General features: G+C 34.5%; 4 protein-coding genes, 1 long non-coding RNA gene and 1 pseudogene across 26 annotated transcripts; 3 read left to right on the top strand and 3 right to left on the bottom strand.

The window, feature by feature from the left end:
* Positions 1 to 32,914: 32,914 nt before the first annotated feature.
* On the bottom strand, positions 32,915 to 39,945 carry LOC112011160 (uncharacterized). 8 transcript variants are annotated; one of them, XM_065778317.1, is made up of 9 exons: positions 39,421 to 39,945; positions 38,495 to 39,307; positions 37,667 to 38,401; positions 36,589 to 37,553; positions 36,347 to 36,407; positions 35,971 to 36,030; positions 35,387 to 35,697; positions 33,928 to 34,469; positions 32,915 to 33,556 (listed from the first exon to the last, which is right to left on the bottom strand). In XM_065778317.1, the coding sequence occupies exons 1-4, from the start codon at positions 39,934 to 39,936 to the stop codon at positions 36,723 to 36,725; spliced, it is 2,895 nt and encodes a 964-aa protein (XP_065634389.1). In that variant the 5' UTR covers positions 39,937 to 39,945; the 3' UTR covers positions 32,915 to 33,556; positions 33,928 to 34,469; positions 35,387 to 35,697; positions 35,971 to 36,030; positions 36,347 to 36,407; positions 36,589 to 36,722. The 8 variants fall into 8 exon arrangements, with proteins under 8 accessions (XP_065634389.1, XP_065634393.1, XP_065634394.1 ...); XM_065778321.1 differs by lacking the exon at positions 35,971 to 36,030 and having other exon boundaries at positions 32,915 to 33,278; positions 33,357 to 33,556; XM_065778322.1 differs by lacking the exon at positions 35,971 to 36,030 and having other exon boundaries at positions 32,915 to 33,270; positions 33,357 to 33,556.
* Positions 39,946 to 40,039: 94 nt separating this feature from the next.
* LOC112011157 (disease resistance protein RUN1) lies at positions 40,040 to 46,893 on the bottom strand. 2 transcript variants are annotated; one of them, XM_065778324.1, is made up of 5 exons: positions 46,719 to 46,893; positions 45,902 to 46,412; positions 40,867 to 42,007; positions 40,378 to 40,650; positions 40,040 to 40,285 (listed from the first exon to the last, which is right to left on the bottom strand). In XM_065778324.1, exons 2-5 carry the CDS (start codon positions 46,405 to 46,407, stop codon positions 40,109 to 40,111), a joined length of 2,097 nt encoding a protein of 698 aa, XP_065634396.1. In that variant the 5' UTR covers positions 46,408 to 46,412; positions 46,719 to 46,893; the 3' UTR covers positions 40,040 to 40,108. The 2 variants fall into 2 exon arrangements, with proteins under 2 accessions (XP_065634396.1, XP_065634395.1); XM_065778323.1 differs by having other exon boundaries at positions 46,621 to 46,719.
* A 12,257-nt stretch (positions 46,894 to 59,150) lies between these two features.
* LOC136069594 (uncharacterized) lies at positions 59,151 to 60,202 on the top strand. Its single transcript, XM_065778299.1, has 3 exons — positions 59,151 to 59,457; positions 59,731 to 59,916; positions 60,057 to 60,202. The coding sequence occupies exons 1-3, from the start codon at positions 59,151 to 59,153 to the stop codon at positions 60,200 to 60,202; spliced, it is 639 nt and encodes a 212-aa protein (XP_065634371.1).
* Positions 60,203 to 60,373: 171 nt separating this feature from the next.
* Positions 60,374 to 73,200, bottom strand: LOC112011171 (uncharacterized). Of its 14 annotated transcripts, XR_010630837.1 has the most exons (10): positions 71,160 to 73,200; positions 70,771 to 70,896; positions 69,895 to 70,035; positions 69,454 to 69,523; positions 68,457 to 68,538; positions 68,203 to 68,339; positions 68,072 to 68,110; positions 66,115 to 66,214; positions 63,523 to 63,777; positions 62,539 to 62,961 (listed from the first exon to the last, which is right to left on the bottom strand). It is a non-coding gene; the product is annotated as an uncharacterized LOC112011171 (long non-coding RNA). The 14 variants fall into 14 exon arrangements; XR_010630836.1 differs by adding an exon at positions 60,374 to 60,736 and having other exon boundaries at positions 62,738 to 62,961; positions 68,457 to 70,035; XR_010630835.1 differs by adding an exon at positions 61,450 to 61,662 and having other exon boundaries at positions 62,738 to 62,961; positions 68,457 to 70,035.
* Positions 73,201 to 78,353: 5,153 nt separating this feature from the next.
* On the top strand, positions 78,354 to 90,696 carry LOC112011152 (probable pre-mRNA-splicing factor ATP-dependent RNA helicase DEAH3; annotated as a pseudogene).
* A 20,371-nt stretch (positions 90,697 to 111,067) lies between these two features.
* LOC136069593 (uncharacterized) lies at positions 111,068 to 115,639 on the top strand. The gene is made up of 4 exons (XM_065778298.1): positions 111,068 to 111,146; positions 113,677 to 114,063; positions 114,236 to 114,449; positions 115,129 to 115,639. The coding sequence occupies exons 1-4, from the start codon at positions 111,068 to 111,070 to the stop codon at positions 115,637 to 115,639; spliced, it is 1,191 nt and encodes a 396-aa protein (XP_065634370.1).
* The last annotated feature ends 2,111 nt before the right edge of the window (positions 115,640 to 117,750 follow it).

Genomic DNA, 117,750 nt, shown 5'->3' with positions numbered 1-117,750 from the left:
CATACTATCCTAGTTTTAACACTCAGTTATCATGTTTTTCTCACAACCGTTGCATTTCGTAACACATACCCTAAGCAACCCTATACCACACACATGCCCTACACGCCCTCTCTTGGCTCAAATGGGCCTTACAGTCAGGTTTTAGGAATTCACTTTACACCTAGGGTGGCACCAACGACGGTAAGAAGGGGACACAACAACGGAGCACCAAAGGTTCAGGTAAGCACAGATAAGATACAAAGACACAACAACACTACCACCGGCCAGAAAAGAATGGCTCTGATACCATAAAGGGGGGAAGGGGACGCACAGCTAAAGAGAAGAGAGAGAGAGAGAGAGACGGAAGTACAGTATTATATATGTTGAAAGTAATGTAAGCAAAGTAAATGAAAGCAATAATAAGGCGGTAGAACCAGCCAAGCAGTATATAACAAAATAATTCAAAGTAAATGATTCAAAGTAAATGAAAACAATTTAGAACCGTCCGGTATGGCGGTAATCCGTCCAAGGTGGCGGTAGCAACAAGTAGTATAATGACCATAAAACTTAACTGAAAATACTTGTTTATTGAAAGTAGAGTTAAACACTTACAGTAGTAGTAGTGAATACAAGATCTCAGAACAGATTAACAGTTACAAAGCTTGAACTAGTCCTAGTTACAAAGTTTGTAGGAACAAGGTAGTAGTAGGAACAAAGTAATAAACAAGGTAGTAATAGAAACAAGGAATTCTCTCAAAGAAAGCTTCTAAGGAGGCAAACTCTCTCTAGAAGGGAATTCTAATAAGAAAATTCTGAGAATCCTAAAGAAAATTTTGATTTTAACTTAAGGGACAACCCCCCTTATATAGGCAAAATTCGGAGTGAACAGTGTCATGAACAGTAACAGGTGAATAGTATAGATGAATAGTGACAGGTGAATAGTGAAATTCTCATTATTGTCTTCCAAACTTCCGTAGCATGGAGCTTGTCCTTTGCTTGTCCAAATCATGCAGAAAATAGCTTTGAAACACTTTAAACTTTAGTCCAAAATAGTCTTGGAACACTTGAAACTTTAGTCCAAAAAGGTACATAAAGAATCCTCCAAGAATATTGTGAAGATTTTTAGAGAGTAGACATTGTCGGAAGGAGCATGGCAAGATAAAATATAAAAGAGAATATAGTACACATGGGGCTTTACCGCAGGAGCATGGGAACACACAGTGATTTCTCAGCAGGCGCACTTGAATATTGTAACATTTAATTTTCAATCAACAGTATGAGAGAATATCTTGATGAGACTGATAAGAATCTTAGAATAGTAGAGCAATATTGCAACATTTTTAGCCATTGTGCAGGCTAGACAAATAGAGAAATCAATCATCTTGTGAAGAATCTTCAACATATTCATGCTCATGGTAGATAACATACTGGTTACAAAATCCACAGTATAGAAGTGGCTCGAAAACAGGATTTGTTCTTGGAGTAAAGAACCTTCTTGGATCAACATGACTAGTTCTTTCTAAATGACAGACAACAGAGACATAAGGTTTAATACCAAAAACATGAATTCTATTTGTATTTCCTATGAAATGGTAATCTTTCCATAATTCTTGGATAACATCAAAAATTTGATTATTGAAATCATTTCTCCAGCATGTTGCAAGAGCAATAGGATTTTCGAATGAAAGGAAAGAATTTCCTTCATACCATTGCCCTTAATGAGTGAAACCATTAATGAGAATGAGATGTTTTGAGGGTTAGACTTCCATCCAATTATCTCGGACCCAGTTTGGTAAAGTACTCCAGCATCTGATGGAAACAAAAGGGCTAGCAAGTTTTTTAACAGCTTCTTGAATTATTTGTTGGACCTGGCTAATTTGATTATGACTTGTTAACATGATGAACCTGATAAAACCAAATTCAAACATCTGAGATAGCCAATCAGGGTCTCTGTCATCATCATCATCTCCTGTTCCATCCCCATAGTTAACAAGAAGTCCTGGAAATGGATGCATTTGCTCATGCACTCTGAGACTATTCCCAAAGTGTTCTTTCCATTCTAGCTGAATAAGGACATTATCATTTTCATCATCAGAATCAGGAATAGTGGCAGTAACAAGTTTCTCGAAGTATTTCAACCATAGGTCAAAAGACCCAAACATTGCCTTGCTTTCCAGAATACGAGATTGTATATCTGTTGGCAAGTTGGCAACAACACCTCTTAATTGAGATTGGGTTATAAGACTCAATCTAGCATAATCAGTGCCCATTAAAGTTATTTTATCCTTTGAATAAGATATCCTCTTTGCCAAAGAGTTGACTAATGTAGGCTTCAAGGCGAATCCTAAAAGCCTTATTTTCTGAAACAGGAATATTTTCTTTAATAAGGTCAGTTTCTGAAATAGGGTCATTTTCTGAAATAGGGTTGGCATGGTATCTCACACAAGCCTCATTTTGGACAGCAAGGTTAACAAGGTGAATTTCGAGGGCTTGAAGGGTTCTTTTAAAATGGTTACGGTGGTTTCCGATAAAAGAGGCTTGAAGATTATCAAGAATAAATTTAATAGGCTCAGGAAGTCCTGAATAGATACCATTGTGGAATTGTAATCTTTTAGATAAAACTTCCTACAAAGCAATTATTATATCACCACTGGAATATGTCACCGTTGCCAGGACAAATCCCTGAAGGGATGTTGTTTTGTTGGGTTCTACCCCAGAAGATGCACCTTCATGCATTTTAAAAGGTTGTCCCGCTGGGAGCCTTTTACTTTGGGAATAGTCCTGTATAGGAGCTTTTCCCTTGTTTTTTCTCTTGGAGGAGGAGGGCGCCATAATAATCCACTTACTAGTGGTATAAATATGAATATTATTATTATCCCACTTATTAGTGGTATTTATCCACGCATCATTGCCTGATTCCTGCAATGAGTCATTAAGAATATTAGGGTGATTGGCAATAGTTGATAATTTGGCACTATTAACATTATCTTGAAAATTTTCTATGGAATACAAACTCATCCGTGGTTCATGAACAGATGTATTAGTAGGAAAATCATAAGACGGGTCTAGAGCATTATTAATATCAATTTCAAGCTTTGAAGCAAATTCAAATTTTACTTTCTGTCCAAAAGGATCAGTAGTAATTCCATCATGTTCAACAAGAAAAGGATACAGAGCATTTATAAAGGGCAGACCAAGAATCACTCTGTCAGTCATATTTTTGACAAGAACAGAAGGAATTTTGAAACAGGCATTATCATGATAAATATGAGCATCATTCAGTTCATATTTTATCTTCATTTGAGAACCATTAGCAGAAACCATTCTTTCAGTTGATTTTTCAAAATATTTTGGAGGAATTAATCATTCCTGAATACAATTCTTATTAGCACTAGAATCAATCATAGCAATAACAGTGAAACAATAATCATTGGAAACAACAATTTTCACTTTTGTGAACCATTTTGGAGAAAGTATGTCATTAACAAGAGCAAGTTGAGAATCATCAATATTACCTTTATCAGAAAGAAGAGTCTGTTGATTGGATTCATCTCCATCTATGTGCTCATCTTGTTCATTATCAGATTTATTTTGATCAATTTTTAACATTAACAATTCTTGTTTAAGATTATGGTTATCACTTTTCATATTTTTAAAGTCATTTTTTAATTCACTTATCTCTTGTTTAACAATATTAATTTCATGTTGAAGATCATTAACAGTTAAATCTTTGGATTTCTTTGTATTAAATCTTTCCAAAGTTTCTTCAAAACTTATAGTTGATTTAAATTTTTTACCAGTTTCTTCCTTTAACAAGTTTTTCTTAAATTTATCCAAATATTCTTTTTGTAAATCAGAGTTTTCAATTTGACTTATCAATTTAATCAACAAATTTTCATTTTCTTCACTTTTAGTGAGAGTATTAACAGAGTTAATAACATTGCAACAAGAATCTCTACAACCAATTTTAATATTAGGTGAACCGGAAGAATCATCAGCAGATTGATAGCAAGAATCAGTTGAAGAAGAAAAATCATCTTCCAAAGAATCAGACGAATTGTTTGATTCAAGGATTCTGAATAATTCTTCTTGATCATTATCATCAATATTTAACATGTTAAACTTATTTTTTAACTTACCAGGTTTTTGTGTACAATCTTTACTAAAATGACCAAGTTTTCCACAGTTGAAACATTTACCTTTACCTGATTTTTGGTTAACATGTTTATTAGAAACATTTTTCTTTTTAGCATAGAAATTATTGAAATTAGTTTTGTATTTTTTATATTTTTTGTGACTTTTATAATGTTTTTTTACCCTTTTGCCGAGAATGAGCAATCGGGGGCAAACCATATTATTCACAAAAATTACCCATTTCATATTTAGCTTTTCTTTTATTTTTTAATTGGTATTTTAACAGTTTTTTTTATCATTGCACATATTCATACCAAGTTTTTTAATAGTGCTTAAAATATCACCATAGGTTAAATTATCATAATCAATAGAATCATTTTTACCAATTAATTCTTGTTTTACCTTATGAGCAAAGATAGGAGGCAGATCGTCAATAAACTTTTCTTTCCAATAAGGTTTGTAACAGTCTTTCCGCTGCATTACTCTGGAAAGGAAAACATCTTGATACCATCTATAATCAGACATAGTAGGACATCTCAAATTATTCAGCAAATCAGAAATTCGAGATGAAACATTAGATGGAGCATCAACAAAATGTTTGATAATAGTATAAATCAAGGTATTAACACCATCAGGAATATCTCGACCAATACGATCATCAAAAATAGGCAAACCTTCATCATTCTTTTTAACAACATGTTTAATAGAGTCTCTGGAATCTTCTGTAAGATATGAATCCCACCATCCACGAAGAGTACCAGAAAAACCAGTAGCAAGTAAGTCAACAATTTCAGGTTGATCAAAATCATGATTATTTTGGTAAGCAATACCAACCATGGACATATGTCCCATTTTGTTAATAATTACTTGTTTAGAAAAACCATCAATATTCCATTCATAAATTTTGTCAGCAGAAACAGAAAACTGAGTTTGAAAAGTTCTTTCTTCAAACTGAATATCAGGAGGAGTAGGTTTTGAATACCAATTTTTTGTAAGAAACATGGGCTTGGAAGAACTTTCAACAAATCTTTTAATTTCTGGGAAATCATTGTCAAAAACCTTTTTGGCAGAAACAGAAGAAACAATATCAGAATCTGTATTTTCATCAGAAACAATTTCTTTTTCATTTCTTGAAATAGTGCAAGTAGCATGAGTACTTGTAGAAGTACTCTTAGTTTTAACTTTTAAATCAGCAAGCATTTTTTCAACAGTGTCCAGAGTTTTGGATTGAGAAGTTTTAAACTTGAATTTGTTATCATAACTGGGTAAGTTAATCAAAGGTTTCTCAGTTTTAACAGAAATAGGTTTTTCAAAAGTAGACTTTTCAACAGTTTTTTCAACATTTTTTCTTCAATACGGTCAAGCTATTGACCAATAACAAGCAAAGATTCATTAATAAAATTGTTTGTTCAATAAGACTAACAATAGGACTTTGATTATCAGTAATTTTGAAAGGAGAAGCTTTAACATCAGTTTTGCCAGTGTTTATTAAAATAGTCTCAAGAGGAGGATGACTAGATTTAACAATGGTTTTGTCACTTTTAACAAAATTTGATTTCTTTATCACATTCAAGTGATTTTTTGAAACTTCATCTTTTAAAACATAATAATTTTCAAGAAAAGTAAAGAACAAAATATGTTTTTTCAATTGAAGCATCTTTTCTTTCCATTTTCTTTTAACACGGACTTTTTCAGACTGAGCAAAATTATTTTGGAAATATTTTCTTTTTGGTCTATTTTTAGAAAGCATGAACTCATTAAACAAAGAAACCATATCAATTTCAAAATTTTCATTTAAAACAGTGAAAACTCTTAGTTGGTTAATATTATTTTCAGTAGGAGGAAAATCAGAATTAGATGGATAGACAGATTTAGCTTCATCTTCTTCGTCATTAGCAGTTCTGCTATATGGAGAAGAAGGTTCGGCTTTAGCAGAATAGAAACTAGCACTAATTTGAGATTTATCACTAGAAACACCTTTTAATTTGTAATCAGTGGGTTTTTTAAAACTCTTTTGCAAAAATTCATTGAGATCTTGATCTCTTTTTGAAATGCTTTCAGATCCAGCAAAGGAATGTCTTCCTTCGTTGATCCTCAAGGGTGGTTGAATATTTTGAAAACTTATTTTAACAGTACCATCAAGATATTGTTGAATATTTGTGAGATCTAGCTCATCAAAAACAGGTTTAGAAATAGGGGATTCTTGTTCCAACAACCATTCAGTGGGAAGCTTGACATCTTGCCATTGAATCATTTTTGGAACTTGAACTTTAGCATCAAGAGTTGAACATTGAATTAACATAGTTTTACCAGAAGGTTCTCTGTGATTTAAACAACCAGGATTTAACTGAGTACCTAACAATCTGTAATAAATGCGGTAGATCAAAGCAAAAGGTTTGCTACCTTCGTCCATAATATAACCAGATGAAGCAATATCTAAGGTTAAAGCTTTAACAATATTAGGATCATTCAAAGCAAGAGTAAGATCAGGATAACAATTGAAATAAATAGGACCATCAAACAAAGAAGCAGTAATCATACCAAGAATGCTATCTTTAAAGTGCTTAAATCTAGCATCACGTAAACACATGAGAACAGAAGCATTGATACCCTTTCTGGTGAGTGGTTTAATAGCAACTTGAACCATACCAATATGCAAATAACTTTGTTTTTTAGCAATAAAATCATTAATATTTCTTTTGGAAAAAAAGCAACATTTTTCATGAATTTTTGAAATGGAAAATATTTGTTCAACAGTTCTCACTTTGTAAATGGGATGAAAGGTGGTTTCAGCCCAACTAGTTTTGTAAACAATTTTAGTATCAACTTTGGGAATGTTCCATTTTTGGAAATCAGGAAGCTCATTATCTTCAACAATGTGATCTTTTTCATTTACAATATCAGGAGGACAACCAGTCCTGGAGCTGATAAAGGAGCTGGATCTCCACAACTTATCCATACTATCCTAGTTTTAACACTCAGTTATCATGTTTTCTCACAACCGTTGTATTTCGTAACACATACCCTAAGCAACCCTATACCACACACATGCCCTACACGCCCTCTCTTGGCTCAAACGGGCCTTACAGTCAGGTTCTGGGAATTCACTTTACACTTAGGGTGGCGCCAATGACGGTAAGAAGGGGACACAACAACGGAGCACCAAAGGTTCGGACAAGCACAGACAAGATACAAAGACACAACAACACTACCATTGGCCAGAAAAGAATGGCTCTGATACCATAAAGGGGGGAAGGGGATGAACAGCTAAAGAGAAGAGAGAGAGAGAGAGAGAGGGAGAGAGAGACGGAAGCACAGTATTGTATATGTTGAAAGAAATGTAAGCAAAGTAAATGAAAGCAATAATAAGGCGGTAGAACTAGCCAAGCAGTATATAACAAAATGAATCAGAAGGACAAGCAGATCCAGTATCTTCTTCTTCTTCATTGGCATTTTTGCCATATGGGGAGGAAGGTTTAGGTTTAGTAGAATAGTAAACAAAGCTAATTTGAGATTTATCATTAGAAACTCCTTTTAATTTTAGATCTGTGGGTTTTTCAAAATTCTTTTGTAAAAAATCATTGAGATCTTGATCTCTTTTTGAAATATTTTCAGATCCAGCAAAAGAGTGTCTTCCTTCGTTGATCCTCAAGGGTGGTTGAATATTTTGAAAACTTATTTTAACAGTACCATCAAGATATTGTTGAATATTTGTGAGATCTAGCTCATCAAAAACAGGTTTAGAAATAGGGGATTCTTGTTCCAACAACCATTCTATGGGAAGCTTGACATCTTGCCATTGAATTATTTTTGGAACTTGAACTTTAGCATCAAGAGTTGAACATTGAATTAACATAGTTTTACCAGAAGATACTGGATCTGCTTGTCCTTCTGATTTTGATTTTCCTCCTATTGAAAATAATATTAACCAATTAAGAGTTTTGACTGTTTTGGATGAAAATTTTGAAATTGATATGGTTTCACTGTAAAATGAATTTATGCTTTCAAAAAATAGACCTAAAAGGAAATATTTCCAAAATAATTTTGCCCAGTCTGAAAAAGACCGTGTTAAAAGAAAATGGAGAGAAAAGATGCATCAATTGAAAAAACATATTTTGTTCTTTGATTTCCTTGAAAATTACTATGTTTCAAAAGATGAAGTTTCAAAGAATCATTTGAATGTGATAAAGAAATCAAATTTTGTTAAAGGTGACAAAACCATTGTCAGGTCTAGTCATCCACCTCCGGAGACTATTTTGATAACTACTGGTAACACTAATGTTAAAGCTTCTCCTTTCAAAATTGCTGATGATCAAACTCCTATTGTTAGTCTTATTGAACAAAACAATTTTACTAATGAATCTTTGCATGTTATTGGTCAACAACTTGACCGTATTGAAGAAAAAATTGTTGAAAAAACAATTTCTGTTGAAAAGTCTGCTTCTATTGAAAAACCTATTTCTGTAAAAACTGAAAAACCCTTGATTAATTTACCCAGCTATGATAACAAATTCAAGTTTAAAACTTCCCAATCCAAAACTCTTGACATTGTTGAAAAAATGCTTGCTGATTTAAAAGTTAAAACTGAGGGTACTTCTATAAGTACTCATGCTGCTTGCATTATTTCAAGAAATGAAAAAGAAATTGTTTCTGATGAAAATACAGATTCTGATACTGTTTCTTCTATTTCTACTAAAAAGGTTTTTGATAATGATTTCCCCAAAATTAAAAGATTTGTTTGGAAGAACAGGTGAATAGTGACAGATGAATAGTGACAGGTGAATAGTGAAATTCTCATTATTGTCTTCCAAACTTCCGTAGCATGGAGCTTGTCCTTTGCTTGTCCAAATCATGCAGAAAATAGCTTTGAAACACTTCAAACTTTAGTCCAAAATAGTCTTGGAACACTTGAAACTTTAGTCCAAAAAGGTACATAAAGAATCCTCCAAGAATATTGTGAAGATTTTTAGAGAGTAGACATTGTCGGAAGGAGCATGGCAAGACAAAATATAAAAGAGAATATGGTACACATGGGGCTTTACCGCAGGCGCATGGGAACACACAATGATTTCTCAGCAGGCGCACTTGAATATTGTAACATTTAATTTTCAATCAACAGTATGAGAGAATATCTTGATGAGACTGACAAGAATCTTAGAATAGTAGAGCAATATTGCAACATTTTTAGCCATTGTGCAGGCTAGACAAATAGAGAAATCAATCATCTTGTGAAGAATCTTCAACATATTCATGCTCATGGTAGATAGCATACTGGTTACAAAATCCACAGTATAGAAGTGGCTCGAAAACAGGATTTGTTCTTGGAGTAAGGAACCTTCTTGAATCAACATGACCAGCTCTTTCTAAATGACGGACAGCAGAGACATAAGGTTTAATACCAAAAACATGAATTTTATTTGTATTTCCTATGAAATGGTAATCTTTCCATAATTCTTGGATAACATCAAGAATTTGATGTTCTCAATCTAGCATAATCAGTGCCCATTAAAGTCATTTTATCCTTTGAATGGATATCCTCTTTGCCAAAGAGTTGACTAATGTAGTTATCAAGGTGAACCCTAAGAGCCGCATTTTCCGGAACAAGATCATTTTCTGAAATAGGGTTAGTTTCAGAAATAAGGTTGGCATGGTTAGCATAGTGGTTCATATAAGCCTCATTTTGAGCAGTAAGGTTAACTAGGTGGATTTCGAGAGCTTGGAGGGTTTTTTCAAACAGGGAATAGTGGTCTTTAGTAAAAGCAGCATAAAGATTATCAAGAATGAATTTAATGGAATTTGGCAATTCACTACAGACTCCATTATGAAACTGTAATGAATTTCCAGAACCTGACTGTAAGGCCTATTTGAGCCAAGAGAGGGCGTGTAGGGCATGTGTGTGGTATAGGGTTGCTTAGGGTATGTGTTACAAAATGCAACGGTTGTGAGAAAAAACATGATAACTGAGTGTTAAAACTAGGATAGTATGGATAAGTTGTGGAGATCCAACTCCTCTATCAGCTCCGGGACTGGTTGTCCTCCTGATATTGTAAATGAAGAAGATCACACTGTTGAAGATAATGAGCTTCTAGATTTCCGAAAATGGAACATTCCCAAAGTTTATACTAAAATCATTTACAAAACTAGTTGGGCTGAAACCACCTTTCATCCCATTTACAAAGTGAGAACTGTTGAACAAATATTTTCTATTTAATCTTACTCTTGCTTTGGATGATCCTAAAATTGTTAAAGCTTTAACCTTGAATATTGCTTCATCTGGTTATATTATGGACGAAGGTAGCAAACCTTTTGCTTTGATCTACCGCATTTATTACAGATTGTTAGGTACTCTGTTAAATCCTGGTTGTTTAAATCACAGAGAACCTTTTGGTAAAACTATGTTAATTCAATGTTCAACTCCTGATGCTAAAGTTCAAGTTCCAAAAATGATTCAATGGCAAGATGTCAAGCTTCCCACTGAATGGTTGTTGGAACAAGAATCCCTTATTTCTAAACCTGTTTTTGATGAGCTAGATCTCACAAATATTGAACAATATCTTGATGGTACTGTTAAAATAAGTTTTCAAAATATTCAACCACCTTTGAGGATCAACGAAGGAATACATTCCTTTGCTGGATCTGAAAGTATTTCGAAAAGAGATCAAGATCTCAATGATTTTTTGCAAAAGAGTTTTGAAAAACCCTCTGATTTAAAATTAAAAGGTGTTTCAAGTGATAAATCTCAAATCAGCTCTGTTTACTATTCTACTAAACCTGAACAAATTGCTTTCATTTACTCTGAATTATTTTGTTATATACTGCTTGGCTGGTTCTACCGCCTTATTATTACTTTCATTTACTTTGCTTACATTACTTTGAACATATATAATACTGTGCTTCCGTCTCTCTCTCTCTCTCTTCTATTTAGATGATTCTCAACTTGCTCTTGTTAATGACATACTTCCTCCAAAATGGTTTACAAAAGTGAAAATTGTTGTTTCCAATGATTATTGTTTCACTGTTATTGCTATGATTGATTTTGGTGCTAATAAGAATTGTATTCAGGAAGGATTGATTCCTCCAAAATATTTTAAAAAATCAACTGAAAGAATGGTTTCTGCTAATGGTTCTCAAATGAAGATTAAATATGAATTGAATGATGCTCATATTTGTCATAACAATGTCTGTTTCAAAATACCTTCTATTCTTGTCAAAAATATGACTGATAAAGTAATTCTTGGTCTGCCTTTTATAAATGCTTTGTATCCTTTTCTTGTTGAACATGATGGAATTACTACTGATCCTTTTAGACAGAAAATAAAATTTGAATTTGCTTCAAAGCTTGAAATTGATATTAACAATGATTTAGATCTGTCTTATGATTTTATTACTAATAATTTTGTTCACGAACCACGGATGAGTTTGTATTTAACAGACAATTTTCAAGGTAATGATAACGATGCCAAATTATCAACTATTGCCAATTACCCTAATATTCTTCATGATTCTTTGCAGGAATCAGGCGATGATGCAAGGACAAATACACTAATAAGTGGGATAATAATTATATTTATATTCATACCACTAGTAAGTGGATTATTATGGCTCCTTCTTCCTCTGAAAGGAAAAACAAGGGAAAATCTCATGTACAGGACTATTCTCAAAATGAAAGGCTCCCAGCGGGAAGACCTTTTAAAATGCATGAAGGCGCATCTTCTGGGGTTGGAAGTATGTCATTAACAAGAGCAAGTTGAGAATCATCAATATTACCTTTATCAGAAAGAAGAGCCTGTTGACTGGATTCATCTCCATCCATGTGCTCATCTTGTTCATTATCAGGTTTATTTTGATCAATATTTTGATCAATTTTTAACATTAACAATTCTTGTTTAAGATTATGGCTACCACTTTTCATAATTTTAAAGTCATTTTTTTAATTCACTTATCTCTTGTTTAACAATATTAATTTCATGTTGAAGATCATTAACATTTAAATCTTTGGATTTCTTTGTATTAAATCTTTCCAAAGTTTCTTCAAAACTTATAGTTGATTTAAGTTTTTTACTAGTTTCTTCCTTTAACAAGTTTTTCTTAAATTTATCCAAATATTCTTTTTGTAAATCAGGGTTTTCAATTTCATTTATCAATTTAATCAACAAATTTTCATTTTCTTTACTTTTAGTGAAAGCATTAACAGAGTTAATAACATTGCAACAAGAATCTCTACAACCAATTTTAATATTAGGTGAACCGGAAGAATCATCAGCAGATTGATAGCAAGAATCAGTTGAAGAAGAAAAATCATCTTCCAAAGATTTAGATGAATTGTTTGATTCAAGGATTCTGAATAATTCTTCTTGATCATTTTCATCAATATTTAACATGTTAAACTTATTTTTTAACTTACCAGGTTTTTATTTACAATCTTTACTAGAATGGCCAGGTTTTCCACAATTGAAACATTTACCTTTTCCTGATTTTTGGTTAACATATTTTTTAGAAACATTATTCTTTTTAGCATGGAAATTATTGAAATTAGTTTTGTATTTTTTATATTTTTTGTGACTTTTATCATGTTTTTTATCCTTTTGCCGAGAAGGAGCAATCGGGGGCAAACCATATTGTTCACAAAAATTACCTATTTCATATTTAGCTTTTCTTTTATTTTTTAATTGGTATTTTAACAGCTTTTCATCATTGCACATATTAATACCAAGTTTTTTAATTGTACTTAAAATATCACCATAAGTTAAATTATCATAATCAATGGAATCATTTTTATCAATTAATTCTTGCTTTACCTTATGAGCAAAGATAGGAGACAGACCGTCAATAAACTTTTCTTTCCAATAAGGTTTGTAACAGTCTTTCCGCTGCATCACTCTGGAAAGGAAAACATCTTGATACCATCTATAATCAGACATAGTAGGACAGTATTATGGCTCTGATACCATAAAGGGGGGAAGGGGACGCACAACTAAAGAGAAGAGAGAGAGACGGAAGCACAGTATTATATATGTTGAAAGTAATGTAAATAAAGTAAATGAAAGTAATAATAAGGCGGTAGAACCAGCCAAGCAGTATATAACAAAATAATTCAAAGTAATAATTCAAAGTAAATGAAAGCAATTTAGAACCGTGTGGTATGGCGGTAATCCATCCAAGGTGGCGGTAGCAACAAGTAATATAATGAAAATAAAACTGAAAATGCTTCTTATTGAAAGTAGTACAAAACACTTACAGTAGTAGTAGTGAATACAAGATCTCAGAACAGATTAACAGTTACAAAGCTTGAACTAGTCCTAATTACAAGGTTTGTAGGAACAGGATAATAGTAGGAACAAAGTAATAATCAAGGTAGTAATAGAAACAAGGAATTCTCTCACAGAAAGCTTCTAAGGAGGAAAACTCTCTCTAGAAGGGAATTCTAATAAGGAAATTCTAAGAATCCTAAAGAAAATTATGATCTTAACTTAAGGGACATCCCCCTTTAAATAAGCAATATTTAGAACAGTAAAAGTAACATAATAGTAAAAAGTACATGAACAATAAAAGTACATGAATAGTAAAATCTTTGATGAAAGCATGCCAAAGGCGAACTTGGAATGCTTGAAAGCAGTCTTGGGAACACGAGGAATCTTCATTATTGTAGCATGGGAAGCAACAGTAGCATCTTGGCCATTGTGCAGGCCAGACAAATAGGGTGATGTAATATTGTAGCATGGGAAGCAACAGCATCTTGGCCATTGTGTAGGCCAGAAAAATAGAGTGGATTAATCAATTTTGAGCTAGATCAGCATCGTCTTCATCATGTCCAAACCACTCCTCATTGTAGGGGTAGTAAGGATCTTTTGTAACAGAGGCTCCGGAGGATCGTTCCTCTTTTGAACCGACTCTTTCTTCATTTAACATTTTGATGAGAGCATTGAGAGCTTTAGGGTCCTTGCGAATTTCATCCAAAGGAGAACCCTTTTTCTTAGGTTTAACAGATTTTGTAGAGGAAGTAGGTGCATTAGCCAGTTCAACTTTTTGCACAAGAGTAGTGATTCGTAGAGCTGGAGAGGCTCCTGGTGAAGGGAAATCTCTAGAAACATTGTTAATAACAGAATGAGTGTGGGGAAATTTATCCCACCACTTAACATACCAGCAGCATGTGAGAATATCACCTTCCTTAGCATATTGCCATTTCAGAATCCAAGGAACCTTATCTTTCTTAATAAAATGGAGTAGGGGAGTGAACTTAGCTCCATGAGCATCAGGTTTGAATCTTATTGAAAAGTTTTTGAAGGAATCCTTCAATGGAGTAGGGAATAAGTCAATAGTTGAACCAAACTGGGACCACCAACGGATAAACTAGAGTGGGAAATCAGAATTGAAGTCTTTGTCAAAATTAACAAACCATGAATGAGACATGTTTTCATTTTGGTGAAGCATGAACCTGAACCAGGCAGTAATATAATCATAATAAGAATAGGGAATGGGAGAGTTTGGAAGTCTCTTTGTAGCAGCAGGGTTAAGGCCCCACATTTCTTCAGAAACAATATTGTTTAGATAAAGACTATGATAAATTATCTTAGAATTATTGGACTTATCAGTTATGGGTTTAATAGTGATTGAATTTTCAGCGCGCAGGATGTCAGCGTAATATTGAATAGTTTTCCCATTATGTTCTGGGATCCAATGAAATTCTGGGGGAAAATAGCCAATAGCAAGGGAAAATGGATCAGTAATAGAGGCCCTATTTGGCTCTATGGAAAACAAGTTTTGAACATATTGTTTCTTAACATATTGGGAAGCATTGGAAGCATTGGGGTAAATAGTTTTAATAGGTTGGGTAACATTGGTTAGACCCTGGGAATAGGGATCAAAAGGAGCAGCTAGAACATAAGAATAATTAGGTTTGGGAATAGTACCTAACAGGGTAAAACGGTTAACAATGTTAAATGAGGAAACAGGTTCTCTTTTAACAATTGGATTAGGAGTGGCAGGTGTCTTGTCTTTAGACCTTCTACTTGCCATTGGGACACTGCAGAAATTCACGGGTAAGGAAATCAGGGATGGAATTTTGAGATCCTTTAATATATTCAATATCAAAATCAAAAACACTTAAAATGGCTTGCCATCTAGCAAAAATATGTTTTGAAGCAATATTTTCAACATCTTTCTCAATAACATATTTAGCACTTTTGCAATCAATACGTAGCAAAAATCTTTGGTTTAACAAATCACTTTGAAATTTTGAAATAAATAGTACTATAGATAGAATCTCCTTTTTAATAGTACTATAATTTAACTGTGCATTATTCCAAATTCCAGAATAGAAACGGACAATTTGTTCAGGTGACTCTGGAGAAACTCTTTGTTTTAGAATACCACCATAACCAATATCAGAGGCATCAACCGTTGTAATACCAAGACATGGCAGTGTCTTAACATGAGACTTGATTTGTTTAACAATAGAGGTATGGACATCAGACTAAGGTGAAGGATTGCTCTTTAACCGATCAAAGAGAGGTTTACATTGTTTTCTCATATCTTTGTAGAAATCAGCAACATAATTTAATGACCCAAGAAATCTTTGGAACTGAGTTTTATCAGTGATAACATCAGGAAATTTATCAGCAAATTGAATGGCTCTATCAATAGGACGAATTTGTCCTTCGGAGATGTCATAGCCAAGGAAACGAAATTTTGTTTGAAACAGTTTGATTTTCTTGGCAGAGACAACAAGTCCATTTCTTTTAATAGTATCTAGAAACGAATACAAATGTTTCCAGTGTTCATCAATGGAATTGGAGTAAACAAGAACATCATCAATATAAACAATGGTGAAATGGCTAAAGGAGTTGAAAATATCATTCATAATGTTTTGGAACTCACTAGGGGCATTCTTAAGACCGAAAGGCATAACATTCCACTCATAATGTCCAAAAGTAGTGGTAAAAGCATTTTTGTACCTATCATTCTCACTAATCTGGATTTGCCAGAATCCTGATTTCATATCAAATTTTGAGAATACTACAGCCTCACACAATCTATGGACCATGTCATTCTTGTTGGGAATAGGATACCGAATCCATTCCAAAACCTTGTTCAAAGGTTTATAGTTAATAACTAGACGAGGAGTTCCTCTCTCTATTTCAGCTTTCTTTTGAACATAGAAAGCAGAGCAAGACCAAGGGGACTTGTTATTCCTAATAAGTTTTTTCCCTAACAAATCATGGATTTCTTTTTTGCAAAACTTAACAGTTTCAGCATTCATTTGAATTGGACGAGCCTTAGTGGGAATGTTTTTCTCATCAAAGTCTTTAACATAAGGTAAGTCAACAATATGTTTCTTCCTGTGCCAAAAGGCATTTGAAACATCTGAGCAAACATCATCACTCAACATTTTTTGGAAATTATCAATTTTTGATTGCAACAATTTATTGGAAAGTTGTTCAGCAATTTTTTTGTATTTAACTTCTTGTTGAAGGAAGTTAAGATGTTTATTTTAGCATAAAGCAGATTGGAAGCATTATCAATATTAATCTCATATTTTGAAACAAATTTGAATTTTACTTTTTGACCAAAAGGGTCAGTAGTAATGCCATCATGTTCAACAAGAAAAGGATACAAAGCATTTATAAAAGGCAAACCAAGAATCACTTTATCAGTCATGTTTTTGACTAAAACAGAGGGAATCTTGAAACAGATATTATCATGGCAAACATGAGCATTATTCAATTCATATTTAATCTTCATATGAGAACCATTAGCAGAAACCAATTTTTCAATTGATTTTTCAAAATATTTTGAAGGAATCAATCCTTCTTGGATACAGTTTATATCCGCACCGGAATCAATCATGGCAATAACAAAAAAATGATAATCATGGGAAACAACAACTTTCACTTTTGTAAACCATTTTGGAGGAAGTGTTTTATTAACAAGAGCAAGTTGAGAATCATCAATATTACCTTTATCAGAAAGAAGAGCCTGTTGACTGGATTCCTCACCATCCTTGTGCTCATCTTGTTCATTATCAGACTTATTTTGATCACTATTTTTATCAGTTTTTATCATTAGTAATTCTTGTTTAGGATTATGATTATCATTTTTATTATTTTTAAATACATGTTTTAATTCACTTATCTCTTGTTTAACAACATTAATTTCATGTTGGAAATCATTAACTGTTAAATCTTTCGGTTTCTTTTTATTAAATCTTTCCAAAGTTTTTTTTTTACTTCTAGTGAGAACATTAATAGTTTTAGTAGCATTGCAACATGAGCTTCTACAACCAATTTTCATATTAGGAGAATCAGAAGAATCATCAGCAGATTGATAGCAAGAATCAGTTGAAGAAGAAAAATCATCTACCAAAGAATCAGACGAACTGCTTGATTCAAGGATTCTGAATAATTCTTCTTGATCATTATCATCAATATTTAACATGTTAAACTTATTTTTTAACTTACCAGGTTTTTGTTTACAATCTTTACTAAAATGACCAGGTTTTCCACAGTTGAAACATTTACCTTTTCCTGTTTTTTTGGTTAATATGTTTTTTAGAAACATTTTTCTTTTTAGCATAGAAGTTACTAAAATTAGTTTTGTATTTTTTAAGTTTTTTATGGCTATAATCTTTGTGACTTTTATCTTTTTTACTCTTTTGCCTGGAAGGAGCAATAGGGGGTAAACCATATTGTTCACAAAAATTACCCATTTCATATTTAGCTTTTCTCTTATTTTTTAGTTGATGTTTTAATAGTTTTTCATCATTGCACATATTAATTCCAAGTTTTTTAGTTGTGCGTCCCCTTCCCCCAGAAATTAAAAGATTTGTTGGAAGTTCTTCCAAACCCATGTTTCTTACAAAAAATTGGTATTCAAAACCTGCTCCTCCTGATATTCAGTTTGAAGAAAGACCTTTTCAAACTTAGTTTTCTGTTTCTGCTGATAAAATTTATAAATGGAATATTGATGGTTTTTCTGAACAAGAAATTATTAACAAAATGGGACATATGTCCATGGTTGGTATTGCTTACCAAAATAATCATGATTTTGATCAACCTGAAATTGTTGACTTACTTGCTACTGGTTTTTCTGGTACTCTTCGTGGATGGTGGGATTCATATCTCACAGAAGATTCTAGAGACTCTATTAAACATGCTGTTAAAAAGAATGATGAAGGTTTGCCTATTTTTGATGATCGTATTGGTCGAAGTATTCCTGATGGTGTTAATACCTTGATTTATACTATTATCAAACATTTTGTTGGTGCTCCATCTAATGTTTCATCTCGAATTTTTAAATTATCTTAATCAATGGAATCATTTTTACCAATTAATTCTTGCTTTACCTTATGAGCAAAGATAGGAGGCAGACTGTCAATAAACTTTTCTTTCCAATAAGGTTTGTAACAGTCTTTCCGCTGCATCACTCTGGAAAGAAAAACATCTTGATAGCATCTATAATCAGACATAGTAGGACATCTCAAATTATTCAGCAAATCAGAAATTCGAGATGAAACATTAGATGGAGCACCAACAAAATGTTTGATAATAGTATAAATCAAGGTATTAACACCATCAGGAATACTTCGACCAATACGATCATCAAAAATAGGCAAACCTTCATCATTCTTTTTAACAGCATGTTCAATAGAGTTTCTGGAGTCTTCTGTAAGATATGAATGCCACCATCCACGAAGAGTACCAGAAAAACCAGTAGCAAGTAAGTCAACAATTTCAGGTTGATCAAAATCATGATTATTTTGGTAAGCAATACCAACCATGGACATATGTCCCATTTTGTTAATAATTTCTTATTCAGAAAAACCATCAATATTCCATTCATAAATTTTATCAGCAGAAACAGAAAACTGAGTTTGAAAAGGTCTTTCTTCAAACTGAATATCAGGAGGAGTAGCTTTTGAATACCAATTTTTTGTAAGAAACATAGGTTTGGAAGAACTTCTAACAAATCTTTTAATTTCTGGGAATTCACCTTACAGTCAGGTTCTGGGAATTCACTTTACACCTACGGTGGCACAAACGATGGTAAGAAGGGGACACAACAACGGAGCACCAAAGGTTTGGGTAAGCACAGACAAGATACAAAGACACAACAACACTACCACCGGCCAGAAAAGAATGGCTCTGATACCATAAAAGGGGGAAGGGGACGCACAGCTAAAGAGAAGAGAGAGAGAGATGGAAGCACAGTATTATATATGTTGAAAGTAATGTAAGCAAAGTTGAACAGTGTCATGAACAGTAACAGGTGAATAGTGATAGGTGAATAGTGAAATTCTCATTATTGTCTTCCAAACTTCCGTAGCATGGAGCTTGTCCTTTGCTTGTCCAAGTCATGCAGAAAATAGCTTTGAAACACTTGAAACTTTAGTCCAAAAAGGTACATAAAGAATCCTCCAAGAATATTGTGAAGATTTTTAGAGAGTAGACATTGTCGGAAGGAGCATGGCAAGACAAAATATAAAAAAGGGAATATGGTACACATGGGGCTTTACCGCAGGCGCATGGGAATACACAATGATTTGCCGCAGGCGCATAGGAATACACAGAGATTTCTCAGCAGGCGCACTTGAATATTGTAACATTTAATTTTCAATCAACAGTATGAGAGAATATCTTTATGAGACTGACAAGAATCTTAGAATAGTAGTGCAATAGCAATAGTAACCTGGGGTTTCTCCCTATCAATCTGTGGAAAGAGCATCGGATGGGTATCTATCAAATGGATCAAAAGGGCCTTGTGGAGAATCACATGGATGGTCATGGTAAATAGCATATTGATTACAGAACCCGCAATATAAAATAGGCTCAAACTCTGGTCTTCTCCCTGGGATGAGAAGATTTCTTGGATTACAATGATCAGTTATCCTTAAGTGAGCAATGGCATCAGCATAAGGATTATTAAAATAATTTCTCCAACATTGAGCAAGAGCATAAGGATTCTTGAAGGACAAGTGAGATTTTCCTTCAAACCATTGTCCTTGGTGAGTATGACCATTGATGAGAATGAGGTGCCTTGAAGGCTGGACATTCATCCAATTATCCCTTTCCCATTTTGGCAAAGTACTCCAACATCTAATGGAGACAAAAGGACTCGCAAATCTTTTAATAGTATCTTGAATAATTTGTGGAAGCTAGCTAGCTTGGTGATGGCTTGTTAATTTTAGGAATCTAACAAAGCCATATTCAAACATTTGGGAAAGCCAGTTAGGATCCCTATCATCATCCTCATCTGAATCATCAGCAACAATTGAACCATCATCATAATTAATTAAAAGACCAAGGAATGGGTGTTTCTTTTCATACACTCTGAGAGTACTCCCAAAATGTACTTCCCAGTCCAACTGGATGAATACATTGTCACCTTCATCTAGTTCATCAGGATCGGGAATAGTGGCTGTAACAAGTTTCTTGAAACATTTGAACCATAGGTCGAAAGACCTAGCTTTTATTTTATATTTATATTGAATAAATATAAAATAAAAGCTAATTTTATATATAATTATAAATAAACTTAAAGCAGTTGTTACTAAGTACTAAAAATTTAAAATTATAATGTTGAATATAGTGAGTGTTTAGTAATTACCTCTCGGTGAAGGATTGAAAGCGTGAACTCTCTCAATCTCGTCTCCCCCAAAAATTAAAATGTTGAAGGAAAAAAAAAAAACGTTAGTGCTTACTACAGTACTTAGTAGACTGAGTCAACTGACTAAATAAATAAATAACTAAAAACAAACTAAATAAATTAACTAAACTGAGTCAACACACCAAAAAGTAAAAACTAAATAAAATAAATAAATAACTAACTAAAAACTAACTAAATAGAAACTCAATAAATAAATAACTACAAACATCTCACACTCACACCATCACACGCACAACTCACACTCACACGCATAAATAAGTATAACTGTATAACTAAATGAATAAACTAACTGAGTCAACAGACTCAACACACTCAGTGACTCACACGCACGACTTTAACTCAGTATTATTTATTTATTTAACTCTAACTATAAGTCAACAACTAACTCCATCTCTAACTCTAACTCCAAGTCTCTAACTCACTTCCCTACTGAACATTGAACAACAAGAACTCAACAACTCACACAGTCCCACTCACACGCACAACAACAAACAGTCAAACACAATCTCTCTCACGCCGTTTCCATTAAAACCAAAAGAAAGGGGCTGAACTGATGGCTTACCTTGGTTTGCTGCAGGATGGCTTACCTTGGTTTGCTGCAGGGAGCTACTGCTGCTGCGAGGTGCGACTCAAGCCGGCGAGACCACGAGCAAGAGGCGAGGCGGGCGAGAGCGAGAGAGAGAGTTAAGGGTCCCCAGGTGAATAGGATGAATTTATAGTAAGGTTATTGAGGGTCTAAAAACCTACATAAAATGGTGCATTTTGTGTTTTTTTTTTTAATAATAACCCAATACAACGACGTTTTACTAAAAAATTTAAAACAAATAAACACCTAAACAACGCCGTACCCCTGATCTGAACTGAAAATATTTCTCTCTGTTTGTATCGGTTCGGTTCGACTCTAGTCGGTGATTTGCTTTGCGTCTCTGATGTCCTCCCTGCACTGGCATCGGAGCTTCGTTCGCGTTCCAATCGCTGGCATTGGCTTTGTCGGTCAGTGCCAATGGCGGTGTGGGAGGGTCGGTGTTGTCGACTCCGGTGATAGTTTGCACACCCCTATTAAAAATGATACTCTCAAATATATGCCTTGAATGAAAAGAGAGCAACAATATTGATATGCAACATGAGAATCAAGTATAATGTGAGTAAGGTAGAGAGAAGGAGGAAACGTACCTAATGAAGTTGACTGTTATAAATTTTAATTTCTGTCAAACATCAGCTAGAACAAAAGAAAATAAAAATAAAAAAGGAAATAAACTCAAAGATTAATCTAGAAGTAGAAAATAAACAAGAAAATATGATTTTTTTTTCTTTTTTGTTTTTTGTTTTTTTTTCTTAATTTATTTATCCTAACTACAACTAGTAGAAGGAAAAAATCAACTAAGATCTAATCTATTTTTCTAACCAAGTCCCTGGCAACAACGCCAAAAATTTGTTGTAAAATTTTAAAGTACTTACAAGTGTACGAACCATACCAAACTATAGTTTGACAAGAACGAGGTTAAACCAACAGGGATTTGTATGAACATAGGAAAATTGATTAAACCTTAACCAAATTAATCCTAATCTAGTTTAATAAAAATTGGTTGTTTTGAAATTAAATAAACTAAATAAGAAATTGATCTAAGTGTAAACACCGCACTTTATACCCCTTATGACTCACGCTCCCATTCTCCAATGATGTTAGAATTCTAAAGTTCAAGGTTGGTTTAGGGCCTCAATTAGATTGAAATTGACTTGAGGAAAGTGTTTTTGGAAAATATAACTCTTTTATAAACTAAATAAACTTTTTGTAAAATAAGACAACGAAAAACAGGCACGTGTGTCCATGCTAGGGTTCTAGAAACTATGTAAGGAAATGTATTCTGCATTAAAAAACGGTTTGGAACGAATCCCACATAGCTTGGGAGCGGTCTCAAACCCCTTTTTTTTACTATAAAAAACCATACATGGTACATTTTCAAAACAACACAGAATCCAAGAGGAAAACATACAAGATTCGCTAGAAATAATGAATCAAAGAGGGAGTTTTTCACAAAACACCTACAAGTCAATATTTTTCTGATTTAGACATTTTCTAATCTTGATCTTATAGTTTCAAGGTTTACTAACTAATCTTGTTTTAGTTGTGACTAGATTGACTGAGGGGGGCGGTCAAAATCAAGCTAAAGAGCCTTTGTTTTGAAGGTAAAGGTTCTAGCTCTCTTTTGCCTCTATACCTTTTTTTTTTTTTTTTTTTTTTTTTTATTCTTGTTTTTTCTTGTTTTATTTTGCTTATATATATAATTTTATTTTGAAAATCTAATTTATAAATGAACAAAGAAATTTAAAATTAACAAGAGAGTGGTCCTATTTTTTAGACAATATTTTAATTAGTGGGAGTTAAAGTTTTATTTTTACAGGATTATCTTTTAGTTTTGTCTCTACTTAAACATAAGACAGTAAGAACATTTTTGAACTAAAAAAATGAAGAATCCAAACAGGAGAAACCCCTTAAATAATAGTATAGATATAGATATCAATTTAATTTCTAGAGTTATTCCAATCTAGTGTGTCAAATAAAATAGTAAAAAATTATTTTCCATGTCACATCAACTGCCATTCGTACTGCCATATCAGATTAAAATATATATATATATATATATATTCCTTTACTTCCTTAACTTCCACATCAGATCAAATTTGGTAAAAAACCGAAATCCTTAACTTCCTCTCTCGCCAGATTCATATCCCTCACCCTCACTCTTACTCTCACTTGGGTCAAGATCAAGTTGCAGACAACATTTCTGGCAGCAGCAGGTTTGTTTTCTCTATCTCGTGATTTCTGGGATCAACTTCAACAGGTCAATAGCCATGAGGGAGGACCCTCTAGACCAAAAAGAGAGATACGAGACCAAAGTCAGTAAGACAATTATGATCCTTAAGAGTAGGCATGAAGAAAATACATGGCAATCTAGGGTCAACATTGGAAAGACAGCAATCATGGAAGAAGAACCGCATGGGCCACAAAATACACCTGTTGTGCTCCTGGAGTTAATGGAACCAAAGTCACTGAATCAACCAAAACCTTTGTTCTTGGCCAAGAAGAAAGTATGGGAAAGCGTAGGGTCAATTAAGAAAGACGAATGGTCTTGGAGGAGGACTCTCATGCACCTAAGGATAGACATTTTTTTATTTTATTTTATTTTATTTTAATGGGCCAAAGGACAGACCAGAAGGTTATATTTCTTCAAAGGCAATAATGCTGTAAAATGTTCCTGCAGGATTATTTATGAGATGAATCCAATTGTGTGCAGATTTTAATTTTTTTTTTTTTTAATTTGACATGGCAGTACAATTGGCAGTTGATATGGCATGGAAAATAATTTTTTATAATTCCATTTGGCACATCAGATTTTTCTATCAATGGGATAACGGTAGGGACTAAATTGATATAGTACTAAAAATGTTAAGGACCAAATTAACACAATTGAAATATTATGGATCAAATTGACATTTGATATAAAGGATAGTGACCAAATTTGTAGTTTATCAAATTTGTAGTACAAGATAAACTATGTTTCCTAGTATATTTCCAAATCATTATCATATATTGGATTCCTTACCAAAATAAATTGTATGCGTTTAATTTTTTATCTTGCCCCTATATGCGTTGGTAATTAGTTGTTTCCTTGGTATTAGTTATTTGAATCATGGGAAATTATATGCTTTCCAAAATAAGATCAATGGATTTTTTTTTTTTTTAAACTAGGAAAATAAAATTATTGCTAGAACTAGATCAAATCTTATCTTGTATATGTAATAAATTAATAAATAATTTTTTTAGAGAGTTTCAACCTATGACTTCCGCTCCTAATTATGCTCTTTATCATTAGATCAAAACATTAATCGGTTTTTAGTGTAGGCGGGGATTGAACCCCAAATCTCTTATTTAACCATAAAAATTTTTACCAGTTGAACTAACAGGAGCCCACAAATTAATAAATAAATAAATGTTCTACTTTATGTGATTAATATTTTGGAAATCTCATAGTTGAATTACATATTCTCTATGTTTTTAACAGGTATAACAAATTTCGTATCAATTGAATGTTATTTATTATTACATCTATAAACTTAACTTTGATGCATACTTTTATAGTACGTATTATGAAAGTACATACAAAAACTTGAATTTTAAACATTTTATAGATGAGATAGTCATTGTTATCAAATAATCTTAAATTTTTGCAAGTAAGGAAGGTATATCCAACAGTAGATTTGTTAAAATTTACATACAATAAAACAAAGAGAGATGCTATGTCTACAACAATTTTACAACAAATCACAGGTGGTTAGTTGTTATTCGTTCAAATTTGAAACTAACAGATTACTTTTTTGCCCCAATAATAACAACCAGTAACAACCTGCCACTTAGGATTATTGTAAAAATGTTGTAGACCTATCATTTCTCTAAAACAAATATTTAGTGGTATAACATTGCTAAAAAATAAGATTTGAATCTATAACAACTATTTTATAATAATTACTCTTGACCATAAGGCAAAAATAACCTTGATTCATTATTTGACAAATAAGAGATTTTATTAGTTAAGCTAATTAGAATTCATGACTCTAGGTTTTTTTTCACATAACATATTTCATGTTCCTACTAAATATTATCTATTATGTCAGTGCCTTAATGGTCAATTGTAACTTTCTTTGAGCATTCACACCAGTCTCACTAATTTAATATTTCAATAAAAATTTATCTAAACTCAACCAAAACAAGTGTGCATTAGCCTCACTGAATTAACTAAATTTTTTAAAGAGGATAATCTAATTTCTACATATAGTGAGCCTCTATCCTCGCTACATTAAATTTCACTGTTGATAAAGTATTGAGATTGATGTATGTGTATGAAAATAATAGATAGCTAAACTAGCAAAAGTAGAGTTTTTTGGATTAGTTTAACTAAATATTTAAGGAGATTGGTGTGAATGCTCTTAATTCTCACAAAAGTAGAAAAGAGGAAAAGAAGAAAATGTGTCCTAGAGTTTATCATCAAATCATTTATTTTAATTTAAAAATATATAGTTTGCTCCTAGACATGAAACAATAAGATGATGATGATGATGATGATTATTATTATTATTATTATCATTATTATTATTATTATTATTATTAAACACCCATTTCCTGGTCTTTTAATTAATTATGATGACAGTCCATTTATTATTGATGGTCCATTTGCTGATACTCCTGAAGATGATGATAATACTGATCCTGATCCTAACTGGCTTTCTCATATGTTTGAATATGGCTTTATCAGGTTCTTAAAATTAACAAGCCATCATCAAGCCAGCCAGCTTCCACAGATAATTCAGGATGCTATTAAAAGATTTCCTAGTCCTCTTGTTTCTATCAGATGCTGGAGTACTTTGCCAAAATGGGAAAGAGATAATTGGATGAGTGTCCAGCCTTCAAAGCATCTTGTTCTCATAAATGGACATACTCACCAAGGACCATGGTTTGAAGGAAATTCTCATTTGTCCTTTAATGATCCTAATGCTCTAGCCGAATGTTGGAGTAATTATTTCAATAACCAGATTATTGAGGTGGCTCAAAGTTTATGGAAAAATTATCATTTCATTGGCAGTACTGATCGAATTTCTATTTTTGGTCCCAGGCCATATGTTGATACTATTGCTCGGATGCGGATAACTAATCACTGTAATCCAAGGAGCCTACTCATCCGGGGAAAAAGACCAGTGTTTGAACCAATATTATATTGCGGATTTTGCAATAGATATGCTATTTACCATGACCATCCATGCAACTCTCCGCAAGGCCCTTTTGATCCATTTGATGGATACCCATCCGATGCTCCTTCTACTGATTAAATTTATGACATTACTGTTCTCACTGATAAATTTATTTTCTTGATGCTCCTACTATTAAGAACTGTTTTAGTCAAGGTTCTTCTAACCCCTTGCAGCTTATTAATGATTGCTTCCCTATTTGTCTGGCCTGCACAATGGCTAAAAATGTTACAATATTCACGTGGTCCTACTGTATATTCCCATGTGTCTGCAGCAATTCACTGTGTTTTCTCATGCTCTTACTATGATATTCCTGTACAAGGCCATGCGTCTGACAAAATTATTCCTTACCTATGCTCCTACATGCAACATTAATGATTCCTTTTGCTTTTTGTCACCTTCAAGTCAGAAGCATTTCTATCAAATACTCCAAATTTGCTGAAGACTTCAAGTCAAAAAGTAAGAAAAATCACTGTTCACGGATTACTGTTCATGGATTACTGTTCACGAATTACTGTTCATGACACTGTTCACACCGAATTTTGCCTATTTAAAGGGGGCTGTCCCTTAAGTTAGACTCAGGAGTTTTTTGAGAAGTTTTTGTTAGAATTCTTCCTAAAGAGAGCTTTCTTTCCTAGAAACCTTCTTTGAGAGAGTTCTTTGTTCACTATAACCTTGTTCACCTACTACCTTATTCCTACAAACCTTGTAACTAGGACTAGTTCAAGCTTTGTAACTATTGATCTATTCTGAGATCTTGTATTCACTACTACTACTATAAGTGTTTAACTCTACTTTCAATAAAGAAGTATTTTCAGTTAACTTTATGTTCATAATACTACTTGTTGCTACTGCCACCTTGGACGGATTACCGCCATACCAGACGGTTCTAAATTGCTTTTGTTTACTTTGAATTATTTACTTTGAATTATTTCACTTTTCCAACCCAATCAAACATCACAAGATAAAACTAAAATCTCTTCTCTCCCTTCACTTTTCTATAATTTCTCTATTTTCAATCCTCCTACTTTTCCATCTCCCCAACCAAACGGACCCTTAAAGACACTAACTCACAAAAGGAAAATATTAACACAGATGATCCTTGTCTCATTATGCTTATAATATAGTAGAATGAGGATAAAGAAGGAATTGGAGAGAGGGAGTTGTCTGCACTACCACATCCACAAGAGCTCCTTTTGGATCTGTTGTTTCTTAAATCAAAAGTTTGCACTCAAGGATAAGTGTAGTTATGTGAGGTAAGTGGTCTGATTAATGCATGGCTTAAAACCATGCTTTATGTAGGTTTAGGACATGCCTAATGTCCATCCTTGAACAAGGATTCAAGCTTTTGGTGGTTGTATATTTCAAAAAATGGCAACCTTGAGTTTTGTTCTTATTTGAATATTAGAACCATTTTGTTTTTTAACTATTGTGGCTAATATGTTGACCAAACCAACTTTGTTATGACCTCTTAAGAAAAAATGACCCCTAAAAAGGGGTTTTGGTCAGTTAGCATTAAGCGAGGTCATATTACTTTTTCATAGTGGAGGAAATTAGTTCAAGATTTTGAGCAAATATATAAGAGATTAGTCAAGGTGTGTTTTTCTGTTTTTGTGGCCAGCACATGGGCTTGCTTATGAACACATAGACCATGCAAGTACTTCCAACTTACTTGGCAATCTCTATATGTTGATCAAAAAAAAAAAAAAAACTCAATCTTTTGGGTCCATTTAGAACCATTTTGTTTTTTAACTATTGTGGCTAATATGTTGACCAAACCAGCTTTGTTGTGACCTCTTAAGAAAAAATGACCCCTAAAAAGGGGTTTTGGTCAGTTAGCATTAAGCGAGGTCATATTACTTTTTCATAGTGGAGGAAATTAGTTCAAGATTTTGAGCAAATATATAAGAGATTAGTCAAGGTGTGTTTTTCTGTTTTTGTGGCCAGCACATGGGCTTGCTTATGAACACATAGACCATGCAAGTACTTCCAACTTACTTGGCAATCTCTATATGTTGATCAAAAAAAAAAAAAAAACTCAATCTTTTGGGTCCATGAGTACTACTAGTTCTCTCAAGACATTCACATCTTAAATTGCTACACTCAACTAGGAATCTTCACAAGTTTCTAAAACAATACCATGTTTATGTCTTTCCACAATTGGTAAAAAGTCAACATCTAAATACATAAATAATTAGTACTATAGATCTCAAGGGGAATTTGTATTTGCCCGTCTAACCAAAAGAATAACGTAAAGTCTAAACTCAAGGGGAATTTGTATTTGGATGTCTAGGGGATGTTTGTCAATTTATTGATTGATTAGTTTGATTTTGACTAGAAAATTTTCTTTCACATAAGGTAATGCTGGGAAAAAAAAATTGCTAGTATAGGCCGCTGATTAAGTGTCATTTATCTCATAAGTAGGCACTAATCATGAGCAACCATGTTGTTACCTTTCACTTCTCTTTCTTGGTTGCTATAATACTATTCTATGAAATTCATAAGTCATCTAGAAGATGCAAGATGTCTCCTTCTATATAGTTCACAATCAAAAACTTTCTAGCAGAGGATAGCAGGTGTTCATTAATTAGACTGAAATTGTGCATTTGATTGTTTTGTATAGGTTGCTGCATCACTCTTGACAATCAAGCAGTCTAAGCAATTTCAATAATGCAGGATCCTGATGCAATAGCACTTTATGCAAATAAGATCAAAATGCTTTTTTGCATGAAATTGCATGCAAATACAGGGAGATGGGCATTAGTCTTTCTCAAGAGAGTATTATATTCTTAGTTTAAATTCTCTAAACATAGTAGAGTTTTTCAATACTTTAGAAAAAGAAAACAAAATAAGAAATAAGAACAAATGTGAATTGAATCTAGTTAAGATGGGTAGGACATCTATAATATGTAAGAAACATGGCTGGTGATGGTTATGATCTTTGTTTGAGAAATCATGACTGCTAACCCAATCACCTGCATCCAAACAGAACAAGAAGTGATGATTATAGATTTATCCATATTAGCTAGAATCAAATAATAATAAGATATTAAAAGTTAAAGATAATAAGTCTCACAACATTTTCAAACTACTACTTAAATTCAAATATTAACTCAATGATTAATCATGATAAATTACCAATTGTCCCAAGAAGAATGTAAACATACCTCATTAGTCATTAGGAAAATTTATTAACCACTTCGTGACATCACTTCTCCCCATAGTAGACTTATTTCTGCATATCATATTGATTGGAAAAACAATAAGCTCTACAAACTATCCTTCAATTTAACATGCATGTTTTCTCACATGAGAGAAAGTAAGGTAGAAAAATGACATGGGGTTTTGATTATGCAGATTGAAGCCTTCAAAATACTAGTCAAAATAGGGTTATAAAGGAATTATTTTACAATGTTGCACACCAAAATAATAATAATATATGATATATCAGTAATGATAATTAGATGTGTCACAAATCAGGAACTATATTGATAATGACAAAAGCTATTATCAAAAGAAATTAGTGATCTAATATTGTATGACCTAGGAATTTTCCATTTAGACAAGGACTACAAAAAGTCAAAGGAAAGAAAATCACTTGTATCTAGACATAATTTAAAGTCCTGTGTAAGGATTTCTTCCTATACCAACATGAGCATTTTCAGGTCACATTATGTCCAGTATCAGGATTTCAACAAGTAGCAGTGCTAGTTGGCCTAAAGTATAACAAAACATACTGTCAATGTTTTTAACTGACACCTTACTCCAGCAACATGGTAACTCCCATTCAACAATGTAATGCATACTTAAAATTGAATAAAAACTGCTCTACACTCACTATTTAAATTTGTTTAAGCTATTCTAAAGTAAGAAAAATTGACTAATAAAATAATTGCTGAAAATTTGAACTTGTTACTTACCTAAAAGTTGTAGATGATGATTCTGAATCATCCCTCAGACTGAGTGAAGCCAATGGTTTTGATAGTGATTGCACAGGATTAGCTTCAGTACAACTAATTGATCCTATTGGCCATCTCATTGGAACCACCAAAGACCTATAGCAAATAAAACTTTGAGTTAGGTTTCCACAACACATATTCTTCCCAAATTTGAGAAATCCAACATAAAAGTTTAAATTTTCTTCTTTCCCACACCCTTCAGGCCTAAAGCAGATATTTTGGAACAATGCCCTTGCTTAAGTTGTAATTATAAAAATATATTGAGGTCTTCTTTCTCCCTGTCTAGTTATATTTATGTGTCTACAATACTTATATTAATAGATGAAGAATCTTGAACTGCCTTCTAAAACTCTATTTCACAGATTTCTTTGGTTAAGGCCAACTTGATTATACCATATTGCCTCCAACCAGGAAAACTAACTAGAATAGGTGGTTAGCTGAATTTGTAGTTATACCCAACGTCAAAGGTTCAAAAGATTGTAGAGTAGGGAAAAATAAAACCGAAGTTCACCAATCCCCATTTTGACTTCAGAAATCACATCTTCCACAATCATGGGAAAAAATTATTAAAAGCTAATTGACAAGTACGAATACAAACAAATGCATACCTGTAGAGACTTTTGTGTGTTTGCAGCGATTCATCTTATCCATTGTGTAATTCTCAAATAAGATATCAAGACGATTTGCTAGTCTTGGCATCTCAAATAATGGCAAAATGTCCCAGACCTTCAAAATTTGAATGTAATATGAATTCTCCTCAAGTATGTCAACCGTCCAAACAAGATTTAGCAATCCATTGACCTTGTACTGCTCTAATAATTGGGAAGAAGTTCCATGATGGTAAAAGAGTTTTTTCATTTCGAGAGGTTGACGCCAACCATTTGCAAGATTTTCCAATAAAGTAAGCACTTCTTTACAAGTCTCAGCATTTTCAACTTCCGACATGGATTTCAAAAAATCATTGCTAAAAGAGACCTATATTAATAAATAAAAAATAAAAAATTAGTGAGGGTCAATTGATTATTGTTTAAACCTAATGAATTGAGGAATATGGAATTCAAATTCCAAAAGCCTCAGCCTATATTGAATATTATCTATGCTTTGGTTCCAAGCATAAAATTGCAATTAAGAATTAAATGGAAATTAATTAAAATGAACTCACTTGAATATGTAAAATCAATTTTAATATGTTGTTCCCCTGATAATATCTATTCAAGGGGAAGAACAAAACTGATACACAATGATTAAATCTTTTCCCCTTCATTTTTTGAGCAGTTTTATTATATTATGAACAAACCATACTAACTTTACAGACAAAATAGAAAACTGAGGTCAATAAATTCTTCATATTGTCAAAAAGAAACTACCATATATGAAATAAATAAATAAAATTCAGCTCATAATTTTTGATAAGAGAAGCATAGAAACTGGAAACAACAGTTGATGTATCATTAAAAATAGTAAAAGGAAAGGAAAAAAATAATTTAATCAGCATACCTTCCATCTGGCCTTTTTGAACAGAAAGGAATCCATGTTGAGTAAAATGTGTATTTGGTTATGTTCAACCAAGGCAACTATAGTAGCCTGAGCCAAGCTTTTGTCTTCATCAGCATTGTAGAAACACCCCTGCTTCTTGGCATTGATGACTAAATCCTTCCAAATAGTGCACCTTCTAATTAAAGTTGCTTCATTTCCCAATATCCAAAGGCAATGCCTGCAAAGTGAAAGCGTGCCAATTAATTGCAAAAGCCACCAAAGCCTCAAAATATGTCAAGACTCAAGTATGCAATTTATTACCTTCCACGGGTTAGTGCCACATTTGCTCTTTGACGATTTTTAAGAAAACCAACTACTCCATTCATATTACATCTGACAGTAGAGACAATTATCACATCCTCCTCACCACCCTGGAACCCATCAATAGAACGAACACTAATTGAGAAGTCATCAGTGAGATGATACCAATTTTGACTTTCTTCTTTGTGAAAACAGATTCTTTAGCAGTGGCAAGAGAAACAAACAAACAAGAGAGTCATTGTACTCATAAAATGATCTATCATCAAGCTGACCATAATTTAAAATTCCTAGCATAACATTTCGGCAAAATTGAGACTAGGATTAGTTCCAAATTTAGACATACCTTTGAACAACTATCTCAGATGCCACAGCAACCTCAACCATATTTTTCAAGAGATCTGAGAAAATCAAGAGCCAAGTGCGTGTTCTTTACCACTTCTAATGAAATAAAAGAAGTAGGTAAGTGTGTATACAAATTTACATTACAATACATCAAATGTTGTAAAATGAAATTGAATCTCCTCTGAACAAATTCCTCAAACGATAAATGACTTTCATATTTGTCAACCACCTGTCCTTCGTTTTTCTTGTTTTTGTTTTCATTTAAGGCTTTAACAATAACATTCCTCACATTTTTCTTGCTCTTCTTGTCTTCAATTTTCTCCTCATCATTGTCCATCATGCTTCTGTCATTCAAGTATAAATTGTATTGCCGTCTAGGGTCCTCCAGCAAACAGATCATTGATGTTAAACTACCTTTCCAACTAGATGATGAAACAAGGCATCCTTGTATTATGCTAACTCGATTATCTAGGAATATATCAAGGAGGTTATGGCGATCCAGAATCTTCATTCAATTCCCGTTTCCAAATAAAACCACATCTCCAAGCCCATAAGTATCATATTCAAGTGACTCTGTCACATTCTTTAGAAGCCTCTGTGTCACTTCCAAAACAGCAGTATTAGTTGGGGCACATGTAAGTGTTTTGCATTTCATTCTAAGCACAGAGAATAAGAGCACACCGTCTTGGTTTTCCCAGTTCCTGGAGGGCCCCATATTAGTTTGACAGTATTCTGATGATTGCATTCCCTAGTTACCAAGCAGCTAAGAATTGCATCTTTTTGGGAGTCATTTAAATCAGAAGAGCAGATTCTAGAACTAATAGCTGCAAAGGCCGCACTGCAATTTTCTTCAATAAGAAGGTAGTACAATTTGTAGCATCCTACATAATGTAAATAAAGGGAGGTCAAAAAAAATTTATTGCTAATAAAAATAGCAAGGCCAAAATAACTGCTGTCCCAAAACTTTAGTTCAAGTCCAATTTTAGTCCCTAAAGTTTGAAGGGGTCGCTTTTAGTCCCAAATAAATTTGAAGTGATCAATTTTAGTCCTTAACAAAGTTAAAGTGACCACTTTTAGTCCCTATGGAGTGATTCCATGTTAGTTTCTAATTTGTACACATCATCTAAAGGACTAAAAGTGATTACTTTAGGAATTAAAATTGCTCATATGCTAGAGTTTAGGGACCGACAACAATGAATTTAAGCCTAATATTAATATGCCATATGAAATAAGAAATTACCAAAATTTTTACCATAGAACTAGATTGCAGCACGTTCTGAATGACGTTTAAGTTCCCACCTTCCAACTTAGAGTTCAAGGCCCTCCATATACGAATATTTGTGGTCATGTTTATCAAGGGAACTGCATAAAGATTCTGGCCCTTTCTTGTTCTTGCCATGTTCAAACAAGATAGGCTTTGAGGATAATGTTGTCAGAAATCTTTCGTATCTCACACTCAGAACAAAAGCAACAAGATAGGACCTGTTTGGTCTTCCTAAATCATCAATGCATTTTGGTCTTACACCTGTTATGGCAATGATGTCTCTAACTTCAGGTTCATATATCACACCATGATTCTCAATTTTTCACACTTTCAAGTGTAACATGGTAAAAGAGGTCTTTGGGTGGTTTACATTTCACAGTATGCCTGACAGAAAATATTGCACTCGTAGGTGCTTGGGATACTGTTGACATGCTTGACATCAAGTCAGCATGAGTTTCTTCAACAAGTGGATCACAGAATGAGGTCAAGTACTCTGTGGTCAAGGAGAATGTCTCTGGGATCTTTCTCACCTAAGTGAATAACTTTAATCAGAGGAAAGATAAACACATGTTGAAGTGTGATAAACATTACATGATATGAAATTAATTGCAGCACTATATCTCTTTATGAAAATTTACATATAGAATAAATAGGTAACCACATCCAAGAGTTTCAATCAATTTTGTATCATATTAGTTAAACCAAATCATAATAATTCAACTATTTGGTATGGTTAACAGCTAGATGTCATACTATTTAGTCATAGCATGCTCTCCTTCTCTATCATGATTTACTTGACCTATCTCACTCTTAGACTTTAGTCCTTCAGCTCCTCAACACCCCCACCCCCACCCCCCCCCCCCCCCCAACACACACACACACACACAAACAAAAAGAGAAATAATAAGCTTTCAACAATTACTTTTCATCTACTAAATCAATTCTTAATATATCATGATTAAACATGATCTGAATACAATATCAAGTGCATCCTGAACCCATATTGTTTATCTGCATGACTGTGAAACTTCTCATTTTTCTAGCATGGGATTTGGGGAGGGGGTTGGTATTGGAGTATTTATGTTAGAATACCACACATTTTATGAATCTTGAACAGAATTTTTATTTCTGAGACAATCAATCTTTTTTTTTTCCCAACTTAATTTGAGTATTGGGATGGGTAATAGCATTTATCTTATAATCAATCTTAGTTTCTCTAAGTTGTGAAGAGTGTTTATGGCCGTGTATTTTGTGGCTTGAGAAGTTAAGTGACATATAGTGCCAACCTGAATCACAGCTAAAATTCATAACAAAAACCTTGCTATAGGTAAATTGGAACTTTTGCATTGGATTACAGAAGGTGTACATCTTTTTCTCATCAAATATGTTGTTTATGCAGAAAGTTGAATTGAGGCAAGTTCTTAAAATGTTTATGGATATTATTTACCTGAGGACAAGCATGCCAAGAGATAGTTTTGAGTACTTGAAAGGTTTGCCATTTCCTCTAACTTGAAGGAGACACGGTGTCTCATCCTCTACTGCTCCACTTAAGAGCTATTTGTAATGCAGGTTAAGCCAAGTCTGGGTCTAAGCAACTTCATCAATGTGCAGAGAAGGAGCTTCAAGTTTCCTTCAGTGTAGAGGGCCCATCATAGGATTTTTTTTTTTTTTAAGGTTTCACAAGAGATTTGCTAGGCTGCCCTTGTCTTTAGTTCACAGTATGCCATGAAGTTTGAGATGCTTATAGCTCGTAACCTTCTGCAGAATTCAGAAGTGGGTTGACCTATTAAATGCTGATTTTCATTTTCCAACTATCCTTTCTACTTGCATAAGACTCAACTTGAAAATTGGAGCTTTCCAGTTAATGCTTGTCTTATATTCTAATGGCAATATTGTGACACGAACTACTTTGAAAATTTAGTTTGACCCTTAGAGAATTGGCTATAAAATATGGACAGAGGATCCTAAAGGATAGAAAGATCATTTTAAACGCAAAAACTTAAGGAAGAACAGAGTTATAACAGCCGTTACAGTTGCGATGCCAACGATAATGAAATCATGGCTCTGCGATCCTCACTATATCAAATGTTCCTAATCAATAGAGAAAGAGCAAAAAATATTAAAGACCTGTGCTTTCAGACTATATCTTTGAAAATCATCTCTTCAACCAATCAAATACAAACTATATTCTTCCAAAGATCCAACCAAAGGCATTAAAATGCACAGCCATTTTAAATTAAGAAACCAATTAAGTCCAAACGAATAAATAAAACTAGGAAACAATTGCTAGATTTTTCCTGACCACAATAAGGCCACATGGTAAGCTAAGCAGAAATTATGCATCTCAATTTGACAAATAAGATATAATAAAACAAAACCATACAAAAGAAAACAAGACTGAGCTCACATCCAAGGCAGAAGGAAATCCGCGGCCTACCAGTGACTTCTACTGCAACCATCCCAGTCAACTGCATTAGCCAAAAAAAAGATCAATTAACAGAAATAAAATAATAATTTTAAAGTTCAGAAACTTATTCAGGTCCCAATTGCTTTTACAAAACACAATAAATACTTATAAGTTGATATGATATCCTTTGCCGTTGGGTAAAAGACACAAATGAAACAGTGCTACCAAAAAGGGAAACATACCTTGTCATCAAATGTAAGAAGAAAACAGACAGAAACAACTATGAATAGAGACTGACGTTAACAAAGTCTTGGGCCATTGAAGTGTAAAACAAACAAAACCCACCACTAATGGTTAAGGTCTAAGGGCCTCAGTTTCAAGAAAAATCTCTGGTGCAGCAAAAGCAAAATAGCTTAAAAAGCTTGGTGGTGGGCCCAACTAGCCAACTCATGCACGACATGGATGTGTCATCATGGACCAGAGGAGACTGATATTCTTCTTTATCATCAGATCCATAAAATGGCAACTCACGCATGTGATCAACAACATCATCATGGACCAGAGGAGACTGATATTCTTCTTTATCATCAGATAAATAAAATGGCAACTCACGCATGTGATCAACAACATCGTCATCATCATGTGCAGTAGTTAGAAGGGGCAAGTTAGGTATAGCAGATTCTTGAGGAGGACAGATGCATTCTACGTGGACCCCCAACCTTTTTACATAATTCGCAACGTCACCTCTGGAACCACTACGTGCATCCACTCCAACCTTAACATGATTCTGGTCAGTTGGATTTGATTCATTCAAATGCTCCTGCAGAGACTGTTGAGTTGGAGAAAATATATGTAGAATATTTTTACCTCCAGAGAGAGAAACATTGCTATATAGAAATTTCCAATAACCATTGATGGAAATGTAAACATTGAAGTGAAAGGCCTTATGTCCAAGAACAAAACAGATAGCCAATTTTGGAAATTTGCGACCAACCCAGAAATCTATGGGATTTTCAACACTTTGATGATTAAACCATTTTGGCATCTCAGTTTCCCCCAAAAGACTAGTATGATTGGGGATCCGATAATGATTGTAGAACTGCCGATCCATTGATATGTCCCCAGCTTCAGATTCAGATGGGAAGTAATTGGTGCTTCTTGCCCTACCACATACTCTATTTGGTGAAATCCCAATAAGTTCTATTACCTGCACGCAATTAGAAAATTCAAGATATTTTTTCATTTAGCAAATCTCGTAAAGTATTTAGAGAAAGTAACAAAAATTGTTTCTTTATATATATCTTAAAGAAAGAGAGAGACCTGATTCAATAGCCTGCTTCTTGATTGAGAATCCAACAACGTGTGGATATCTATCCATCGGGAAAGTCCTTGAATTTCAGAAAGAAGCTCGCAATTAAATATAGAAAAGGAATTTAATTTGGGAAATCTGCTAATGCTTTTAGGGATGGTAACAATATTGGCTCCATATAATTCTAATGATGACAATGCGGGGAAGTATTCAGGCTTCATCAAAATATCTTCATAGCCCTCGAAAGAGCTATCAAAAGAATTGCACGTCGGTCTCAATTTGGTAGTGGGAGTCTGCAATTCCCGAAGCTGTTGCAATTTACAAATGCTATCTGGAAGATCCCGAAGGTTTTTGCACCAACGAAGGTGTAAAAATTTAAGCTTAGTGAGATGCTCGATTGATGAAGGCACCTCTCTAATACCACTCCCATCTAACCATAAATACTCTAAACATTCCATTTCTTGATGAAAATCAGGGAGCTTCTCAAGCCTTGAGCAGCCAGTAAGAAAAAAAGAATAGAGAGATTTCAACCTGAGTTGGCTTGGAAGAATTTGAAGTTTTATGCAACCATCGAGAGACCACCCTCTAAGCTTTTCAAGATATCCAAAGCATTCATCAATCTCAACTAAATTTTCACAATTTCTGAGGTTCAAATACTCTAAATTTGGGACCCATAATTTAGGTAAAATCCTAATATATTCACAACCTACAAAATTGACTTTTTTCAAATTTTCCAACCGGCACTCCTGTAGGGGAAAAAAAAATAAAAAGTTAACTAAAACAAAATATGAAATAAAAATTTAACAAAAATCCCAATTTAAAAATACACATAATCATACCTGCTTGATTAGCTTTGGCAAACTGATGTGACTATGTGGCATCCCAATAGCAACAAGTTGTTTAGGAAAATATTCTGATGGCAAGTGAAAATGATAATGGGGCCACTTGAGAAGTATTAAATTGTTGGGAAGAAATTCAAGTGGTTTACGTACATTCTCAACTATTAGAAATTTGAGATTTTCCAGAGGAGACTGATATTCTTCTTTATCATCAGATACATAAAATGGCCACTCACCAACATCGTCATCATCATGTGCAGTAGTTAGAAGGGGCAAGTTAGGTATAGCAGATTCTTGAGGAGGACAGGTGCATTCTACGTGGACCCCCCACCTTTTTATAAAATTCCCAACGTCACCGTCACTGTTTCTATATACAAAGTCAGGGATTCTATATGTAACCTTAACATGATTCTGGTCAGTTGGATTTGATTTATTCAAATGCTCCTGCAGAGACTGTTGAGTTGGAGACAATAATTGTAGAATATTATTATCTCCAGAGTTAGGATAATGGTTATGTAGATATTTTTCATAACCATTGATGGAAATGTAAACTTCGAAGTAAAAGCCCTCATGTCCAAGAACAATACAAATAGCCAATTTTGGAAATTTGCGACCAACCCAGAAAAATATGGAATTTTCAACACTTTGATGATTAAACCATTTTGGCATCTCAGTCTCAGTTTCAGATGGGGAATGATTGGAAAACTGCCGATCCATTGATATGTCCCCAGCTTCAGATTCAGATGGGAAGTAATTGGTGCTTCTTGCACTACCACATACTCTATTTGGTGAAATCCCAATAATTTCTATTACCTGCACGCAATTAGAAAATTCAAGATATTTTTTCATTTAGCAAATCTCGTAAAGTATTTAGGGAAAGTAACAAAAATTGTTTCTTTATATATATCTTAAAGAAAGAGAGAGACCTGATTCAATAGCCTGCTTCTTGATTGAGAATCCGACAACATGTGGATATGTATCGATAGGGGAAGTCCTTGAATTTCAGAAAGAAGCTTGCAATTATGAATAGAAAGTTTTTCTAAGTTGGGAAATCTGCTAATGCATTTAGGGATGGTAACAAGCTTGCAATTCTTAATAGAAAGGGATCTTAATTTGGGAAATCTGCTAATGCTTTTAGGGATGGTAACAATATTGGTTTCAAATAATTCTAAAACTTCCAATGCGGGGAAGTATTCAGGCTTCATCAAAAGATCTTCATAGCCCTCGGAAGAGCTATCAAAAGAATTGCACGTCGGTCTCAATTTGGTAGTAGGAGTCCGCAATTCCTGAAGCTGTTGCAATTTACAAATGCTATCTGGAAGATCCCGAAGGTTTTTGCAATTATAAAGGTTTAATACTTTAAACTTAGTGAGATGCTCGATTGATGAAGGCACCTCTCTAATACCACTCCCACTTAACCATAAAAACTCTAAACATTCCATTTCTGGATGAAAATCGGGGAGCTTCTCAAGTCTTGAGCAGCCAATGAGACTCCACAATCTAAGCTTTTCAAGATATCCAAAGCACTCATCAATCTCAGCTAAATTTTCACAACAAAGGAGGCTCAATTTCACTAATTTTGGGGCCCATAATTTAGGTAATTTAACTAAATTTCTACATAAAGAGAGATTCAATATCTCTAAATGGGGCCCATAATTTAGATAATTTAACTAAATTATTACAATACGCAAGGTTCAAATACTCTAAATTTGGGGCCCATAATTTAGGTAAAGTCGTAATAAATTCACAACCTTCAAAATTGACATCTTTCAAATTTTTTAACTGGCACTCCTGTAGGGGGGAAAAAATCAAAAGTTAACTAAAACAAAATTTGAAATAAAAATTTATCAAAAATCCCAATTTAAAAATACACATAATCATACCTGCTTGGTTAGCTTTGGCAATCTGATGCGACTATGTGGCATCTCAATAGCAACAAGTTGTTCAGGAAAATATTCTGATGGCCAGTGAAAAGGATAATGGGGCCACTTGAGAAGTATTAAATTGTTGGGAAGAAATTCAAGTGGTTTACAAATTTGTACATTCTCAACTATTAGAAATTTGAGATTTTCCATCTCTCTGAAAGCTTCAGTGTGTAGTTGCACCTTTACTAGTTGAGGCGAATTCAACATTATGCCTCGAATGTGTTTTGAACCCTAATTGGAGAAGCATCAAGTCAACCATAGAAAATAATAGATATTTCAAAATGTAAAATGATTTTAAAATTTTAAGCAAAAAAAAAAAAATAATTATGAACAAATATTTTATAAAATGTTAAAAAAAATAAAGAAAAAAAAATACAATGCTTGTAGCTAGTGAAAAAGAAAAAAAAAAATTAAAGAGCAAAACAATTGAAGAAAAAGAACTTATACCTTATTTGTAGTTAGTACTTTAAGTGAATTCTTATAACAACATAACCTACTACGTTTACTGAGGATGTTTGGTGCTTGTTGTCGAACAACTTCCTTGCCCATTTGTTGTATCAAGTCATGCATTGACAATCTACCAAATCTGTCAACAGTTATGAGACACTTATTAACAAGTCTCGGAATACCAGAGCCAGGACATAATCCACAAGCATTTAATATCTTTACAACATAATCTTTGTTCCACCCTTTGAAGAAGCATGCAATATCGAGAAAAATATCTTTCTCTATGTCATGCAATCCATCATAACTTACTCTAAGTATTTTTTGAATGTCTTTATTGGGGAATTTGTTATACATATCTAATGCACTTTGCCATTCATTTTTAGCTTTTCCACACAAATCACGAGCTATTATTTCTAGAGCTAGTGGAATTCCTTTGGCAAAATCTACGAATTTAGTTGCATAATTAGAATAATCTTCATCATGAGGTTTGTTTCCCAAAAAGGCATGGCCTTTGAAGAGTTGAAGAGCTTCATGTTTGTTTAATTTCTTGACCTTGAATTCCTTGACCTTGTAAGTTGTACAATGTTTCTTTTTAAGGGCAACTAACAAGCATCTATCTCTTAATGTTAAAATGACTCTACTTCCAGGAGCAAACCAATTACAATTTCCAAGCAAATTCTCTATTCTTGTCAAATCATCGACATCATCAAGAATTAAAAAAACCTTTTTACAGCGAAGTCTCTTCTCTATTAAACTGATTCCTCTAGATTTGTTGCCCACTCTCCAATTTTTATCCACTAAGATGTCATTAAGAAGTTGCTCTTGTAGTGTGATTATGCCAGCATCTGTCCCCATATTTTCTCTAACATTCATTAAAAAGCTGCTTCCATCAAAATCTTTAGCAATTTTATTATAAACAGCTTTTGCGATTGTAGTCTTTCCTACTCCGGGAAGGCCATGAATCCCTACCATGCAAAATTCTTCTAACCCAATATCTAAAAGTGACTCTACGACCTTTGCACGAGAATTTATTCCAACTGGGTATTCAGCAACATATAACGATGTCCGATTTAATTCAACTTTTGAAATCTCTTCAACAATGTTTTGAATGAAGTGACATTCAGATTTATATGTAGAGCAGCTGACAATCACATAGCATAAGAAAACGTATAATTAGTTAAACTAGAAGATAAACTACAAATTCAAGATATCTAGTTGTAAGTTAAAATACACAATTGACACATTTTTAAATAAAGTAAATGGAATATAATTCATATCTTTGATAACTGTCATTGATATTAACATCATATTAGAAGTATAAAAATATATGAGAGAAACTCGTAATTGGACCTTTGTAGACTGTTCTAAGCCATAATACAGTCACTGTTCTAAGCATCATTTATGATTTTGGGGAGATTATCTGGTTTTCAATTCCCAATTTCATTTGTTTTCTATTTGGAATTAATTAGATAATGAAGGGATTGAACTTGAGTAATTGCTAGTTTTCAAGGAACTTAAGCTCTAGATTTTAACTACATATGATTTGATCAAGACATAGGTTGTTAGCTGATGCTGTTAAGGGAGAGTTGGTTACTCATAACTTTTTCAGTTTTTGGCAGCTTAGAATTATAGCTATTGTGGCTTTGGTGTTGCTCTCATTGGTTTAATTGTTGACTGCAAAGATCTATAAATAACAGTATTGGTTCTGGAAAGGGTCAAGGGGAAGGTTGCTCTCATTGGTTTACTGAGACTGCAGGAGCTGCCATTTAGGCTAGAGCTCATGGCCCTCTTTGTCTAATTTATGATATCTCTAAATTGTTGGACATGGTTGCTGTAGCTGGTTAGTAGCTCACATATAGAACTCATGTAGTTGGGCAGTTCCCTTCCCTTTGTTTCCCCTCTTGGAGAATATGTACTTGCAAGAAAAAAATTGAATGAAAATACTTTTAATTTGTGGGCAAAGTACTACTTATTATATTATATATACAAGAAAAATGTTACTAGAATTCCTTTTTCTTACTATTATATAAGGTAGTCCTTTTAGGTGTTTTTCTTTTCAGCAGTTGATATGTTGTAGACTTGAAGTAAATCAAAGAATTAGATAGGTAAGAGAGTGCAAACAATTCTATTATGCTTATAGAGGACGGGTAAATGTTATGGTGTTTGTTTTGTATTGAATTTCTTTATATTCAAACTTTGGTTTTTATGTTTTCCAAAATTTTCTATGGTGAAGTGACAGATGATTTCCTGACTAGAGTGTGCCAACAAGACATGATTTAATAACTAGATAGATGACTTCCTTGGTTATTAGAGTTGACCACGGTTTAGATTCCAAATGCTTATTTTATTCTATTGACTGTGAATGCATGATTTAAGTTAGTTTTATTATTTTACTTAACCTTTACTCTTATGAATTTTTGAAAAAATTCATGTTTTCCCTTTAAACTTGTGGCAAATTGCTCACTGCCCCTGAATGTTAAAGGACTGTCTATCCCTGGAAAGTTTAACTATCAAAACAAGTTAAGGCTCTTACTAGATGCCATTCTGGATCCTTTATGAAGTTTCTACTGCTTTTGTAGGTGGGACTTTTTTTTTTTTTGGTTGGGGATTTGGTGGGGGGAGGGGGGGGGGTGCTTTTGATGGATTGATGTAGGTTAGGTATCATGTTCTGAATTTGGCCTATAAGAAACTGAGCTTATAGTACTCTGAGAGTAGTATTATTACCATTTTGTATAAGGTGCTCCTAAAATAATTTTTACTTAAGAACACATCCACTATAAGGTGCTCTTAAGATAAGTTGTCTTTGAGTCTACCTAGGGGTTTTTGTCACAGACGTTAAGGGCAGTCATGACGATTAGGTAGATAATTTTGTGGGCCTTTGTTGTATGATAGATACTTATTTTGATTTATCCAGTTACATAATTTTAAATGTTTACTCATTTTCTTTATTGTGATTTATCTAATTTATTGCTATAATATTTTAAGTGATATTCCTATGGATTACAATGATCATATTGATAATAGTGATGAAGATCATTCTTATGATGTGGAAAACGATGAATATGATGATGAGGAATTATATGATCTTGCTCTTGCTAGATATCATGTTGCAGTGGCATATTATATGAAATGCATTGATAAACAACCTTGTAGAGATTCTGAACAAACAGCTATATGGGGTTGATGGATTGTTTGACGGGTAATGAAACAAAATGTTACGAAATGTTTAGAATGAAGCCACATGTTTTTCTTCAATTGTGTAATGTTTTACAACATACATATAGACTTCAGCACACAAGGCATATTAGGCTTGAAGAGTTAGTAGGTATATGTTTAATGATACTTGGACAAGGAGCTTGTAATAGGATGGTTCAAGAAAAATTCCAACATTCTGGTGAGACTATATACAAGCATTTTCGTAGAGTTCTAAAATACCTTAACATAATGTCAATGGATATCCTCAAGCCTTCTAACCCTACATTTAGTGTAGTTCCAAGACATATACAGAAGAATCCATTGTACATGCCACACTTTCAAGTATTCATTTCATACATTCTAATTTTTTTTCTAATATTTGTTAGTCTCATTTCCTAAGTAACTAATATTTATATTCTATTTTAGGAATGCATTGGTGCCATTGACGGTACACATATCCAAGTTGTTGTTGGAGACGACAAGAAAGCTCCATATTATAATAAAAAGGGTGTGACATCTTTTAATGTGATGGCAGCATGCGATTTTGATTTACTTTTCACATTTGTTATGGCTGGATGGGAGGGTGCAGCACATGAAACACATATTTTCTTAGATGCTATCCGTCAACAATCTGTCGACGTTCCAAAACCACCACCAAGTATACAATATTTTTATATATTAAATATGTATGAAGGATATTACTTATGTACATCTTACATTTTTTTTCTTTTACTAGGAAAATATTATTTAGTTGATGCTGGATGCCCCTTAAGGAAAGGATATTTGCCACCTTATAAGGGACAGAGGTATCATCTTTTAGATTTTCGATGAGCTGGTTGAGGGAATCACATAGAAGAGAGGTTTAATTATGTTCACTCATCACTTAGAAGTGCAATTGAGTGAACTTTTGGAGTGTGGAAGAATAAATGGAAAATTTTGAAGCAAATGCCATCTTATGACATTAAGCACCAAAGAAACACTGTAGTTGCTACTTGTGTTTTGCATAATTTTATTAGAAAACATGATAGGGTGGATGAGGGATTCAATTGGGATGAACATGACTTGGACAGTCCAAGAAGCAATAGTAGTGGAGAAGGTAGTAGCAAACAGGAAAACATTGAAAATATACAAGATGAGGAGATGAAATTTGTTCTTGACAAAATAGCTCAATCCATTTGTGGGTTGTAAACAATATTTTTACTATTTTTGTTTTGGTGTTTTGGTTTTTAATTTTTTGGATAAGAACTTTTTTATTATTATAATGGATTGTCTAGTATTAATATTGTTGGCAATTAACATTTTAATATAATTATTTTCCTAATCATTTTAATATCTTTTTCTTGATGAATTATTTTTAATATTTTAAATTTGATAAACTTCTCTCCATGAATTTCAACAACGAAAACATCATTATTGTTATTATTATTAATGTAATTGTTAAGCTTAATTACATATTTTCAATAATAAAATACATTGATCACAGGAAAAATGATAATATAATCTTCAAAAAATAGTTAAGTCCTTTTTTGGAATTTACTCTCAAAACAACTATTTTTCAAACAGCTTATTCAAACACCTAATATGGCTTTAAAAATAAAAAATGCATATTTTCACATTTTTACCAAACACTTATATGTGGTTTTTAAAATGGACATTTTAAAAATGCTAGTTTTTAAAACGCACCTTTTAAAACAACTTATCCAAACAGGTCCTAACTAACTTTGTACTAGATGATATGATCAAAATAGAATACTTTTTCATGCAGTGGCTATGACAAACCAGATTAGCCATATAAAATTAGTAAACTCATGAATCATGATATCAACAATTAGATACATACCCTTTCTTGTAATGCCATCCAGATGCATTAGCTGCTTTTCTTAGAGCATCCCTCCACCTCTGCACCTTATCCTTGTTATTCTTGAACTTCATTTCATGGTTAGCTAATGCCATTCCAAAGTTTCCCTTTTGATTTCGTATTTCTGATGGATCAACATTGTAAAAAACTGGAAGAATTTGAACCTCTTGGTCCTTTTCTCTACAGTCAACAATTTCAGCAAGTTCATCCAAGCACCATTTGGACTCTGCATAGTTTTCAGAGAAGACAATAACCAAAATCGATGAATTTTTTATGGCTTGGATAAGTTCTTCTGAAATTTCTTCTCCTCTCCGAAGTTTATCATCGATGAAGGTATAAAAGCCTTTGTCGCACAAAGCCTTATATAAATGATTGGTAAAACCTTCGCGGGTATCTTCACCTCTAAAGCTCAAGAAGACATCATAGTTCAAACGGCGAGTGGAAGAAAAAGAAGAAGAGGCTTCTTTATTGTTCAGGAAAGACATCATGGGATCTACAAACAGAAGATTAAGAAAGGAGTGATTTGAATTAGAGAAAGAAAGAGGAATCAGGTCAGTGCATCAGGTAATGCGTTTGAATGAGATCGAAGAGAAGAAAGTATGAGAGTGGGGTGTAGGAAAACAAAAAATACATATATTTTTTTAAAAAGAACATTGTAAACACGCGTCTACAATTGTTCTTCCTTTCTTCCAAGAAGGTACCTGGTAAAAGACTACCAGCACTGCAAACACGCGTTTTCCACACTAATATTCATTCAAACGTATGAAAGAAACTTTATCACTCTTTCTGCAAAGCATACCTTCTCTTTTGGACTGAGAATCAGGACCATCCAAACAAAGCAAATGAAACAATTAAGAACTGAACGCATTAAAAAAGAAGAGTAGTGGGTTGTAAAGTTTATGTCTATGACCCACCTCAAAAGAAAAGTTTGTGTCTGATACCCTCCCATATATAAAAAAGTTGGGCAAATCTTATGTGGGTTTGGCATGGGGTTGCCCCATGGACATGGCCGAAAGCAAGAAATACTTTTTTGTGTTTTTCCAAAACTAAAAGCACAACAAGAAAAGTTGCAATCAATTGCATGCAATTAAAAAAAAAGTGAGTCAAGTCAAGTAAATATTTTGATATTAGATTTCTATTTGTTGGAGCTATCTAACTATATAAATAAACAAAACAAAAAATAAAAATTAAATAATTGATGAAGAAGTTTGTCACAAATCTATATCTATATTTATATATATTATTAAAAATTAAAGCGTAGCATTTAATGTTGCTATGCTCACATTAAGCCACATTAACAGCCACTTCATCATTTTTTATTTTCAATTTTTCTTATATATTTTTTAAAACATTTTCTCATTTAAGGTGACTTAAAAACTCCATTATTTAAAAATTAAAATATCTTTTAAGCATTATTTTTATTATTAATTTTCAAAACTCTCCCTCTCTTTTACCTCTTCATCTCCCCACTACTTTCTACCTTAATATCATTCTTTCTCTACCTTTTTATCTTCCCTTATTTTGAATCTTCTTATTCTCAACATCTTACTATAAATTTGACATTTTCTTTTTCATTCTATGCATAGTTTTCTCACACAAAAAAAAAAAAAAAAAAAGGTTACTTTCTCTCTCTCTCTCTCTCTCTCTCTCAAATTTTTTTTTCATTTTTTGTTTGATTTTTATTTTTATTTTTATTGCATCAATTCTTTAGGTTGATGAATTTTTGTGTTAATTAGAATTCTACTTTGGGTTGATGCAATTTAGTTGTGTTTTAAGTTATTATCTTTTATATTCTCTTTGACTAAATATTATCTTATTGCATTATACATATAGTATATAATAATAATATAATGTTATTATATTACATAGAATGACTTGGATAATTTGATGTTTATTGCTATATATTTTATTTTTATTCTTTTTTCCACTCATTTTATTTCATTCAACATTTAAATACAGTCACATCCTCCATACTATTACATTATGCAGCACAAATCAAGAAAATGGCTAGACACAAACTTGCCTTCCTTTACCATACATTGGGGAATCAATATATTTGCGTGATAAATGGTCATATAATTTATAATTTAGATAGCACCCTTTGAATATGTCTAGGCCCATAGATTGAGCAATTTGAAGACTTAAAAGGTTATTGAGAATGAACTTTTTGAATCAAGTCTAAAAAAAATGAACTACTATATATCATTTAGATAAAAACTTTTATCATAGATACATTAATATTTTTTGCCACAAATTTAAATCACGCATACTTAATAATTTTATATTATGTGTTAGCATCATCCCTGCTCTTCTTCTTCTTCTTCTCAAAAATACTATGTATCATCTTTAAAGGATACCAACAATATTGATCTTATGGGAAAAGTTACATAAAATACTAAGAAAAAAATGTTTTATATTACAATCTACTAAAAATGTTTTTTTTTTTAATATTTAAACCTTTTTATTTTTCATATCACTGATGTGTTTTACAACTACCACATGTGTTAACTTAAGTCTTAATATTCTTAAGTTGTTTTGGCAAAAAGAAAAAAAAAGTTGTCACAAAAGATGAGTACATGTAAAGTTTTTTGCAAAATGAAATATTTGTTTTGTAAGGCCACCAAACTTGATAATTTACAAATGATGGAACCACTCGCAACAATATTTGCATAGTTATATAGTTTTAGCTAAAGCAATTGTGTATACTTTTAGTCTTCAGAAAACACAAATCTACAATTGGTTAAACGTTCATTTTGGGTAATTTTATTTTTCATATAATTTTACCTTTATATATTCATCTATTTTAATTTAGATATTTTTTCAAAAAAAATTATTTAGATATTTATAAGTAAACAATGAAATAATGATTCATGAATAATAATAATAATAATAAAATTATCTATACATATTTATCTTGTACGGTTGTAACTTTACATATAATTGTGCATTTACATATTTGTCTACTTTAATTTAGATGTTTATAATTTAATAATGAAATTTATAAACAAGGTAATTAAAACAATCATATTTCTACAATTCAAAAATTCACAATTTCTTTTTTCAAAAAAAGGCCTTTTACATTTCCTTGGAATTTTTACAATTTTTTTTTTTTTTTTTTTATGTAAAACCTTTGACATACCACTAACCTAACCACTTCATACATTAAAAAAAAAAAAAAAAAAATTAAGGCTCATTATTAATTCTGTTAATATATTATGGATATCTTAATTGATTGAGATCAAACTAGAGAAATGTATATCATATTTCCTTGAAAATTCAGATTGAAAAAAAAAAAAAAAAATCCTTTGACATACGACCAGCGTAACTACATCTATAACTATTTAAGCTATCTATGATATCTATTTCTTATTAATAACTATAAAATTTACAACTAGCAAGGAAGCATACAAAGTAATAAAGAATAAATGAAGGAAGAAAAAAAAAATCAAACGTCAATTAATAACCATTATTTGGAAAATAAAAATGTGGTCAAGAGGAAAAAGAAATAAAATAGAGATGACTATACAGAGGATATTGAAAACTTTATAGTGCAATAAAATCAACCATTACATTTACTTTATTAAATAAATAATCAACAATTAAATATAATAATACAAAATTTAAACTTAAAACTAATCAACTCTAACTAGGGAAATTATATATATATATACACACACACACCATGACTTAAAAAAATTTAATGAATAATTCTACCTTTTATTTAAAAATGTCCATGTTATGCAAATCATCAACCAATAAATATATGATAAAGGTAAAAAAAACGTTATAGACAAGATTATGAAAAATATGATAAAACTATTTTTTTTAAAAAAAATTGTGGGGGGAAAAGCCCAACCATACGTAGTGGGCCTAGAGCCCAATGTGAAGGTTATTGTATGTTCGAAGAGGCTAAAATTGTTGAGGGGTACTTCGCACGAAAGAAGGATACTTGGGAGGGAAGAAGATCCGTCCAAAGAGAGCATCAGTGTTCTGAAAAGATCATTCTCCTCGGATGTAAAGATTCTTGGTCATATAAGTATCTGGGGGGTTCGAATGAGTTTACTAATGACTTTAGTAGTCTAGATAAGTTTTGGACATGCCTGGAGATAAGAAGAATGGAGAAATATTTAAAAGGAAAAGCTACCACTACCGTATTAAATGCACTGCAACAACTTTTCTAGCTGCATTTATGTGGAGAAGACTCCTGAACAGTATAACCTCAGCTACCGCCACTCACAAAAAGTTGAGGAAGATATATGACATGACATGCACTCAAGTAGGGACCTAGATGAAGAACAAGTGGATGATGGGGATGATGGGGGAGGATGCTATATAAAGAAGAAGGGCTCCTAAAAAAGAGAAAGGAGAAAAGGAGAGGGGAGGAGAAAAAAGAAAGGTTTTACTATAGTTTTAAGAACTGTAACCAGTATTCAATTTATCATAAGTCTCTTCGGACTTCAGCTTATTTGATCTTTACGTGCTAGTTTATACTTGGATGTTGTGATCAATCGTTGTGAGCTCCATAGTCAACCTATCTCTATCATCCACACTTTACAAATTTATTGTTTTAGGCTTGGTCCACAAATCCTAACCCTACAAAAATCTTTATGAATTCTAGGGACTAAAATAGTATTTTATCTAATGGCCAATTATGTGATGTCATCCTTTAGATTAACAAAGCCAAGAATTTGAAGCCACTAACAAATGGGTTGGCTCTTTTTATGTGAGGAGTTATAATTCATAGCTTACTCTTACACAGATCATTTTTGAGAAATTAATTGATAGTATTTGTTTGTTTTTAATGGGATCAGTTGAAAGAGAGAATCCAAGGGAAGAGGGAGGATAAAACAAAAACAAAAAATGATACCACAATCCTAGTTCTCACAAAACCATGTTAAACATCAAACTGACTAGTATGATTTTGTTATTTGAAAAACCATGGTGGACAACCGACATTATTTTATTAGAGTCAATTCTTAGTCTTTCTCATTCCCCGAACTCATCTTTACCTTTCTAAGGGTCCATTCTTTTCTTTCTATACCTATTTGCGTATGGATTTTTGTTTTTCTGGTCTTGTACCATATATTCTGCTATCTTTTTCTCCTTTTCTCATTTGAATGAAATTCCCCTCCCTTCTCATCATGGCCTTATTATGTTGAATGGTAGCTGTGAAGTTTCCCAAGAGTCCAATCGGTGCTTATAAGTCAATTGTCATGAAATTTCCCAAGAGTCCAATACGGTGCTTATAAGTCATCATATGTTGACGAACACCTTCCACATCCACAAAATACTAGATTGAAAAGAAAGTACCTTGCTTTCACGTTTTAAAAATAAAAGTTTTGATAGGTATTACATAATAGAGCTTATAAGATAACACTTTCACCGCATCCACAAAAATACCAAATTTTGGAGCTTCATTTTTTGTAGCTACTTCTGTCCCTGTTAATTTCCTGGGTTCATATGCATGTTACATTCTCTTTGTCGTCCTCAATTAAATTTTGATTATTATATATGCCTCCATGTCTATGAGTTTTCATAGGGCCAAATTATCATTAAACCCTTTGGTTTACACCGGTCAATAAGGACATGCCACATCAGTTTTTTACTTGAGATTTACTGTAAAGTCAATACATCCTAATACACCTAATAACATCTTTAAAAAAAAAAAAAAAAAAAAAAAAAAAAAAAAAAAAAAAAAAAAAAAAAAAAAAACCTCTATCTCACATTATCATACTAGATGTGAAAAAAAGTCCCTAAAATCTCATCTCCCTCCTCCTCAACTCCTCTGTCCCCCGCCACAAACCTCGCCGAACCTTCGTTTACCATTGCATACTTTGCTGGACCTCTATCCTATATTTTGAATTGTGATTGGTTTTATTTCGCATGAATGTGACAGGTTTTATTTTAGATTAGAAACTTTCAAAAGAAAAAAACTGTGACAAGTTTTATAATTTTTGATTGATTTTTTTAGCAACATAATTTTTCAGTGCTAATACAATGAAAAAATTTTCATTGGTTTTATTCATTGCTAATTTATCACACAGAGAAATCACTATTGACATGGATCCAAAAGTTTAACACACAGAGAAATCACTATTGACTCCACCTATAATAGTATCAAGATTCTCATTCAATCTGCTGTCCTTAATTGCATTCTTCTTCTTGGAAGTTCAAATTCATTCCATGAACATACAACAAGAGCAAGGTTCATTTGAACACCCTACTCAACCACTAAAAAATACTTTACTGTTTTGTCTTAGTGATCATGCTTCTCTGCTTGTAGTCTCTCCCTTGTTTGGTTTTGTCTCCTTTAAATCTTGTTCATTAGATTGGCTAGTGAGTTGTAGCAAATGGTGTAATGTCTTGGCTGGTGAGTTGTAGCAAAGAGTTTAATGCCCTGACATGAATCTTTAGACTCCGTGTGTTTTTCATAAAAATACCTGAATATCAAAAAATGAAAAAAGAATGAGCCACATAATGCTAAGTGGGAAAATAACAAATAATGCCTTTATGTTACTTATCCATAGAATTTGGGTTTCCAAGGAAAAGAGATGAAAGGGAAAAATTTTAGTGAATTTTCAAACTCTGTTAGATATTAACATATAACTCTATTGCATTTTCTTTACCCACAGTAAACATGATGTTATAATTTACAGAGAGATCATTGCACATGCTAAAAATGCTAGTGCAGCTTTTCAATTAGTTTGTAAAGGGCTTTGACACAAAGTAAGATTAAAGGGCCAATCCTTGAACTTTGCATATCATCAGCGGTTACAAGACCAAAGTTGTTCAAAACAATGACTTTGCCAAACTTCACAATCAACAATGAGCATAAAAAATTATAAGTAAAAGAATATCCAATTCATCAGGTGTCATCAACATTTTGCTAGATGCTTTTCCTTTTTATTTCACTCTAAAAAGGAAAAGAGAATCTAATCGAAAACCTATAGCCTAGGGTTTGTGCTTTGTGGCCTTTTGCGTGGTTGCTTCTATCTCTACATTTTCTACCACTATCTATAAAACTATAATTTCGGTGGTCTTTGTTCTTCTCTGTTCTATACGACACTAGTGCGTGGTATTATTAGGTATTTTATTAATAATAATAATAATATTGAGTTTGAAAAGGGTATGGTGTGTCTGGGGCCCACTGACTCTTGTCGAATAGTATTGTGACAGGTGTACTGCCCTCTCTCTCTCTAGGAGAAAAGTATTGATCTTTTTAACAATTTTCGTGGGTCGTTCCTCAACTTGCCATTACCTGCAAGGCTACTTTTAATTTTAAATCCCTTTCTTGACTTTTGCTTTTTGGGAGTCTTGGGAGGTGATGATTTCTACGAAGTTTCTGGCTTTTCCTTTCAATCACATTTTTGCTATTTACCCCTCCCTTTTCTTATGCAATTTTGTGATTTAGTCCCTTTATTTTGTTGTAATTAGTTAGTATTACAATGAATTGACACAATTGAGGGGACGTTTGGTATGTTGTAATAACTCATGTAATGAAATACTTATTCATGTATAATAGCAATTCAATCATTTGATTGCATCTTTATTACATGGATTAATTGGAATTACTATTCTTTAAATTGAAGAATATCTATTCCTCTTTAAAATTAATGTAATAGTTATTCCTTAGTGTATATAATAGTTTTTAAAATTAATATATTTCCAAAAATATAAAATTTCCTTATACATCATCTTTTACAAGCTTTCTATATGTAACAACCAAACTTATAGATAATAATAATTATTCCATTATAATGTTTTCTATTCCTAGAAATAAATATTACTATTCCTAATGTAATCTACATTCAGTATACCAAATGTACCCTGAATGTTTGTTCACAACTGTAGTACCATTTTCAAATATTATGTTATGAAGCAAAATGAAAGAATTAACACCAAAGGTATCCAATATGGTGCATGTGCCTCCATACCAAAATGTTATGCTGTGCTCAACCTAGTCGTTGCTTTTGAATTTTGATTACTCACCTAAAATCTAATATGTGATCAGTGATCGGTGATCATTACATCCTTTGGTAAGCTTTATGAAAATTATTTTGACAAAATAATTTCTTACCCAAATAAATAAGTGAAAAAAATCAGGTATAAATTCTCTACTTATTGTATTTTTAGAAATTATTCACTTAGATTGGATGCATTTAATCTTCTCAAAAAAAAAAAAAAAAAAAGATTGGATGCATTTAACTATTTCTTTGACCTCGCATCAAAAAAGAAAAAAACTATTTATTTGATTGGTAAAGTTAGTTCAACTAGTAAAGTCTTTAATTGTTAAATAAGAGATCAAGGGTTTAATTCCCGCATTCACCAAAAACTAATTGGTGTCTTGATTTAATGATAAAGAGATATCATTAAGAACGGATGTCATAAGTTAAAACTCTCTAAAAAAAAATATTTTTTCCAAGAGCATTAAGAAGCACTATTGACTGATATTAAAAAATTCCTATACTAGCCAATAGATCTTTTGACTGATATTAAAATTCCTGCACTATGGGTGTGACATATATACGGGTGAATGGGTTCATTATTTCAAAGAACACTAATTCATTCAGGCCAATGTTCAGTCTATCTTTAAATCCAAAAAGTAAGATTTTACCATCCATACTAATATATGCTTCACAAAACTCAAAATCCATTAAATCAAAATCAATATACACCCAACAAACGAAAAAATTGGAAGAACTCAAATAAACCAGTACAACTTTATGAAAAATCTATCTACTTCTCTCATCACGCAATAGAGTAGATACATAAATCTTTTCAAAATTACATGAAGATTTAGTATCTCGAAATCCATTTTGGGAAAAAAGAAAAAAAAAATTAGAGAAATAAACCTTGAGATCATGAAACGTAGGATTTAACAACAACTGCGACTGGGACGATGCTATTGAAACGATTAAGAAATCTCAGCAGTATTCACTTGAGCGAACGATGGGAACGATTGAGAAATCTTGAAATCCATTTTGGGAAAAAGAAGAAATCAAGAAAAATTAAAACTTGAGCAAACCTGCAAAAATGATGAGATTTCTTATTTGAAAAATTAAAATTTCAGCAACGATGTTAGAAACAAAAAGATTTCAGATTTTTATTTTATTTTGTATAGGAAATGATGAGATTTGGGCTTCAGCTTGTTCTGAAATCAAAGACGCTGATGAAAGTGGGAGTTAATTGGAATGTTATTAGCTGAGGTAGAGTGTATTTCTCGTAAAGTAAAAATTTGATGTGACAATTTATTATTAGATGTGTAAAACAAGAGTTTTACACCCTGTCCTTACCAAATTTAGACTCTAAATAGAATAGCCAAAACTAAATAGGAGCTGCCTCAAAGATGCCAGCTTATTGGCTGGATAAATTAGACTACTCTAAATTATTAGTGATTAATTCTATTAAAAAAATATTAGTCATTAAATTTTTTTTTTCTATTATAGATACGATGGAATTTCAAGATATGATGAATGTTTCATGGTGATTACCTTTTATCATCAGACTAAGGCACAATTTTTTTTTTAGTGTAGATGGAGTTTGAATCCCAAATTTCTAACAAAAGCCTAAATCTTTTTTTTTTTTTTTTTTTTACAAGATAGAAATTCTACTTTAGTCTAATCTAAGTGTATATGTGTATGAAGCTCCCTCTTGAAGACTTGAACCCCGACTCTTTCCCTCCACACCCCACAAGTACTTATACTTGTGGAGTGACCATCACATTAAGAGCGTGCAGTGATAGCAAAAGCCTTAATCGGTTGAATTAACTAGAACCCACAAATCATTAAAATTTTAAATAAACAGCAATCAACTGGGAGGAGACAGATAAATGCACTTATTTAACGTAAATTTCCAACAAGTTTTTGAATCTGTGCTGTCAAGACATCAAAGTACGAAGTCATGAATTTTTATCATCATGTGTGTATACATTCTATTATTTTCCTTATTTATAATAAAACAAATCTCAGTTTTCCAGAGGCACGCAGGATAAAGGCAATGGTTAATTTCTTTTCAATTTTCTCTCTGTTTTTTTAATCTCTTGAAGGGTAGGTGTAGATTTTTTTTTTTTTTCTTTCTTTGTAATCCTCCTTTTGTGAATATATATAAATATTTTTTTTGAAGTTTCTTCATCGTATATTACTCCTTATGCATGCCTCATATTCATTTTCTAGCCTTTCCTTTCTTAATTTTTCACGTTGCTAGACTCTTCATTGATTTTCACCCTGATCCTCTTTTGCGACAGTCACAAGTGGTGCACATTGTGAAGCAACATGTCAGTGACGTAACCCAAATCAAAATATTAAATAAAAAACCTTGAATCACATCAAACTATATTGGAACCCGGTTGGGCCCTTATTCTAAAAAATACTGATAGAAACCTAACCGCCTCTGGTATTCAGATAGAGTGGAGTCGGAGCTGCTAGCAAGCTCTGAACAAGAAATTCACGCTACAGTCAAGGTTCGTACTTCCAACTCTAAATGGCTGTTCTCTGCTGTCTATGCTAGTCTTAGGAGTGCGGAAAGGCGAATTTTGTGGAATAATTTGTCCAATGTAGCTGAGTTGCATAATATGCCATGAGTTATTGCTGGGGATTTCAATGAACCTCTCTCAAGCGATGATAAGTTTGGAGGAAGAGTGGTTAGTTTAAGCCGGTCTTTGTTGTTTAAAGAATGCTTGGATAAATGTAATATGGTGGATTTAGGTTTCTTTGGTCCAAGGTTCACATGGACTAATCAGAGAGAAGTTCAGAATCTCATTCAAGAGAGAATTGACAAATTTTTTGTTAACCCGCATTGGTGTGTCCTATATCCAGAAGCTAGAGTAACGCATCTCACTAGATGCCACTCCGACCATTGCCCAGTCCTTCTTGAAACGAACCCACATAACAGGGTGTGCCTAAACCGTCCTTTCAAGTTCCAAAAGTACTGGTTGTCAGATATGTCTTTCCCCTAGGTAGTTGATCAGGCTTGGTTTCAGTCTTCTCATCTTCAGGAGGCTATTGATAATTTTGTGGTCAAGGCTAATGAGTGGAACAGGAATTAGTTTGGAAATATCTTTTCTAAGAAAAACCGTATACAAGCTCGTCTAAATGGTGTGCAACGGGCCATGGCCACTCAGCCTTCAAGCTCCCTTGTAGAGCTTGAAAATAAGCTTATTAAGGAGCTAGAGATTATTTTGAATCAAGAGCATGAGTTGTGGGCTTTTAAGTCTCGAGTGAACTGGATGGTCCAAGGGGATAGGAACAATGCATTCTACCACGTATCAACGTTAGTTAGAAGGAACAGAAATTGCATCACTGCTATTAAAAATAGTGTGGGTGATTGGATTTACGGAGAGGAGGAGGTAATGGGGTTTATCCGGAATGGTTTTTGTGATATCTCATTCTTACTCTCTTAGAGATTTGAGTCAAGACACAAGGAGGCAAGCCTGCCTTTCTAATGAGGAAAGGGATAGCTTAAGTTAGAGGGTTACAACTGAGGAGATTGAGGCTAGGCTTTGGTCTCTCAAAGCTAATAAAGCCTCAGGCCCAGATGGGCTGCATGCGGGTTTTTTTCAACACTTATGGCCAGTGGTTGGGGAATTTGTGATTCAAGAAGTCAAGAATATCTTCGATACGAAAACTATGCCAGAGTACCTAAATAGAACTCACATAGTTCTCATTCCAAAAATTCAAGGTCTTGAAACTTTGGGGAATTATAGGCTAATAAGCCTATGCAATACTATGTACAAAATAGTTACGAAGATTATTGTGGCGCGGTTAAGGCCGTACTTAGAGCAACTAGTGTCTCCTCTCCAAACGGCTTTTGTCCCTGGTAGGAAAGGATTGATAATGCTATAATTGTCCAAGAGCTAATTCATTCGATCAGTAAGAAAAAGGGAGGTACAGGGTCTATGGCAATGAAATTAGACTTGGAAAAGGCATATGATAAGCTTGAGTGGAGTTTTATCCGTCATGTGCTTGTGAAGATAAATTTGCCGTAAAACTTAATTGATCTCATTCTGAGCTATGTGAGCACTAGCTCTTCTTCTATTCTATTTAATGGGGGGAGCCTTAAGCCCTTTCTTCCTACTAGGGGTATAAGACAGGGTGACCCCTTGTCACCATATTTGTTTATCCTTTGTATGGAATACTTGGGGCAGCTTATAGAGGAAAAATGTGACCAGAAGCTTTGGGTCCTGTTAAAATCTCCCCAAGGCGGAATAACTTTCTCTCATCTTATGTTTGCAGACGACATTGTTCTCTTTGCTAAGGTTGACCTTATGAATTTCATACCTATCAGAGAGGTGCTAGATGAATTTTGTAGTAAAACGGGCCAAACCATCAGTGCAACTAAATCCCGGGTCTATTTTTCTCCAAATGTGGACTGCAATACAAGGGAGTCTTTCTATGACATATTGGGTTTTGCCTCCACTCCCAATATCGATAAGTATCTAGGAATTCCTATTAAACATCCTGGCTCATCCTCTCTGGACTATAACTTCATCTTAGATAGAGTGAAGAACAAACTTGCGGGATGGAAGGCTAATCTCCTGTCTCCAGTGGGCCGGGCTATCCTCATTCAGGCCTCATCCTCTACTATTCCTGCTTATGTGATGTAGTGCGGTCTTCTCCCGAATTGAATTCTAGAGGGGATTGATCGAGTGAATAGAAACTTTTTGTGGGGTTCTTCAGAATCGGCAAGGAAAGTTCACTGGGTTGGATGGGGGAAAGTGACCCAACCAAAAAGGGATGGTGGGCTTGGTCTGCAAAGCGCTAGGGGGAGAAACAAGGTGCTGCTAACAAAATTAAATTGGAGGTTTCAAACGAAAAAAGAGAGCTTGTGGGTGCGAGTTCTTAAAGCTAAGTACTGTTCGAATCAAAGAATTAATTCTAGGAATTCAAGCAACTTGCCAAGGTCTCAAATCTAGAGAGGGATGAATAAGGGGGCGGATCTGTTCCAGCAAGGTGCAAGATGGGTGATTGGGAAAGATAGCAACCTGAGTTTTTGGTATGATGCTTGGATTAAGATGGGATCTCTAAGGCAGCAACTTTATGGTCCTCTGCCTTTGGGGGTGTCGGAGTGGAAGGTGAAGAATATAGCAACCCCTATGGGGTAGAGGTGGGACCTTATTCCTTTTGAGCTTCCTCCCTCTATTAAGCTGGAAATACCTTTAGCATCTACTAGCAGAGATAGAATAACGTGGACAAACTCTCCTCGTGGAGAGTTTAGTTTAAGCAGTGCTTACAAGATGGCTAATGGTTTATATCAAAGCTTAGAATTCGGCAGACAATGGATTTGGAAGCTTCAAACTCTTCAAAAAATTCAATTTTTCCTGTGGAAGTGTGCTCATAATAGTATTGGAGTAAATGGTTGTTTATCTGCTAGGGGAATGGAGGTGGATTCTCGGTGTCCTCGGTGCCTGAAAGAAACGGAAACCATTATTCATGCTCTCCGAAATTGCAATTTGGTTAAACCTGTGTGGAATGAGTTGGGTGCGGTGGGTTTTGACAGGGACTTCTTTGATTCAGATCTGGAAAATTGGATGGCTACTAATGGTAAGTTTGATAAAGCTTCGAATGAAAATCATCCTCCTTGGAATATAATTTTCTCCTTTGCTGTGTGGACTATTTGGAAATATAGGAACCAATCTGTATTCAACAATCAGACACAGAATCCTCATATGGCTAAATATATCATGAGCAAATCTGTAGAATATTTCTTTTGCACCAATACAAAGAAAGGAAAGACTCACACGTAGATAAAACAAATCCAACGGAATAAACTTGAACAAGGGTGGTTGAAGTTAAATACTGACGGTTCATCCTTAGGGAATTCAGGCCTTGCTGGTGGAGGTGGTGTTATCAGGGACTGGACTGGTAGATGGATCGTGGGTTTTCCCAGGAAGATTGGCATAGCAACGAGTTTAATGGCTGAGGTGTGGGCTATTTGGGATGGATTGATGCTTTGCGTTGATCAGAATTTGGTTATGGTGGAGATTGAGTTGGATATGCGAAGTCTGTTGTGGATATGCTACAAGATTCCTAATATACTAATAATTCACTGTCCTCTATCATTGAGGACTGCAGGCATCTGATATCCATAATCCCTCAAATCAAGATAAAGCATTGTTATAGAGAAGCTAACAAATGTGCAGATTACTTGGCGAGGAAGGGTACAGATCAAGACCAAAGTTTCATCGTGTTGGATAATCCTCCTGAGGATATGACTGCTATTGTAGAATCTGACCTTACTGGGGTTGGGGTGGCCAGGCGTTGTGCTGAGCTGGGTTTAGTTCCTTAGTTTCTTTTCTTGTAATTCCCTTGGACCAAAAAATAAAAAATATTGGAGACAAAAATGTTGTACGCATTTATAAGATATCTACTTGTTCTTCACTTTACCATTTTAGGTAATTTATTTTTTCGAATTAGTTGTTACTATTTTTCTGCTGCAAAAATTTTTCTTTTCTTTTTCTTTTTGATATATATATATATATATATATGATTTTTGTTCTTCTGGGCTTTGATTTAGCCTGCAGGTGGCAAGTATCCCTTGAGTCCCACAGTTATTTTATAGAAACGCGTTTGTATGTCAAACGAACTATTGTGTCTTAATCAATTTATCCAATGAACCATTTAAAAAAATTGTACATGCAGATCTACATCTGCAATTGGGACCACTTTTTTATTGTGGCTGACCATAATCAAGCAACTTCACCTGTCATGCAACATACGTGGCAACCTTGACTGTTCCACAGCTAAAAAAGGTCTCCTTGGTGGTGCTGCTTTAGTGTCCCCGGATGCATCTCTCTTTTGGCTAGTGTCGATTATGCTTGCACTGAATGCAAAAGAGGATTAGTTCGATGATGATACAGAAGAGGTCCCTGTTAAGGGCGGCAATGACCACGCTATCACAATAGAAACTAACAAGATAGATGTCTTAGATGATACGAAAAACTTTAATGGTGAAAACCACCAGATTATCACAATCAAAACGGATGAACTAGAAGATTCTGCAAGCATTACAGAAGAGGAATGCATAAGGAGTATTGTGAATGTTGAATGCTTAGATGATGTACAAGACGACTTAATTTTGGATGAAATCAGCCACTCTATCACAACTGAAGCAGATGAACAGGATCATTTGTTACATAACACACAAGATTCCAAGAGTGAAAGTATCACACTTGAAAATAATGCATCAGTGGAATTCATAGATGATCCACAAGAAGATGTTATCTGCCACGGTGGCACAACCTAAGCAAACGCAAAAGAAGTTTTCTTGGATGATACACAAGATGAATCGGTAAAGACTGAAAACGACCATACTATTACTGTCAACCAACCTGTGTCTGAGCCTAGTAGACTTGAGAATGAAGGAGCTGAAGGGATAGAATTTGAAGGAGAGACACAAGAAGGAAAAGTTGGAAGAATTCTAGAATCAAATGAAGGAGCAGAAGGGATAGAATTTGATGTAAAGTCACAAGAAGAAAATGTTGGAAGAATTCTAGAAACAAATATGCCATAAAGATAAATGCTAGGATATCAGTATAGGATTCAAATGTATACTAATCACTCTGTAACTACTAAAGCTAACATAGTTATGTCTGAGGGAACATTTCAATATGCAGAATGCAAATCAAACTAAACTCTCTGGAAAAATCACTGCTATAATTAAATGCTTGTCCTCCCATTCCTTCTTGCAAGCCAATAGTAGTTGCAAGAGTCATCAAGATTGCCCAATGCCATGAGAGCACATTCCACCTGATTGTCAGTTGATGGTTTCAAGTAAAAATCACATTTGCACCAAATCTAAGTAGCCTAACTCACTGGCTTGATGAAAGAAAGTCTAAAACCTCAGCTGAAATTTTTTTTACTAAAAAGAGGCAAGTACTTTTAGCTAAAAAAAAGAAAAAGAAAAAGAAAATGCAAGTCTAAAACTCTTACCAAACCTATATATATATATATATATATAAAAATAAAAAATAAAAAAAACGTTCATCAAAGTATCCTTCACAGTAAAATATATAATAGAGCCCAAAAGAACTACAAACCAAGACAATTAAAACCCAAATACCTTAATCAAAACCAAACCAACCAAAATACCCAAGCCTAAATCATATATAATAATAAAATAAAATAAAATATAAACCTTTACTGGTAGTGGCATATTTTTTGGATATGGGTTCTCATTTAAACTCTTTTTTTTTTTTTTCTAAGAAACTCTTCCTTATCTGTATATATCTAATTATGTTTTCCAAATAAGCAATAAGTAGTTCAAAACTTCATAGATGTCATGCTTTTCATAAGAATAACCCACCAAATTGTTCAAAAAGTTTTTCAAAGGCACAAACCATAACATTTAGTAGCTCTATAAAATTCTTTTATGATTTCTCAGGTTTCTTTCTAGACTGTTCAAACTACCAATCTATAGTAAAATAATTACTGCTTAAGCAACCAATAAAATAAATGTATCAATGCAAACTGCTTTCTCACCAAAGCATCTCTAATGATGTCAACACAAAGTGTGCAGAAAATTACGAAAGCAGTAAATGATTATAAACCAAAACACAAAACTCAAACAATATGATCCATACAAACTAAGAACTACAATAATTCTTTACATCGGAATGGTAAAGGTTGAGCATGAGAAAATAAATTCATAGCTATAAATAATTATAGATATAAACACATTTAGAACTTTGTTTAAAAATAATTCAGTCATAGGAAATTACAAGGCTACAGATATAACAAAAATGGGATGATGAAGCTCATTTGACAATCCCAACTCGTTTTTACAAATCAAATAGAAGAAGCAAATAAGGAAGCAAACACTTACAAAAGGACCCAAAATCCTGTTTTGTTGTTGTTGTCCGTGCTATAACTCTCTTTGCTGATTCTACGCTTGTGCAATTCAAGTCTGGCAGCTTTTCAGCAGAAATTGCGTGATGGGGATCTTGTCTACCATATCCATTTTTAGGTGTTTAGAACTTTTCTCTAAACCTTCACACCAATCATTATGATTAAACTATCGCCGTTAGCTCTGATGCAAACTGCAGATCACTGATTTGGTTGGTCCATGATTGTAAGAATTTACAAATAGCAGATCACTGATTTTGTTAGTCCATGATTGTAAGAATTTACAAATAAAATAAAAATTGAACTTCTAGCTTACTATTGTCATAAGGTAAGGCATTATTTATAACATTTGAATTAATGTCAATATCAATCGATTGTTGTTATTAATAATGTCATAAACGATGACATAGTTTGTCTTTATAAAGGATGGAAGAACATAATTCTTTAGTATGCAACTCCTAATCTACAGTTGAAAATATTATCTGCAAAATAAGATCATTCTTATCTGATTAATATCAATATAGAAGGAAAAAAGAATAATTTTTTATAATATTTTTTTTTCTGCATCAAATAGGGAAATAAACACCAAATATCAAATTTATTTTAGAAAACAACAAAGGTTTCTGCATCAACTAGGGAAATTAACACCAAACAAAAAATTTATTTTAGAAAACAACGAAAGTAATGTGAAAAATGTTCAGGACATTTATATATGTTATTTAAAAAAAAAAAAAAACTCACATAAACAAAGAGGGAAAGGCTTACCTAACCCCAATATGTAGGATTTGTTACAGAAAGAAGACTCTCATTGAGTTCTCTTCGAGAAATCTTCTCTTAAGGTATTCTTTTACTTCATCTTCGAATAAACAAAGAGGGAAAGGCTTACCTAACCCCAATATGTAGGATTTGTTACAGAAAGAAGACTCTCATTGAGTTCTCTTCGAGAAATCTTCTCTTAAGGTATTCTTTTACTTCATCTTCGAGATGCAGAACTTGCATGAGGTTTATTTGAAGTAGCAACTGTAATAGCAAAATTTCAAAAATGTCTAAATGCTTATATAACTTAATAAGGATAACAATATGCTTAATAAGGATAACTTAATAAGGATAACAATAAGGACCCGCTATCTCCCATGTTGTTTCTGGTTATTATGGAGGTTTTAAGCAGGATGTTGAAAAGAGTTGAAGGTGCTGGCTTGATCAGGAGTTTTAAGGCTGATGGTAGACGGGGTGAAGGAGAATGTGTCTCGCATCTTCTGTTTGCGGATGATACTATTCTATTTTGTGATGCGGAAGTGGAGCAGATCCTTCACGTTCGGATGCTTCTCCTTTGTTTTCAGGCTGTGATAGATTTGAAGGTTAATGTCCTGAAGAGCGAGATGGTTCCAATAGGAGAGGTTAATAATGTGCATGCCTTGGCAGAGATTCTGGGTTGTAGGATTGGGACTTTGCCTATGACCTATCTAGGTATGCTGTTGGGGGCTTCTCATAAGTCTCCCTCTATTTGGAATCCTATTTTGGAGAAAATTAAGCGGAAGCTGGCTGGGTGGAAGAAGCTGTATTCGTCAAAAGGTGGATGACTGACGTTGTTTAAGAGTACGCTAGCTAGCCTTTCTACTTATTATTTGTCTCTTTTTACCATCCCATCGCAGGTGGCTAATAAGATTGAGAAGATGCAAAGGGACTTCTTGTGGGGGGATTCAAAGGCTCATTTGGTGGGGTGAGATAAGGTGTGTACTCCTAAGGCGAACAGTAGTTTGGGAGTAAGGAAAATAACTACTTTTAATAAAGCCTTTCTAAGAAAATGGTTATGGCGGTTTGGGGTTGAGGAGACTTGTTTTTGGAGGAGAGTTGTAGTTTCGAAGTTCAGGGAAGAGTGGAGGGTTGGTCTTCCAAGCTGGGTAGGGGTGCCTATGGGTGTGGTTTATGGAGAAGTACTCGAAAAGGTTGGGAGGTGTTTAGTAAATGCATACAGTTTGAGGTAGGGGTGGGGGATAGAGTGAAGTTTTGGACAGATAGGTGGTGTGGGGACTTACCACTCCATCTATCCTTCCCGATAGTGTATGGGATTGCTTTAAATAGAGAGGCATCTGTGGTCTCGTCTCTTGAAAGGTTGGGGATTGAGGCTCGGAGAAGCTGGAATGTTCATTTATTAAGGGATCCAAATGATTGGGAGGTGGGTGAGGTGGATGAATTCCTTCGTACCTTGGGTTCAAATTTACCTCGATTTGAGCACAGAGACCGTATGAAGTGGAAGTTGCCAAAGAAGGGAGATTTTGACATCTGCTCTTTCTACAATAAGCTTCGTTGTCCCTTGCCTATTATCTTTCCTTGGAAATGTATTTGGAGGGTTAAGGCTCCTCTGCGCATCTCTTTCTTTGTTTGGACTGCTATTTGGGAGAAGATTCTTACAGGGGACATTCTGAGGCGTAAAGGAGTTGTTTTTGTTGACTGGTGCATTATGTGCCGTTGTCACCGGGAGACGGTGAATCATTTGCTACTCCATTGTGAAAAAGCTTTTCAGCTGTAGAGCTTGTTTTTTAGATCTTTTGGGATCTCTTGGGTTTTGCCAAGATCAGTTGCAGACACACTTTTTGGTTGGTGGAATTGGTTTGGAAAGCACTCTTCTAGCATTTGGAATTTAGCTCCTTTGTGCCTAATGTGGTGTATCTGGAGGGAGTGGAATTGACGAACTTTTGAGGATACGGACAAATCCGATGACCAGTTGCTCGCTTTCTATAGTGGTTCTCTTTTTGATTGGTCTAGAACTTGGGGACTCACCTCTAGTGACTCTCTCCCTTTGTTCCTTAATTCTCTACACTGTACTTAGTTCTTTGTTGGTTTATGTTTGTTTTGTCGTCTTTTCTTTTTGTTTGTTTCCTTCTCTGCACTACTTGCTCTACCTTATGTTTTTCATGAGGTAGCTCTTTGAATATACATCTTTTTTACTTATCCAAAAAAAAAAAAAAAATGCTTATGTGCCAGATTACTATAGCTTATTTTTCAGCTTTTGGAAAATGGGGTTATTTGAAAAGGTTGTTCCTAAAGAAAAAGTATTCTGAAAAGGTTACCGCACAGGCACATGGCTTAATAATGATAAGAATATATCTAAGCATATCAGAAAGTGTTAGACCCTCTGACCTCATTGATCACTTGAATATCCAATATACATTATATGTTGCTCTCATTTAAATTCACACAATCACCATTGTAGCTTTCTTTGGCTGACTACAAAGGCATGAAACATTACTTTGATTTAAAATGATTTCATTCAAATTAAAAGATGATCTATATGCTAGCTTAGGGATGTCAAGTAGAATGAACAGAACAAATAAAGCAAGATGAGACATGGCATACCTCATAGAGTTCATCTAATATAAGTATCAACTGGTGACCAAATAAGATTCTTGAATTATCATCAACAAAATCATCCATCTTTGGGTTCCCAGGCACATCCCTAATAAAATGTTGAAATGCTCATCTTTAATTTGAATACAAATAGAAATCTAAAAACATTAAGATTAGAAGATTGCATTTTCCGTTGCCTGAGACTTAACAGAACAAATAAATTTCTACCACAAACCTTAATAATAAATGTAGAAAGTTTGCAAATTAGTGTACATGTGATTTGATAGACCTACTGCAAGGTATTCATTTAGTTTTCATGTTTTTGTTTTAGGTGCTAATTAAGATGAGTTAAAGAAAGTGAAGCATGTGGTTCAGTATGGAGTTTCATCATGTATTACTTGGCCGTAGAGACTTATTTTCTTCAGTGAACCACTTCGACTCCAAGAAAAATTATGAAAAGACCAGGGTAAAAGTTCTAAAATTTTAAACTTCCTACTCATATCAAACGGATGCTCAGATCAATGACCACTACAATTTTGAATCCTACCCATTATAAATAACCTAAAATTTACACATGCAAAAATGTTGCTTTATTATTAGGGGGGGAAAAATTAGAGTCAAAGATTATCTGCATAGATAGTGTCTCAAACCCAAAATCAAACTTCAACCTTAATTATTTCAACAGCATACCAAGTATGTTTTAAATGTAAGTTTGCATTTGACAGAATTCAAGTAGCTAAAGACATTCATAAAACTAACATCTTGTTATATTATAAGTGCTTCCAATCATCTTATAAAAAAAAGTTTTTCCAGTCACATTTCTTTAATAATATGCAATTATAATTAAGTTTATGACAATTCCATATTGTGTTTGACTATTAGGTCAAGCAAGATGAGTGGGATTTTTTGGTCTAACAATTCATCATGAAACAAACTCCGTAGAATTGAAGCCAAAATTTGCGTAAAAAAAGTCATTCCAATTTCCCATAAACCTAAAGTAGAGGAAATGGATTTGAAATTCAAATATTGTTCTACTTGTAGAATCCTCATTCTACTTTAATGGTAATATGAAACTCTCAAATTTTTCCATATGTGCAACCATAAAATCATACCTAGATATGCAAAATTTTTCCATCTCGATCAATGGATCATTTTTTTTTTTTTTTTTGAGAAGATGCAGTGGATCATTTAAAACTTGATATGCTTCGCCTAATACTGCAAACATAAAAAATAATGAATGAACTTGCATAAATATAAAGAATAAAAGGCATGGTTTATCATTGTCAACTAGGTTTATCATTGTCAACTAAGTTCTAAGGGAAAAAGTATTGAGAAGGGGGCAAAAAATGTTTTTTTTTCTAATTCATTTAAAATGAGGTTTGTGCATAGGAAAATCAAGAGAGATTATCTTTTGCTCACTATAATAATTTCACACAGAAATAGATAACAGATGACAAAGTAAAACACCTTGCATCAAACAACTAAACTTATAATTCTACTTTAAATGTCGTCTAAATTTTTAAGCAAATTTAGTATAATTTACGTCAAGGGCCATTCATCTCTTGAAGAATACATGAAATTAAAACCCATAATAAGAAAATGAAAATACGAAACTTTATATCCAACTAAATTGAAAATCCTCAAAGAATACGAAATTAAAACCCATAAGAAAAATATCAAAATTCTAGGGAATACCTCCATAGATTTTTCTTTGCCTTTTGGTTTCTTAAACTACTTCAACATTAATGTCGGCAATGGAAAAGAATACTAAATACACCAGATTATGCAATTCCACAAAAACCAATTCTAAACAGAATAAAAGAAGAAGATTAAGAAAGAAAATCTCAAGCACATAGGTAAAGAGAAACTGCCTAAACTTTAATAAATAAATAAATAAATATATATATATATATATATTTTAAAAGAAAGAAAAGAAACAATGGTAATTTATGAATAGCATACTTACTTGGTTATGAACTCTTATTGCAGAAAAGAATCAGTAAAACTGAAAGAACAAACAAAAAAAAGTCAATTTTACAATACAGATGAATACAATAAAGAGATATATCTGGGTTTCATTGAATTGTAGGATCTTACCCGCAGTGGTTCCACTGTCTAACGGTGGCTGTAGGCCGGTAGAGACAGCCTTCTGTTCTGTCTCTCCACGCTTTACAAAACCCAACCCTAATAACAACTCAAGTGGTAGTATTTGAACTTCTAAGGTACTTCCTTGACTTCAACCAAAAAAAAGGGAGAGGAAAAAGGGCTAGGAATCAAAATCCCAAAATTGACAGCAAACCTAATTATGGACAATAGGAAAAGGAATTAGTCATAGATTAATTAAAAATTACCAATAGAGAATGGTCTGATATTGAGGTCAGGTCGGAGATGGCAGACATGGTCAAGCCCTAGCAGCGTATTACTGTGTTGGGTCTGCGTATGACAGTGACAGTGGGAAGAAAGACGGATAAGAGAGGGGATAGGTTATGCGCAGTGTATGAATAAATGCAAATCGTGAAAGGTTGGTTTTAAAATTAAAATGTAAAAAAAAAAAAAAATTTAAAGAAAAACACTATATAATAAAAATGGAAAATACTATTGCACGATTGTGTGTGTGAGATAAACTAATAACCATTGCTCTAATCAAAATACAATCAAAAACTACAAATAAATAACTAAACATTCACACTAGAGTTTTGAAAATATTTGGCTACATATTTGTTTGAATCTTTGAGAGAGATTAAGAATGTTATCTTTAAAGAAGTTTTTTATAAGCCAAACATTAAAAATGATCACTTGAGCCACAAATATCAAATAAAAGGGAACAATGAGAGACATAGATATCAAAAACTCAGTGATCAATAAACTGTGAATTTCTCAAAAACTCCTCTCATAAAATAAAGAGGAAAAAGTTACTTTCCCACCAACAATGAAAACCTAACACGAACTCAATATGCCAAAAAAAAAAAAAAATCTTTATAGCTATCAATGAGGAAACAAAATAATAACAGAGCAAAACCACAACAGCATTAAAAAATTTTGTATTGCTTTCCTAATACGCTATTCAGGATAGTCAGTTTCATTTGCATCCTTCCTGGTATGCAGAAATTCCCATTCTCACAAGTGGGCAAATATGGTATTAGCTTCTTCAACAACTGGTGTTTTTGTTGATGAACTTTCTGAACCAATCTGCAGAGTATTAATAACCACACTTGAATCACCCTAAAAGTATTCCTCCAAATTCCCGCTTCCAAGGAAAATTGGGTAAAATTTTAACTAAACCATTACCCCACCATAATTCACAAAAACAGAGACTCAATTAAAATTAGAAGAGAAAGTTTCATGTACCTAGCATATATCTTCTCGGCTGCCTCTTGCTTTGCACATCCTTCTCAAATCACACTCTAACTTAAAACACCTAAGCAATCCCAATCAAAACCAAAATATTTCCCATTGAAAACTTGTAAAAGACAAACTTAGCACACATACATACACATATACATAGAGAAGGAGAGCGACTTTGTAGTCAGAACTGAAAGGAGTGGTGCATAGGTCTGAAATAGGTGGACAACTTAGGTGCAAAATACCACTAATTTTGTTGAGATTTTGTTGGCAGGAAGAGAAGTAACAGAGGAGGCAGACTACAATAGGTTTGAGGAAAAGAAGAAAGAGAACAGAGACTTGCGAGAAGTAAAGAAGAAGGGTTTATCGAGAGGAAGAAAATTACAAAACCTTAACCTAAAATTAATTACATTATGAATGTAGAGAACTAAATTAATTGAGAATAACCTAGAGAGATGTCGAGGACAGGTCAGAGATCGAGAACAATGGCAACCATGTTTGTCTCTTTTCCTCTATATTTTTCTTACTTGATTCCCTGAAAATTCTGCAGACTACCAGCAAAATTGTTCCCTCAATATGAGCTGTTATCTGAGTAAGAGTTAACTGAAGAATTATCTTAAACATACTAAACAATTAGAGAGCATCAAACACACCAAATTTTAATCAACTCATCATAATTTTTATTTTCTTTCTCAACCAAGAGTCATATCAACAACTAAGTTTGCTTTCATAGCATCCAATGCATTCTTAATTAATTTTATTTGTAGGTATTGATCAGAATATATTTGGTTGACTTCAGAAATAAGAATAACAGAGCAAACCTACTAAATGGTTGATTTGCAATAGTCTAAAAAAATCAAGTTTTTAAGAATTAGCCCACATAATAACAATTTTAATCAACCAAAAATCACAGCTTTAATTAACAAAACAAAAAAGGAACATGAAGCCAAATAAAAAATCACAAAATTTTGACCAAAAAATAAGAAAAAACCTAAAAACATAAACCATTGTCTCATAATGTTAACTCTAAATATTAGTAGAACTTTTTTTTTTACGACTATTACTATAATGTATGTAATTCGTAAAACCTAACAAAATCCACATGACTATTGTTTCCTCTTACAAAAACCATAATCTCATCATATTTTGTGACGTTTTCCTCTTACTAGGGCATATTCAGAAACAATAAAAACTTAAAAAGGGAGAAGGCAATGAAGATTCAGGTTCAAACAAATCTGACCATGGTTGCGAGGTATATCCAAGGCATAGGAAGATCGCTATTTCATGCAATTCGTGCAAATCTGACCATTTGAAAAAACTTACCATTATAATAGTAAATTCTTCTGCATCCTCTGCTTTTCTAGTTAAATCAATAGACTCAATCTCTATTTCATGCAATTCAGCCTCAACATTGCAAGTAAAGGTGTTGCCCACCCTCAGAAGATATTTCTGCAAGAGCAAGGGAATCGATTGAGATAGACGGTTCAAATGCACACATCCACACATACTACCATCTCCACATATTTGTAAATGTGATTTGCAAACATATAAATGTTCAACTTGTAGTATATTTACAACTATTTTGCATTTTAATTTTTCTTAACAAAATATAAAAGCAAGTGATGGTTCAATATTAATGGTTTGAAAGTATATTTACGTTTTTGATGGCCTAACAATAAAAAAGTAGATAACGGAAATCACGCGTCACATACTGATCTCTAGCATGCCAATATAGGCTCCAGTGGCAAAGCTTCTTGAATGGCAAATTGTCCACTTTGTAATGGATCAAATTCTGGCTTTGTAAACTAACCCACAACTCAACCAACCTGTAAAAACAACTATAATACAAAACTCACAACCCAAATCCAATACCCAAAAGTTTGATTTTTAGGGACCGTGAGAAGTGTTATAGCAGTGAAGAGAGACAAATCTAAAGTAGACAAAAGAAAGAGTGGGGAGGAAGTGTTTTATCGACTATGAATTATATTAACAAACAGTTGCAATCTAATTTACAAATTTTTTGGGTGCAAATCGCACTCTTTAAATCCAAATTGACTTTAGAAACCAATAATACTCAAACTAAAAGTCAATTGACAACAGTTAATAAATTAAAAAATTGAAACTAAAACTAAATTGAATAAAAGTTAAAATGATTTACAAATATCTGATGCGTTGAACCTGTCGTGTTGTTCTGGCCTTGCAATTGCCATTATTTTTTTTTTCCAAACAGAGGGCAATGCGCCGAATAATTGAATTATCAAAAACCACTCTACCTCATTTAACTTTGCTAATTATTCTAAATAAAAGCACCCCCAATCGTGACCCTAAATCAAAATCAAGCCAATTGAAATGCCAAAAGCCTAAATCAAATTTAACAGGCAAGTTAAAAAATAAAAAATAAAAAAAAAAACAAAATTGGAAAAAAAACAAAAAGCAAAGAGGAAAGCTTTTTGTGAGAAGTTGGCCTGATTTTTAGGGATCTAAGAAGACATGGATGCACCAGTTCATCAAAAAATGAGCTAGATAGTGCTATGATTAGCAGACTTGAGCACTTTCATAAGCCATTACCAACAAAATATTGGGCGAGTCAACATGATTACAAAACATTTGTAGAAAACCATACTGACCAATCAAAAATTTCATTAGACTTCTAATACTTGTTTGAGCAAGAAAATAAACACATAAGGAAAACCAAGGCAGTTTCAACCAAAATTCCCAAAAAAGAAACAGTACTCAAGGCAGTTTCATACCCCTTAAACACTTCTACCTTCTGCACAACATTGATATTTTTTTTTTTTTTTTTGCTACTAAGCATGGTGCTCAAAAACTTTCAAAACTACAACATGGCCGTACAAATGAACTGCAAGCAGCAGGAAGGGGCAATCACAAATTTAAAAATAGTTGATTTCTAAGGACCATGCTATCGACAACTTATCAAGCTTAGCTTTTCTTCCAATTAAACACTAACAATCTATTATTAACCCAATAAGTAAGCACTTCATGCACATGCTAATTTGATTACAAAAAACGTTCTAGAGAATTACTACAATAAGTAAACCATTTAGCAAAACATTCCACATGATATAATCTTTTTGAGGCATTTTATCAAACACACATCATGCATTATTGATGCAACCACTGCTGCATATATAATCTTATCAAAGAACTACCCACAAATACATTGAACTCAAAACCCAGCAACAAAATCCTTTGATAGACTAAGTTCTCCAAACTCTTTAACAATACCCAACTCCAAAATTTTCCCAGAAACAGCATTAGCATTAGCTTAGCTCTTCCCATATTCTAATCACAAGTGAATCAGCGCCCACTTCATGATTATGTCCTAAGTTATGCATGTTTCATATATGATTCCCTAAGTGAGCAGTGAGCACACACATGCATCATATTGCACATCAATAGCTATAAACAAATTTCTCTTCATTGGCGTAGAGGACACAGTCGCAATATTAGGAGAGGAGAGGAAGGAAGTGAGAATTGGTGAGAGACGTTTGTGGGTCTGCGTTTGATAGTAATATATCGAAAAGTAGTAGTCGAATGGTTTGGTTTGGTTTGGCTTATCAGGGACAAAGAGACAAAAGAGGTTATCGGGTTTTGTTTGTAAATTAGAGAAAAGAAAAGAGCTTCGGTGAGGGTAGCAAATTGATGACTGAAGGCAGTGACAAGGGAGGGTTAGTGGAGACGATGGAGAAAAGGAGAAAAAATGGTTATTGAAAGAGAGTCAAATAACATAAGAGAGGCTTTTATCAAAAATTAAAATATATATAAATGAATGTTGCGACGCGGATGGAAAGAGACAAAGCAAGCCTACCTCATAAAACAGTAATAAAACCATCCCTCAAACAAAAATTTATGGCTATAGTTATTAAAATTTGTCAAATAATTTTACATATTTTAAAAAATTAACTAAAAAATATAGATATTAAAATTTTTGAAAGTCTAAAAAATCATAAGATTCACTTCTTGTAGATTATTGAAATCAAACAAAAAATATATATATGACTACACAATAGATAAATATAAGAGAAAAATTGATTACCTTCAAAAGAATAATTTATACCATGATCATTGAAATCTACTAAACATGTTCAAATATTGCACCCAAAAAAAAAAAAAAAAATTCTAAAATTTCATATACATAAAAAGAAATAAGTTTAAATGGGTCTAAACTTTAAACAATGAAAAAAATGGAATCATAAACAATTATAGGCATAGGGTTTGGTGGTTCATAGTTGTATAATAGGTTGTATCAAGATCACTTTTTAAAAAGTACATGAAAAATCATAAAATATTTTTTTTTTCTCAATTGTTAGATTGTGTTCTTAGCAACCCTACAAAAACAAGAGGAAAAGTAAAAATAAAAAATAAAAAATAAAAAATAAAAAAAAACCATGGAAAACCATTAACAAACATTTTTAATGGGTCTAAACTTTAAACAATTAACAAAAATGATCATAAACAAAAATAGGTGCAGGATCTGTAGTTCATCGTTGTATATTTATAAAGCAAATTAATTATAAAACCATTAACAAAGATCAATGGTTGTAAAACACAACCTTTGGTATCGTGTTTAAATGGAATTTCAGATTCTTGTCTTGTGCCTCCCATCAATTTTGCTGGGCAATAAAAACATTTATTTTGGGGGTTATGCTTCGACTTGAATTATTTAATTCTTCAATCAAGGCATGAAAGTTTTTGAAGCACAATCACTGAATGATTTTGTAGAATATAACTTGGTGATCAGAACTTAATGAAGCAAATCTAATACAAAACATTAAACCCGAAGTCATCAACAAAACTAAATGGCCATATATGTAAACACCATAAGCTTTCAGTATTCTATACTATGCTCTAATGAAATCACATAGGAATATATTGATGCATCTATATGGAAGGCTTTGTCATGATTGCAACAGAAGTTCAAGTGAATGTCCGAAACATGTTTGATAAAGTAGTCCTTATGACAGTTTTGCTTGCTACACATGTATCGGATGTGAATATCATAGAGCACTAACTGTCTTTCTTCTTTTTCTTTTTCTTTTTTCTGATCAGACACTAACTGTCTTTTAAAGGGAAGTTAAGAGGCGCAAGTTTAGGGTTTGTGTGTTTTAGATTTACCAACTGAAGTTTGCAACGTGTTCTTTTTTTTTTTTTTTAATTATTATTTTTAAAGAGGTGTTTTATATATATATATATAACTACTTTTTGTGAACATGTATGTGCATGAATCTAAAATAACTGATTTGTCTTATTTGCTAATTTCTCAAATGAAAAGGCACCTTTTTTTTTGGGAGTTTTTAAATGATAACGTGATAGTAACTTATGTAGCCACATGGTATGATAAGAAGTGATCAACAAAAAGTTAAATATTTCAATTTTTAGTTATTACTAGTGTTATACTTGTATGATGCACGACTTAATAGAAAAGTATATATAAATTAAACAATTTATTTCAATAATATAATTAAGTTAATTATCTTAAAAAATTAAATTAAAAATTTTGAAATTATAAAGGAGATTTTAACTCTTTGAGCGTAACACTACACACAATTAAGGACAAATTTAATACATTGAGATGATGATTATATGAGAATAAAAATAATTACTTTAAGAAAGACAAAAGGTTAGAATGGAATAACTAATCATATAATGAATATATGACAATTTTCATTAAAGAAAAAATTATTAAAAAAAATTATAAATAGATTTAATAGAGAAAAAAATTATTTAAATGGGAATTGAATGGTTGTCCTTAAGAGTGAGAATTATATCTAAATTTACCTTATTTTTCCAAGAGGGTAATTGGAAGTTTAGAATAATAAAAATAACCAAGAAAAAAAAAAAGTCTGACAACATACATAACATTTAGAAAAGAAAAGAAAAATAAGCACAATTGAAACTAACTCGGGATTCATGCTGAAAGTCAATAGAGGCTTTGGTCTTAAATTTATTCCTTGTACTCTAAATCTCCTCCTGGCTTATGTCAAACAAAATAGCATCATAAACACATAAGCTCTTGTTATGTCTTATTGCATGATTGCACATCTTGTAAAGTTGCTTGATTGCATTCTGTGAAGTTGTTTATTTTTTATTAGCTTATATATATATATATAGTAGATAAATATACATTATAGATTACCCATTATACACTAATTAGGAATTACTATTATACTATAACTCATTTACAATGAAGATCGGTTTTATCTCAATAATCAAATAGACATAAGTAATAACTCTTCAACCCATGCACATGTCTAACTCTTTCTAACTATGCACATTGAGTTTTTTTTTTTTTTTTTTTTTTTTTTTTTAAAAAAAAAAAAAAAAAAAAAAAAAAAAAAAAAAAAAAAAAAAAAGAGAGAGAGAGAGGAAGAAGAAGAAGTGACGTTGCTGTTTATTTTTATGTGTAGTAATATAATTTAAGTAAAAAAAAAATAGTAAAAATATATTAATAATTAAAGGATTAGAATTCTAAATTTGTATGATAGTTTTAAATTTTCATTTCTATAATATCATCAACTTTGTAACATTTGACTTGTTTTGTCTGTAGCTTAATAAGATTGTCATCATTTTTAATGGTAAAATAAGTATATATCTATTAGGAACCTTATATATAGCGTTTAGGTTCATAGAGCTATAGAAGTCTAATGTTAGGGAAGTCTAATGTTATAAGAAGCATTCGTTAAAAAAAATAGTAAAAAATAGCTAGATTAATAAATTAAGTAAAAAAAAAAATAGTAAAAAATAAATTAATAATAAAAGGATTATAATTTGGATTGTAGTCCAATTAAGATTTTTATCAATTTAGAAATTATAAAAACAGAAAATAAGGGCAAAAAAAATTATATCTATTTTTTTTTAAAAGTTAAAAAAAACTTCAGCAATTTGGTGAAGCCACTTGGTGCAATCACGGCTTCTAAACTCAACTTTTATTATATATTATATGATATGATATGATATGATATATAGATATAGATTTATATACAAATAAGACAACGCATCATCAATTATGTTTGTTGACCATTTTATGGATTTTATTTCCATTTAACAATAAATATCATCAATTATGTTTGTTGACCATTTTATGGATTTTATTTCCATTTAACAATAAATATAAAAAAATTTAGATAGTTGTCACGTTTCAAAACAATGTTGAAAAGTAGCGTCTCGAGTGTCTAAAACTCAAGTTCCATGATAAAAATCGAGTTTTTAAGTCTCACTTTGTAAGCGGAATGCTTCGAGGCGGAAAAAAATTCAAGTAAAAATCGAGTTTTAAAGACTCGAGTTCCGAAAAACGCCGCTATAGGGACTTAAAAACGTCACTATAGATCTATAGGGCTCACTATATGTTTGCAGGAAAACGCCGCTATAGGGTTATAAAACGTCACTATAGAGTTTAAAAACGCCACTATAGGGCTCCTTGAACCTAGCATGGGTACTTATAAAAAAAATTTTGCAGAAAAACGCCGCTATAGGACTTAAAAACACCACTATAGGGGTGATCGCACTAAAAATTATTTTGCATGGAACTCGAGTTTTTAAAACTCGAGATTTGTGTGGCATTTTCACCAGCAAAACACTCGCAAAGCGAGTCTTTGAGACTCGATTTTTAATATGGATCTCGAGTTTCTAAAACTCGAGATGCTATTTTTCTTAATTCTTAAACACGTTGCTTAACTTACTATTTACTCCCCCCACACAAAGCCATTCTGCCCATTCCCCCCCATTTTATAGACATGTTGTTTCCATTGAATCCGTATGTTATAGTTTTTTTTTTTTGGTTAATCCATTTGTTATAATTGAAGTGTTTTATATGTTGTGGTCTATATGGAGATATACCAAGATTGAAATCCTTTAATGAAATTTATTTCTAATGGGATTAGGATTTTGTTTTCAAGGGTTTCTAGCATTATTAGGGTTTTGGATCTTAATGTTGAAACCATTGATGTTTGATTTATAAATTTTGATTTATTAAATCAAAAGGTATTTTTGATGGAAAATGATAAATTATTATCTGTATATATTAAGAGGATTTAGAAAATTAATTATTTTTTTTTCTGTCAAAAATACCTCTAAAGTAATTAACCGACAACTTAAAAATGGAGTTAAAATAGTAAATTGGAAAAAGAAAGTTAGTTATTGTTTTTTTTACCGTTAAAAATATCCCTACCTAAAACTTAAAAATGGGGTTAAAATAGTAAATTGACAAAAATAATAAATTCCTACTTCTACGTTGAAATGCCTTTCTGATTCTAATAAACTCCTACTTTTACGTTGATTTAAATTCCTACTTCTACTCACTAACTTCCTACAAAATATGATTACTCTTTTCTTAGTTTTAAAATTCCTCCAATTTACAAAACTCACTTCACGTATTTATTTATTTATTTATTTATTTTTACTTCATCACCATGTATTTGTTTCTTCTATCCTCCTTTTTTTTCAATTTTTTTTTTTTAAATTTCATTACATCTTTAGTTTTTTTTTTTTTTTTTTTAATTGGAAAAAGTAAAAATCTTAAATTATAATAAATGTAAATTATTAATTTTTACCCAAAAAATAAAAGAGCCTCTGAACACGTACTCATGTGCATGCTCAAAGGCTATTTATTATTAAAATCCTGTTTATCCACGTAGAAAAAGGAATCCTAATATGATTAGGATTGGAAGTTACTCTATCTCTCACCCTAAGTCGGTCATGTTCTTATATATATCACAATGCGAAGTTGTGAAATAGAAGTATACATACTTTCATCCCTATAGGATAACTCTCTCTCACTCTCACCCTAAATTTTCTCTCTGATTCTCTCTCTCAAATTAGTCAAACTCATAGCTAATCGGAGCAATAGAGTTCTGTGCGGTTCGTACTGTTAGGGTTAGTGTTTATTGATGGAAATGGAGAGGAAGAAGAAGGTGAGCTTGTTCGACGCGGTGGACAAGTGGAAGATCGCCAAAATCAACTGCAGCGGCTTCTTGTCCTCTGCCGCGAGTGGTAGAATTATTGGCGGAGGCCCTAGGATCAATAGCTGGACGGGGAGGAAGAGTTCTTGTTTTCAAGTCTAATCAGACTGTCATCCTAGTCAGTGAGACTGGCAGTGGCAAAACCACTCAGATTCCCCAGTTCTTTTTGGAAGCGATCGATATAAAAACCACCCCAGATAAGAGCAAGAAGATGATGGTTGCGTGCACCCAGCCTCGTAGGGTGGCTGCTATGTCTGTTTCTCGCCGTGTTGCTGAAGAGATGGATGTAACTATCGGAGAAGAGGTTGGTTATAGCATCCGTTTCGAAGACTGCAGCAGTGCAAGAACAGTTTTGAAGTATTTAACAGATGGTATGCTTTTAAGAGAAGCAATGACAGATCTGCTTTTGGAACACTACAAGGTCATAATTCTTGATGAGGCTCACGAAAGAACGTTGGCAACTGATGTTCTGTTTGGACTTCTGAAGCAAGTGTTGACAAATAGACCTAATCTGAAGCTAGTTGTAATGAGTGCTACTCTTGAGGCTGAAAATTTTCAGAGTTATTTTGATGCACCACTTATGAAAGTTCCTGGGAGGCTTCATCCGGTGGAAATATTTTACACTGAAAAGCCTGAAATTGACTACCTGGATGCAGCAATCTGAACTGTTGTGCAAATTCATAAGAGTGAAACTCCTGGAGATGTACTTGTGTTCCTCACTGGTGAGGAGGAGATAGAAGATGCATGTCGAAAAATAACGAAAAAAGTAGCAAATATGGGTGACCAGGTGGGACCTGTCAAAGTAGTGCCTTTGTATTCTTCTCTTTCTCCAGCTATGCAGCAGAAGATATTTGAACCGGCTCCGCCTCCCGTGAAAGAGGATGGTCCTGCTGGAAGGAAGATTGTGGTTTCAACAAACATTGCCGAAACTTCTTTGACCATTAATGGTATAGTGTATGTAGTCGACCCTGGGTTTGCAAAACAAAAAGTTTATAACCCATGAGTGCCTGTGGAATCGCTGTTGGTATCTCCGATCTCTAAGGCTAGTGCACACCAGAGATCAGGGCGTGCAGGAAGAACTCAGCCTGGAAAATGCTTTAGACTTTACACCGAGAAAAGTTTCCAGAATGATCTTCAACCATAGACCTATCCAAAAATGTTAAAATCAAATCTTGCAAATACGATTCTTACTTTAAAGAAAATAGGGATAAATGATCTAGTGCATTTTGATTTTATGGATGCCCCTGCTCCAGAGACATTGATGCGGGCTTTAGAGGCTTTGAATTACCTTGGGGCGATAGATGATGATGGAAATCTGACAACGCTGGGTGAAATTATGAGTGAATTTCCATTGGATCCTCAGATGTCAAAGATGCTCGTAGTTAGCCTTGAGTTCAACTGTTCAAATGAAATTCTATCAATTTCTGCCATGCTTTCAGTACCCAATTGCTTTGTCAGGCCTAGGGAGGCTCAGAAAGCTGCTGATGAAGCAAAAGCTAGGTTTGGGCACATCGATGGAGATCACCTCATGCTCTTGAATGTATACCATGTGATGAAGCTGAGAAATTCACCAGTGAGTCACACGATGCCTTCGCGCTCGAACATAAACCTACACAATACAAAGAAGAAAACCTATCAAAGGGCACCAGTGTGGTGCCGGCCAAATACCCTCCGAAGGTCAAGTCAGAAAATATTCTCATAACTCTAGAGTGCTAGAGAGGGTAAATAATGCGTACTTTTATTGGCGAGAGTATTGGGGCTTTTATAGTAGTCGAAAGTTTTCCCTCTTAGACTTGGCATCCAAGTCTTTTTCTTGTAGAAATCATCTTTTTTAGAGTCCAAAACGTGGTGGACAGATCTTCTCCTTAAAGGGAAGATCTTCACCAATACATGAAAATTCTAGAATCCAAGTTGCGCAAGGACTCTGTTTAGGGCTTTACGAGAATGGGCCAAAGTGTTCCCACTAAGGGGTCCAACAGGCCCATGGCCGACCAACCCATCTTTCTTCCCTCTGTCCACATCAGGTCCGTCCACGTAAGGCCTTGTTAGAATAACGGGCTCGTCTCTCCTTTAGTTCGCGGACTATAGTTGGCCCGTACATTCACTCTAGGCATCCTAACGCGTATTTTCTCCCTTTCAGTTGCCCCCTCACCCGATAGGCCTGTCATAGATAAGAGAACGGAACCATGGGGTGACGGTTTTAAAACCTCGATCATGTTTTCATGACACCTAGATCCGTGAACTTTTCTCCGTACATTGTCAGATTAGGAGTTAACACATTTATGAGTCGTGCCAAGTGTCATCCTGTCAATGGTCGTTGTTTTGGAATGAGGTGTCGCTTCGTCTTCCGTGCATATCCTTTATAAATATCGACCCCTTCGCCCCTCATTTTTCCACTTGTTGCTGGAAAAAATTGTCAGAGCAAGTCCATCACATCTGTCAAAGAATAGTCCGCTCACTCCCATACCCGTCATCTGCAGCATCTTACTCACTTCGAACTTTTGGTAAGTAGTCTCCTATCCGTCCTCTTTTAACTTTAATTCTCTTTTTATTTCTTTTTTAGACTTTATGCGCTCGTCGTTCTTTCCAAAACCTGTTAGAGTCTTAGGTTTTGCCATTACCTGTAGGCCATGTTTAGTGCGTCGAGTAATCAGTCGGTCATCCGTGACGGGGCGGACTACGAAGAGGTATACCCGTTAGGTCCCAAAGACCACGACGCCCCGAGTGAGGAGAGTAGTTTGTCCTCATCCTCCTCGTCCTCAACAAATGAGGGCCTGGAGATGATCGAAATACAAGAAGGTTCAGCTGACGACGAAGAGCCGATAGTTAGATCCGTCGTGGGAGCTGATGGACTTAGGGAGTTCATCATGCTTCCAGAGTGGACGGTACACGCCTTTACATCCACTATCAAAGAATCCCACTTTAATACCCTTAGGGCCCGTTACCAAATCCCAGACCACATCCCACTCCGTCTACCCTATATGTCAGAAAAATGTTATTACGAAGGAGTTGACGGAGTAAGTGTGTACGAACAAGTGCTCAAGGCCGGCTTGAGATTTCCATTAAATTCGTTGCATCGCGAACTTCTAAAATACCTAGGTATATCCGTTAGCCAGGTGTCTCCTAATGCCTGGAGGGTTTTCATCGCGATGGAGGTTCTGTACGGAGCCATGTCGGATGGTGGGAGAAGGCTTACGATAAAGGAGTTCCTCCACTGCTACCGTCCAGATGAGATAGATAAGTCGCGGGGCATGTATAGCTTTGTCCTTAGGAGCCCCGTCTTAAAAGTTATTTTTGAAACCCCAGACTCAAATAGAGACTGGAAGAGCCGCTACTTTTTCATCGAAGGAGATAACTGGATGTGTCATCCAAAGGAGACGGATTTCATGCCCGTCGACACAGTTTGGGGCGTTTTAAACCCATCTAGTATGGCCCGTCATAAATGACTCCGTGTAGTTTAACTAATTTTTATTATGTTTTTAACGTCTGTCCTCTTTGACGCAGTTCGACGGTGTCCCTAGATTACCCTCGAGGAATTCAGTTTCCTTGAGAAAATTTTTGCAAAGACAAAGCCCGAGGAGTGGACTTGGGCCAAGCTCGTCAACCTCAACACCATCCATTGGTATTGTGACGGGCCCGAACCAACCCCGGCCGCACTAAAGTACGAGAAGCAGACCCGTTTACGTAAGTCTGTTGCCCCTATTATCCATTTTTTATTGTCATTGTTATTATTATTTCTTAATCCGTCTACCTCTTTTAGAGATGGAGGATGCAAAGAGGCGAGCAGCTATTAGACTTCAGGCTGCAAAGAACAAAGAGGCTGGGACGGACCCTATGGGGACGGGCTCCAGCAAGCAGAGTCTAAAGAGGAAACTGCCCGTGAAGGGTGATCGTGCGCCAAAACAGCCCAAGATCCCCTTGGAGCCAGTCGTCGGCTTGATGGCTGGGGGGGATAAGTCGGTCACCCCGCTCAAACATGGTGCTGGTAAGGGCCTAATGACAGGTCCGTCTGGTAGCCAGAAGAAGCCACCCGTCCTGCTTCGTGAGGACTCCAAGTATGCCCTTGAGAGGCTGTCGTCCATTATTACCACCGACGACTACGAGGACTTGGGGAATCACTCGACGGAGGCGATGGGGGAGACGGGCCTCTTCAACATTGCTCAGGTAATTCTTCCGTCGTCATTCGGTCCATCCGTTCACCCCTTGCTGCCCTTAATATTTTACTTATGCATTTTGTTGTCCTTCAGGCTATGATCATGATGAAAGGCTTGATGGTACGGTGTCTCAACCACGAGACGACCATTGGCCAGGTTCGTGAGAAAGCCAAGGCGATGGAGGAAGAGCTGCTTGATCTCAAGGCCTGGAAGGTCGTCCAGGAGAAAAAACTTAAGATGGCCGAGACGGCCCTGGACGAATGTATCCAGCTGACGGACCGTCTGAAGAAGTCCTTGGTGGAGAAAGATGATGAGGTTCGACAGGCGAAGGAGAATGCGATACATTAGTACCGTGACTCCGATGCCCTGATTTCGGAACTGAGTCTGGTTTACAACGACGGTTTTGACGATGCCCTCTGTCAGGTGAAGGCATTATACCCGGATATAGACCTGTCTACCGTCGCCGTCACTGCCCCCGAGCCATCAATTATTCAGCCCGTTCAGTCTGAAGATACAAATGTTCTTTTCGACGAGAACGTCCCTGTCCGCGAAGCTCTTGTAGATCAAACCGTTGCGGACAGCCAAGCTAAGGATGCTCGGGACCGTCCTGATGAAGAAAAAGAGAGAGCAGTAGAAGACTTGTAATAACTTAGTTTTATTAATTAATCTCTCTTTTTTTCTTTTTCTTTTTTTTTGTATCAAGTGTAGAACAATTTTTAATGCCCGTCATGTTTATGAGGTTTTATGAACATAGCCCGTTCTGTATGTTTGTTAAATTCTGCAAGGTCCGTTGACCTTTGTTTTATTTTATTTTTGTGAAATGCATGTTTTATTTTAAAGTACATTTCACGTTATTAGATGAACTCTGTTCGGTTTATGCGCTTCGTCCGTCCTTCCTTTTGTTTTTTGAAGACAATCCGTCCAGTCTTGTGGAATCAATTTATTCGTCCATTAACCGTTTAACCAAGGGTCGTCACCCTTTAGGATGATTTGTCCGTTCTTGGGACTTTTAGAATTACCATCCATTTAGAATGGTCCGTTTAGTACGTGGGTTTAGCCCAGATTTTAAGTGTTATCATCCTTTAGGGATGATCCGTCCATCTTGTGGTCGTTATTTTTGGCCCGTCCATTATGTGGATTTTAAAAGAGTTGCAATCTTTTTGGGATGATCCGTCCATCTTGTGGACGTTATTTTTGGTCCGTCCATTATCTGGACTTGGTGGTTACCATCCTTTTAGGACGATCCGTCCATCTTGTGGACGTTATTACTGGTCCGTCCATTATCTGGACTTAGTAGTTACCATCATTTTAGGATGATCCGTCCAGCTTGTGGACGTTATTACTGGTCCGTCCATTATCTGGACTTAGTAGTTACCATCCTTTAAGGATGATCCGTCCAGCTTGTGGACGTTATTACTGGTCCGTCCATTATCTGGGCTTCAGTAATTATCATCTTTTTAGGATGATCCGTCCAGCTTGTGGACGTTATTACTCCGATCATAATTAACAAACATAGTCGAGCCTGAATATTCCTCTAATTAATTAAGCGAAACCCATATGTTTGTAATAAGTCAACAATACCTGCCCCCTTGGGCTAAAGAAAAAGAAGTGCTTATAGAAAGAACTGAAAAAATAAAAAACTAGGAAAATGAAAAACTGGAAAAACGGGGAATGCTGGTGTTCTTGATATCTTCGTGCCGTCTCTATTGGTAGTATTTTCGAAGATGCTCTATGTTTCATGAGTGCTGTAGCTTCCGTTTGTCCATGGTTTCGAGGTGGTAGGTCCCCTTCCTCTGCCATGACGAGATCTTGTAAGGTCCTTCCCAGTTGGGGCCAAGTTTTCCTTGTGAAGGATCTTTAGCCGCTCCCATTACCTTCCATAGCACAAGGTCCCCGATCTGAAAGTCTCTATGTCTGACTTTGGAGTTGTAGTATTTTGCCATGAGGTTCTGGTATCGGGCCAACCTTTGTTCTGATGTAGCCCAGAATTCATCGACCAGGTCTAGTTGTAGCCGCAAAGCCCCTTCATTCTTGATATCATTGTAGCTCTCCACTCGATAACTTGTAAGCCCTATCTCTGCTGGAATGACAGCCTCGCTCCTGTATGCTAGCCTGAAAGGTGTTTCTCCCGTGGGCGTTCTTGCCGTTGTACGATATGCCCACAAGATACTTGGTAACTCATCAGGCCAAATGTCTGTTGCCCCCTCGAGCCGGGTCTTGATGATTTTGAGCAGGGACTGGTTCGTGACTTCAACTTGCCCATTGGCCTGCGGATGTGCGGGTGATGAGTAGTGATTTCTGATGCCTAATTCCGAGCAGAAATCTTGGAATGCCTTATTGTCAAACTGTTTTCCGTTATCGAAGACGAGTACCCTTGGTATCCCGAATCTGCATACGATATTTCTCCATACAAAACTCCTGATGTTTCTCTCCATGATAGTCGCCAGGGCTTCTGCCTCCACCCACTTAGTGAAATAGTCGATCCCTACCACCAGAAATTTCAGTTGTCGTGCAGCCGTCGGGAGAGGGCCCATGATGTCTAGCCCCTATTGGGCGAACGGCTAAGGGGCCGTCATGGGTGTCAGCTCTTCGGTTGGTTGCCTAATTAAGTTGTTGAACCTTTGACATTTGTCGTAAGTCTTGACGTAGGCTTGTGCGTTCTTCTACATTGTAGGCCAATACTATCCTGCCCAGATCAGTTTGTGTACTAAGGACCGTGCCCCCGAATGGTTTCCGTAGATACCCTCATGGACTTCTCTCATTACGTAGTCTGCTTCCTCGTGGCCCAAACACTTTAAGTATGGTTGTGAGAACCCCCTCTTGTATAAGACGTCATTGATTATTATGAATCGCGAAGCTCGGACTTTCAATTTTCTTGCTGTGTCTCTGTCGTCTGGAAGCGTGCCTTCCTTTAGGTAGGCCGTTAGCGGCGTAGTCCAATTGTATTCAGGATTTACTTCTTGCACTTCTGCCCCATTGTTAATGATTGAGGAATTCTGGATGAACGACAATACCTGGTCGGGGGCCATCATGACCTCTGCGGAGGCGGCTTTTGCGAGCTGGTCAGTACATTCGTTCTCTTCCCTTAGGATTTGGACGAATGTGACCTGGAGGGTGCCGATCCGTCTCCTGACCTCCTCCAAGTATTTCTTCATCTTTTCCCCCTTACACTCATACGCACCGCTAATCTGACTGACTATTACCTGCGAATCGCAATGTACAATCATGGCCTCGGCACCTGCTGCTTTTGCCAGGTCTAATCCTGCCATCAATGCTTCATACTTGGCCTCATTATTGGTTGTTGGGAAGTCCAGCCAAATTATACACTTGATTTTTTCTCCATCAGGGGTTTGAATTACTACCCCAGCGCCTCCAGCTTGCTTGTTTTATGATCCATCCATGTGGATGTTCCATTGTCTGAAGGCTTGTGGCTCCTTATGCTCTGTTTGCGTGTATTCGGCGATGAAGTCCGCCATTGCTTGGTCCTTTATTGCAGTTCGCGGTCGGTAATGTATGTCAAACTCACTCAGCTCTATCGCCCACAGGGCCATTCGTTCGGCAGCTTCTGGGTTACTCATTGCCCTTTTTAGGGGTTGATCCGTTAGGACGATGATGGTGTGGGCTTGAAAGTACGGTTTGAGCTTTCGGGCTGCGGTTACCAGTGCGAAGGCGAGCTTTTCCATGTGGGGGTATCTTTTTTTCAGCTCCACGAAACCCCCTGCTTATGAAATAGACAGGTCGCTGAGTTCCTTCCTCTTCTCTTTCTAGGGCTGCGCTCACTGCCACCTGCGAAACTGCTAGGTATAAGTAGAGGTCTTCTCCTGGCTTGGACGGGCTGAGCAAGGGTGGCGAGGTGAGGTATTTCTTTTGGTCTTCAAATGCCTTCTGGCACTCATCCGTCCACTCGAATGATTTCCTTAGGACATGGAAGAACGGTCGACACTTGTCCGTCACTTTGGAGACAAACCTATTCAAAGCTGCAATCTTGCCGTTTAAGCTTTGTACGTCCTTTACTGTCCTTGGCGGTTCTATCTTCATGATGGCCTGTATCTTCTCTGGGTTGACCTCTATTCCTCTTTGGGATACCATAAAACCCAAGAATTTTCCCGCCGTTACTCCGAATATGCACTTGCCCGGATTCAGCTTCATGTTGTATGATCGTAGGGTATCAAATGTCTCTTGGAGGTCGCTCAGGTGATCTTTTTCGTGTGGACTCTTGACCAGCATGTCGTCGACGTAAACCTGTACGTTCCTCCCTATCTGGTGCGCGAACATTTTGTCCATTAACCTTTGGTACGTTGCCCCATCGTTCTTGAGTCCGAATGGTATCACCTTATAGCAAAATAGTCCTTGGCTGGTGACAAAGGACGTTTTCTCCTGATCAGATTCCTCCATCTTGATCTGATTATAGCCTGAAAAGGCATCCATAAAGCTTAAGAGCTGGTGTCTGGCCATAGAGTCGACCAGTGCATCTATCCGCGGGAGGGGATAGCTGTCCTTTGGGCACGCCTTGTTAAGGTCCGTGAAGTCGACACACATTTGCCACTTCCCGCTAGCCTTCTTGACCATGACCACGTTCGCCAACCACTCCGGGTAATATACTTTCCTAATGAAACCCGCCTCGAGTAGTTTTCTGACCTCCTGCGTTATCGCTCTATCTCGTTCGTGAGCAAACACTTGCTTTTTCTGCCGGACGGGTGGGGTTGAGGGGTTCACGTTGAGCTTGTGTACTATGACAGAGGGATCGATCCTGGGCATGTCTTCGTGGTTCCATGCAAAAACGTCTTGGTTCCTCCTGAGGAATGTTGTGAGGGCCTGGCGCACCGGCTGGCAGGCCAATGTCCCTATTCTGGTCGTTCGCTCTGGTTTTGACTCGTCGAGTGTTATCTCCTTCAACTCTTCGACCGGTTCTGTGACCGTCCGCTGCTCTTCTACGCACATTGTCTGATGATGATCTTCCATTTCTAGCATGGCAATGTAGCATTCTCGGGTAGTTACCTGATTCCCTCGTAATTCCCCAATCCCATAGTCCGTTGGGAACTTGATCATCAGGTGGTATGTTGATGTTGATGTTGATGCTTTCTATGAGTTAAGTGTGGGCCGTCCGAGAATACCATTGTAAGCGGATGAGTAGTCTACCACGAGGAACATTACATTCCTGGTGAGTTCTCGCGGGTAATCGCCCACTGTTACCGAGAGTGTGATGGAGCCTATTGGGAATACCCTTGTTCCTCCAAAACTGACAAGTGGAGCACTCGTCGGTATCAATCGTGCTCTGTCGATCCCCATTTGTTGGAATGCTGGATAGTATAGAATGTCTGTCGAGCTGCCGTTGTCGATTAATACTCGGTGGACATTGTAGTCCCCCACACGTATGCTGACAACCAGTGCGTCGTCATGTGGATGATGGAGTCTCCTTGCGTCTTCTTCAGTAAATCCAATGATAGGGCTTTCCACCTGTGCGATATTAGGCGTAAGGCCTGTTAGATGGACGTTCAGGACCGATCTGAGGTACGTTTTTCGAGCTTTTTTGGAGGAACCAGTAGCCGCGGTCCCTCCCACGATCATCCTTATGTCTCCGATGGGGGGTCTAGGATGCTCATTATCCCGTCGAGGGGCCGGCTCTTGGTGATTGAGATCCGCTCTCTCTTTGTTGACGAATTTCTGCAACTTCCCTTGTCTAATGAGGGCTTCAATCTGCTGCTTCAAGTCGTAGCAATCGGCTGTGTCGTGGCCGTGATCTCGGTGGAAACGACAATATTTGTCTTGCGGCCGCTTGCTTGGGTCGCTCTTTAGTTTCCCCGGGAACGTCAACGTTCCCTCGTCTTTGATTTGCATCAAAACTTGGTCAATCGGGGTGTTTAGAAGGGTGAAACTTGTGAACCTTCCTCCCGGGGGCTTAGGGCGCCTTTCATCCCTTTTATCTCCTGTCCTTTGTCTTTTCTGCCCTTGATCCTGACGCACGTCCGCTTGCCGTTCCCTCTTCTTGGGCTTTTCCTCCCGCGCTAGTAGCGCGTTTTCTGCATTCATGTACTTAGTGGCCCTGTAGAGTACCTCTGACATGGTTTTGGGGTCGTTTTTGTATAGTGAAAACAAAAACTTGCCCTTCTGCAACCCGTTCGTGAAAGCCGCCACCAGTATTTTGTCGTTGGCTTCATCGATCGAGAGTGCTTCCTTATTGAAGCGGGTTATGTAGGATCTTAACGTCTCGTCATCTCTCTGCCTGATGCTCATTAAGCATGTCATGGATTTCTTGTACCTGTGTCCCCCTATAAAGTGCGAGGTGAACTGAGCGCTCAACTCTTTGAAAGTGCTGATGGAGTTCGGCGTTAGCCGACTGAACCAAATTCTTGCGGGACCCTTCAGTGTGGTTGGGAAGGCCCTACACATGATTTCGTCCAGTACCTCTTGTAGATACATCAAGGTCTTGAACGTCTCCAGGTGGTCTAGGGGATCCTTGACTCCATCATAACTCTCTATCTGTGGCATCCGAAACTTGTGTGGTAGGGGAAAGGAATTGACGGGGTCGGTGAATGGAGAGTCAGTCCCGTTCACTAGGTTGTCTAGGTCGTTGGATACTAGTCCCTTTAGGGCGTTCATCATGACCTCCATCTGTTCTTTCATCGCCTGCATCTCCAAGAACATAGGTGGAGGAGTCGCATCCATGAGGGATGGGAGGCTCGTGTTTTGTTGTTCTGGCCTGCTTGGGGTGTTGCTCCCTTCAGGCCCTTCTCGGTCTCTTTGCATGGCGCTGGTACCTTCTTGATCCTCCCTTCGGTTGTTGGGTGCTGTGTTCCTTTGATGCAACTGTTCTTCTAGGTCATGATTTTGTTTGGTGAGGTTTGGTGAGGCGCTCCACGGCCGCAGTGAGAGTCTGAACCTGTCTCTCGAGCGCGGTTGTGGGTAGTTCCTCTCCTTGGATGTCGTTGGTTGTTGTTATCAAGCGAGTGAGCACCATGCAACCCTTCTGTCTCAGAGATGAAGTAACGTCTGACTACTTTCTTCTCAGTTTCCCACAGACGGCGCCAACTGATGAAGCTGAGAAATTCACGAGTGAGTCACACGATGCCTTCGCGCTTGAACGTAAACCTACACAATACAAAGAAGAAAACCTATCAAAGGGCACCGGTGTGATGCCGGCCAAATACCCTCCGAAGGTCAAGTCAGAAAATATTCTCACAACTCTACAGTGCTAGAGAGGGTAAATAATGCGTACCTTTATTGGCGAGAGTATTGGGGCTTTTATAGTAATCAAAAGTTTTCCCTCTTAGACTTGGCATCCAAGTCTTTTCCTTGTAGAAATCATCTTTTTTAGAGTCCGAAACGTGGTGGACAGATCTTCTCCTTATAGGGAAGATCTTCACCAATACATGAAAATTCTAGAATCTAAGTTGCGCAAGGACTCTATCTAGGGCTTTACGAGAATGGGCCAAAGTGTTCCCACTAAGGGGTCCAACAGGCCCATGGCCGACCAGCCCATCTTTCTTCCCTCCGTTCACATCAGGTCCGTCCACGTAAGGCCTTGTGAGAATAACGGGCTCGTCTCTCCTTTAGTTCGCGGACTATAGTTGGCCAGTACATTCACTCTAGGCATCCTAGCGCGTATTTTCTTCCTTTCACCATGCATACAAGCAAAAAAACAAGGACCCATTATGGTGCTATGAGAACTTCGTCAACCAAAGGGTGTTGAAGGCTGCTGATAATGTCAGACAACAGCTCGTGCGTATCATGGCCAGGTTTAACCTCAAGTTGTGCAGCACTAATTTCAACAGCCGTGATTACTACATCAACATAAGGAAGGCTATGGTAGCAAGATATTTCATGCAGGTAGCTCACTTGGAATGTACTGGACACTACTTGACACAGTGAAGGACAACCAAGTGGTGCACTTGCATCCATCGAATTGCTTGGATCACAAGCCGGAGTGGGTCATTTATAATGAATATGTTCAAACAAATAATAATTACATTCGGACGGTGACAGATATTCGTGGTGAATGGGTTATTGGTATAGCACCACATTATTATGATCTGACGAACTTCCTCCTGTGTGAGGCTAAGCGTGTTCTCGAGAAGCTTTACAAGAAGCGGGAGAAGGAGAGCAAGAACAGAAAGTGATATGTTTTCAGCACTGGCATCTTTCAACTCCTTGTTTGCCTTTTCTCAACGGAAAGGAGGAGGAGCCAATTCTTTCGTTATATTAGCCATTGTGTAACTCTCAAGAGGGCCAGCTTGGTAGTGAAATCGGTGTAAATTTGGCAATGTCCCTGTACCATAAACTAGTGCTAGTTTTAGTGAACTATAATTTTCTGTTGTATTGAATATCTTAATTTATTCTGGATTTGATGGTTTCAAAAAAGAAAAAAAAAATGCATGATTGGGGTTCTAGATTTTTTTTTGGTTCTTAGTTTTCTAGTTGACAACAAAGATTCATTCAACAACTAATGAACACAACTAACTAGTACCAGCAACAAATATTAATTTGTTTTCTAGTTGAAAGTAATTTTATTTTCTTATTAACAAGGGCCTTTGATAGTTGTCTGTGGCAATTGTTCGAACAGATATCTTCAAGGGCCTTTGATAGTTTTGTTTTCTGGGTGTAAAATTCAAGTCATTGAGGTTGAACCTGAAGAAAAAATTGCAGAGAACAGTGATACTACCTAATTGAAATACTTTCTAATGCTTACAATATTTAAAATATAGAATCGCAGCCTAGGGAAGATGCCATTGCACACAATTTTGGCCAGTATTATATCGGCCTCATAACTTGTTAGGATTATGCACAAGATAATCTTGAAAGCTGTTCCAGAATTTGCATTTCTTGTGTCCCATTTCTTAGAGTTTTTCATTACTTCAGAAAAAGAAATGAGAATAAGAAATAGGAACAAATGTGCATGGACTGTAGTTAAGATCTGCATGAAATGTATAACTTGTAAGAAGCATTTCAGGCATCACTGCCGCCAAAAGCCTGCATCCAAATAGAACAAGAAGTGAGAATTATAGATGTCTCCAAGAAAGCTAGAATCCAAGATATTAAAAGTTAAAGATTGAAGTCTCTCATTCTCAACATTTCAAACTTCATTTTAAATTCCAACATTGACGGAATGATTGATTAGTAGATATCTGTTTAAAGTTAAAGATAGAAGGCTCTTAACATTTTCAAACTTCTTCTTTAATTCCAATATTGACAGAATGATTAATTAGTAAATATATGTTAAAAATAAAGAATGTAAACCTACCTCATTACTCATTGAAAAAATCAGTTGGAACCAAGAAGCCCAAAACAAGAAGCCTTCAATCTTTTCTTAAATTGAAAAAATTTGTGTTTCACAAGCCTATTTCTCTTTCTTTGTTTCTTTTCATCTATATATTTGGATTCAACTTACTAGCTCTGTTGTATTGACTCACGTTTTTATTTTACTCTAAACAAATTGGATGTTATTTTGTTTGTGACTGTGCATGCCATACAAGAAGATGGAGCAACAACAGCAACTTCTACATTTCTGCCGTCCAAAGGATCCCTTGGTCTTCAATCAAGACAATAGAAGAGGTTATCCTTGTCGTAGGGGGAATGGGCAAACTAGCTTTGTGAGGGGCAAGTATGTAGTAAGTTAGGCAAAGTTTGAGAGAAAAATGGAAAGTAGCATCTCAAGTTTTACAAACTCGAAATCCATATTAAAACTCGAGTCCCAAAGACTCGCTTTGCGTGTTTTGCTGGATGAGTTAGACTAAAAATGCCACAAAGATCTCGAGTTTTAGAAACTCAAGTTCCTACAGTGGCGTTTTTAAGTCCTATAGTGATGTTTTAAATCCCTATAGCGGCGTTTTCCTGCAAATTTTTTTTTTTTTAAAGTGTGATCAGGAGCCCTATAGTGGTGTTTTTAAGCCCTATAGTGACGTTTTAAAGCCCTATAATGGCGTTTTCCTGCAAAATTTTTTTATAAGTGTGATTAGAGATCCCTATAGTGGCGTTTTTAAGCCCTATAATGACGTTTTAGAGCCCTATAACAGTGTTTTCCTGCAATTTATGGAACTCAAGTCCTTAAAACTCGATTTCCACGTGGATTTTTTTCCACATCAGAGCCATTCTCTTACAAATCGAGACTTAAAAACTCGAGTTTTATCTTGGAACTTGAGTTTTAGATACTCGAGATGCTAGTTTTCATCATTATTTTGAAACGTGACAACTAACTAAATTTTTTGATATTTATTGTTATTTGGAAATGAAATTCCTTGTCGCGGCTGTTGGAAACCAGTATTGGGTCCCAACTATAGTTGTACAAAATGCGGATTTGTGCGTTGTCATCATAAATCATGTGCAGAATTACCCCTTAGGTTGCACCATCCCTTGCACCCAATACATCCTTTTATTCCTTTTAGCGAAAAAACTGGTTATCTTGAGAAAGAAAACAGCAAATGCCAAGTCTGTAATGAATCTTGTAAGGAATACACCTATTCCTGTTACCGTTGCGACTTCAACCTTCACATGAAATGTGCTATTTTGGAACTTGAAGCTGAATTCCATTGACTCCCTTTTGGAAGTGGATCACGTACACTTGCGACATTTGTAGCAAAGAAGGCAAGGGTGCTCCTAACGTGTGTTGTACGTCATAGACATCCATTCCACCTCACCCATTCTTCTCTTGAACTTCGCGAATCCGACTCTCGATTTTGTCTACCTGTGTTCAAAAGGTGGACACACGCTATGGGTTTTACTATTGCTCCAAATGCGATTTCCTTGCCTATCTCAATTGTGCTATAGACGAGAGAAACAGGAAGGACATAAATTTGTTGGAACTTAAAGATGAGGAGAACAAAGATGCAAAGCTCGATCAATCTATTGAGTCAACAGCAGTTTACAAAGTCAAAAATATCAAGGGGGGGGGGGGAGGGGAGACGGAATTGAAATAGCCACAGAAATTAAACACTTCAATCATGAGCATGACTTAAAGCTCACTGATGAGGAGGTTCACAATAACGAAAAATGCGACGGGTGCGTAAGAGCCATTTCTCCTCTTTTTTATAGTTGTGCTAAGTGTAGCTTCTTTCTTCATAAATCTTGTGCTAATTTACCAATGAAAAAGAAACACCCACTTCATCAACACCCACTCACCCTCCGAAAGAGGCTCTCCTGGTGTTATGCCTGTGACCAAGATTGTAATGGCTTCTTCTACGATTGTGATTCATGCACGTTTAAATTTGATGTTTAATGTAGTTTGTTCCTAGAAATCCTTACTCATGAAGGTCATAAGCACCGACTTATCCTCTCCTCTACAAGCTTTGAACAGAGTTGCAGTAGTTGTGGTGATAAAAGAAATCTAGTATTTCGTTGTACCACTTGTGAATTTGCACTCGACATTAAATGTGCAACACTACGACAAACCACAAGGTTCAAACAACATGAGCATCCCTTCACTCTCAGTTATGCAGCTGAAGATGACTCTAGTGAATATTATTGTGATATTTGTGAAGAAGAACGAAACCTAAACCATTGGTTTTACTACTGTGCAGATTGCACTTATCCTGCACATCCCAAATGTATTATCGGGAGATATCCAAATATAAAGGAAGGAGGCACTTAAACATATGATTGTCACCGACAATCCTTACTTTCATTGAGGAAACTAAAGATCACCCTTCATGTCACAAATGTAGTCTTCCTTGCAAAGAGTTTATCTATCAATGTGCCCCATGTAATTTCCATATCGACAATTATTGTTTATACAAAGGAAAAAATGTGGTTTTAATTCTAATTTTTATATATTGCTTTTGAGTTAAGCATTAGTTCTCTATTTTTGAATTGAATGTGTTATTACGGCTGTAAAAAATGGGTCTCCTTCACTTTTTATAACATTAAGTTGAGATTGTTAGTGTGAATATCTGTTTTTATTCAAACAAGTCATCTTTCCATTTTCTTCTAAAAAAAAGTAATCTTTCCATTTACTCTTGACAGTACTTACAACATTAGCGTTGTTTAGAAAGTAAAACTGAGACCATAGAGTCTTATTTTGAAGTGAATTTGAATTTTCACTACGATATATCATAAAACCTAGAATTTTGCTAACTGATACATTTTTTCAATCATCCTGTAGTCAAAATCTAACTCTAGTAGGAATAAAAATTCTAAATTTAACCAACTGTCATTCATTCATGCATTCTAAACTTCCCAATTAGATTTGATCCTCTATAATTTTATGTTTTATTTTATTCATGATTCTGTGAATAGTATTTCCTTATCTTCTCCTATATTTTATCTTTTAGAAGATCATGTATATTCTGAAGATTCTCCTATAATGTTTCTTTCTCATGTTTTATTGGTAGAGTTCATAGCTTGACTAAGTATTGTTCCAAGTGGTTGTTTGATTTGGAGCAGTCTGTTGTAGAAGAATAGAAGAGATTACTTGATTTTAGGAGCTGTAATTGTAATCTGTTGTAAGGGCAACATATTTAGGATCAAAAACTATTTATTGGTGGCACTGTTTCTCCTCAAGATATATGTATCGTAACGTGTTGACATGTCACACACTGCCCATTATCTGGCTACGAATGTTGGCACTTCTAAGAAGGTGGGTTTGTCTTTGATTGAAAAGTCAAAGATATACAAGTTAGATGAACAATAGAAGAAGCAAGGGAAGCAATATGATCATTGTCACTTGAAGTGGAATGCTTTGAAGAGAGAACAGAAAAAGGTTATACTGGACTTGCGTAATAGGGCTTATCAGAATAAGAATAATGGAGAACGAGAGCTATTCTTGTCTTAAGTATTTATGCTTGACAGTCCTTTAAGTTTGGATGCTATAATAGATTAGATGCTTCAAGGCCAGCTTTGTGGAAGAGAGGTGAAGATGGGTCGTGATTTGATGGAAACCTTAAAGATAGAGGAGTTGGATAATAATACCAGAAAAAACAATGTCAAAAAATTCTTATTTGCCAATGAGTTATAGCTAAATTTTAATGGCAGCCTGGTAGGTAGATGTTCTTCTTGATGCTCCCGTAATGAGGCGTTCTTCCACAGCTCACTCATCATTTGGTTCCTCACGGACTTGCCCATTGACTTGATTGCCAATTGCAGATTACAACATTTCCTTGCAATTACTCTTGTAAAAATAGTAACATATTCTGGCTCTAATTGTATCTTTTGCATTCTGCACAAACAAATTCCATGCCTTTTCTTCATTCAAAAAATCTGCCACAGCATCCTGATTTAGAGGTATGTTCCTTTTTGGCTTAAATGGTCTGTTGGCTATATTCTAGCTCAAATTGTATCTTTTGCATTCAGCACAAACAAGTTCCAAGCCTTTTCTTCATTCAGAAAATCTGCCATGACATCTTGATTTAGAAGTATGTTCCTTTTTGGTTTAAATGGTCTGTTGGCTATCAAAGATGAAGTTCTTGAGCTTTTTTTTTTTTTTTTGGGTACAAAACTTGAGCTTATTAGTATTGATTTGCTTAGTATGAGGTAAACATTTCAAATTGAATGAAGCAACCATATATATTTTCGTTATTATTAAGTGTTTTTGAAAGTGATGCTATAGTTGTTTGACACATATAGTACTTGAAATTTTATGCTATTGGCTAATATTAGCACAAGAATGCTGTTACACACTTTGTTGTACACCTGATTTCACACTCGACCATTAGACCTTCATTTCAATTTAATCCTTGAAGTTCAGAGCCGCTATGATTTTTTCCTGTGTTACTCGAAATTTGTAGTTGAGGCAGTTTGAAGAGCCATGCCATGTCATCTTGAACTTCTTCAGGTAATGGCTTCCTATGCCATGTCATCTTGTAGGTCACTATTCTAGACTTTAGTAGACGCAGACTTATCATTAACCATGGCAATTGTAATTTTTGGACTGAGTGTTAGTTTGGTCTAAATTTGAGGCTTGAGTGAAATATATACGTAATAGATGCCTCTTTTAGCCTGCTCGGGGTAGTCCTTTATTTTATTTTTGAGCCATTATTTTTAGTCTTTGAGAGATGGGATAGAGATAAACGTTTTTTAGGAAATATTTTTTCTTATATTTATTTATTTTTAATTTTTGGGGGTTTTCACTTTTTGTAGTTAAATAACTTAAATCTCTATGTTGAGCTTTTATTTCTTCACTTTCTTGCATATACACAATCAATACAAGCTCAACTTTTAATGCCATTGACTTATTAGGCATAGAGCATTTGTTACAAAAGATAATGAGAACATATTCTTATAATAAATATAGTGTTTTCTTTGTCTTAGAAGATCAAATGCCAAATTGTTATAAAGGTCTGTATCATGGTTTAAATCAACCAGTTACTATAATGTGGCGAAGGGATTTGCTCACCTGGACCTAGTGTTTGATGAAATGACTGTATGCTTTGGCTCAACTTTTAAAACACGTAAAGATTTTACTCCATTTAAGAGTTATTTTGTTTATTGTTTAGAATAACAAAAAATGTGATGGGTGAATGAGCGTCCGTTTTATAGTTGTGCAAAGTGTAGCTTCTTCATACATCTTGTTTTAAATTTACCTTAAAAAAAGCAACACCCACTCACTCACCTCCCAAAGACACACTATACAAGACTGATTGTAATAATTGCAATCTGCTTGCAAAGGATTAATATTGAAATGTCCAAGCATTTATTCTTCTTGTTATTGTTTTTTTTAGGCGCCTGCAATCATAATAGCTCAGCTTACCAGGGACTAGAGGCATAGTCTAGTATCTAAGTGGGAGACTACCTTCCTTAAAAGTGAAGAGAATCCAAAATTTGGTTCTTTGAACCAACAGATACACTTGCATAAAGTACTTTACTTTTAGAGCATTAATATCCTTGCCATAAATCACTTTGAAGTCTTCCAAACACTTTTCACTAAGTGGACTGGGAGTAGCTCAGCTCTTGTGAAAATCATTCAGTCATCTGCAAAATAAAGATTAATAAGCTACATATTTTCACATCTGGGATGGAATTTAAAGTTCTTGCAATCAAGTATCCTCTTTTTTAGCATCTGGGTTAGGAACTCCATTGCAAGCACAAGCAAATAAGGGGATAGTGGATCCCCTTGTCTCAACCCCTTAGCTCCTCATAAGTAAACAGCTAGTCCTCCATTTATAGCCACAGAGTACTTAGGAGTGGTAATACACTGTGTATTACCTTATACACTCCCTCACCCAAATTACATATCCTTAGGGAAAACCCTCAACTTGAAGGCACTAAAAAAATAAACCACCATTCCACTGAATCATAAGCTTTCCTAATGTCCATCTTGATGGTACACCTGACTTGGCCTTTTTCTCTATGGTAGTTCTTAATAATTTTATGAGCTAATCGCAGAGTTTCAACTATATTCCTGCTAGGTACAAAGGCAATTTGGTTGGGGACTTGGGGCTAATAATATCATTCAAGCATGCTCTTTGTCTAGTAGCCAAGATCTTTGTGATTCACTTTTATATGATAATGTAACAAGAAATTGGTCTACAAACCCCCATGCTTAAAGGATTGCTTACTTTAGGGACAAGAGTAACAATTGTTGCATTCACCTCATCAAGTAGCTTACCTGAATTGAAGAATGATAGTTGGCATGGACATCTGATTGAATAACAGGCCAAACCTTTTTGAAAAAACAAGTTGTGAACCCATCAAGGCCAGGGGCAATCTCTCCATACGTAGAAAACACCTCCATACTTGAGACTATCCCCATCAAATTTTCAGTCTGATCTGCTGCAATTTGGAAGTCTAAAACCTGTTGAAAGTTTTCCCATATTTCTTGAGACAGATACCCCTTAGAGGTGCCTAACAGATTTTGATAATAGTATCCCCAACAGCTAATTGTTTTATCTGTTGAGGATCTGTTATCCTATACCCAGATCATCCTTCAGACAAAGTTTTTGGTATTGTTATCCTCCAATAGCTTCACGAAAGAATGTAGTATTGTTATCCTCTAAATTGAGCCAACTGTTTCTAGATTTTTGTTTCATAAGAGCCTCCTCTGCTGCTACTCTTCGACAATTCTACTCATGCAAGCATTCCATTTATAATGTTTAGTCTTGTTCCCTATATATTTCTTTCCTTTACAGTTTTACTCCTCAGTATCTATTCCCCTCCAAAAAAGCTTTCTCCAATCTTGAATTGCAGCACCATCTGGTTAGGCTGCAAAATTCACAGTATTCTCTTTGGGTCCACCTAGTGCTAAAGGCCTAACAATGTTAATCCCATTCTTGCCCAAAATTCAAATCTTCTTTAGCCTCTCCATTTTGACTTATATCCACAACCTCAGCCCGATTGTGAATTTACCAAGTGTACCATCCTCTAATAACTTGGCTAGTTAAGTTATCTAGGTTTAGTTGAATGTACTCCTAGGTAATCTTTAAAACATTGCTGTGTGAAGAGACTGCTTCAAATCTTGTTTGGAGAATGTCTTTGTTACATTACACTTCTAAAATTTCAAGTTAAAAAACATTTTCTGTGACTTACCTGTGTACTTGTATTCAAAAAACCATGCTTTTATTTATTTTTTGCTGGATTAATTTTTAAGCACTCCAGTATTGTTCAATTGTGTTACTAATTATTTTTTAATTGATGCAATATATTATGCATATACCAATCATCTAACTCTGTCCTCTTTTTTTCCTACCCAATTCTTTTGTTCATATTTGTTTCGGTCTCCTGATGACTGAAATTTCCATACCTAGCATTATTTGCCACCATGAGACAAAGTGCTTGGCCTCTCTTGAGGTTTTCTACTTGCCTCTTATCGTTGTTAAATGGCTTATATTCATTTTTCATTATATTTACTAGGTTTTGTGGTAGGTTGATGTCCTTTCTTTCTTTCTTTAGCCATCTATCTAGGTTCTCATTTCTAAGTCCTTTAGTACATATAAATGCAATGCAGGATCTTTGGAGGAAGCTTCCAGTTACTCAGACCCTATTACCAAGGCATAATACCTTGCAGTTTAGCTTGACAAGAGACACTACAAAAGAACTTGGCATTGGAAATTAAAGTAAATAGTTGCTGAATGGGTATAACTATAAGTGAGGTAGCAATGAGTTCCTACCTGTCTATACTCTTTTGTATTTTGAGTATGTGAATCCTGTTTAGAGTTGGTCTCTTAACCCATCTTTTTTCTATGTACTTGTTTTTCTATGTACTTGCAGTTCTGGAATTATGTATATCTAGCAAACTTAGTATAGCAATCCCAAACACCCCAAGCCTAAAAGCTTTTTAAAAAAGATCAGGCTTAGTCAATGCCTATAAGTCATTTTCTTTTTCTTTATTGAATTAAGGAATAACAATAGAAACAAATAAAGAATTTTGAATCCTTAATGATTATGCAGGGAAGAATGATTATGTAGGGCAGAAAGCCCATGGAGAGAAAGGGGGGGGGGGGGGGGGGGGGGTGGTGTTTCCAAAATATTCTTGACAAGGACACATGTCATCTTCCTTCCTATTTGGGATTGAAGTCTAAGGCTCCAAATATCTTTGGAACCAAACTTTTTTCTTTTAATATTGAATAACAGTAAGCATGATTGTTACAAGAAAGACTATTAATCAAATGATGGGATTTGCAAAACATTATTATGGAAAAAAGTTATGTAGTATAACCTTTACAAAATTTACCTAAGTTTAACTTGAACACAGTCTCTATCAAATATTCATCCATTTTTATATCAATGGCCTTACTTGAAAATGGGACAACAACAATGACAAAGTCTTAGTTTCAAAATTTTGAGGTCAATTATGGATCTTCAATACGTTAGCTACTGTTGGTTACATTTATTTTTTTTCCTCCATTCTATTCTATCTGAAGTTATACTTTCTAATACTTGTTTAATTGACATATCCTTTTTTTATTACATCTTGGTAAACTAGGCATGTAACTGTCTATGGGTGCCTGAAACATATTTTTGGTGAATACTGTCAGTGTGATAATTCTTTGATGGATTTTTTTATGGTGGCTCTGCATTTGATAGAAAAAGAGGAATTCTAAGAACAAGTGTAAGGGCATCTTGGTAAAAAAATTTGATTAATGCGCTGGATGAATTGCTGAGGTATGTTTAGAGATTAGATGTGAGCATGGATGGACTTACTACTTGTGGGTCAAGAATTATATGTTTAATTGGCAGGCATAAGGGACACAAAAGCGTGTAAACGAGGTTTGACTTGGAAGAACAAAATATAGACATGAAATCTATAGAAACTCTATGCATTTTCCATTTCTTAGATCCTTATTTGAGTGGATTTCAACTTCAGGATAGTTTTCTATGTTAATTTACTTGAGATGTTTGATCTTTGTATTATCGTGAATAGCTGTTGGTTTATCTTTTGTGTGTTTACCTTGTACATGGGTTGCGCCCCTGCTCTTTAATGAATCATTTACTTATAAGAAAAAGATTGGAATGGGAAAATCACATGATGCTAGAACTTTTATGTGCATCTCCCATGATAAAGGAAAAGAAATTCCATAGACATTCACTGCTTATTTTGTCTTTTGCTTTAAACTTTTAAGAATTTGTTAGATTTATATAGTGCCTCTTGAGTATCCTGTAGCTTCTGATAGCTTATTTGTATAGTGTAATACAAAATATATAGTTTTGGTAGTTTTTATGCTAAATGTTCAAAATAAATGGCTAAAAGTTAGCTTATTTTCCAAAAAATTAAATTTGCTTTGATGGGTTCTATAAATATATAGTAGGAGACCATATATGGATAGATTAAAATTAGGACTAAAACATGTTTCTAACCATGATAATTTTTTTTTAATATTTAAAAAAGGTCAATTGTTCCTTTTGAAATCATTGACTCTAGGTGCTAGTAAAGTCACGCTTCTGGATTCTGGACTCTAAGTGGAGATAAAGTCATGTCGTAGCTCAAATATAATCCTAATGCTAAATGGGTAGAGGTCCTAAACCACAAATACTCCTGAAACACAAACCCCAAAAGACAAAACCAATCCAGAACCTGGAAAGCAATCAAAACTTGGTGAAAGCATATTTGATAAAGGAGCTAGATGGCTTCTAGGAAACAACAGTATGCTCTCCTTTTGGCAAGATAAATGGCTAAAAGATGGTACTTTGAGAAGCCTATTTCAAGGTCCTCTCTCCAGAGAGGAAGATAATATTGTTGTTTCTTTAGTATCAATGGTGAATGGAATCTCAGTGGAATTTCCATGGTCCTTCCCACTCACCTACACCAGCTAGTTAAAGCCACTCCCTGCAGGAAATTTTCCCAAGCCAGTGACAAGTTTGGATGGATTTCTTCTACAGATGGTTCCTTTGATCCTCAAAATTCCTACAAGATGGCCACAGCTAATCCCTATATAGTCTCCAATTTCTCTGGTTATTGGATATGGAACATTCCCACCCTTCCAAAAATTTCAGCTTTTTGTTTGGAAATGCTTGCAAAATAGTTTTACCTGTCAAACAAATACTGATGCCTAGAGGCATTTTGAAATCTGATACATGACATTTGTAACTCTAGCAGTGAGAGCATAGCTCATATCCTTAGGCATTTGTAGTTGTAGTTCAACTTCAATTTGCTTCTACTTCTAATAACTTGGTAAAATCCAGCATGTGCATGTGCCATATCACTCCTTCGTGCCATGTCACCAAGCCATGTCAACATCTTCCATGTATTGCATTAGACTCCTACATCAAACTTTTTGGCTAAACTCTGAGGTTGACCATCTAGATGATCATTTCTTTAACTCTGATATTCTGAATCTGAGTTGGCTTGTGATAAGAAGAATGTTGATCTGAAGCTTTACAGTTAGGGAAACTATTTCTTGTTTGGCATTTGGTATTTATGGATCCAAAGAAACAAACTCAGCTTCAATAATGAAAACATCAACCCTGCTCTTCACACTGTTGTGGAAAAGCAAGTGCTGGGATTTATCTGCTGTGTGCCTGTGTCTAAGACAGCAACTGTAAAAAAAACCTCTTGTATCAGACAAGTCAGGTGAGACTTACTCAACCTCAATTGGGTTAAACTAAACACAGATGGCTCTTCCTTTGGAAATCCGGAAGGGACTGGCTGTGGGGGTTTAATTAGAGATGACAAAGGGAATTGGCTCAAGTGTTAGTTATTCTAGAGCCATAGGACACACCACCAGCATAGTTACTGAGCTATTATGGGGTTTAAGAAATGGGCTGAACCTTTGCTCCCATCTGCACCTAGAGGCTATAGAAATTGAGCTGGATGCAGAAGCAGTTGTTTGTCTATTAAACAGTAACTCTGAATCCCTTGGTGAATTTGCTTCCATTGTCGACGATTGCAGGGACTTAATCAGAAATCTTGCACTGCTACAGAGAGGAGTTAGACAGGCACAGGATTTTGTGACTTTATGATTCTCCTCCCTCTTTGCTTTATTTGGACAAACTTGGCCTGTATTATGATGATAGGCACTATGTGTGAAGTTTTGCATATGCTCTACAAAGGAAGCATCATATGTGATTATGACTTGCTTGAGATAGTAGAGCACGTAGGATGAACCTATTACCGAATTCACTACAAAAGTAATGTTTAACCAAAGTGTTTTTTAAGGAAACAAATTTTTTTCCCCTTTGTTTGGGAATTTCCCCCGTCCCTCAATCGCAATACAAAGACAGTATGGAATATGGATTACTATACTATTGGAGTAATCTTGTAAGATGCCTTTATCCCCCTCCTTTTTTTTTTTTTTTTTTGGGAAAAAATAAGTTTTGCCACTATTCATTTTTTTTTTTAATGTAGTATTTAAATGGTATCAATGATTTTTTAAGGGTTTTCTTTTAAAGAGTTGGTTGTACCATTTTTTTTCCCAATTAATTCAAGCACACATTTGAAATTAAGCAATATTAAAAAAAAAAAAATTCACAAATTGTTAAGCTAACAAGTTATGATTGAGGTAATATCACTTTTAAATAGATTTATTATTAACATTATTTTTAATATGCACTAATCTTAGAAAATTCACATCAACACTTGTACAAAAATTTGTGTTGCCAAATTTATTGTTTGAAATTTGGTTCAAAGTGCAAAACCCCTTCGTTTAGAAATTTGAAGGAAGTTGGTTGCAAAAGAAAAAGAAAATTGAAAGGAAGCTATGATTGAAGGGCCTACACAGCTATTGAGTCTTATATGGGCTATGGCTATGACTCTTTATGGAAGGAAAAAAGTGGACTAGAACTTAGTGAGTTAGCCCAAGTATCAAAGTGGCTGAGCTACCCTTTTAATTTGTAATATCTAAACACAAATGTCAATGGGCCCAAACTCCAACCACCATTTTCATAGAATATGCTTGGGCACAAGATTTCAGGCTAGAAAAATGTGGAAAACTTTGCAGTAGGCACATTGACGTACAAGCCAGTACTCATTCAATATGCTTGACCAATCCAAATACTTTGGAAGAGTGACTTTATATAATCTCATATTCCCTTCACCTTAAGTAGCTAAATCAAACGGGTTAAATAAACCACCAGGAGACAAATGTAACTCCTTTAGTGTGGTTATGCCTTGCTTGAGATATAATAGGGCACCTAGGATGAACTTATTACCTAACTCACTACAAAAGTAACGTTTACCATATTGCCTAGAAAGCAAGAAAATTATTATGCAAGAAGTAATCTAGCAAGATGCTTTATCCTTTTCTTTATTTCTTTTTCAGGCCATAAAGCAGAAAACTTATCATTTTTTTTAGTGTCCCGGGAAAAAAAGGTTTTGCCACTGTTGTTCCTTTATTTATTTTTGTAGTATTTAAATGTTATTAATGATTCTTTAAAGTTTTACTGATGTTCATCCTGTACACAAGTTATAGGGTTGGTCATACCATTTTTTTTTTCCAAATTAATTCAAGCGCACATATGAAATTGAGTAATACTAGAGAAAAAAATTTTCACAACTTGTTAAGATGAAAAGTTATAATTTGAGCAATATCATTTTCAAATTGATTCATCATTAATATTACTTTTATTATGCACTAATCTTAGAAAAATTCACATCAACAACTGTAAAAATTTTGCGTCGCCAAATTTATTGTTTGAAATATGGTTTTAAGTGCCAAACTCTTTTGTTTAGAAATTTGAAGGAAGCTGTGGGTTCTAGTTAATTCAACCGATAAAGTCTTAATGGTTGAATAAGAAATTTGGGGTTTAATACTCATCTACACCAAAAACCTATTGGTGTTTTGGTCTGATGATAAAGAGCTATCATCAGGAGCAAACGCAACAAGTTTAATCTCTCTCTCTCTCTCTCTCTCTCTCTCTCTCTCTTTTGAAAGGAAGTTATGATTGAAGGGCTTACACAGCTATTGAGTCTTATATGGGCTGTGGCTACAACTCTTTAGCCCAGAGAGTGAGAAATATGGAAGGAATAAAATGAACTGAAACTTGGTGAGCTAGGTCTGAAAGTTCAATATCTAGAAGCTTTTTAGTCACAGGATTTTTGGCTAGTAATGGGCTACACCTCCTTATAACTTAAAACTCTTTTAGAATCTTCTAAGCAAAATCTGGAAAATTTTGCAGAAGGTCAATTGACTCTTTATCTCATATTCCCTTTACCTTAGTCCACCTTCTACTGTAGGCCCAACAATGGCCATTTTGGCCCGATCTAACTCCTCCAACTCAGAATTGATGGTTATCCCTTACCATTTTAGGAGTTCTACATCCATAACATTTTCACAAAAAATCATATGTGGTAAGTTATTATTGGTTATAATTTGAATCTACAACTTGAATTACTTTTTTGCACACCTATAGCAACACACCACTTAAGATTTGTTGTAAAAATGTTGTGGAAATACTCTTGTCTAATTCTCATGCCATATCAGCAAAGTCTATATGTGGTGGGTCACACAAAAGTGTAGTTCTTACTTCTCATCATTATTTATTTGGTTAATAAATCACTAATCCAAGTGATGCACAAGCAAATTATGTCATAAAAGTGATTTGAACATGTCATGAATTAATTAGATCAATTTTGATAGACTCCAAAGTTAGTGATTTAAACCTATTCTTAGTTTAGATTTTTAAGGTATTATCTCTACTGCCTTTTGTGGCTATAATTTTTTTAAAAAATAAATAAGAAAGAATTTCAATTCATGCCAATTATTCTTTATCATTAAATTAAGATGCCAATTAATTTTTTGTGTATCAAATCTCTTGTGCAATGACAATTTTTTTATTAGTTGAGCTATCTAGAATCTCGTTCGTAGCTATAATACTTGATATATAGTTATTTTTCAATATGATGGGAATTAAAGACAATTTTAACAAAATTGCTGCTATATGTGATCACAAAGTTGCCTTGCTAAAATAACCAAAAAAAAAAAAGTTTCCTGTAATGGAGCTTTATCTCAAATTTTGTTTTACAGTATTATAGCACTCACATCAGTGCTTGTATAATAAAAAAAAATATCACATTTTATTCAACATAAACTAAAAATTCATCCACATCAAGTTATGCAAAGTTATATGAAGATACATGGTTTCTACAGTAATTATGTAAATTTACACTAACACAACTCATTTTGCATTTAGTTTTTATTCTTTCTTTATGTATCTCGAGGACATAAAAGAGAGTGGATGGTATTGTTATATGTGAAGAAAGAGAAACAATTATAAAAAATTAAGAAATTTTTTATATTATAATGAAATGTAGTGTAAAATAGATAATTTGATATAGAGTATTTTAAAAAGTGAGTATGTAAAAAAAAAGTATGTTCTTATATTAAAATAAACAAATTTTTTTGGACAAGCTGATGTGATCGAATGCTCTTACTCTTAGTATTAGATAATGGAGTCCATAAATATTGAGCTTGATAATCATGTTATTTTCTTAAGGAAACAATAAAGCATAGCAGACCGCATGTGAGATCACAAGAAGATCGAGATACTTACTGATCAAAAAATCTGATTAGGCTAATGGTTTCAATTTAAATAATTGCATGCTGGGAATATTCTTGACCTTCCCAAATAAAAATTACATTATTTGACTAATTGTAATTTGTAAAACACAAGGCTCTATCGAAGGCCAAAAATTGCTTGATATTTCAACTATCACATTTCTGAGTACCATATATAATGATCAAATCCTTGTAATTATGTTAATTGAGTTTAAGGTCGATTGTTTCTTGCTAAAAAAGAATTACTATTATAATAAGAATGATTTCAAGGCAGTGGAAATGATGATGATTACTTGTTTATTAGGCCACCATAAGAATTATTTCTTTTTTAATTACGTAGATCTCTTTGCCTTTGGCACCAATCTTTGGTACTTTGATAAAGTCAATAGTATTAGTATAGCTGTAACGTGAAGTATTGCATATACTCTACAAAGGAAAGGAAGCATCACATGTGATTACTGATTATGCCTTGCTTGAGATATGTAGCATTAACATTACTCCTAATGAAGTAATCTTGCAAGATGCTTTGTCCCTTTCTCTTCTTCAGGCCACAAAGCATAAATCTTATATTTATTCTCCTTTTTTATTATTTAAATCTTCTCAATGATTATTAAAGTTTTATTGATGTTCATCCTGCACATTGAGTTTTAGGGTTGGATTTGGTTGGGCTCTTTTTATTCTTTGCTAAACACCCTGATTGGTATCAATTGTATAATTTTCTCCCAATTAATTCCAGTGCACATTTGAAATTGAAAAATTCTATAGTCACAATTTATTTAGGGGAATAGTTACATTTTCCCAAAATTTGTTAAGAGCACTCACAATAAAGGAACTATAGTTGCTATAATACTATTTTAGCAGCTAAAACACCAAAATGCAAGCTACAGCAAAGTTGCTACATCTTAAAAAAAAAAAAAAAAAAAAAAAAAAAAAAACAAAAACAGAGCTACAGTGGGCTGTCAAACATAACAGCTCACTGTAGCTCAAAACTTAAAAAAAAAAAATAAAAAAAATTATATCTTTCTCTCTCCTCTCCTCTTTAAAACTTTTTTTTTCCCTCTTTCTTCTCCGACCATCCATTTCTCTTAATTTTTTTCTCTCTTTCTTCGGTGAAAATGGCCAAATTACTTATCTTCGAGTTCCATATTATTTTTATGTTTATGTTTATTTGTCGATTATCCAAAAAAAAAAAAAAATGGAAGGAACTCGAGCTTGGTGAGCTCAAGTACCTTAGAAAAACAATACCGGGCATTTTATTTACAAAGAACTCAAGCTTGGTATGCTCGAGTGCCATATTACAAGGAACTCGAGTTTACCAAGCTCGAGTACCACATTATTTTTTTTATTGCACAAATTCTAGGTTAGCAGTGCCACAGTGGAATGAAACTAGAAACTCGAGTTTACTAAACTCAAGTACCGTTTAGAACTCGAGTACATAAAAAGTGGTAAATTTCTATTTAGTTCCGAAACAGTGCTTTTTTGCTACAAATTTCTGAAAATGGAGGTATTTGGCCATTTTCACCCCCTTTCTTCTCCAAACTTCTCATTTCTTCTTCTCCATATCTCTGCCTACCTCCTCTTCCCTTTTTTCTTTCTAAGCTATGGTTGAAAATATCACTCTCTTTCTTTGATTTTTTTTTTCTTTCTTTCAATTTTTTTCTCTTTTTTGTGGTGGTGATGGGTTTTGTGCTAGTTGTGGGTGGGGTGGTTATGGGTTTTGTGGCCCGTTGTGGGTGTTATTGTGATGGGTTTTTTGGCTAGTTATGGGGGTGGTGGTGATGGATTTTGTGGGGTTTTTTTTTTTTTTTTTTCCTAGCTGGTAGTGATGGTGATCGTGGGTCGGTGATGGTGGTTTGTGGGTTAGTGATATATGGGTTCTTTTTCCTTTTCACCAGTTGATCGTGGTGGTGGTAGATGGTGGATTGAGGCTGAGATTTGGTCCGATTTTGGATTGTGGTTGGATTGTAGCTGATAATTTTTTGTTTTGTTTGGGTCTTAGTTGATTTGGTGGTTTTTGTTGATTTGGTGGGTTTTGGGTTTTGATTTGGGTTAAGGTTGTGGGTGTTGGTGCTGTGGTAGTGGGTGTGGGTATAGATGGTGGTGGCAGTGGGTTTCTGATGGGGGTGGTGGTTGGCAGTATCTGTTGTGGTGAGGGTGGGTCTTGTTTGTTTTTGTTTGGAAAAAGAGAAATACACAAAGAAAGAGAGGGGAAGAAAGAGAGAGGAAGAGATGAGATTGATAATAAAAAAGAATTAAAAAAATAAAGAAATAATATTTTAATGAAGTGGTAAAAAATATAAAATCTTTTTTTTTTTTTGGAGAAACAAACACACACACACATAAGGGAGATGGAAAGGGGTTCTAACACAAAGACTCACCACAACTCCAGTCAAAAGCCATGGTAAAAAATATAAAATCTTTGTTGTATGGTGTAATATAAAGTGGGTTGTTAAAATAGATAAAGTAGTGTTTTAAGTTGTTAAAAGCTAAAAAATTTTATATGCCTTATTGTGAATGCTCTAAGGTGGTAAGTTATTATTGGAACAATATCATTTTCTTATTAACCGTAACATCATTTTTATGATACATTTATCACAACAAACAACATCAATAATTTTTTTTTTTAAAATATTGTAAAATTTGTTTGGATCTTTTGACTTATCATATGCTAAACCCCTTCAAAATAATAAGTTAGAAAGGAAGTTAAGTGCGTAGATAGAAATTGAGCCTTACATTGGCCATCACTGTTTAGCCCAGAGAGTGAGAAACTATATGGGAGGAGTAAAGTGGGCTAAAAAACTATATATGAGCCATCACTAATTTGAAACACCTTATTACAAATGTCCACGGGCCCAAACTTTAACCATCCTTTCTATAGTTGGGTGCTTAGTATGCTTGAAAGTTCAATATGAAGAAAGGTGCGTGATTTTAGGCTAGGAATCATCTACAACTTTTATAAGTTAAAAAAACTCTTTTAATCTCCTTAAACAAGATGAGGAAAATTTAGCAGTAGGCCCACATGAAATTTCCAAAGTACAATTTTGAGAAATTTCCACCTCAAAATTCATCACACGCAAGAAATAGAACTTTATGTGTGTACAAAATCTCATACATAAATGAGAAACTAACATTTTAGCATGGACAGTTTTAGAAAAAATAAAAATAGAAAAAGGAAATGGTAGTAGGAAGTCATGACATGGATAAGTAAGATTAAAAAATATAAAAGATTAGATAAAAGAGAAAGAAAAGTATATAACTCTAAGTTGTTGGCAAGCAAGAATATATTTCTTGCTTTTTTGTGTTTTTGTTCTTTCTTTGTTTCCTTTTCTTTTGAGTTGGAGAAGGAATATATTTTTTGATACGATAGGATACACTATATATAGTAGAAGTCATTTATGAGTTCTTCATGACATTAGTTCTAACAATATTGAAATTAAGGCTAACTTGTAGGCTTTCATAGGTGTGTTTTGAAGCCAAAATTGAATTCTTCTTGCTGTAAGTATTACTAGTTGCTTTTACAAATTTGTTCATATATATACATATTTTTCTATTATTATTCATAAACAGTAAGTTGCTATGCTTGCTTAAAATTTGTCATATAGCTATTAAATGTAGTAAACTTTTATTGCACTTGGATTAATACTATATTTTTTTGAGATATTACCACTAAATAGTTTGGTTTATGTTACTATATTCTTGGATCCATGCTTTTATTTAATATCTATTTATAAGTTAATCACATGCATGGTTAGCCGTTTAGTATATTTAAAAAACCAAAAAAACAAAACCATAAGAATTCTTTATAGATTTGTGAGTTTTTAATGCCTAATCACCTTGATATTAAAAAAAATAATAGACCACCTTAATATTTAGTAAGTATATGATAGTTGTAGCAAATAAAATTATTCCGACTATGGGTTTAGCAAATTATTAATACTTTTTAATGAATGGTAAGAATGACATAAGCGGAACAAAGTAAATAAAAAAAAAATAAAAAAAAAAAACTTTTTAAGCTGATTAGGGGAAGAATTAAAGACATAGTTGGAGCTTTTGTTGTTAAAGTACTGTTATTATTTATTCTTTAGCTTTTTAGGTGCATTTCCTTAAATAAAAAAAAAAAAATCATATTTAAATAATTAAAAAAAGAAAAAAAAATACAATTCTAAAAAATTAGTCTCCTCTGGGTCACGTCCATGCCTCTTAAACAATGAGGCCCAAATCCAATTTTCATTCAAAATCCAGACTTCTTTACTTGCTTCTTAGACACAAAATCAAACACCTCATGTGCAAGTGCTGCTGCTCTCACTCACGCCCCAGATTCTGTTCACACTCCTCCTTCGTAAACGTTTGATCCCACCCAAAAGAAGCCATCAATCTTTTCTTAAATTGAAAAAATCGGTGTTTTCACATCAAAATCGAGCAATAAAAATAAATGCTACAAAACTGAAAAGGCAGCAATTCTGAATTCTCACGCCTATTTCTCTTTCTTTGTTTCTTTTCATCTATATATCATATATAGATTTGGATTCAGCTTGCCAGCCTTATTGTATTGAGTCATGCTTTTATTTTTCTCTAAACAAATTGGATGTTATTTTTTTTTTTTTTTTTTGTGACTCTGTGCATGTGATACAAGAAGATGGAGCAACAACAACAACTTCTACATTTTTGCGATTCAAAGCATCCCTTGGTCTTCATTCCAAACTACAGAGGTGGAGGTACCCCTTGGGTTGCACCATCCCTTGCACCCATTACATCCTACACACACACACACACACACACACACACACACACATATATATATATATTTCTGATTTCCTTTGTTTTTGTTTTTTTGGTGGATTTGTGTTGGTTTGTGGCTGATCTTCTTTGAGTGGGTGTGTTTGGGTGTCTTGAAGAACATTTGAGTGTGTTGTGAGTGAATGAGTGATTGGGAGTGGCCATTGTGGGGCTGTGGGTGGTATTTCAGTTTGAAGTGTATCCTACCAGTTTGACAAAAGGTCTTATAAACCTCAAGTCACGAGTTGCATTAATTATACATAATATGCAACTAGGTAAAGCTCATAATTTTTTTTTTTTTTTTTTGCGGTACATGTATATTATTTTGTTGCAATCACAATTATTAGTTATACCTAACTTACAAATTCTTTGAAAGAATATGGAATTTCTTAGAAGTAATTGTTAGTAAAAATGCGAGGCTTGTCATACATAATATAATACATAGCATCATACAATAGGATTTAAGGACACTAATTCTAACAAAAATAACATTTTAGCGTGTACATGTTTACAGAAAATAAAAATAGAAAAAGGAAATGGTAGTAAGAAGTCATGACATGGATAAGTAAGATTAAAAAATATAAAAGATTAGATAAAAGAAAAAGAAAAGTATATGACTTTAAGTTGTTGGCAAGCAAGAATATATTTCTTCCTTGCTTGTGTTTTTGTTCTTTCTTGTTTCATTTTCTCTTGAGTTGGAGAACGAATTTATTTTTTGATACCATAGGATACACTATATATAGTAGAAGTCATTAATGAGTTCTTCATGACCTTCGTTCTAACAATATTGAAATTGAGGGTAACTTAGAGACTTTTCTAGATGTGTTTTGAAGCCAAAATTGAATTGTTCTTGCTGTAAGTATTAATAGTTACTTTTATAAATTTGTTCATATATACGCGTGTTTTTCTATTATTATTCATAAATGATAAGTTGCTAAGCTTGCTTAAAATTTGTAGTAAATTTCTATTGCACTTGGATTAATACTATATTTTTGTATCCTCAAACTATAGGCACGTAAATTGAAAGTTATTATTCTAAAAGGCTTTACTCTTTCTTTTTTGTATCCTCAAACTATAGTCACAACTAAATTTTTTGTTGGAAGTTTTGTTTAAATGGCATTGTTGTTTTGAGTTATATAGTGACTGACTTGACTTAAGTAAAAAGTTGCATAATAGAAAACTAACCATATCAAATATGAAAGCAAACTTAGCTGCACTCCCAACTTGATATATAGAACAATAAAAAACCTGGATTTGGATTAAATACTTTTTGATGAATGGTAAGAATTGACATAAGCGGAACAAAGTAGAAAAAAAAAAAAACTTTTTAATTCTGAAGAATTGGGGGAATTTAAAGACATGGTTGGAACTTTTGTTGTTAAAGTATTCTTATTATTTATTCTTAACTTTTTAGGTGCATTTCCTTTAAATAAAAATTCATATTTAACTAAAGAAAAAAGAAAAAAGAAAATACGATTTTAAAAAATTACTCTCTAACTCAATACGTTTAAGTTTAACATTGCCTTCCACTTTTGAGATTGCAAAAAATAAAAAAAATAAAAATGCAATAATAAAATCTTTAACCAGAGGAAGTTACAGATTGTATTGTCTTTATCTTTGCAAGAGATGAAGAAATCATCTATCATAACAGTTTTTTGCCGCAACCATAAAAATATTTCGCCCTCACCTGGGCCTCTTAAACAACCAGGCCCAAATCCAATTTTTATTCAAAATCCAAACTTCTTTACTTTCTTTTATTAGACACAAAAAATCAAACACCTGATGTGCAAATTAAATGCTGCTTTCACTCACGCCCAAATTCTGTACACACTACTCCTTCATAAACGTTTGATCCCACCCAAAACAAGAAGCCTTCAATCTTTTCTTAAATTAAAAAATCGGTGTTTCACACGCCTATTTCTCTTTCTTTGTTTCTTTTCATCTATATAGATTTGGATTCAGCTTACTTGCCCTGTCGTATTGACTCACGTTTTTATTTTTCTCTAAACAAATTGGATGTTATTTTGTTTGTGACTCTGTGCATGAGATACAAGAAGATGGAGCAACAACAGCAACTTCTACATTTCTGCCATCCAAAGCATCCCTTGGTCTTCAATCAAGACGACATAAGAAGTTATACTTGTCGCGACTGTTGGGGTCCCAGCTATAGTTGTACAGAATGCGGATTTGTGCGTTGCCATCATAAATTATGTGTAGAACTACCCCTTGCGTTGTTCCATCCCTTGCACCCATTACATCCTCTTATTCTTTTTTATGAAAAAACTGGTTATCTTAAAGAGAAAGAAAAGAGTAGATGCCAAGTCTGTTAAGAATCTCGTAAGGAATACACTTACCGTTGTTATCGTTGCGACTTCAACCTTCACATTAGATGTGCTGTTCTACAACTTGAACCTGAATTTCACGATCACCCATTAACTCCCTTTTGGAAGTGGATCGCATTCACTTGAGACATTTGCGGCAAAGAAGGCAAGGGTGTGCCCTATCTATGTGCCTCATGCGTTTTCTGGATTCATAGCAAATGTGCTTATTTCCCACGTAGAGTCAAAGTTGTACGTCACAGACACCCTCTCCACCTCACCCATTCTTCTCTTGAAATCCATGAATCTGACTCCCGATTTTGTCTACTCTGTGTTCAAAAGGTGGACACACGCTACGGGCTTTACTATTGCTCCAAATGCGATTTCATTGCCCACCTCAATTGTGCTATAGACGAGGAAAACAGGGAGAACATAAATTTGCTAGAACTTAAAGATGAGGAGAAAAAAGATGTAGAGCTCGATCAATCTGTTGAGTTAGCAGCTTACAAAGTCAAAAATATCAAAGTGGGGGAGGACGGTGTTGAATATTAGCTCTGATACCATGTTAAATGGAGAATATTATCAAACGCAATGTGTTATACCATGTTGTGTATGCTAGAGTGGATGCGGAAGAGGAAGCATAGAATAGGAACATCAAGAACACGAGGGTTACGTGGTTCAGCCTTGACGGCCTACATCCATTGAAATAGCCATAGAAATTGAACACTTCAATCATGAGCATGACTTAAAGCTTATTGATGAGGAGGTTCACAATAATAAAAAATGCGATGAGTACGTAAGAGCCATTTTTCCTCCTTTTTATAGTTGTGTTGAGTGTAGCTTCTTTCTTCATAAATTTTGTGCTAATTTACCAATGAAAAAGCAACACCCGTTTCATCAACACCCACTCACCCTCCAAAAGTCGTTTTTTTACTGTCCTGCCTATGACCAGTCAACAAATGGCTTCGTCTAGGGATGTGTAGCTAACCTGCCAAAACCGACCTGACCCAACCCAACCCACCAGGTTGGTTCAGTTTTTAGGGCTTGGTGGGTTGGGTTGGGTTAGAAAATTTTTTTTGATAACGGGTTAGGTTGGGTTTGGGTCATAAAATTTTAAACCCGCCAAACCCGACCCGACCCACTTATATATTTAATATATATATTTAAAATATATTATATCATTAATAAAATTTTTAAAATAACCCGTTTTTCCTATCTTATATAAAAGCCAATTAGTTTACACAAACTCTAGTAAATTACTATTGTTGTTTAGTCATTAGTGTTGTTTGCCTGTAAGGAGTTACATTGATACTAATCTTTGAGTCTTTTTTTTAATATATTAATACTTATATTTTTTTCTACTCAATTTAATAATAATAATAATAATAATTTGTCTAACCCATGGGTTCAACCCGACCCAATCTGACCCATGTGAGTTGGGTTGGATTTATGTGATGGGTTGGGTTAGATTGAATTTTTTTTGACCCACCATGGTGGGTTGGGTCAAAAAATCCCCTTAACCCAACCCGACCTGACCCATGCACACCCCTAGCTTTGTCTACAATTGTGAGTTATGCTGGTTTAAACTTGATGTTCAATGTAGTTTGGTTCCAGAAATCCTTACCCATGAAGGTCATAAGCACCAACTTATTCTCTTCTACACAGGCAATGAACAGAGTTGCAATAGTTGTGGTGATAGAAGATATCTAGTATTCCGTTGTACCAGTTGTGAATTTACACTTGGCTTTAAATGTGCCACACTATCACAAACCACAAGGTACAAACAACGTGAGCATCCCTTCACTCTCAGTTATGCAGCTAAAGATGACTATGGTGAATATTATTGTGATATTTGTGAAGAAGAACGAAATCCAAACCATTGGTTCTACTACTGTGCAGTTTGCACTTATCTTGCACATCCCAAATGTATTCTTGGAAAATACCCAAATTGGAAGTTTGGAGGTGCTTACAAATTTAATTGTCACCAACACCCCCTTACTTTCATTGAGGAAACTAAGGATCACCCTCCATGTGACAAATGTAGTGATCCTTGCAACGAGTTGATCTATCAATGTGTGCCATGTAATTTCCACATCCACATGAATTGTGTATAGATAGGACAAATGTGGTTTTAATTCTAATGTCTATATTTTCCTATTGGATTGAGCATTAGTTCATTATTATTGAATTGAATGTGTTATTATGACGATAAAAATTGAATCTCTTTCACCCTTTATAACATCAAGTTTAGACTATTAGTGTGAACTTGTGTTTTTATTCAAACAAGTCTTCTTTCCATTTCTTGACATTACTTACAATATGAACTTTGTTTAGAAAATAAAATTGAGACATCAGAATCTTACTGTGAACAAAATTTAAATTTATAACAATATATCATCAAACCTAGAATTATATTGACTGATCATATGATTTTGCAATCATCTTTTACTAGTAGGAGTAAATTTTTTGAATTTAACCAATAGTCATTCATTCATGCATTCTAACTTCTCAGTTAGATTTGTTCCTCTGTAATTTTTTGTTTTATTTTACTCATGATTCTGTGAATAGTATGTCGTTATCTGCTTCTATATTTTATCTTTTAAAAGTTCATATATATCCTCAAGCTTCTCCTATAATGTATCTTTCTCATGTTTTATTTATAGAGTTCATAGTTTGACTAAGTACTGTTCCAAGTGATTGTTTGATTTGGAGCACTTTGTTGTTACAACATAGAAGAGATTACTTTGTGTTTTCTTTTTTTTTTCTTTTTTTTTTTTCTTTTTTTTTTCTTTTTTTTTTTATTTATAATTGAACCCTTCTATTGTTTTTTTTTTTTTTCTTTTTTTTTTCTTTTTTTTTTTATTTATAATTGAACCCTTCTATTGTATGAGCAACATATCAGGATCAAGAAGTATTTATTGGTGGCATTGGTATTTCTCCCCAAGATAGTATTTTGATGTTTGTCCATGTTATACAAGAATTTTTTGGATTCTAGTATGTTGTGTTTGATAATCCTCTACATGTATGGCCCGATTTGGTACTAATAGAGGGATCTTGTTAATGAGATGCTAGGCAATAGTATACACTGAAGCTCTTAATTAACTGTCATTTCAGTCTTTAAGTTTCAGATCTGTCCTTTTAGAATGCTTGTGATGTTTGAGGATTGTTTCTTTATCTGAGTTGGAAAAGTTGTATCAGTTAAGTTTGAATTTTATAAATTCGTATCAAAGGACCTCCAATTTTAATATTCACTGCTGTCAATGACTTCAGAAGCATATCTACTTGTTAGGTACCATTTCTCATTTGTGACCACTTTGATGTGTGTAGTCTTGAGGTAGTTGCCACGCACATTGCACAAATCCACATGCATATTAACTTCTATAAACATTATCCGTGAAAGCATGAACCCTATTCTATAAAATTCATTGTAGACATATATTGCATTTGAGTAGCTTCTTAAACAGATATCTAATTTTAAGTAATATGACCAATCCTTTCCCTTTAACCTATTATAGAAAGGAAAAATGTGGTTTAATTTTAATTTTTATATACTACTTTTGGGTTGAGCCTTAGTTTTTTTATTGTTAAATTAAATCTAATGTGTTATTAGAGCTGCCCACTAGTTTAGTTCACTAATGGAAGCCGTGTCGCTGACTTCATTAGTGAAATTAATAAACAATCTTCAAATTCAGCAACCGGAGATAAGTTTCTCTCTCCCTCTCTCTTCCTCTATTTTCGTTTTCTGATTTCCTTTGTTTTTGTTTTTTGTTTTTTTTTTTTTTGGGTGGAATTGTGATGGTTTGTGTCTAGTCTGCTTTGGGTGGGTGTATTCAGTTTTGAACAACATTTGAGCAGGTTGTGTGTGAATGAGTGGTTGGGAGTTGGAACATTCACCTGCTGCTAAAGATGTGACCATTATGGGGCTGTTGGTAGTATTTCAATTTGAGGTGTATCCTACCTGTTTGACAAAAGGTCTTATAGACCTCAAGTTTTAAGTTGCATCAATCACATACAACCATGTAAGGCTGATAACTTTAAAATTTCCTTCTTTTTTTTTTCTTTTTTTTTGGTTGGTAAATTTACCTATTATTTTGTTGCAATCATAATTATTAGTTATACCTAATTTACAAATTCTCTGAAAGTATATGAAATTTCTTAGAAGTAATTGTTAGTAAAAATGTGAGGCTGGATTTTTCATCTAAAAGACGTCTATTATTTTGCTTAA

Source organism: Quercus suber, unplaced genomic scaffold, assembly GCF_002906115.3.
Source record: "Quercus suber isolate HL8 unplaced genomic scaffold, Cork oak 2.0 scaffold_179, whole genome shotgun sequence".
NCBI lineage: Eukaryota > Viridiplantae > Streptophyta > Magnoliopsida > Fagales > Fagaceae > Quercus > Quercus suber.
Note: the sequence above shows the minus strand (reverse complement) of the source record. Positions and strands in the feature narration are given on the sequence as shown.

Bases quoted from the DNA above. Each gene is read 5' to 3' on its own strand.
- LOC112011160 (XM_065778318.1), bottom strand. From the start codon at position 39,936: ATGGAATGTTTAGAGTTTTTATGGTTAAGTGGGAGTGGTATTAGAGAG. The intron at 39,308-39,420 runs GTCTCTCTCTTT...AATTGCGTGCAG, and splicing joins GAAGCAGGCTATTGAATCAG to GTAATAGAAATTATTGGGAT. The intron at 37,554-37,666 runs GTCTCTCTCTTT...AATTGCGTGCAG, and splicing joins GAAGCAGGCTATTGAATCAG to GTAATAGAACTTATTGGGAT.
- LOC112011157 (XM_065778324.1), bottom strand. From the start codon at position 46,407: ATGATGTCTTTCCTGAACAATAAAGAAGCCTCTTCTTCTTTTTCTTCC. The intron at 42,008-45,901 runs GTATGTATCTAA...TGTGATTGTCAG, and splicing joins GGATGGCATTACAAGAAAGG to CTGCTCTACATATAAATCTG. The intron at 40,651-40,866 runs GTATAAGTTCTT...TTCTCCAATTAG, and splicing joins AAGTACTAACTACAAATAAG to GGTTCAAAACACATTCGAGG.
- LOC136069594 (XM_065778299.1), top strand. From the start codon at position 59,151: ATGGCTAATGGTTTATATCAAAGCTTAGAATTCGGCAGACAATGGATT. The intron at 59,458-59,730 runs GTAAGTTTGATA...GTTCATCCTTAG, and splicing joins AAATTGGATGGCTACTAATG to GGAATTCAGGCCTTGCTGGT. The intron at 59,917-60,056 runs GTCTGTTGTGGA...ACAAATGTGCAG, and splicing joins GATTGAGTTGGATATGCGAA to ATTACTTGGCGAGGAAGGGT.
- LOC136069593 (XM_065778298.1), top strand. From the start codon at position 111,068: ATGGAGCAACAACAACAACTTCTACATTTTTGCGATTCAAAGCATCCC. The intron at 114,064-114,235 runs GTGTTGAATATT...CCATTGAAATAG, and splicing joins TATCAAAGTGGGGGAGGACG to CCATAGAAATTGAACACTTC. The intron at 114,450-115,128 runs GTTTTTTTACTG...TGTTCAATGTAG, and splicing joins CCACTCACCCTCCAAAAGTC to TTTGGTTCCAGAAATCCTTA.